The following is a 134,248-nucleotide window of genomic DNA, read 5'->3' as shown; positions in this document are numbered from 1 at the left end:
TGACAGGTACCTGAGGCAGGGGTGGCGGAGTTCATTTTACTATCATGGCTAGTTTTGTATGTATTTGAATATTCTCAGAAGAGTAAGAATACAGGTGTTGAGAAATGCTCTTCATCAGTATGTAATGAAAACTGCAAGATGAAAACCTATGCAATGTGGAACTCAAAATGCTAAATCATACCCTATTAATTCCATTCCTGTTTACCAAAAACAATTTGCCCAGAGAAAAGATGGCTGTCAATTCATTATATACTGACCCCCTTGCGAAATGAGACAGGATGGTGGTCTGCCTGGTAGTTTGCCTTGTAATCCTGGGGCTAGAAGAAGAAGCTTCAGCTGTTTAAAGAAAAAAAAAAAAAAACGGCACCATGAATAAAGAAGTTCACAAATACAGTTCTTCGGCATTACGAAGCTAGCGCAGAGAATCAGGTTCTGAAGATTAAGTACCTTCTCTTTTTATTCCAACCAACAATAGTCTTGATAAAGGTAGCAGTTAGCACCTGCCAGTTTGCTGAGCCATGTTACTGGAGCCCTTATTTGAGGGGCCAAAGACTGAACCAGAGAAGGAGACAACTTCCTCTTATATTATCAAAAGATGAAGTGGCCAAGAACCTGACCTGCGCTAAGTCCCACACTCTTGTATGTTTTTAACAATTCCAGAAGAGTTACTTCAACTACAAAGGAGTCTATACATTTAGCTTAAATAGGTATATAACTTAGAAATAGTATTAATACCTCCTGTTACCGTATACATCCTCAATTTAAGCTATGTTTTGGGATCTCCTGCTCTACACTTGGGAAAGAACAAATCTGAAGAAGTATATACATCTAAACTAATTAGGAAGTATACACAAGAAACAAACCAGAAGGTACTGCCCCGGGGGGACCAATGGCTCCAAGTCTGGTACCACGTAAGAGGACAGCTAGTCTCCACCAAAATTAAATAAGTGGTCTTACACTTGGTCTCTCCATCGGACTTGCTTCTTCTGGGCGTGGAAAGTTTGGAAACGGGTTTGGGGGATTTATTTTCCTCTGTCATTCCCACTCTGCGGTCCTCACCACTTGTCTGGCTCCCGTTTTCTAGACATCCATTCACTTCCCGACTGAAAGCATGAGCTCCATTCTCCAAGGATAAATCTTTATTTAAAAGGGATTTGACTTTAGCCAGGTAGCCCTCCTATAGCAGGAAAGGATAATTTAAGTAGCAGTGAATGTAAACAAGTGGCAATAAGAGAATAAGGAAACACGCATTTCCTTTACAAATACTGGGTAACAAGGAGAGATGGGGATTATTCTGCCTCCCTGGTCACATGGGAGTTACATGGGAGGAGATGTTTTCTAGATGCCAGGATGCTGAGAACTGACTTACCTCCGATAATTCTTCTTTACGTAATTTGGTTTCCAAGTCACATAATTGATTCTTTATTTCTGTTTGCAGAAATTCATGCAAGAGATTCAGTTTCTCCTTCACACATTCCTAAGGGAAGGATATAGGTTTAGATGTCCCCAAACTCCCAAGTCACTAACGGACTAATACAGATAGTGAAGCTGCCTGGTCACGAAATACTGACTAAATGGCAGGCAATGCTGACTCAGCCTGAAAAACTGAATATTCACAAGACATATTTGTGATGTTTCCATCAAGATCACATCATACCATCTCCAGAGTGGTGAAAAATGGGAAGATTAGGAGGTGTGATAGAGACATATAACAGTGTATTAGAAAAAACTGTGCTTTTGAGAAATGTGACCAGGTCAAGTTACAATTCAGAATGGATGGTGTGGAACCTAGATTGAGAAACTTATCAATGAGTTACCAAGAGATTAGCAGCACGTTAACACAGAACATTAAGAATGATATCTAATGAAACATGAGAGACTATGGACTATGAGAAACAAACTGAGGGCTACAGAGGGGAGGGGGGTGGGGGAATGGGATAGGCCGGTGATGGGTAGTAAGGAGGGCACATATTGCATGGTGCACTGGGTGTTATACACAACTAATGAATCATCGAGCCTTACATCGAAAACCGGGGATGTACTGTATGGTGACTAACATAATATAATAAAAAATCATTATAAAAAAAAAAAAAGAATAATATCTAAGTTATCCTCAAAACTACGGAAAAAAGCCAGGGTGCACCTGAGTGGCTCAGTCAGTTGAACGTCTGATGAGGTTTCAGCACAGGTCATCATCTCATGGGTTGTGGGATCAAGCCCTACACTGGGCTCCGTGCTAAGCGGGGCACCTGCTTGAAGATTCTATTTCTCTGCCCCTTCCCCCAACTCGCACACACAAACACTCTCTAAAATAAAATAAAATCTTAAGAAAAAACCTATGGAAAAAAAGCTGACTCCACTTAAACTTTTTATGAGCCACGAAGTATCTGTCAAATAGTAACATTTGGTAATAAAATTTAAGGTGGCGATTACCTTTTCTGTTAGGCTATCTCTTTCCAAATCTTTGAGCCTGTGGGAAGAAAACAGGGGAGAAAGAAAGGCAATTATGCAACTCTTTAAGAACGAAAACCACAGTTTTAAAGAACTTTGGAAATAAATTTGACATGTAGGAGTGTCAGGGAAAAAAAACAAAAACAAACAAACAGGGGCGCCTGGGTGGCACAGCGGTTAAGCGTCTGCCTTCGGGGATCCCTCCTACATTGTTGGTGGGAATGCAAGTTGGTACAGCCACTCTGGAAAACCGTGTGGAGGTCCCTTAAAAAGTTAAAAATTGAGCTACCCTATGATCCAGCCATTGCACTACTGGGTATTTACCCCAAAGATACAGACGTAGTGAAGAGAAGGGCCATATGCACCCCAATGTTCATAGCAGCAATGTCCACAATAGCTAAATCGTGGAAGGAGCCGAGATGCCCTTCAACAGATGACTGGATTAAGAAGTTGTGGTCCATATATACAATGGAATATTACTCAGCTATCAGAAAGAACGAGTTCTCAACATTTGCTACAACATGGACGGCACTGGAGGAGATAATGCTAAGTGAAATAAGTCAAGCAGAGAAAGACAACTATCATATGATTTCTCTCATCTATGGAACATAAGAACTAGGATGATCGGTAGGGGAAGAAAGGGATAAAGAAAGGGGGGGTAATCGGAAGGGGGAATGAAACATGAGAGACTATGGACTATGAGAAACAAACTGAGGACTTCAGAGGGGAGGGGGGTGGGGGAATGGGTAGGCCGGTGATGGGTAGTAAGGAGGGCACGTATTGCATGGTGCACTGGGTGTTATACACAACTAATGAATAATCGAGCCTTACATCGGAAACCGGGGATGTACTGTATGGTGACTAACATAATATAATAAAAAATCATTAAAAAAAAAAAAAAAAGCGTCTGCCTTCGGCTCAGGGCGTGATCCCGGCATTCTGGGATCGAGCCCCACATCAGGCTCCTCTGCTATGAGCCTGCTTCTTCCTCTCCCACTCCCCCTGCTTGTGTTCCCTCTCTCGCTGGCTGTCTCTATCTCTGTCGAATGAATAAATAAATAAAATCTTAAAACAAAAACAAAAACAAACAAACAAAAAACCACCATGGTGGTTTTCTCCTACCCGTGAGCTAGAAATCCTACTATAATGCCTGTAGTGGTCATTAAGAAGTCACTTGTGATCTGAATGAGGCCCCCCCCCCACCACCCTTTAGGGTGCAGTTTTTCTGATGTTGAGAATAGAGGAGCTCTATAACAGTATTATTTCCAAAGGAACTAGGAAAAATGGAGGCAGGCCATATACTTGGGGTCCACCTGTTAAATGACCTACAGGTGGTCTTCCTCTAGTTGGTCTGGCAAGACCCCATGAAAGGGCACACCACAAGGTGGCCGGTGTTAGAAGGACTGGGCCAGGGTCATAAGATGCTATGGGGAACAGCCAGCTAACATTTCCAAAGGCCAGGGTGGGGGTGGCAGCATTCTAATGAGGAACATAAGAAAAGGAAGTAGGGGTGCCTGAGTGGCTCAGTCACTTAAGCATCCTACTCTGAATCTCAGCTTAGGTCTTGATCTCAGGGTTGTGTGTTCAAGCCCTGCACTGGGCTTCACACTGGGCGTGAAGCCTACTTAAACAAACACATACAACAACAACAAAAGGGAAGTAAAGGCATCTGGTGCAGCAGGGAGTACCCACACTCGGGGTGACAGATGAAGTGAGAAGAGTTGTTGGCTGGCACCTCACTAGAGAGCTCTTCCTTTGGAATGTTTATACCTAATCCTTCAGGAGTGCAGAATTGTTATGAGTTTGGCTGAAAAAGCACAGCCTGATATGATCACTGAAGATTAGCGTCTTGCCTCTCTTTTTTGGGGGAAGGTGGGGGGAGAAGAGTCAAGGAACAAGAGCAGAAGACACCGATGAAAGGGAGGTGAGTGGACAAACTGTGATTCCTAGGCTGGGTGCCAAATGTGGACAGTGTGGGGAGAACAGGTCTAACCAGCTGGGTTAACATCAGTCACTGGAGAAGAAGTGCCCAGGCCAGGGACAGGCCTCTACCATCTCTGGACACTCCCACCAAGCACCCATACATACAACGTACTCCAGTATCACTAGCCAAAAGGGCAAGAACAGAGGTCTCCCAGGCTGGTTTTTCCAAAGAGCAAATGTGAGCAGCAAAACCAGGAATGCAAGCAATAGGCTTTGCTGGACTAATGTCACACAGAGGCTGCTCGGAGGGCATGTGGGCCTGCCTCCAGCTTTGATCCCCACCACATCTGTAGGTACCTTCTGTATGCCAAGCCCTGTTCCAGGCAACGAGCTGGGTCATGGGATGCAGGGACTGCCAGGCAGCGACCTTCAGACCTGAGTGGTCAGGAAAGGTCTTTCTACGGAAGACCCCAACTGCAGACACAGTAGTAGTATATGCTATATATCCTACACACACACACACACACACACACACACACACACACACAGAGTACACGCAACCCCTTCAAAGTCATTGTACCCTCGAAGTAACTCAGGTCTGGGAGAGCCAGATGAGAAGAGCTGCAGAACTCTGTACGCACAGCCAGAGGCACACACGCTGCTGCAGGAGCCTCCCATCGGACTTTGCAGTCATTCTACTCACAAAGCCATGGCAAAACACGGCCCCTTGATCCTGAGGTTACCTCAGGTGTTGAGGACAATGCTCAGCAGACTATGAAGCCCTTCAAAGTACCCTTTTCACAATGCTGACAACTACCCATCTGGACACAAATTCCGTCGACCTCTCCCATGAATTGGGATTGTTTAGCCTGGCAGAGTGGGACAAAAACTCTTCAGAATACCTAAAATGTCTTGCCCTGTGAAGATGGATTATAACCTGCCTGGCCCGAGATAGGAAGGTCAGAGCCCAGGGCAGGCACTGAGGAGCCAGAAGTGTGACAGGGAGGAGACTGGTCAGTGCACCTCCCCCGACACCCCGGCTTTCACCGAAGAGTCCATCCCTTTCCCCGCAAAACTGAGGCTGGCACCACCTCACATCTGCTTTACATTCAGGGCCAGGAGGATTAGAAACAGACGTGAAGGACAAGGTAGAATACTCAGAACAGCAGCCATGTTCTAAGAGATAAAACCTTAGCTCCCCTCCAGCCCAAGATCCCATGATTCATTTCTAGTTGCTTCCCTCACAGTCCTATAAGGGAAATAAAATATAACTGAAGGAATAAAGCAAATACAGTTCAAACCTGAGGGCTTCTGAAGAGCAAGGGTATAAAAAGCATCAGAAGGACTAGCCCAGGGGAGAAGAGCGCTCAGTGGGAATGGAGCAGGGGAGCTGCCCAAACAGGAGCATTACAGTGGGGGAGCAGGCTCAGTACGCCCAAGAAACCCACACAAGTCAGGCTGGGTGCCAGTCTGAGGGAGGTCAATAACATCAGGCTAAAAAATTGATTTTGTTCCATAGTTAAACCACTGAAGGAATCACGGGGGTGGAGGGGGGTGGAGGAAACCGACATCAGAGAAATGTTTTAGGAAAATTAATCTGAAAAAATACATAATGTAGATTAGACAGGAAGAGATTACAAGATGTTAAATCACTCTTTAACGCCCTAAACTAGAAATGCTGGTCTGTAATACGATTCAGCAGGAATGGAGACCACACTAGAGAAGTTACAGAACTTCATTAACGCTGCCTCTTGTAACTGGCCACATGGCAGATGGGGTAGGGCTATAGATGGTATCTGTGGTAGGCAGGGTAATGAGTCCTTCCCAAAAAAAGACGTCCATGCCCTAATCCCCCAGAACCTGTGAATATGTTGCCTTACTGGCAAAAGGGACTCTGCAGATGTGATTAAGGTTATAGCCCTTGAGATGGGCAGATTATCCTGGATTAGCCAGGTGGGCCCAAACTAATCACTTAAACCCTTAAAAGCAGGAAAACTTCCCAGCTGCATTTCAAGAGATGTGACTAAAGAAGGGTGAGAGAGAGATGTGACATGAGAACTAGCTTTACTGACTTTAAATATGGAGGCAGTGGGCCATGAGCCAAAGGATACATCACCTCCAGAAGCTGGGCATGGTTAGAGCCAGCAAGAGAAGACGGACCTCAGTCTTACAACCACAAGGAACTGAATTCTGCCAACAATCTGAAAGAGTGGAGAAACATTCTCCCCTACAGCCTCCGGAAAGGAATGCAGCCTGCTAACACTATTTCATCCAGCGAGACCCATACCAGATTTCTGACCTACAGAATCGTTAGAACAAATTTAGGTTCTATTTAAACCACTAAGATAACTTGTTATGGATGCAATTAACAACTAATGCAGATCAGAAATTGAGAACGTTCTGGTAGGGGAAAAAGTAAACCGCCCCTGAGTGTGAAGAGTGACATCTCCGTGAACAGTAGCTCAGTAGCTACTAGATGGCTATTCAGCAGCTAGAAATTAAAACTGGCTCTCCGGAGAGGCATCAAAACTGATGTGAGTCCTGTCCAGCTGAAAGGACTTGTAGCAGCTGGGCCTAGGACTGGAAGAGATAAGGGTCCAGGAATGAAAAAAAGAAAAGGGGGGGATGGGAGGGGGATTCAGGGAAGAGAGAGGCTCCCTGGTAGTAAACAGCATCACAAAAACCAGGGATAGAAAGGATTAAAAAAGCAAGATACCAAGAGATGAAAGAGGACAGAACACCACCGCAATCCTTGAGAAGAATGCCTGATCAAGAGTAGGACTGGATACCTGGCACAAAAGTGAAGGTGGCCTCAGAAGGAACAAGTCTAGACCATTCTACAAGAAGCCAAAGAGGAAGGTTGGAATGATAAGCAGGAATACACATCATCTCTACACGTATACACTGCTACATTAACATCTGCCTCAGTAGCAGATCTGCATGTTGCTACTCTAAATTATGCTCCCCTAATGGAAATGAAATATACAGCTGACCATGTGATAAGTAGCACAGAAGGTTTTCTTGCAGGGGCTGCTCTGCCACACTTACACCTATCAGCTTAGTTGGTTTTCATAACGCCCAGGTGGCTTCAGTCAGTTAAGTGTCTGCCTTCGGCTGAGGTCAAGATCCCAGGGTCCTCTGATCGAATCCACATCGGACTCCCCACTCAGCAGGGAGTCTGCTTCTTTCTCTGCCCCTCCCCCTCTCGTGCATGCTCTCTCAAAGACAAATATAAAAAAAACAAAACAAAAAACACCAAGAGGTTAAACAACTTAGCCCTACAGCTATGGTAGGAAGGAATTTGAACCCCAGTAGTCTGCACCTCTAGAATACTCCTGCACGGGAGAAACAGAAGAGTCAGATTTGCCCTCTTCAGTACCCAATCGGTGGGAGCCATGGAACTAGAGCTAAGAACTTGAAACCCAGCATAATCTAATCATAGAACCACTAGCAGTTAAAAAAGCCATCACAATTACTTAGGCTAATCAGAGTTGTACAAAGGAGGTTGCTACAATCTGTGTTTGAATCCAGGCTTCATTAAAGGGGAAAGTCTGGCATGCATGCCTTTCAGAGTCTACTCTACACCAAGCTACAGATACAGTAAATAAGGCAAACAAATCACCATCAACTCCAGGGTTGCAAAGGCAACATGCAGGGCACACAAGCAGAATTCAACACCCTTCCTGTTATGGGGGAAAGTGATGGTCTTTCTGAGCACAGGCTTAAGGATGAATGGATAGTAGCCAACTTAGGGAAGGGGCAGATAGAGCTCAGTGTCACACTGGCTGCTCTGCATGGTCTCAGGCCCTGAGAACCTAAGGTTTGTATGGCTTGTGAGAAGAGCACAGGATCAATCAGGCAAGTGGACAGGGATTCTGGACTTCAGGACCAGTGCACCAGGCAGTGTGTGGGGCAAGGAAACCATCAGATTCAACTTTTGTAAGAGGATCACAGTTTCCACTTACAGAAAAGACTCGAATAGCAACAGGAAGACCAGTGAGAGACTTATCACTTTGTATAAATGGTGGCTTGGACAGAATAAGAAATATAAGTGGAAAAATGTAGCTCGTCCTGAAAGGCATAATTTTTAGATTTGGGGCATATTATACTTCGAAAACGAAGTTAAAGACTTAAAAACCCAAACGCTGAAAAAACTTTCTGGTATTACTACATATCTAATGGAACTATGTGTTTAAAAAAAGATGACAAATATAGACAAGTTAGCAAAAATGACAGAAAAGCATGAGGACCAGGCCTAGTTTTGTTCCTAGAGTATTCTACTGGACTTAAGTATCTCTTGTGTTATAAGTTATACTCCTAATTTTACACCTCAACTTACAACTCTAAGTTTAAGGGAGTGTCGAATGCCATGTTTATGTATTTTGTACACTGAAATTCAAAATGTAAGAGAAGATGTTGAAAGTCCTAGAAGCAGACAATTTCAATGTCCACCCCATGGTCTAAGGCAGAAACCCAAAATTCTGCACCTACAGTAGGCAATTCTGGTTCAAAGTAATATGGAACCTACGGTTAATGGTGGATGGTAGAACTCACCTACGAGCATTCAAATTCAGCCAAACACTTGCACTGGCCCAAGAAAACTCCTAAGCCAGTGGCTTGTTCAAAAACCCTAGTTGGAAGGAAAGCTTTTGGCAAGAAGCAGACATCAGCAGGAATCCTTCCTTCCTCATAGTAAACTTCTACAAGCATCCACTCTTAAGAACTCTTGAGGATTAAATGAGAAAATGTCAAGTGTAATATACAACTAGTGACTGACTGGCAGAACTGAGAAAAGCTAGGTTAGCCAATAACGATGCTAACACGTGGGGCTTTATGTGCTAGGCATATTCTCATTTCATCCAGTATCAGTTTAAAGCCCATGTTAGTGTGGTCCACAGTTACAGCCTGTTTATGACACTTGCCCAAGGTCAAACAAGCCAGTGGAGATGAGAGTTCCCACCACCAGAGTAAAGAAGACTGCGGCCAAACATCTCTGTTGGGTCTAACATCACCAAGCCAGGGACTTCCGTAATTCCATTTCAAGTCCTATCTTGGGAGGATAAAGATAGGGATTCTTCAGCAAGACACACCCCCTCTGTGATTAAGAAGTGGTCTGAACCTTAAACACCTGGTAGGGAGCCCCAAATACCACACCCCCATACACACACACCCACACACTCCAACTCCAAAACCCCAAAAGGCTGGCCTAGCACAACCATAAGAAACAAACACAGGGAAATAGGGAAATGGCAAACCAGCTCACAAATCCGGTTGAAGCGTTCATGCCTGGTCAAGGTTCCAGTGACTAGTGTTCCAAGGAGTGCCCATTTTCAGGAGTGAAATTGGTGCCCTTCACAAATAGGGGCCCAGTATTCTTGCCCACGACCCACCTGCACAGAATTGCCACAGCCAGTCCCGACATGAACTGCTGTGCAACACACGCACACACAAGAAACTGCGGCCATTTGTGAAGCGCACGCACACACACACACACACACAGAGCCACTTATGTGGAGCACACACAACCTCGCAGTCACTTGTGTGACACACAGGCACACACACAACCCCATGCCCACTTATGTCACGCGCGCGCACGAACACACACGAAACTGCAGCCAGTTCTCGCTAGCAAGGCTTCCTTGACGCCCATGGCTCATAGGCACAGATTTACTGGAAAAGACCATTCAGCCTTCATGCTGCCCGAGCCCTAGTCCTGCGCTGCATGGTGAGAGTTCCTTCCAGAACGCGACTTCCCCAGCAGTCCGAGATGAAGGAAGCCCCCCAAAGAAGACGGGGGTCGCAAACCTGAGCCGGCCGCGCCCGGGCCCCGAGAGGCGACGTCTGTCTCTGGAGGCCGCCATCGGGATGCGCTGCGAGGGGTCCCGAGGGGGGCCCCCCAAATACCCCCAGGGACCGGACCAGCCCGACCCCCCAAGCGGGCCGGGCACCGGAAGTGGAGGCCGAAGTGCCCGAGCCGAGGGGTGTCCTGAGGCCGCGGGCTGCCCACTTCCTGCGTGACCAGACTGGCGGCAGGAGCCAAGCCCGTGGCTCCTCCAGCCAGGGGATCCCCGAGGAGAACCCAAAGCTCGCTCTACTTTGAGATCAGAAGTGACCCCAAGTTTCTAGTCACCAGGGAACTGTGAGGGGCCTCGGCCCATTTTGGCGCCAAACGGCCAGGGGTGCGCGCGACCGGAAGTGCCACCCTGCCCGCGCCAACCGCCGCCGTGCCGTCCCGCGCATGCGCGCCCGTCTGTCAGCAGCAGCCACGGGCTACGAAGAGGGGAAGCAACCCCCCCCACCCCCAACGCCGTGCCACTTCTCCACCCCACCCCATCCCCCCGCCCGAGTTCACAGACCCCCGCAGCACCTACCGCCTACGGACATCATCGGGCAGTGAGATGGCTCGTGAGGCCAGCGTGGGCACCCGGGCCGGGGCGGTGCGGGCAGGCATCTTGGAAACTGCAGCAGAGACGGCGGCGCCGGCGGCAGAGGCAGCCCTGGCTTTTCGCGCGGAAACCAATGGGGAGGGGCGGTGAGCTGAGGCGGCATGTACCATCTCGGCCCCGACGTGGGGGAAGGCGGGACGTACCATAGGGAGAGAGGCCAGACCATGTGCGGGCAGATACACTGGAGCGGTTCGTGCTCAGAGGCCGCGCAGGCGCGAGATGGGCGCACACCCCCGCGTTGAGTTGTGGGCTCGTCCAAGCTCCGCCGTTTGCTGGGAGCCCTGCCTGAGACGTTCATTCATTCATTCATTCCTCCTAGTATGCTGGGGATAAAACAAGGAGCATCCCCACACGGCTCCAGCATGTGGGCTCTTGGGATTGTAACTGAAGACTTGAACCCCACACCATCTATATGCTCACTATAGTGACCTTGGATAGGTCATTTGGACCCAGCTTCCTTTTCATCTTTGAAAAGGTGCTATTCGCGGAAAATCTTGAGGACGCACAAACTATACAGCTAGCATCACCAGTGTGGTGAGCCCCGGGCCACTTCCACAGCCTGTGTGTTTAAAAACAAAAAACAAAACAAAACAAAACAAAAAAAACCCCGCCAGAACCTGGGGAAAGGATAGTCTCTTCAAATGGTGTTAGGAAAATTGGGTATCCACATGCAAACAAGTAAAATTGGATACTTACACCATATAAAAATTAACTCAAAATGTATTAAAGACCTAAATGTAGACTTGAAACTATAGAACTCTTAGAAGAAAAAGGGGGGGGGGGGACAGTTTCACAACAGTGGATTTAGCAATGATTTATTGAATAGGACATGAAAGCACAGGCAATAGAAGCTAAAATAGATCAAAATTTATGCACAGCAAAGGAGTCAACAAAGTGAGAAGGCAACCTATAGAATGGAGAAAAAATTGCAGACCATGTATCTGATAAGGTATTAATATCCAGAATAAAGAGCTACATCTCAACAAAGGTAACAACCTGATTTTAAAGATGGGCAAACAATTTGAATAAACCATTCCCTAAAAAATACACAAATGGCCAACAGGCATATGAAAAGACACCCAGCATCACTAATCAGGGAAATGCAAATCAAAACAACAATGATATGTCACCTCACGCCCATTAGAATGGCCACTATCAAAAAACTTAATATATATATATATATTTATTATTATTAAATATATATAAATTAAATATTATACACACACACACAAATAAGTGCTGGCAGGAATGTGGAAATTAGCATCCATGTGTACTACCAGTGGGTATGTAAAATAGTACAGCCACCATGGAAAAGAGTGGAGGTTCAACAAAAGGTTTAAAAATGAAATTACTGGGGGCACCTGGGCGGCTCATTTGGTCGAGCATCTGCCTTTGGCTCAGGTCATGATCCCAGGGTCCTCGGATCAAGCCCTGTGTCAGGCTCCCTGCTCAGCGAGGAGTCTGCTACTCCCTCTCCCCCTGCCCCTGCTCTCTTGTCCTCTCTCTCTCTCTCTCAAATAAATAAATAAAATCTTTAAAAATAAAAATAAATAAAAATGGAATTACTATATGATCTAGCAATCCCACTTCTGGGTATATATTCGAAAGAATTAAAAGCAGGATCTCGAAAAGACATTTGCATACCCTTCTTCACTGCAGCATTATTCACAGTAGTCAAGAGGTGGAAGCAAATGAAATGTCCTTGGAAAGACGAAGGGTGAAGAAAATGTGGTATATACAATGGATTACTCAGCCTTAAAAAAGGAAATCCTGCCCTTTGTGACAACCTGCAAGAACCTTGAGGTCATGATGGTAAGTGAAGTAAGCCAGTCGCAAAAAGACAAATACTGCATAATTCCACTTATCTGAGGTATCTTCTAAAGTAGTCGAAGTCTCAGAAAGAGAAAGAACGAAGGGGGTCTGGCTGGCTCAGTCAATAGAGCAGATGGCTCTTGATCTTGGGTGAGTTCAAGCCCCACACTGGATGGAGAGATTACTTTAAAAAATAGATAATAGGGCGCCTGGGTGGCTCAGTCGGTGAAGCGTCTGCCTTCAGCTCAGGTCATGATCCCGGGGTCCTGGGATCCAGTCCTGCATCGGGCTCCCTGCTCAGTGGGGAGCCTGCTTCTCCCTCTGCCTGGTGCTCCCCCTGCTCGTGCTCTCTTGCTCCCTGTCAAATAAATAAAAATCTTAAAAAATATACAAATAGATAGATAGATAGATAGATAGATAGATAGATAGATAGATAGATAGATAGATAAAAATAGACACTAGAACTGCAGAAAAGAAGAACCATGGTGGGGACCAGGGGCTAGTGAGCGGGGGAAAAAGAAAGTAGTTCAGTGGAAACAAATTCAGTTTTACAAGATGAAGAAGTCTCAGAGATCTGCAGCCCAACGGTGGGCATGCAGTTAACACTACTGTATACTTAAAAATAGTTAAAATGGTAAGTGTTATGTTTTTCACCACAATAAAAAATAAACCATTAATAGAGGGCAAACTTAAAAAAATTTATCTGCCGCAACAGCAACAAAAAAGCACCAGAACAGTGTTAAAATTACAGTACATTTTTACATTTTCATATTGCAGAATTTATAAGTCAATTTGTTTATAAATACACACATAAACTAGGTTCCCCCAACAGCCGGTGGGGAAAGATCAGCCTGGCCAGAAGTGTATCTCAGACTGTTTGCAATGGGTTATCCATACAGGGCAGGATCCAGGAAGACTGAAATATTAGTAAGACTAAAATTAATAGCTATTAGTATTTTTAGCAGCACTTACATACTCTACTACTCTCTTCAGAGGAATTCTTTTAACCCTGGGATATTTGTCACAAAGGAGTCTGGCTCAGAGGCTGCTTACCCAAGATCATAGACTAAGTAAGCAGCAGGGACCATGAATCCAAGGGTCTTTAACTCCAGAGCCGGAATGCAAAACAGTGATCCCCAACTGGTCAGTTGTCAGGCCTCCTGGAGGCCCAGAGGCAGCGCTGGGGGAAGTAGATTAAAGAGTAAGAGCAGAAAGGGGGTGGTAGTTAGAAGACCATGTCACCAAGGGAAGGCTCAGGCCCTGTAGACCAGCCAGAAGCCAGTATCTGGGCCCTAACACATCTTAAGATACAGCGTGCTCCCAGGACGGGGGAGAGAGGGGAGATAGACTATAATCCTTTGTCAGGGGCCTTGGCTCCCAGGAGAGCAACTGCATTTAGCTGAGGCGCCATCTCGGTGATTGTCTTTGTAATCCCTTTACTGAGGGATGATTCAACTAGTTTGGCACCTGGGGCAAGGGCTCAGGGACATCAAGATTTGCCCAAGGGATACTGATGGCTCCTGAGTACCTCCAGAGTGACCGGTTAGACCCCTGGAAACCCCTCCCCCACCTAAAACTGGGCTCATCCCTTGAGAGAAGTGAACAGAACTTCCAGAAGAAACCAAGTTCAGCTCTTGCTGGCATTAATTCCGCCTCCACCTCTCAGTCTCCAAAGTAGTGCTCATGAACACCTCCAGTGAAAGACTTATCAGGCCTGAGCTCCCTGCTTTCGAGGCCACATTCCAGCCTTCAGCTGAAGGGCCATACTCCAGAAGCCAGCAGAGGCTACGTGTCGGCCCAACCAAGGTCAGGGCAGCCCTAAGAGCCAGGGCTGGTGGAGAGATAGCCACATGCCTTGAGCCACTCAGTCAGAAGGCCAGAGCTGAGTCACCCACATGCTGGGGAATTAGTCATGGCCGCTGAGCTCTCGTTTGGTGCCAGGCCCAGCAAAAGCCTCAGGCGGTGGCAGCAAGACTCTAGGCTTCAAAAGGGACACTTTGCCACTCACCCTAGACAGGGGCCGGGCAGGAAACAACAGGATAGGCCTCTCAAACACTCTCTCTCTCTCTCTCTGGGCTCAAGTGTCCAGGAATCAGATCTGGGGAAAACAACTCTGGAGTGTGCTGGGCAGACCCACTTGCTTCTTGCAGGGCCCTTAAACAGGCAGATGGCTTTGTTTGGGTCACAGAAGGCTTGGTACCAAGCCCAGCAGGTTTTTCCTTCAAACAGCCCTCGAATCAGTTTGCTGTTCTGCCCCTCCAAGGACACCACCCCAACCTAGATCATCCTCACCTCTCTCCCAGATGACCTGCCCAGCGTCCTTCCTGGGCTGCCATTCAGGCCTCTCACCACATACCCAGCTATTGAATCCCATGGCAGTGGAAGGAATCTTCTCAGAATCCATCTGATCAGGTCACCTCCTCCCTAACCCATTGAATGAGCCTGAATGGCTTCTCAGTGCTCTTAGAGTAAACCCAACCCTTATGCACTTAGCCCCACCCACATCAGCTGTTACCATCACTCCTTTGCTTATCCCAGTTGAGCCCCTTCCTGGTCATTCCCGGCCCTTTCCTGCCTAAGACCTGTGGTAGCCAGCCTCCAAGAGGCCCCAACCTTCTTTGCCTTTTGGTATTCATCCCCTTGTGGGGCCTTCTCCCACTTGGAACCAGGGCCAAAGGAATACGGTAGAAGTGAAAGTGCAGGACTTCTGAAGCTGGGTTATAAAAGACATCACACCATCTTGTTTTTGTGGGGGAAGCTACAGCCATATTGTGAGGATGCTCAAGCAGCCGGGTGGTGAGGTCCCAGGGCAAGAGGAACTAATCTGCCAGCCATGTGAGTGAGCCACTTTGGAAGTGGCTCTTCCAGCCCCAGGCAAGCTTTCTGACAACTGCAGCCCTAGCCAATACCTGACTGTACTGTATGAGAGACCCTCAAGCTGGAATTGCTCACTTTGTTCCTCAATTCCCAACGCACAGCAACAATGAGGCATAATACATGGGAGTTGTTCTAAGCCACCAGACTTCGGGTTTTTTTATTCTATAACCACAGGTAATTGTTGCAAGGTTTCCACATTTGCTGTTGCCTTAGCCTGGAAAGCCCTGTTGCGTTACACACCCATTTCTCCTGCTTGGAAAATCTTTAATCCATTCTTTCTATTTTGACTCAACCATCACCTCCTTCAAGGGGACTTTCCTGATCTCCCCCAGCCCAACAGGTGTGTCATACCTCCCCATGCCCAACATCTAGTAAAGTGCCCAGGATATAGTTGGCACACAATAAAGACTCATGGAGGGACACCTGGTTGGCTCAGTCAGTAGAGTACGTGACTCAATCTTGGGGTAAGTTCAAGCCCCATGTTGGGCATAGGGATTACTTTTTAAAAAGTTGGGGGGGGGGTGCCTGGGTGGGCAGTCAGTTGAGTATCTGACTTCGGCTCAGGTAATGGTCTCAGGGTCCTCATGGTCTCAGGATCGAGCCCTGTGTCTGGATCCCACTCAGCGTGAAGTCTGCTTGTCCCCCTCCCCCTTCCCCTTCCCCTCACCCTCCCCCCATTCATGCACATGCACTCTTTCTCTTTCAAATAAAAATAAAATCTTAAAAAAGAAGACAATGATACCTCATGGAACCCTGCGTAGGTGAGGGTGTAATGCCTGTTCCTCCCCCTCCCAGCAGTAAATGTTCAGTCTACAAACGTTCATCAAAATGACAAATGCACACGTTCTTGTTCAGCTATTCTACTTCCAGAAATCTCGTAAGATTCAGTCATGCACGTACGCAAAGTGAGAAGTGGACGCAGCTATTCACTAAGTTTTGTCTGTAGCAAAAGACTGGAAAGAATCTAGTTCTCCATCAGTGAGATTTAGCTAAAGAAAGTGTATTTCGGGGCACCTGGGTAGCGCAGTCGTTAAGCGTCTGCCTTCGGCTCAGGGCGTGATCCTGGCATTCCGGGATCGAGTCCCATATGGGGCTCCTCCGCTGGGGGCCTGCTTCTTCCTCTCCCACTCCCCCTGCTTGTGTTCCCTCTCTCGCTGGCTGTCTCTCTGTCACATAAATAAATTTAAAAATCTTAAAAAAAAAAAAAAGAAAGTATTTCATTCACATAGTGACAGATCTCACAGTAACAAAAAACAAAAGGGTATTTTTCCATATAATACCTTAGAGGTTTATTTTTATTTATTTATTTTTAAAGATTTTATTTATTTATTTGACAGAGAGAGAGAGAGAGCCAGCAAGAGAAGGAACACAGGCAGGGGGAGTGGGAGAGGAAGCAGCAGGCTCCCAGCGGAGGAGCCTGATGTGGGGCTCGATCCCAGGACTCTGGGATCACGCCCTGAGCTGAAGGCAGACACTTAATGACTGAGCCACCCACACGCCCCTTAGAGGTTTATTTTTAATTGCTAGTAGGAAACAAAGCAAGATGTAGAACGGAATGCATAGTAGGATACAGCTTATGTGGAAAAAAAAGGGGGGGGAGAATTCTGGATATTTACTTGTTTATATATAAAGCCTTGGGAAAGAAACAAGGAATGGTTAACTTCCTGGAGATAAGGAATGTTAACTAGAGGGTAGGAGCTTTGGGCAGGAAGAGGAGTTTTTCGGAAGATTTCTTTGCCTTTTTGGAATGCTGATGCTGGAGCATGTGATTATTTATGTCAAACAAAAACAACTGGCAGAGCAGCAAGAAAAGCCTGGTCTTTTCAATAAATGATGCTGGGCCCATTGTATGGCTATACGGAAGAAGGTAAATCTTGATCTCTACCTCACACCATATACAAAACTCAATTCCAGAGGTCTTCCACATTTAAATGTGAAAGCAAAGTCAAGAAAGCTTTTAAAATAAAATATACAACATCTTTGTGACTTTAGGATAGGCAATTGTTTCTTTAACAGGACCTAAAGCACATTAATCATAAAGGAAAATGTTAGGCTGTATTAAGAGGATTTTTTTTTTATCAAAAGATACCACTAAAAGACAAGCCATAAATATATGTCCACTGACCAAGGACTCATATCTACAATACACAATGAATGCCTTCAAATTAATAGAGAATTATCTGTCTCTTTAAGTGGACAAGAGTTGAACAGGTACTTCACAAAAGAGGATATCCAAATGGCCAAGACTCGTACGAAAAGCTGCTTAACGTTAGTCATCAGGGAAATGCAAAGTGAAACCTCAGTACAATATCAGCTTACACACACACACACACACACACCCTGGGATGGCTAAAATGAAAAAAGAAAAATTTGCAAGTGCTAAAAAAAAAAAAATGCAAGTGTTAGCAACACCAGAACACTCCTGGAGAAGTCCAAAATGGTATGGCCACTTTGGAGAATGATTTGACAATGTCCAAAGCTAAATGTACCCCTGCCCTAATGACCCAGTAACTCTACTCCTGGAATGAGTGCCTCTATCCACCAAAGGACATGCACAAAAATATTCATAGCAGCTTTGTTCACAATAGCCAAAAACTGAAGACCACTCAACGTCTAACAACAATGATACAAATAATTACATATTCATACAACGTAATACTAAACCTAGAGGTCACAGGCTTTTTTCTGGGAAAGGTCAGATAATAAATATTTCAGGACTTGTGGGCCATATTCTCTGTCACAACAATTCTGTGCAGTTGTAAAGTGAAAACAGCCATAGATAATTATGTAACTGAGTGGACACAGCTGTGTTCCAATAAAACTTTATTAGTGGACACTGAAATTTGAATCATCTCATACTATTTTCACATGTCCCAAAATGTTGTTCCCCCCAACAATTAAAAAGTGTAAAAACCTTTCTTAGCTTATAGTTCCTACAAAAGCAGGCTGCGAGGTGAATTTGGCCTTCAAACTATAGAGTTTACAGAACCCTGCTATTCAGTATTGAGAATAAGCACTCTATGTTGGCTAATTGAATTTAAATTTTTGAAAAAAGCACTCAGTAACTCCATGCAAAAATACAGACACATCTCAAAAACATTAGGCCATGTGGAAGAATCCAGGCATAGAGGAGGACCAACCACATGATTCCGTTTATGTAAATCACCAGAGTACTTCTCCCTACTTCTCTAACCCACTTCAAGCTTGGGCCTCCTTGCTTCCTTCCTTAAGACACTTAAGTCCTGTCTTGCCTCGCTCAGCCCACCCCAGGCTTCCCCGGTCTGCCTGAGTCCTGTGGCCACCACCCATCGTAGCCCCCGCCCCCCGCCCTAGAGGAAAACAGTGGACGGACCCTGGGGAATCACCCACCTCCTGGAGCACGAAGCGAAAACACACAGCGTCCGCTCCGGAAGTGCAAAGAAAACCTGCCTCACCACACTGAGCAGGAATGAGAAGTGGGCCTTCCTTGGCCATTAAATCGGAGGGACTTCGCGTGAAGCACCTCCTTCCCGGAAATGACCACTAATTAACCACAACTGCCTCTCCAAAGGCAATCACAAGTTATTAAAAGTACCTGGCAAAGAGACGCGACGTGACAGTCTCCAATGAGGGCATTGGGGATGCCTCTAGAAGTTCCTCACACTCCCGACTGTGCCTAGGAGTCCTGAACCAGCCGATCAGGTGGAAGGAGCCAGGAGGGCACACGCGGCTGTACCTCCACCTGGGCAATGCTGACATTTGGGGCCCAATAGTCCTTGGTCACGGGAGACTGTCGTCTGTACGGCACGATGATCAGCCCCATCCCATCTCCACCTGCAGGTGAGGCTAGAAAAATGTCTCCAGACATTGCCAAACATCCCCCCGAGGTTGCGGATCACCCTGGATGAGAGCGATTTCTACGTAGACGGGACAAAGCAACGGCCTTGTCCGAGCCAGTATCTTACAGGCTAAAATCAGCCCCAAGCCAGCACTCTGAAAATTCTAAGTCACGGATGGGTCACATCAGGAGCAGCTCAGAGTAAAGATGCAGAGTCCTGGGCTGGGCATCAGATTCTGCCAGCCCTGGTAGGGTCCAGGAAGCTGTACTCTTCACAAGCTCCCCACTTGTGGAAGTTTCAGAAGCATTATCCCCAGCTTCATTGAGGTGTAATCAGCAACTAAAAGCTGCGTGTAGGGGCGCCTGGGTGGCTCAGTTGTTAAGCGTCTACCTTCAGCTCAGGTCATGATCCCAGGGGTCCTGGGATCGAGCCCCACATCGGGCTCCCTGCTCAGTGAGTCTGCTTTTCCCTATCCCTCTGCCTGCTGCTCCCCCTGCTGTGCTCTCTCTCTCTGTCAAATAAATAAATGAAATCTTTTTAAAAAAAGATTTATTCATTTGAGAGAGGGAGAAAGCAAGTTGTGGGGAGGGGCAGAGGGAGAGAGAGAAAGTCGTCAGCAGGCTCCGTACCTGGCGCAGAGCCCAACGTGGGGCTTGATCTCAAGACCCTGAGATCACGACCTAAGCTGAAAACCAGGAGTCGGACGTTTAACCAACTGCACCACCCAGGCACCCAGAACTTACTCATCTTATAACTGAAAGTTATGTACCCTTTGACCAACATCTCCCCATTTTCCCCACTTCCCAGCACCTGGAAACCACCATTCCACTTTCTGCTTCTGTGAGTTCCATTTTTTTAGATTCCACGTATAAGCAAAATTGTACGGTATTTGCCTGTGTCTGGTTTATTTCACCTAGCATTGTGTCCTCCAGGTTCATCCATATTGTTGCAAATGGCAGGATTCTTTTCTTTATGGCTGAATAACATTCCATCGTGATTATGTATATATGCGTCTCTCTCACACACTTTGTTATATATGTAACTTATAAGTATATATGTGGGACATACATATGTATACAAACATGTATATATATCTCCCGTTTTCTTTATTCATTCATCCTTTGATGAACACTTGGGTTGTTTTGGTATCTTGGCTACTGTGAATAATGCTACAACGAACACGGGAGCACAGATATCTCTTCAAGATACTGACTTTTTTTTCCAGTAGGCTCTACGCCCAGCATGGACCCCACCGTGGGGCTTGAACTCATGACCCTGAGATCAAGACCTAAGAGGAGATCAAGAGTCAGACACTTAACTGACTGAGCCACCCAGGCTCCCCCAAGATACTGATTTCATTTCCCTTGGATATATACCCAGAACTGGGGTTATTAGACCATATGGTAGTTCTATGTTTAATCTTATAAGGAACCTGGGTACTGTTTCTCCATGATGGAAACTTCTTAACACTGTATTATATATTTATTTTTATAGACTGTCTCCCCTACTAGAATGTAAGATCTCGGAGGGTAGGAATCAAATAGAGCACTCATATGTATTTTGAGAAGTTGGGTTTCTTTTTTAATAAGCTTATTAAAGCAAAATTTACACGCCTTAAAATTTTCACCCACTAAGTATAAATCAATGGTTTTTAGTAAATTTACCAACTTGTTCAACTATCATCACAATCCACGTGATTTTAGAATATTTCCATCACCCCGATAACAGCCCTCATGCCTGCTCACAGTTAATCCCTATTCCTACCTCCAGCCCCAGGCAACCACTAACCTACTTTCTGTCTCTAAATATTTGCCTCTTATGGACAATAGAACCATATAATATGGGATCTTTTGTGTCTGACTTCATTCACTTAGCCCAATTATTTTGAGTTTCATCATGCTATTGTGTATACCAGTATATATGTAATATATACCTCTTTTTTTTTTTTTTGCTGAGTTATATTCCATTGTATGGATATACCCCATTTTGTTTCTCCATTCACCAGCTGATGGACATTTAAGTGGTTTCCACCTTGGGGCTATTAGAAAAATGCTATAATGAACATTCACATACAAGTCTTTGTGTGGACCTAGGTTTTCATTTCTCCTGGGTAGATACCTGGAGTCAAATTGCTGGGTCATATGGCAAGTTTACATTTGCCTTTGTAAGAAACCACCAGACCTGTTTTCCGAAGCGGCAGTACCATTGTACATCTGAGGTTGGAATTATTAACATATCCATTTTACAGATGAAGAAACCAGCTGAAGTTTGTCAGATGGCTCGCCCAAGGTTGGCTTGGGTTGTTGACTATTGGATTTGAGAGGTCAGGTTTGTCAGACTTTCTAGTTTGCACCTTTAACACACCACAGTCACCACGAAAAATGAATCATCCACCCAAGTTCATTTCCTTTTTTTTGACCGATCTGACTTTTCCAGACAAGACATTCGGGGAAATGTGGTGAACATCAGATATTTGAATTTTGGGAGAGTACATTTGCTTCGTAGACAAATGAGACAAAAGAGCCAGGATGTGGAGATGGGGAGGTGGACCAGAAATCCTTTGGAAATAATGGATCCAGTCAACAGTTGTCCATGGATGACCAGACCATTAGGAATCGTTGGATGGGGAATTTATCAAGGCGGGATTAGGCTGATGGCATCTGAACATCTTGATCAGTTTTAGTTACCAGCAAGAGAGAGAGACAGCCAGACTTCATGTCCTCCTGATGGAAGTTTCCAGCACTACCTATCAAGAATTGAAGCAAAAAGTACCAATCTTGAATCTGACAGGGGACCTGTTAAATGACCCCTTCAGGTTACCATCAACCAATACCAAACTATGGGAAACTCTCCAGGACAAACAACCCGGTTTCTTCAACAAATGAGTTAGGACAGAAAGGAGGAGAGAGGAGGAAGGAAGGAAGGAAGGAAGGAAGGAAGGAAGGAAGGAAGGAAGGAAGGAAGGAAGGAAGGAGAGAGAAAACTGTTAAACCGCATTAAACAAAGCTAAATAGGTTTCACAAGAGAAGTTTGTTAAACAGTACTTCAGAAGGGGGCCTGGGTGGCTCAGCCAGTTAAGCTTCTGCCTTTGGCTCAGGTCATGATCCTGGGGTCCTGGGATTGAGCCCCGCGTTAAGCTCCCTGCTAAGCAGGAAGTCTGCTTCTCCCTCTCCCTCTGCCCTTCCCCCCACCTTCCATCATGCTTTCTCTGTCTCTTTCAAGTAAATAAATAGAATCTTTTTTTTAAAGATTCTATTTATTTGTTCATGTGAGACAGAGAGAGAAAGAGACAGAGGCAGAGGGAGAAGCAGGCCCCCCACTGAGCAGGGAGCCCGATGTGGGGCTTGATCCCAGCACCCTGGGATCACAACCTGAGCTGAAGGCAGATGCTTAACAGACTGAGCCCCCAGGCACCCCATAAATAAAATCTTCAATAGGGGCACCTGGGTAGCGCAGTCATTAAGCGTCTGCCTTCGGCTCAGGTCGTGGTCCCGGCGTTCCGGGATCGAGTCCCACGTCGGGCCCCTCCGCTGGTAGCCTGCTTCTTCCTCTTCCACTCCCCTGCTGTGTTCCCTCTCTCGCTGGCTGTCTCTCTGTCACATAAATAAAATAAAACTTAAAAAAATAAAAATAAAAAAAATAAAATCTTCAATAAAAACAAAATTTAAATACCTCAGAGATTCATAAATGCCACAAGAAGGCCTTGTTTGGATTCTGGGTCACACAAGTCAAATGTTAAAAAAGAAAATAGAGTCAGATGGGGAAATTTTAACACTGATTGATCCTTTTGATAAGTATGATTATGGTATTGTGGTTAAGTTAAAAAAAAAGTGTCACTTTCTTCTAAAAATAAAAAGTGGAAGAAAATGATGTGATATCCTCTGATTTTCTTTTAAAAATTCAGTGAGTAATAATTGGTTCAGACAAGAATAGATGCTAAACGACCGAAAATTTGGTAAGTAACAGGATATTTACAGAGTCTCAGAGTACCTCCCCACAAGATACTTAATAATTATGAAGGAGGAAATGGTAACTTTCAAGTGGGGAGATTTGGCAAATGCCACCAGTGATCGAAGTGCCAGCGATGGGACTAACTGAGAAAAACACATTACTTCTGTGGTATTTGTGCCAAAAATGCGTAACCTGAATCTAATGATGAGGAAACATGACACAAGCCCAACTTGAAGGACATTCTGCCAAATTACTGACCTATATTTTTAAAAAATGTCAAGGTCACGAAAGACAAAGAAAGGTTCAGAAACTGTTCCGATTAAAGGAAACTAAAAAGACGACTGACTGCCACAAGTGACCTGGGATTTTCTTCTGCTCTAAAGGTCAGTAATAAGACCATTGGTGAAAACTGATGTAAGTTTATAGATTCTTGATTTTGATAACTTTACTAAGGTTATAGAAGAGAATGCCTTGTTCTTAGGAAACACAGTGAAGTATTTAGGTAGGCGGAGGGTGGATGGAGGGATGGGTGGAGAGAGATTAGGAGGGAGAGAGAGATCAAGGTACATAGGATAGGAGCCTGGACCGCGGGTAACTAGGCGTCTGTCCTTATCCAGGACCAATTTCCTCTGAAACCGTTTTATAGGAGACAAATCAATTTCTCTCTTAACTTACTTATACTCTGTGTTTTCTGTCATCTGCAACTGAGCCTCATCTTGATGTCATAATTTAAAGAAATATTCCCGGGGTGCCTGGGTGGCACAGCGGTTAAGCGTCTGCCTTCTGCTCAGGGCGTGATCCCAGCGTTATGGGATCGAGCCCCACATCAGGCTCTTCCGCTATGAGCCTGCTTCTTCCTCTCCCACTCCCCCTGCTTGTGTTCCCTCTCTCGCTGGCTGTCTCTATCTCTGTCAAATAAATAAATAAAATCTTTAAAAAAAAAAGAAATATTCCCAAAATCATGCAATAATAAGTGGAAGCTACAGTGTCATTCATAATAATTATGGTGGTAAGACTTAATGAACTTTTGTTGAAATGATGGCATAATGGCAAGAGGGTTCGGTTGCTCAGAGGCGGTGGAAGCCAGATCCGGAATCTAGAATTGTGCTGTCAGTACTGTAGCCAATGGCCACATGTGGCTATTTACTTTTAAATTAATTAAGATTAAAATTCAGCTCCTGCATCACACTAGCCACAATTCACGTGCTAGACGCTTAAGGATCTGCATTTTGCCAGGTTGTTCCAGGTGATTCTAATGCTCCCTAATGGCCAACAGCCTCCGTAGGGAAAGTCACTGTGCATCCCTGGGGGTTGGTCTGCTCTGTTCTAGGCTCCGAGATTTGAGAGATGTCAGCAAATTAGATCCTCAGGCCAGGATACTAAGAACCATCAGATGGGACTACAGTTTTCAACCAAGGGCTCCCGGGGTTCAAATCCCTGCCCCTCCACTCACGTGCCACGTGACCTTGGTCAGATTACTTGACCTCGCTGGTGCCTCAGTTTTGTTTTGTTTTTTAAACTGTCAGAGTGCCAATAAGAGAGTCTACAGAGTCCCCCAAACTGTTGCTTTCTCTATTTTATTTTCTTCACAGGAAATAAACTTAACACTCACTGAGAAGACCAGCATGTGCTTTTGCTTTAATTCACTTGACAAACCTTTATTGAGCACGTGCTGTGTCCACATCACTGTTCTGAGCACCGGGGCCAAGCCGTGAACAGGACAGACACAAACCCCCACTGTCACCGAACTGGCATTCCAAAGGGGGAGGTAGAAAATAATTAGGATAAAAAAGCAAAATGTTCTGCATATAAGAGAGTAGCAAGGTAAGCAGATAGGACCAGAGATGTACGCATGGCCAGAGGCCTCACCCAGGGTGATACTTTATTGTAGACCAGAGGGAGCAGAGAGGAAGCACAGGGGAAGCACAGGCACATGTGGGGGAAGATTGGTCCAGGCAGAGGGAACAGCACGTGCAAAGTCCCTGCGGTGGGAACATGCCAAGTACTATTTAAGATGCTAGAGGCACAGTGGTAAGACAGATGCCGTCCTATCTTCAAGGTGCTCTCAGTTTAGTGGAGGGGAGGAAGCAGATAAACTGACCCATAATATCCTCCCAGATGATGAGTAAGAGAGGGACTCAGTGGAGGCGGAGCAGACGATGGTCAGGGCAGGCCCCTCTGAGGAGGTGATCATCGAGCGGAGGCCCAGAAGGAGGCGGTAGAGAAAGCAGGTGTGTATCTGGGGGAAATCTATTGACTCTGGCCTGGCCGGTATCTCCTCTGTTCCTTCCACTCAGCTGGGACTCGGGTTTCCAGAGGCTGTCCGGGAGCTGCTGAGGAGGGGGATTCTAAAGGGAAGAGCAGATCTCTCAGCCTCTGGCTGCTGGCCCCACTCCTCTCACTGGCCGCTCAAGTGTTTGCGTTGGTGTGCTGGGTGGGGCTCTAGCTTGGGGACTGGGTTCCCCATCAAAGCCCCAGATCTATCTTCAAAGGAGCCGCTGGGCCCTGTGCCTCTGGGCAGAAGGGAGTGTCACCCTGGAGCTGAGCTAGGAACCCACCCCCCAGCTGTGTCCCATCTGGGTTTCTCCTGGTTTTGGATGGGGTCTGGCTGCTCACACTGCCCACTCCTTCCACGGCAAAGAGTGGGTGGAGGATACTCTCCGGCCCTGTGATGGAGCTGGCGGGAGTCAGCCCAGTGAAACGTTGAAATCCCTTGTACCAGTTTGTAAATTGTTCCTGCCTGAGTTCGTATCCAGACAGGCGCTTGCTCCAACTCACTGTGTGACCCTGAGCAGCTCACTTACCTTCTCTGAACCCACATCTCCACGATAGTTCATAGTAACTCTCACCTTCTGGGATTCACGTCTTGGGAAGTGCTTGATGAAAGTTACCCATTCCTTTGGGGAATACTGAGCCCTGGAGGGTTATCTGGGCCCACGTCCCCCAAAACCATCTCCCAGGGAAGAACATGTATGTGAGATGAGATGAAATAGGGGACCTCCCCACACCCTCCAGGCCATCTTTGGAGGGAAGCAGGCAGGCCTAGAGTCTAATCACTGGGAAGGGCCAGACAGATGCCCTAGGGGAAAGGTCAGCATTTACCCTGTTCTCTCAGAAGCCACTGCAACCCTGCTTGGGCGGGGTTGGGGCACAAAATAGGAAGGCTGGCAAAGTATGAGTGGCCTGGGCAGCAGCCACCCTCCCCATCCCGTCACCCTCCCCATCCCGTCCACCCTCCAGCCACCGGGTGCTACTTAGGGCAACGGCCGCCTTAAGCCCCAAAGACAACAAACACCGGAACAAGGGATTGAACCGTTTATTGGCCTGGGCCCAGGTCTCAGGCACGGGGGGCATCTGGGGAGCTGTATGAGGGGAGAAAAGCCCCCAACTGGCTCCTTGCCCCCCAAGACCCACTCCCCCAGCCTTTGCATTCACAAGAAATCGCTTTGAGGCATGAGGTTTCCTTCCCCAAGGCGAGCTGTACCCCAGCTCTCAAACGGGGAGATGAGCCAGCAGTAAGAGAGGAGTCTGTGTGGGGGCCGGACCCCTCTTTGGCAGCTTGAACACGATGTGAGACGACAACAGCATCCATTCTGGGGGAGCACGGTGGGGACAGATCACACGCATCGCACGCACGCGCACACAGACACACATAAATATACATTTGTACCGCAATGTCCCTTCCATCTATCCACGGAATTTAGCAAAGTCCTTCTGGGGCAGTCCTTCTGGGGGGGCAACCACCCCACAACCATCGTCCGTGGCCTCCCCACCCCCATGCTTCTCCAAACAATACAACTCGAAAGGAGGCACAGCGGGCTCAAGGCTCAAGGCTGCCCTGCCTCAGGAGATCTGGTTACCTTGGCTGGGCTGGAGGTGGGAGTAGCTTGGGGGCGGGGTTTTTAGGAGTGGGGGTCCTGTGCCAACAGCTCCCCTAGAACTTTCTCAAGTTCTACCCTTTTCCACCAGGAGGCCCAGAGCCCTCCTCAGCCCCCCAGACCAGTTTTTCCAGCCCTTGGTGACTCCTCTGTGCCCCAAATAGTGCAATTGGCCAATGAGGTCTGAGAATGGCATCCAGCCTCCCCCCCTCCGCCGTGGTTTCCCAGCATCTCGTGGAGAGACAGAGGAAAGGGAAGAAGCAACCAAAGTGGCAGCTGGTGTAATTTGGGGAAGCTGTGGATTTGGGCCTTGCAACTGTCAGCCAGGGCCGCCCAGGACAGTCAGGGAGGAGGCCTCCAGCCCTTTGGGACAGTGCTTCTGGGGAAGTGGCTTAAAGTTGCCAGGAAAAGGTGACGGAGGGCTGGATTCAGAGAAGGAAGTTCCGTACAGGGCAGAGGGTCAGACAGTCGTGAAATGTTGAAACCCCTTGTACCGGGTTGTAAATTGTTCCTGCCCTGAGCTCCCCCCGAGTGCTTGCCTGCTGTGTCACCTGAGTGCCTACCGGCTGTCACCCAGGCCCCTTCCAGGTCCCCCGGGCCTCCCCATGACCAGTTCTGAAGGGGGTCACATCAGTTACCGCACTAGCCTCTGACCCACTGCAGCTCTGCCGTCCGACAGGTCGGTGTCTCAGCCGGCCATGCCCAGGGTGAAATATTGTCAATATCACCCAGGTCTGTGGCGTGGGGGCCTCTTGCTCGGCAGCCCCCATCTCTGTCTGAGGTCAACTGGCGCCTCTCCACGGAGCCCTCTGCCACGGCCTGGTGGCCCACTTGCCCCTCAGACCATCGTGTTGCCCTCCAGAAACGTGGGCGACGTAGGCATGTGCGTGCCCCTCTCCAGAGAGCTGGAGCTGCGGAGGGGCAGGAGCCGATGGCCCGGGGTCCCACCCCGCCGTCCTTGAACCCCCGCCGCCCGCCGGCAGCACTGCAGCGGCCGCAGCACCTCCCGCCGCAGGTCCCGGCTGCGCCACGTGTAGATGACGGGGTTGAGCAGTGAGTTCAGGGTGGCGAAGGCGAAGAAGTAGTGGGCCTTGTAGAGGACAGGGCAGGAGTGGACGGGGCAGGCGTAGTCCAGGAGCAGGATGCTGAAGGCCGGCAGCCAGCAGACGATGAAGACACCCAGCACGATGGTGACCGTCTTGAGCAGGGCCAGCGTCTGGGGGCCAGCCACGTCGGCGTGGCTGGAGCGGACCACGCAGTAGATGCGGACATACAGAGCGACGATGGCCAATAAAATGACGGAGAAGATGGTGACCACGCAGAGCACGTAGTGCTTGGTGTAAAGCGGCAGAACGGTGGAACAGGCCTCGAGATGGCCCAGGCAGTTCCAGCCAAGGATGGGCAGGCCGCCGAGAGCCAGTGAGATGAGCCACGAGGCCGCGATCAGCAGCAGCATGCGGCAGCTCTTGTCGCTGCCGTAGAGCTTGACCTTGGCAATGGCCACGTGCCGCTCGATGGCGATGGCCAGGAGGCTGAAGACAGAGGCGGAGAGCGTGATGAAGGCGGAGCCCTCTCGCGCAAACCACTGCACCGGAGTCAGCCCCAGCGTGACCGGGCCCGAGAGCAAGGTATTGGCTACGAAGGCCACTCCCGCCAGCAGGTCCGAGGCGGCCAGGTTGCCCAGGAACAGGTACATGGCTGAGTGGAACTTGCTGTTGCGAGCGACTGCGATTAGCACCAGCAGGTTCTCCACCACGATGGCAAAACAGAGCAGGATGATGAGGGCCAAGGCCACCTGGCGGGAGGGCGTCTCCTGAGTGTCCAGCGTCTCCTTGGTGTAATTATAGTGTTCCCGGACCTTGCTGGGGCTTAGGTACTCTGAGTACAGGCCGCCCATGGTGGGGCTCAGTGGCCGGCTAGGGCCATGGGGCTGTCAGAGCTGCAGAGACAGAAGACAGACAGACAGGTCAGTGCTGCGGCTGCTCCCTGGGCTCTGACGTTGGATGGGTGTGGCTTTAGTCCCTGTTCCCTCACTCCTCACTGAGGGGCCACAAGAAGTCAGAAGTATCATCACCCCTGCTTTACCAATGGGAAACCCAGAGAGGTCAATTCACTTGCTGTGAGTCTCAAAGCTAGGAAGTGGCAGAGCCAGAGAACCACTCCAAAGCCTCCATAATCTCTAGGCTGCACTGTCTTTCAAAAAGAACAGAAGCTCCCCTAAACAGCATGAGGGACATGGAGTAAACTTCCAGAACTCTTGCTCACCTACCCAGAGAATGAGCCTTGGGCAGGGCCTGGAGGGCTCATCTCCCTTCTGGAATACACTAGAGCCTGGGGCCTCATGCCACCTGCCAACCCGGGTCAGCAAGAGGCTGGCTGCTGATAGCACCATCCCCTACTCATTACCACCCACTGCCCTGGATATCAGGCTGGGTCTAAGCCTTGAGCCCCGGGTGCTCCCAAGATAAGGTCTTGGGGAGACACCAGGGCGGCCCTGTTAAGCATCTCAGAGGTCATGGCATCTTCAAGGACAAAGACCTTGGAGGTAATCCAGGGTTCAACCGCACTCCACTGACATGCTGTGGGACTTTAGGCAAGTCACTCAATACTCAGCCTCTCAGCCCCAATGTCTTCATCTGCGCAATGAGAAGAAAGCCCACTTCATAATGGTACATGAGGCCCACTGCATAAGGGTAATGGTACATGAGGCACCCTTAGCGCATAGCAAGCACTCAATAAGTATTAACCAATATATTAGCTCCCCTCTTCCTGCCAAACACACAGCTGGGGCCTAGGTGCCCTCCAGCCAGTCTTGGAGGAGGGGGTGTAGACTGAGCTAGCCACACAAGATTCCCAACATCCTGTTCTCATCAGCACCATCTAGCCCTGCTGTGGGACAGAGGGGTCCCAGCGGGGTGGGCAGGGCGCTGGCAACCCCCCTCCCCAGCCAGGATGAAATCCAGATGTGAGGCCCCTGGAACAAACAGGGTGGAGTCCTCACTTCCCAGTCACATCCGGTGTGGGAAAGGCTGGGAGGGGGTGATGGGATCGGGGAGCCACAGGAGACCAGTCTGGGAGGTCCTGGCTGGGAGGATGGGGCAGCTGCTGCAGGCGCTGAAGTCATGTGAGCCGAAGAGGGGGCGAGCAGCACCGCTGAGAGGGGGTTGAGGGGAGGTGGGGGACGGTATTTGTTTCCATGAAAGCCTGAGTCACCCCCCTCTCAAGGAAAACTGAGCCGTGGGGGGAGGGGGCGGGAAGAAGCGTGGGCAGAGAGGCTGAGAGGCCAACATCGTGGCCTCCTCCCAGCTTGGGGGGGGGGGCGCTATTTCAGAGGAGCTGGTGCAGTGTCTGTCTTTCACAAGGGGAGCCAGGAGGAAGCTCCAGCCTTTCGCTAAGGGGGGAGGGCGCGGGAAGAGCCCTCCCTAGGTGCCTGGAAACCTGCCTGGCGAGGACCACGTGCGCTCCAGGAGTACCGTTCCAGAAAAGGCTGGTTAGGCCGGTTCTTAGGGAGCCTGGGAATTATGGGGGGCTTCCGGGGTCACCCAAGCCATCTCAGGCCCCCGACGCCCCCTCAGAGGGGCGCCCTGGCCCGGGGCCTGACAGAGGCAGCTGCTCCCCCCCAGTGAAGGGGCATCCGTCCTAGTTTGGAAACAGAGAAGGGCTTGTGCGCATCCCCGGAGACTGCCGCCCCGCCCAGATCGCCACACAGAGGCCCCTTGTTCCCCTGCCGGACCGGGCCCTGGGCGCCCCGATGCCCTCTGCCCGTTGCAGGCTGCAGCCGGCCGGGAGCTAGCCTGGCCCTGGCCCGGGCCTTACTGGACCGGCCTTCGGGGCAGAAACAGCCCGCGCCCTGATTGGTTTGTTTTCAATCCCAGGGCCTTGAGCGATTCGCCCATTGGCCCGAGCTTTCCGTCCTCGGCATTTGATTGGCCCAGTTGGGGGCGCTCTAAGGAAGGCGCTAGTGATCGGGCCTTCACAGGCCAACCACTTCTTTCAGAGAACACAGTTAGGGCTGTGTGGATGTCCCGGGGGAGACTGTGAACCGCGGCCTGACCGCCGGGTCACGTCGACCAGACGCCCCCAGGCTGCCCTGGCCTACTGGGCCCCTCCTGGGGTTCATGACTTAGAATCAAGGGCCCGTTGCAGGCCTGGGAAGCACCCCTGCTGGTGGGCGAAAAGCCCAGGGTGTGTCCCATGGCCACCCCCTTCACCCCTTCCTCACATGGGGCCACCAACCTTCTGGTTTGGCAGCCAAGAGGAAGACTTATGGAAGCTTCCTGGAGAAATAAGAATTGGGTTCAGTCCTCACGCCCCAGAGACCCACCGAAAAGTCTGTCTTCTTCCCTGGGGAGGAGGTGGGGGAGACTGGGAGCTTGCACACTCACTTTCTGCAGCCCTTGGAGGCTGTCAAGGCATCCTCAGAAGGAGGGGTAGCTCGCCTAGTTAGAAAAGGGGAAACTGAGGCCCACACTGCTTCCCTCTTCTCATCTTCCCCACTAGGACTTTGCTGAAGACAGGGCTTAAGTCAGGCTCATGCTTCCCAGAAAGAGGAAGCAGGGCCTGGAGATTAGGGCTGACAGAAGAGGCACCCCCAGGCAGACACAGGCCTTGGCTGTTTCCCTTCCCTGTGTCAGGCTCCCAGACCTGGCTAAACACAGGGCCTGTCTCCTGCCCACCTTCACCAAGGCCATCCTAACTTCTTCCCAGAGGCTCAGTAAGAGGTCACCGGGCTCAGAATCGGGGAATGGCCAGGCCTGAAATGGAACAGGAGGGACGAGTGACAGGGTTTGGAGGGAAGGGAAGATAGACCAAGACTGTTCAGGGGGAGATTAGGAGAGAGGAAGGACAGGGGAAGCCTCAGCGGCTTCCAAGAACCCCTCCTCCAAGTTCCACTGAGGCAGGCCTTGTGCTTGTCACTCACTGATCCATGCCACTCGCCCTAAGGCAGCGCCCTCACCCCCTTTCTTTTGGTTTCCCTTCGGCTGTAAGGCCCGCCCTACACTGCCGTTCTCCATGCAGCAGCCAGGGGGAGCTATTTAAATCACAAGGCCAGGACAGTGTGTCACTCCCTCAGCTCCAAATTCTTCCATGGCTCCCCACTGCCCAAAATGGCCTGGCCCCTGCCCATCTAGCCTCCTCCCACTCTCCCCCAGGGCCTCTCAACGCCAACCACACTGGCCCCCTAGGTGCCACCCCCATTCCTACCTCAGAGATTTGTTCTTGTTCTTCCACCTGGCATGCCCTTCCCTCAAATCGGGGAATGACTGTCTTCTCCTCTTTCAGGTTTCGGTTTTAAAGTCACCGGCTCAGAGGGGTCTCCTCCGACCATCAGTCTATCACAGCCACCTTCCCCAGGGCCTTTCCATTACAGCATCCTGCTTTATTAGCTTCACACAACTTGCCATTCTGAGAGATTATTATTGTAGTATTTTGTTTTCTGTCTGGCTTCCTTGGTAGAATATGAGTGTTGGAGGCCCCAGACCAAGTCTGTTTTCAGCCCCTTTGGCATGATGCCTGGCATACAGAAGGTGCTCTGAAAACGCGTGTGATGGATGGATGGATAGATGGATGGATGGCTGAACAGATGAACGAACGAATGAACGAAGCCCCGTGGGCCCCCGAGGGCAGAGGCACCTAAACTCAGCCTAGCCCCCAAATCACAGCAAAGGCTGGAGACGCCTCAGGTCGCTGGCAGCCCCCTGACCCTGCGAAGCCCAGCGCGTCTCCGTGGAGACAGCGGCAGGACCCGCCCCCGCCCTCGGGCTGCAGTCTAGGCCTCCTTATCTGGCGGTGGAATGCGCGGTATCCACACTCGCCGCTGCTGGGGCCGCGCCTCCTCTCTCGCGACAGCCACACGCGAGGAACCCCTACATCTCCCATGCGGGTGGGGGACACCTCTGCGTCCCGCCAGGGGCTTCGCCCCAGTATTCCCAGAGGAGTTAGGGGCGGGAGTTTTGGGGGGGTAGTGATAACAGCAGCAGCCGCACCGCCAATACCAAACCGCCGTCGCGCCACGCGGGGGGACCGTGGGCCCAACGCGTGGCGCCTGGAGCATCTGACTAGGGCAGAGTCGGGGGAGGGCATGGAAATCCCCGGGTGAGTCAACTCGTGCCGGAGGAGGGGGCGAGGTTCCGACGCTCTGCTGGGCCCGGGACCACATGGGGTCCGCGCCACGGGTGACTGCACCCCCGCCCCGTCCCTGGGCCCCAGGTGAAAGGAGAGACGCGGGAGTCACGCACTCACATTCCCTTTCCTTCCAGAACAAAGCCACGCCCCCAAGGGGGTGACTGAAGAAGACGAACTACTCGGGGAAACTGAGGCACAGAGGCAGACCTGCAGGCGGTGGGGCAGGCGGCCTTCCCTGGGGACCCCGCCCCTTGGCTTAGAAGCTCCGCGGCGCGCTGCACCTTTCGGTCTCGCCCAGCCCGAGTCGCCGGCGGGAGGGCCCTCCCCCTCATACACACTCCCGAAACCCCCCCGGTCCCGGACCACACCGTTCTGCCTCCCAGTCCCTGGCCGAAAGCGCTCGGATCCGCCTTGTCTTCGGCGCCAACTTCCTGCCGCCGGGGAAGGCGGGGAGCTCAGCCTGGGGGTTCGCGGCCGAGGCTATAGGGGCCGCCTGGAGTCGTGGAGAGGGCGCACAGTGACCACTCCCTCCGTGCAGCAGGAGCACGGGCGGCGCGTGCGCGCCCTGGTGCGCCCCCAACCCCTGGTCTGGCTCCCCAGCTGCGATCCTGCGACTTAGGGAACCCGGGCCCCTCCCTTCTGCCTTCCCCTCGTCCCGCACACTCACCTGGCTGGGCCGGCCCGGGTCCCTGCCCTGACCGGAGGGGCTCTGGTGTCTGCGTCCCCGGGACGGCATCGGCAGGGGCTGGGGCTGCCGGCCGGGCTGGGACTGCGTCCCGGGGCTCGGGACCGGGGACAGAGGGGGGCGGGGAGAGACACCGCCTAGGCCCCCCACTCGCCCCGCCCTCCTCCCCTCCCCTTTCCGGCGGCGGCTGCAATGAATTCCAGATGTGGCGGGTCGGCCCAGGCGCGCGCGCTGGGGACGGCGGGGGAGGCGCGCGGGGTCCCTTTGTCCGCACCCCCCCTCGCCCTGCCCCTCCCAGCCCCCACTCGTGAGAATCTGCCGGCGCATGACGTCATGCGGCTTCGTGACGTCACGCCTCTCCTGGCCAGGTGGCCTCAACCTGAAACAACTGCCTTCAATTGTAGATACACTCTGGGCTCACCCCTGGGACCCCGGAATTGGAGGAGAACATGGGATCCCCCTTATTTACTCAACGAGAAGCCACCGAAGCACCTATGTGTCAACACAGCAAATAGGCATGAAGCGCCTCCTATGAGTTCGTCCAACAAATAATCAAGTTCCTACGATGTGCCACGCCTTGCCCCAAGGACAGGATTGGTTTTTGCTTTGATGAGGCCTCAGAACTCAGAAAAGACCCTTAGAAAAGAGGGAGCACCCAGAAGTCTACCCTGCCTCTGCTAAGGGATCGCTGTCCCGTCCTTGCTGTGGTCAACCAGACAAGAAGGCCCAGGTTCATCCTGCCTTCCAAGCTGGGGCCCAAACTTCTATACAGTTCTTTGGTTTCCCTCTTTTCCCCTTCCAGCTTTTCCTGGGCGACTCTGTGGGCCCAGCCGTTGAGATGGAAGGACACCTTTATTTACTGATGTGCACACGTATGTGTGTGTGAGAAATCAGCAGCTAGACAACCTGATAGGAGAGCCCCTCATTCCTTCAATAAATATTTTCGGTACACCTCCTGGGTACAGCAGTGAACAAAACAGGAAAAGAAGTCCTCACCCTCAAGGAGCTTACGTTCAGGTGCAAGAGACAGCCTTTTAGGAGGGCACTATTTGTGAAGACGCATACATAACCTTCTTCAATGTCAATTTACCAGATACATTAACACCTGCTGTGTGCCAGGCAGTATCCTAAATGGTGGGGGTATATCAGGAACCAAATGGACAAAATTCTCTGTCCCCGTGGAGCTGACGTTCTACCACATGTGCTCAGAATATCCAGAATATTGCAGAAAGAAGAAACTAGTGAATTCCCTGGGAGCGGAAGGGACAGATAGGGACAGGGCACGGGAGGGAGGCTGCTTTCATTCTATGAACCCTCTCCTACCTTTTGATTTTTGTAATATGTGCAAGTGTCTCTTTATGCCAATAATAAATTAAATTAAAAATTGACTGCTGGAGACCTAGATGGTGCAATAATAAGGGGAGAGAGGTTCAGTGCACTTTTCTGTATGTGTATCATACTTCAGTCAAGAATGTTGAAATGCAAAACAACGAAAAAGGGCACCTGCACTCCCATGTTCATCGCAGCATTATTCACAATAGCCAAGATATGAAAATAACCTAAGTGTCCATCAGTGGAGGAATGGGTAAAGACAATGTGGTGTAGGGGCGCCCGGGTGGCTCAGTTGGTTAAGTGTCTGCTTTGGCTCAGGTCATGTTCCCAGGGTCTTGGGATCGAGTCCCAAGATGGGCTCCCTGTTCACCAGGGAGTCCGCTTCTCCCTCTGCCTGCTGCCCCTCCCCCCTTGTGCTCTCTCTCTCGCTCTCTCAAATAAATAAAATCTTTATAAAATTATTTAAAAAAGAAAATATGATACACACACACAATGGACTATTAATCACCCATGAAAAAGAAGAAAATCCTGCCATTTTCAACAGCGTGGATGAACCTGGAGAAATTATACAAAGCGAAATAAGCCAAGCAGAGAAAGACAAATACTCATTGGTATCGCTTATATGTGAAATCTAAACAAAACAAAACAAGGTCAAACTCAGAGAAACAGAGAGGAGGAAAGTGGTGATTGTCAGGGGCTGCGGCCAGGAGGGGAAAGGGAGAGTTGGGTAAAAGGGTGCAAACTGGAGCTGTAAGATGAATAAGGTCTGAGCATCTCGTGGGGGCTGTCCTTGCTGACACTGTGCTGTATAATTGCAATTTGCAGAGAGCGTAGAACTTAAATGTTCTGATACACACAAAACATAAATAGGTGAGATGATGAGTGTGTTAATTAGCTGTGTACCCTTTCATGGCGTGTACATATATCAAATCAACACGATGTATACTTTAAATATCTCTTTAAATATCTTTAAATAAATAAATAAAATATAAATATTTTATACGTCAACGATGCCTCAAGAAAGCTGAAATTAAAAAAAAAAAAATTAAGGCGGCTTGATACCCAGACAATGCAACCAAGAGATGGGAGAGGTTTGGTGCAGGCTTCTGTATGTATATTCTACTTCATAAAGAGTGTTGAAAAACAAAAGAATACAAAAAGAAATTAAAATTGATCCATTTATGCCTATTAAAAAGTGAAAATGAATTAGTCTTGGTGTGAAACTGTCTTCAACCTGTTAAGTTGAAAACAAGCACAATGCAGATGGGTTTGCATTGCTTGCCTGCATTTCTGGGTGTATTTATAAGGGCTGTATAAATACACACATATTTGCCTGTCGGCTCACCGGCTCACCGGCCGCCTCCGGGAGAAGGCACAAGACACCAGTCACAGCGGTTACCCTCTGGGAGGGGAACTGGGGGCAGGGGAACAGGTGAGAGGGGGCCAGATTTTTATGGTGTACCCTGGGGGACGGTTGGAAATTTTTAGCTCATATTACCAATTTAAAAAATTGACACATGAAAAATCAGGGGCACCTGGGTGGCTTAGTCGTTAAGCATCTGCCTTTGGCTCAGGTCGTGATCCCAGGACCCTGAGATCAAGCCTCGCATCGCATCGGGCTCCCTGCTCAGCGGGAAGCCTGCTTCTCCCTCTCCCACTCCCCCTGCTTGTGCTCCCTCTCTCTCTGTTAAATAAATTTAAAAAATTTTTAAAAACAGACATGAAAAATCAAATAATAGGTAACAAATCACCAGACTTCTAGTCATAAAATTGTTCTTGTAATAAAACAAATAATGAATATTATCCATAATATAAACAATAACATGGCTAATAAACATACAGATATTATTCAACATATTGCTATTAAATAAATTTACATTAATAATAAACATACTTTAAAAAATAAACATATTTAAAGAGAATAAACATGTCTAAAAAGAATGAATTTATATTAATAATAAACGTACTTTTAAAAAAGAATAAGCATTTAAACAAAAAAGAATAAAAAGAAATGCACATTAAGAATCAATATACTGGCGGACCCGGCTGGTTCAGTGGGTAGAGCATGCAACTCTTGATCTCAGGGTCATGAGTTCAAGACCCACATCGGGTGTTGGGCACAGAGCTTAGTTAAAAAAAAGAAAGAAAGAAAGAAAATCAATATATTAATGCTGCCTATATGTACACAGCATATATATTCATATAATTCTCGGTGCTAGCACTGGTTGTGCCTCATGGGTTTCGGCCATCCAAAACTGACAGTCCTATGGAGGGGACAGAGAAGAAACGAGATCGTTCTAACACAGGTAGCCCGGCTTTGATGGGGAGACAGAGAAAAGTCACACAATGACTTTGCTCCTTTTCCTGAGCCAGATTTCACCGTCCACTCAGCTCCAGGCCAGATCTTGGGGTCCCATCGGACGTCGGCAAAAACTCACCGAAACCTCGGCCAAGTGAAGCGTTGTCTGGACAACCTCTAGAAACCAGGTGTTCAACCCACGGGGTACAAAGCACAAAGCAAACTGGGTCCTCCCCTCACCAGGGAGCTATCGGAGCGGAAATCTCAGCCTTCTGTGGGGACCTGAAGGCTGGGGAGGAAGTGCCCCCCCCCCACTCGCCCCGGCTGGCTCAGCAGTTTGCCATCCCCCCCCAGGGACCTGGGGGTGGGGGTGATATCAAGGCCACAGACATATCCGGGCCGTCTGTAGGGGGACCGTGGCTCCTAGACAAAGGTGATGTCCCCAGAGACACACAGATACACCAACAGACGACTTCCGCCTCCCCCCACCCCACCCCCACCTCCTACTTCTGGGTCAACCCGAGGTCTTGGCGGTCAGCTGAGGGGATGGGTTGGAAAAAGAACTGGAAAACACTGCAGGCCTAGACTTCCTGATGGTCTGGGAGGTCAAGGGGAAAGCTGAGCCCTGCCTAGGGGTGGCCCTGAATGAGAGAACAGTGGAAGAGGAAGGAAACGGGGCCCTTTTCTTGGGGAGCTCCCAGGCAGGGGGAAAGAGGAGAAGGAAGAGGCTTGGACCAGCCTCCACTAATTACAGGGCCACCAACAATAATGGCTAACGCTCCCACAACACAGACAGACAGGGCTGGGCGCGGCTCTGCGATTCCTCACGACTCTGGCGGTGGGGGGGGGGGGTGTTGTCATTATTATCATCATCCCATTATTTTTAATAGACCTCAGTTTTTAGAACAGTTTTAGGTTCACAGCAAAACTGAGCGGGAAGTACAGAGAGTTCCCGTATACCTTCTGCCCCCACACAGGCACAGCCTCCTCACTCTCACATTCCCACCAGAGGGGTGCATTTGTTACAGGGGATGAACGACTAGGCACCCAGAGCCCATAGTTTACGTTGGGGTTCACTCCTGGCGTACATTCTATGGGTTTGGAGGACGAATGTATAATGAATGACCCACCATTATCTTATCACACTGAGTAGTTTCACTGCCCTAAAAACCCTCTCTGCTCCGCCAATTCATCCCTCCTTCCCCCCAACCCCTGGCACCCCTCATCTGTTTACTTCTCCATAGTTTTCCTTTTTCCTCGTCACCCCATTTTCAAGATGAGGAAACCAGAGCACACGGTCATGATGGGACTTGAACTAGTCCTGAGGCAGTGACCCCCATCCCCGTCCCAGGGGGTCGGAACAGAAGGGCAGTGTTCACCACTCAGGACCACATCCATCCCTGGTGAGATGTGGAACATTCTTCTCCTTAATCCCTCCACCCTCCCTGGGCCTCCGCTGTCCTCCCCAGCCCCCAGCTCTTGGTTTTTGGCAGGGGGGACTGCGTGAAGAGAAGTGTCTGAGACAGGTCCCAAGTTTCTCGTCGTCATCGCAGCGCTGGGGGAAGGGGCCCCAACTGTGGAGAAGCTTTCCAGATGCTGATCTTGGCAGGCGGTGGAGCTGCAGTCTGTCTCCTCCGTAGGCTCGGGGCCCACTCTCCGCTTCAGGGCTGGGCGGGAAGGCTGCCGGTGGAGGCCAATTCCTGCACATCTGCAGCAGATACAGTCTCGGCCCTTCCAGAGCTTTCTCTGGATGAGGGAGGCAGCAGTTAGGGGAGCGGGGCACGTCAGAGGCCCACTTCTCAGCAAGCTCACCCCAGCATAAATAATAAAAGCTGACTCATATGTAATGCGCTGGTTACTGTCAGAAGCTGGCAGGAGCTCCCTCAACTAGCATGGATAGACAAACGGCAGGGCACCCTCACACAGAAAACCACGCGGATATAATATTGGTGACCCCGAGTTCCAAAAGTAAGGTGCTAGTGACGTGGATGAATCCCCAACGCATTGTAAGGAGGGAAAGTAGCCAGACACAAAAGGCTACGTACTGGATGATTCCATTTTTATGACATTCTAGAAAAGGCCAAACTAGAGGGATGGTGAACAGACCAGTGGACAGAGGGAGGAACTGACTCTGAAGGGCACAGTGAGCAGATTTTTGGTGATGAAATAATTCTATATCTTGGTTGTGATGGTGGTTACATGACCATGTATGTTGGCGAGAGCTTGAAGAACTGTACCCAGAAAAGGGAAGAGATATGTTATTTAAATTGTATCTTAAAAAAATAAATTATGGGGGGCGCCTGAGTGGTGCAGTCGTTAAGCATCTGCCTTTGGCTCAGGGCGTGATCCCAGCATTCTGGGATCGAGCCCCACATCAGGCTCCTCCGCTGGGAGCCTGCTTCTTCCTCTCCCACTCCCCCTGCTTGTGTTCCCTGTCTCGCTGGCTGTCTCTCTCTGTCAAATAAATAAATAAAATCTTTTAAAAAATAAAATAAAATAAAATAAATTATATCTTAAAGCAAACAATACACAAATGCCTCCCAGCTGCCTTACAGCAGTCAGGGTCTACACCGGGAAATCCACATGTCTCCAACAGAGGAGATTTAGGGCCGGGATTGGTTACATAGATGAGAAACCGAAGTTGGGGAAGGGGTTACTTAGACTATTAAAAAATCAGCAAATAGGGAGGTCATGCCCAGTGGGAGATGTTGCCAGAGCAGATGGAGAGAAATACCCTAGCTCCCCCTATTTTCCTGCCCTCCAGTCGGCCTTCAGTGCCTGCCATTGGCTAAATTTGGGCAGAAGCCAGCGGGCAAGAGGATGGCCCATGCAAGGGTCAGTCCCTGGCCATGCAGCAGGGCGGAGCACGGAATGGATCCTCGGAAGGTACCTAGGCCCAAGGCCGACACAAACCATGTGAGGGCAGGGTAATTACACTCCCATTTTACAGAGGAGGAAACTGAGGCCTGGGGAGCCATGTGCCCTGCCCCAGGGGGTTCGAGCCCTTTTTTCTGCTCTACTTCCCATCTGGGCTGAACCTAAGGGAACTAAAGGGAATGGAAATGTCTATGTAAATCAGGCCCACCCCCAGGGGCTCTGGGGCTGATGCAATGGGAGACTCCTCGTCCTCATGTTTGGTGAGCAGAGCTGCAAAAAATTCAAGCAGATGTTCTGTCAGGGATGAGGGAGCAGCTCTCCCCAGTAGGTCAGCGCCCCTGGTTAAGCCTGCACCCACGCCCCGTACCTCGTATCCGAGGGCTGTCCCCAGTATTCCATCCTTGACCTCTGGCCTTTGTGAAAACCCTTGCACAGTGATGGGGGACTAGAAAAGGCCAGACGTTGGGGGGTCCTCCAGCTTCCGATGTCTCCTCCCTAAATTGCTATCATGCCCATGGTCGGCAGAGATCTTCTCTGGGCTGCAAGGCTGACATTTGCCACACACCACTGGGGACAGAGGTCACCTGCGATTGAGCCTTTGATCCACAGGAGAGGGCTAGACACATCAACCTTTGAACTCCACCCTGGCTTGGGCCAAAATGGTCAAACTTTGAGCCTTTCAGTATGCAGGTCTCAAGGTCATTACCTCCCTTTCATTAAGGCTCGCTGGCAATCAATATGGTGGTGGAGGAGTCCTGGGCAAACTTCTTTCTCTACATCCCATTCGTTCAATTACTATGTACTGAGAACCTACTGGGTGCCTGGCAAGGGATCCCAGCAAGAAATAAGGACCCCGTCCTCTAGGAGCTGATGTTCTAGTGGAAGAGGCAATCAAGAATCAAGATAAATCAATAAATAAGAATGACATCATCTGTTAGAATGCGGTAAACGTGCTAGAAACAATGATTCCAGGAAGGCATATGAAGAATATGGGGTAGGAAGGGAACAGTGACTTTAGACCCAGTGTCAGCTGAGAAGGTGACATTTGAATGAAGACCTGAAGGAGGTGAGGGAGTGAGTCATGCAGATATTTAAGGGGGAGAGGTCCAGGCAGAGAGAAGCACCAGTGCAAAGACCCTGAGACTGACATGGGATTGACCAGTGCTGGTGAGAAGACCAGTGTGGCCTGACCACAGAGTAATAAAGGAAGAAGGTGGGAGGAGGTGAGGACAGGCCTCGCAAGGCCTTGTGGGCTCCAGTGAGGACTTTGGCTTTTGCTCAGAGTGAAATGAGACACGGAGGGTTCTGAGCAGATGAAGGATGTGATCTGACTCAGGTGTTTACAGGCTCCTTCCGTGGAGGGAAAAAGACTGCGGGGAGTGAAGATGGAAGGAAAAGAGAACTCCGATCCTTCACTAAGCTCAGTAGGGGAGGGTTCATGTATGTCCCACTTACATGGATAAGGAGACCAGACTGAAAGTGCTAACCAGTTGTCCAGGGATACTGAGCCACTTAGCGGCACCCCCTAGATTTGAACACGTGTCTATGTTAATACAGCGTCATTGGGCAAATAATCTTCTTCTTCTTCTTCTTCTTCTTCTTCTTCTTCTTCTTCTTCTTCTCCTTCTCCTTCTCCTTCTCCTTCTCCTTCTCCTTCTCCTTCTCCTTCTCCTTCTTCTTCTTCTTCTTTTAATTTATGTGCCCGTGACATCAGGGGGCTAGAGATCTTGAGACCCAGGAGACAAAGGGAGGGCTTTCTCTCTTTCTGGTAATACCCCTGCAACAGGATGATGAGCAAAGGAATTCACTCCAGAAACATGTGTTGAGTCCCTACTGTGTTATAGTCGCTATCCTGGGTACTGAAGCTACAGCAGGGAAGGAGACTGAGCAAATTTCTGTCCTGGGGGAGTTTATATTCTAATAGGGGAGACAGACAAAAAGCATCAAAAACCAGGAAATTACATAGGATGTTAGAAGATAAATACTGGGGCACCTGGGTGGGTTGGTCGGTTGAGCATCTGCCTTTGGTTCAGGTCATGATCCCAGAGTCCTGGGATCCAGTCCCCTGTTGGGCTTCCTGCTCAGTGGGGGGAGTCTGCTTCACCCTCTGCCCTTCCCCCTGCTCGTGCTTGTTCCCTCTCTCTCTCTCTCAAAAATAAATGAATAAAATCTTAAAAAAAAAAAAAGAAGAAGATAAATACTGATGGGGGGAAGACAGGATAAGCGGGTCAGAAGGGCCAGGAGTGGGGATTGCAATTTTGAATAGGGTGGTCAGGACAGGTCAGGAGGTGACAATTTGAACAAAGAATTGAAGGAGGTGAGACATAGAGCCATGTGGAGCTCTGGGAAAAGTATGTTCCAGGCAGAAGAAACAACAGTGCAAAGGCCCTGAGGTGGGTTCAACTTAAACGAATGAGTTGCCATCAGGAAGGTCCAGCCACTCCCGATTCCTGCCGCTCTCTCCCCACTTCTGGCCTTTGCAACTCTGTTCTCAGTCTGGAACACCTTTTCTCCTCTGAACAAACTCCTGATGGACCTTCAAACCTTAGTTCTCAAGTTACAGCCTCAGGGAAGTCACCTCTGAGACCCCTGCCCTTAGAGGTTAAGAGTTCTTCCCCTGGGTTCCCACATACACTGTAGGCCTCCCTTCCCCTAATTATTTTTTTTTCTTTTTTAAGATTTTATTTATCTATTTGTCAAAAAGAGAGAGTGCACGCTGGGGAGCACAAGCAGGGGGAGCAGCAGGTAGAAGGAGAAGCAGGCTCCCCACTGAGCAAGGAGTCCGATGCTGTACTCCATTCCAGGACACTGGGATCCTGACCTGAGCCGAAGGGAGACGCTTAACCGACTGAGCCACCCAGGCGCCCCTTTCCCCTAATCTGACTCCTCAACCTTCTGCACTGCACTGTGAGTATCTCAATGTTGTCTGCCGGATTTACCTACGCAGGACCAGTAGGTGCCTAATAAATCATTAAGCAAGTGCTATTCCATCCTTTGCTGCATGATATCCAAACTTCCTGGCACAGGACAGACTTGTAAATCTGCCTATAAAATCATAAACTGGTTCTGGGAGGAGACGCATAGCTGGTTGTGGTGGTGGCTTTTGGGAGGCAAACAGGGAGGGGCAGGATCAGAGACTGGAGGAGACACTTCACTCCAGTTTATACTTTTGTAGTTGTTGAAATTTTCTTTACCGGGTGTGTGAATTACCTACACAAACATAAAATGAATAAATAAAATTCTGCAACATAAAGGATTGAAAGACCTTTCTAAATTGCAGATTGGGTGGGGTTCAAATACCATCCACAATTATTCTAGCAGGGATAGGATACACAATGAAATGCACTGTAAATTTTTATTAATACTACACAAAAATATCCATGTTATATATCAGATGCAAAAAAAAAAAAAAAAAGCACCCACATCTTTAGTAGGTATTCAAGTCCTCCAGGGTTCACCCCTTCCCTGCCTCGGCTCTTGACTTGTTTTGATGACAAAACTCACCTTCAGTAACAATAATAACAATAACAATAATAATAATACCACTAAAGTGTTCACTTTGTGCTAGGCATGACTTCTCACGATCTCTCCATTTTCCAGTTGAGGAAACTGAGTTTGGCTCCCAGACCACGTCCTAGGTCACTAAACTCCTGGTCCAGGCCAGCCAGGTGATCAGGCTCGGCGAAGCAGCGAAGGCTGCTATGGGTTCATGACGCCCTCTGGAGGCCGCGCGGGGAACGTGGCAAATAACCTAACAAGGAATATTTGGATTTCAGTTGTAAGGGTGCGAACGAGGGAAGCAACCCAGGGTCTGGGGACTCCCCACTTTGCACTGTTTTCGGCGAGCGGTCTGAGAGGGGACAGAACCCTGTCTAGGAGGCGGAGAAGACACAGACCTACTCTGTGGTTTGAGGGGAAACATACCCTCTGCCTTGGGGGATATGAGAGGCACGGTCCCACAGGCTCAATACTAAGGGCTTTCTGCAGGAGACGAGGCCCTGCACGTAAACAAACACACAAAACCACCTTATTGGAAACCGAAAAACCACCGCGGAGGGTCGAAGGAGCCAGATGGGGAGGGGGCGGGGCATGGAGGCGTGACCGACACCAAAAGCGTAACAGATATTGGTCATATTCCCTTAGTTGCCCGCCCCAGAACCGCCCAGCCATAGGCCGGCCACTTTTCCAGACTTAACGCTCATTGGCTGAACGAGGAGCGTGCCTTACCGCCATGGAGGTCTCATTGGCTGGATTCCAGCACAGGCTCTTTGGGGGCGGGACCCAGAAAAAAAAGCAGGGTCTAAGGAAGGGGCGCGGTTTCTTGCGGGAAGGTTGCGTGTTTCCAGGTGTCGCAGGGGGTCCTTTAGGCCGGGCGTGAAATTTGGAGCCGGGGGGTTAGTCTTGGGGCGGAGATGGAGGCACGCTGGGCCAGGCTCCGCCGACTTCTCTCTTGCACACTCGGCTTTCCAGCGCCGATCCGAGTGGGGTGGGCGGTGTCGCGGGCGTGATGTCATCGCTAGGCGCCGCGCAGAGCCCGAAGGAGCCTTGACCTCTCCGCGTGGGGAGCCGCGCGACAATGCTGCAGCTAGTACGGGCTGGGGTGCGGGCCTGGCTTCGGCCCACGGGCTGCCGGGTGAGGCCGGGGACTGGGGACGGGTCCGGAGGAAAAAGGTTGGAGGTTCCGGGGGTCGTTTCTCACTCTCGTCCACCGTTTATAGGGCTTGAACGCGCTGACGGAAGAGGCAGTACCCCAGGCGGCGAAGCCAGAGTCAGTAGCTAGCGCGGGTGAGGTTGCCAGGGTCGCTGTAGGAGGGGCGGCAACCGGGAGCCCTGACGCTCGGCCCTGACCCCCGATCTCCCGATCGCTTCAGGCCCCCAGGCGCCCGTGCTGCGCAGGTGCGAGCTCCCGGTCCCCGCGCCGCGGCGTCCGGTGCAGGCCTGGGTGGAGTCGCTGCGGGGCTACGAGCAGGAGCGCGTGGGTCTGGCCGAGCTGCACCCTGAAGTTTTCTCCACAGCGCCCAGGTGAGTGGGAGTGAAATGGTGAACTGAGTGCCAGAGGGAGGAGGAGTGGGCGTACGGAATCAGGATGACCTGGGCTTGAGCCTCAGCTTCTTCACCTGCCAAACGGGGATGATGGTTTTCCCTGCTACAGGGTTATGTGAGGTTGAGATCCAAGAGTTAACATCCTCAAAGAGTTAAGGACGCAAAACTCCGGAGCCTGAGTGACCGAGTTCAAACCCTGCCTTCCCTCTTGTGTCTGCATTCTGTCAAACCTCAAGAGGTTGCTGTGTTGATGAAATGAGTTAATTCTGGCACCTAATAAGTTCTGTAGATATGTTGATTATGGTTGCTATTACTGAGTTTTGAAAAAATAAGCACTAACAATGGTTCAGCCCTTACTTTGTGCCTGGCATAGCCTAGCCTATTTGCCTTTTGGTTAAGTAAATCCTTATAGCACCCCTAGGATAGGGTTTAGTTATTCTTGCTTTGTAGATAAAGAAACTGAGCACAGATAGGTTAAGAAATTTGCTCAAGGTCACACAGCTCGTAAGCTTTAGAGCCAGGATCTCAACCTTATGTGGGCCAACTCCTTGGGCTGGCTTATCGCTTGCCAAGGCATAGGATGCCCCTCAAGTACATCGTATCTGGCACATAATAAGTGCTGTTAATTTATTACTATTACTGATATTGGCATGGTTTGCCCACTGCTTTTACTAGTCCCAATCTAGTAAAGAGTGACAAAAGAAATTTAAAGCAACATATTTTGTTTATTCTGTAAATAACGTACGAAGCATCTGCCACGTACCAGATTCCATTCTAGGTGTTGGGAATTCAGCAGTGAGTGAGCACCAAGGTTGCTGATGTTGCTTACAGTCTCGAGCAGGGGTCCGCAAACCTTCTGTAAAGGGCCAGATAGTAAATATTTTAGGCTTTACAGGCTATCATGTCGCCATGGCAACTACTCCTCTCTGCTGATGTAGCACAAAAGCAGCCATAGGCAGTCTGTAAGCAAAAACACGGTTGTGTCCCAGTAAAACATATTTACAGAAACAGGCAGCAGGCCAGATTTGGCCTGCTAGCCATAGTAGCTTGCCAACCCCTGGCAAGCTACCCGGCAGGCATGTCCAACACAGCCATATAATGTGAATCCTGCGTGTAATTTACATTTTGCTAGTAGCCAGGTTTAAAAAAAAAAAAGTAGGAAGAAACAATCTATTTTATTTAACCTGATATATCCAAAACAGTGTCATTTCAACATGGGGCACTGGCCACATTTCAGGTGTTCAACAGCCACACATGTGGCCGGTGTTTCCCGACTAGGAGGGTAGTGCAGGGCCGGAGAGGCAAACCAGCCCGTGAAGAAGGTGGCAAGGAGTAAGTCTGTAATGGTAGGAAGAGAGTAAGGTGCCGTGAGAAGGAGGAAGAGGTGGCTTTCTTCTTAGCAAGGAGGCTCCTCTCGGAGGTGTTGTTTGGGGCTGAGAGCTGCTGGCTGAGGAGAAACCAGCTGGGGAAGAGCGTTTCAGGCAGAGGGAACAATGAGCGCAAAGGCATGGAGGCTGGACCCTGTTTCACAGCATGGAAACAGAGTGGGCATGGCGGTGGTATGAGATGGGGCAGAGAAGTGGGGGGCAGATCAGACGGGGCCCTGGAACTGGACGGGAGGAGCCCCTGTTTTCATCTGGTGAGGTGGGGAGGGCTTCAGTTGGACGTAGGCCTTTCACGGCCTCTTCTTTCTCCGTAGGTTGGATATCTTGCACCAGGTTGCCACCTGGCAGAAGAACTTTAAGAGAATTGTGAGTATCCGAGGGGGGTGAGGTTGGCAGAAGGAGGCAGAGAAAGCTGCTCGGTTTGTCTTCTCTGGACTGCTCGGCTCGGGCCTTATCTTCTCTCTTCTGAACCGTTCACTGATGGGTGACTTGCCAGGTGTTTTCTGAACGCCCGCCTTGCATTAGGCATTGTGCTAGTGGACAAGACAGGCAAGATCCCTGCCCTTAGGAAGCTCGTAGTCTAGGTGGAGAGGTGAACATGAATCAAGTAGGCAAGCCTATAAACACATGACTGGGGGAGTTGTCCCAGAGAAAAAGAGACATTTAACCTCAGGTGTGTAGTAGGTGCTAACTAGGCTAAGGGGGCAGTGGGGCTAGGGTAGAGGTGGTGGGAACAGCACATGCAAAGGTCCTGTGGCAGGGACAGCAGGGAGCTTAGTGTGACCACAGAGGTCAGCAGGAGCAGTGGTGAGTAGTTTAGATTTTTTGCCAAGTGCATCGAAGAAGCCATTATCAATCGGGGTCTCTCTGCTTTCCATCTGCTTACCTCAGAAGTCTAGTGAGTCCTCCCCTAGCTCACACCCTCCCTGGCTTACCACGGCCCTAGGAATGAAGTCTTCAGCCTGGCATGCGAAGTCCGTTGTCATCTCCCCACCCCATACCTCTCCCTGATTTTCTCTAGCCTCTATACACGTTTCCCCACACAACACTTTCCTTTCCGTTGCCACCACATTAAAATCATTCAAAAAATACTGAGTGCCTACTCTGTGCCAGGCAGCAGAGCCCCTGCCTTTCTGAGGCTGACGTTCTGGAGTGGACGAGGGAACTCTCGATTTCTTTATCCTTCTCTCCCTCCCACAGTGCTGCGTGGTTGTCCCGCTGGAGCCCTAATCTCTGTGCCTCCCGTTGTCGGGCTCCCCAGTGGCAAGCGCCCACTGCCCAGCTCACTGCTGTATTCCCAGGCCTGGGCCCTTTCAGCCGTGACAGCATCTGCCTTGGGAACCCGACCGTCCATCTCCTCCCTTTGTACCCGCAGAGCTATGCCAAGACCAAGACTAGGGCCGAGGTACGGGGTGGAGGCCGGAAGCCTTGGCCACAGAAAGGCAGTGGGCGTTCCAGGCATGGCAGCATCCGCTCCCCGATCTGGCGAGGAGGTGAGCGAGGAAGGGAGGGAGGGGTCCTGGGGGTGTCTTCACACCCATCTGGTGTGATAGCTCGTCAGCCCCATTCCTTCTACCTGGGCAGGGGCAGCAGGACTCCGGCCCCCAGACCTCACTACCCATGTGCGGGTCCGAGATTGGAGAGTCGTCCACTTTCCCAGCCTCCGCCAGCTCTGGCCTTAGCCTCTCTCATCAGACTGTGGCCGCAGCCCCTTTTGGCCCTGACTCCCGTCTCACCTTTCCTGGACCACCCTTCACACAGCGCCCAGAGTGCTTTTCCTAAGCCTCCGGGCGGCTCCTACAGGCTTTTTGGAAAGTCTGAGCTCCTTAACCTTGGCATTCCAGGCAGTGGTGCCTACAGACTGCCACCCCCCCGCCCCCGCCACCCCCTTGTTCCTCCACATCCTCTCTGACCAGACAGCTGATTCAGTGTCCTCTCCCTGGCTAACTCTTCTCATCCTTAGCATGTGTTTGGGCTGTGCCTCCTCCAGGAAACTCTCCCTGACCTCCTTTGGGTCCCCAGCCCCTAACAACTCCTTGTGCCACCCCAGAAAGACAGCCCTGATCTCCTCTGCAGTTGAACCTCTGTCTGAGTATGAATGACATGAGGGTAGGAATCGTGTCCATCTTGTTCCCTGCTGCAGCCCCGGGGCCCAGCGGAGGGTGGACACGCAGGTAGACGGTTCTCACTCAGGGTTTGATGGCCGAGGACATTGAGGCCCAGTGAGGCAAAGACACCGTCCTGGGGAATGCTGGGTCCAGCGTCCCCTCTCTGTCCCTCCCTGAGGCCCTGTCCTCTTTGCTGATTCACTTTCCCTGCTGACAGCCTCTGTACACCAGCCACTGTGACAAATTTCTGATCCCCACACCCAGCTGGGGTCCTCAGCTGTCCACACACCTCTGTCTCTGCAGGAGGCATTGCCCATGGCCCCCGGGGCCCCACGAGCTACTACTACATGCTCCCCATGAAAGTGCGGGTGCAGGGCCTCAAGGTGGCGCTGACCGTCAAGCTGGCCCAGGTACAGGCCTGATCCCGCCGGGAGCCACCGGCGTCGGGGGTGTGGGCTGTGGGGGCTGGAGAGCCCAGGCAGCTCCTGGGGGCCGTTGGGGGCTCAGACTGTCCTTTCTTCCTAATAGGATGACCTGCACATTGTAGACTCCCTGGAGCTGCCGACCTCCGACCCCCAGTACCTGACTGAGCTGGCCCGCTACCGCCGCTGGGGGGACTCCGTGCTCCTTGTGGACTTGTGAGGGCGCGGGGCAGAGCAGGGGTGGGGGCGCTGGGTGCTGTCCTCTGCGGTGTTCACCTCCTGGCCTCCATTCCAGAGCCCACGACGACATGCCTCAGAACATCGTAGCAGCCGCTTCTGGGCTCAAGACCTTCAACCTTATCCCGGCTGTCGGTGAGCAGAGGGCCCCGGTTCTCCCCCCAGGTCCCCAGCGGTCCATGGGCCAATTCAAATTCTATACCTGCCACTCGGTACCCTTCTCAACGCAGCCCTCAGCTTGCCCAAACAGAGCATCGGGAAAATGCCATCCTTGAAGAAAGGCTCTGTCCAAGCTCGGGTCTCAGTGCCACACACGGAGTGAGTGGAAGGGCTGCTGGCTGTCCTCATCTGGCTCCCTACTTAGAGAGGCTGGGAGGTGGGATCCAGCCTGGCTTGGGCATGTCACACCCATCACCACATTGACTAATCCCTAGAGCTCTTTCTCGGCTCCTGATTGCACGACTGACTTCCTCTGGACAGCTATACCTGGGGGTCTCAGGGACATCTTGGGACCTCAGAACACCTTCCTTCCTGTGGCTCAGGCCCCAGACCATGCTCTCACCCACCACTCGTCTGTTAGCTCACCCTGTCAGCTCTGACTTTAAACATATCGGGAATTCCACCACTTCTTACCCCCCGCACCTCCATCTCCCTCCTGCCCCTGTCCCTGGCTCCTGCTCTGTTCTGCAGTCTGTTCTCCCCACCATGGCCACCAGAGGGCGCGCGTGAGCACACGCATCCCAGCGTGTCCCTCCTCTGCCCACAGCCCTCTGCAGTTCCCACCTCCCTGAGTCAAAGCCCAAGTTCTTCCTGAAGCCCACAAGATCCTGTACACCCGGCCCCATCCTCTCCCTGCGCTCGCTGCCTCCTCCTGTCCCGCTCACTCGCTAACTGCAGCCACAGGCCTCCTGCAGTACATTCATGCCTCTGCTGTGCTTAGGGGCTGTCTGTCCCCCAGGAGTGGGAGGTGGGAATCCCAGCCCCAGCGCAGGGCAGAGCCAGCCACACAGGAGGCTGTCAGTCAGAAGCTGAGCTGAGGATCATCCCTTGCCCAGGGTCTTGGCATCAGTGAACAGCTGAGCCGGGGTTTGAACCTAGCCTGCAAGATCCGTGAGCCCATGCCGGACCACAGTGTGTCTCTAGTAGGGGAATACGGGGAGGGCGTTGCTTCCTCGAGGAGGAAAAGGGGCCCCAGATACGGTAGGCAGCCCAGCTGGACTGGCTCTCACCCCACCCCCAGGCCTGAATGTATACAGCATGCTCAAACACCAGACCCTGGTCCTGACCCTGCAGACCGTCGCCTTCCTGGAGGAGAAGCTGCTCTGGCATGACTCGCGCTACACGCCCCTCTACCCCTTCCGCCTGCCCTACCGCGACTTCCCCTGAGCCCCAGTTGCCCTCTACCTGGACCCCTCTGTGCTGGGTGCCTGCGCAGAGCCAGGCCGAGCCCCCGACGGGCTCAGGAGGCTCGTGCCCATCCTGTGAGGGCAGAGCGGCACTGCCGAACCCCCTCATCTCCGTGTGGCCGCACACAGAGTGGCCAAGCGGGCGTCACTACCAGGAAGGAGCGACTCAGCAGAGAGCCGGACTGAACTCTGGCCCAAATTTTCTCTTTCATTTTTTAAGATGAATCTTATTTTTAAATCAAAGAAGAGAAACAGAACAGCTCATTGCCAATATGTAAATAATTCCACCTAGCAAAGCAAGCTCTTTCCTCAGTGCTAGGTGCTGCTGGGTACCTCTGTCCTCAAGGGGCCACCTGAGGGCTGTTTATAGCAATGACCCACAGTCAGCTTCCCCAGGATGAGTCAGACCCCAGGAGCGTGCAGAGGAGCGGGGGCACCGCTGTCCCTAGGAACCCACTCCCAGTGCCTCCCCACTGCCAAGCACTGTCCCCGAGAATTCACATCCCTGAGGGGCTCGTGTTGCCATTGGCCATGGCCCTGCAGGCCAGGCAGGGGATTCGATTCTACAAACAGGAAGTGTAAACCTGAGCTTTCATCATTATGATTTCCCCGAAGCAGAGTCTGATTCCCTGTGGTCAATAAATGAGCAAATAAACACATTTTTTTAAAACACTGAAATGGTACCCGAATTCTTGAGCCTGCTGATATCCACTCCGCAAGCTAATTTTCTTGTAATAGTCCTAACACAGACTGTAACGTGGCCAACGTGGTAACTATAATGTGACTTTAAGGAAAGGTCAGCCAGAACTGACATCTGCATGTGTCGGTCTAGCCAAGGCCAGGGGGCCACAGTGACCAACCAGGGGCTAGACTGCCCCTTGCCAAAAACATCTCTGGAATGCATCTCTGGGGAGTGCCTTCAGAGCTCATAGCACATTCTCGGAAAATCCTCACAGATATAAACTTTAATCCCTTAAAGCACCAGATTTGACAAGTAAAAAAGCTATTTGGAGCCTGTAGTAAGAAGGGGTGCAGAGGGTGGGTGGGAAATGTCGCTTGGACTAAAGCCAAACTGTTGCCTACCTCTCCCTGTGCTGCTCACTGGCCACATGGGGACAAAAGTCTTAGAGGAAGACCCAGCCGTTCTGAGCACCCAGACTAGTCCAGATCGTCGTATCTAGAAGTAAGACTGCCTAGCTGTCCACCTCACAGCAGTCAGGAAACAACGAGGCCAACTCCCACAGACTTTACAAAGAAATGTGTCGCAACCTGCTCGGCCATACTGGAAACCCGCAGCCAGACCAAGAATGAAAAGAGACATTAGAAAAAAATGATCTGACGGGTGCCTGGGTGGCTCAGTCGGTTAATCATCCAACTCTTTTTTTTTTTTAAGATTTTATTTATTTATGTGACACAGAGACAGCCAGTGAGAGAGGGAACACAGCAGGGGGAGTGGGAGAGGAAGAAGCAGGCTGCCAGCAGAGAAGCCCGATGTGGGACTCGATCCTGGAACGCCAGGATCACGCCCTGAGCCGAAGGCAGCCACCTAACGACTGCGCTACCCAGGCGCCCCCAGCATCCAACTCTTGATGTAGGCTCGGGTCATGATCTCGGTCATGGGATCGAGTCCTGTGTCAGCTCTGTGTTCAGTGGGGAGTCAGCTGAAGATTCTCTCTCTCCCCTTCCCTCTGCCCCTCCCCCCACTCAGGAGCACACACTCTCGCTCTCTCAAATAAATCTTAAAGAAAAGAAAAGGATGATCTGATAACTAGAATGTGCTTTCCAATATCGGGGGCGGGGGGGGGGGGCGGTGTGTGTATGAGTTTCCTAGGGCTGATTCAACCGAGTACAGCAGCCTGGGTGGCTGAAACAGCGGAAGTGTATCATCTCATGGTCCAAGAAGCTAGAACTCAGGATCAAGGTGTTGGCAGGGTTGGTTCCTTCTAAAGCTTCGAGGGAGACTCCGTCCCATCCCTCTCCCCTGGCTTCTGGTGGTTTGCTAGCAATCCTTGGCATTACTGGGCTCGTGGTCACCCCAAGGTATGCCCCGTCTTCGAATGGCAACGTCCCCGTGTACATGCCTGTGTCCAGATTTCCCTTTTCCATAAGGACACCGGTCATGGTGGGTTAGCCGCCCCCCCCCCACCTGCCCCAATAACCTCATCTTACTCATTCACAGGGCTGGGGGGTTAGCACTTTTATTTTTTTCTTGCTGGGGGCGGGGGGACCAGTTGATCCCATGACAGGGTGTAAGGGGAGAGAAGGAACGAGATCAGCCACGAGAACCGTGGAAACTAGCATGTGTGTCTTCATCGTGTATCCTCTGTGCTGTGTTCGAAATTCTCTAGAATAAGCCCTTTTAAAAAGAGAGAGATGAGCAAAGACATTTCTTCGTTGGAGCTATGGCTACCCACAAGTCCTTCTCCCACCCGCTTGGACATGGACTGACCCAGACAGAGCCCAGAGAGGTAGGGCACTTCGCAGTCAGCCATTCAAGGCAGGAGACCCAGGACTTGGGCTGAATCTGGCTGAAGAAAGCGAAAGCAAATCCAGCCACTCGGAGGGTGAGAGGCAGGCGGCTCTGATGGTGGGGCCAAGGTGTCTGCTTACTGGTGGTCAGCGTGGAGGCCCCCTGGGTGGGGCTGAGGGAAGAGTCCCGACCCAGACCAAAGATCCCACCGCTCCAAGGGGTCTCTAGAAAAGAAAGCCTCAGAGCCCCCCAAAACACATATCCACCAAATCTCCCAGGGGTGCCACCTTAACGCACTGCCGGGCCATCCAAGCGGGTAAAGCCCTAGCCCAGGAGGAACTGCCCTGTCCCCTGTCCCCTCTTTCCCGCTCCTGGGCAGGAGGGACTCCAAGGCTAGTGAGAGGGGGTAAGGCAGACAGAAAGAAGGTCACCAGCAGAGAGACCAGGCCCTTCTTCACCGACGCCTCTAGCCTGGCGAGGCCTGACCCGGGGCTCCCCTCCAACATCAAGTCAAATTCAGAGACGAGAATATGATACTGACTTGGCCCTGAGTCCTGGGCAGACTTCTCAGCCAGGGGTGGGCAAGATTCCAGCAGAGAATAAAGGGGTGGAAGGAGAAGCAAAGTTCTGTTTTGACGGTCTCGTAAACAACATGAATTTTGCTTTACCCCCTAGGATGGCCAGGATGAACGGTGACACCAGCATGAACCACATCTGTGGGAACACCGAGCAAGTCTGAGGGGGAGATTCTGAGAGCTGGATCCTAGTGAAACAGACAAATCCTGACGACTGCTACCTGCTCTCGCTCTGCGCTTGCCAAGCACCGCACACAAACCAGGTTAGTGACCTCTCACATCCAGCCTTTGAGGTCTGTGTTACCATCCCATTCTTTAGCTGAGACCGTGGAGACGCACCTGGGGGGGATGTGGTTTGCTCGAGATCACAGCTCACGGCGGGGGTTCTCAGCATCCTTGACACCTGCTGTCCCACGCACTCTCCCCCGCCCCCGCCAGCTGCCTCCGCTGCGGGGCTGTGCTGGGCTTGTCTGCTGGGCAGCTCAGAAGGACGGGGGGAGGGGGGTGGGCAGCAGGGGCCACAACGACAACCACCCGCTAGGACGGCAATAATAGTAGTAATCATAAAACAGAAAATCGGCATTGATGAAGATGTGGAGAAACTGGAAGTCTTGCATGCTTCTACGTGGCTGGTGGGAAAGTAAAATGGCACAGCTGCTGCGGAAAACAGTCTAGGGGCGCCTGGGTCGCTCAGTCAGTTAAGCGTCTGTCTTTGGCTCAGGTCATGATCCCAGGGTCCTGGGATCGAGCCCCGCATCAGGCCCCCTGCTCAGCGGGGAGACTGCTTCTCCCTCTCCCTCTGTTACTCTCCCTGCTTGTGCTCTCTCTCTGTGTCAAATAAATACATAAAATCTGGAAAGAGAAGGAAAGAAAGAAAGAAAGAAAGAAAGAAAGAAAGAAAGAAAGAAAGAAAGAAAGAAAGAAAGAAAGAAAGAAAGAAAGAAAAGAAAGAAAAGAAAGAAAGAAAGAAAGAAAGAAAGAAAAAGAGAGAAAGAAAGAAAGAAAGAAAGAAAGAAAGAAAAAGAGAGAAAGAAAGAAAGAAAGAAAGAAAGAAAGAAAGAAAGAAAGAAAAAGAAAGAAAGAAAAAGAAAGAAAGAAAGAGAGAAAGAGGAAGGAAGGAATAGGAAAGAAAACAGTCTAGCAGTTCCTCCAAAAGTTCCATTTGGAATTACCATATGACCCACCGATTCACTTCTAAGCGTATTCCCAAAAGAACTAAAAAATGTTCATACCAACTTCTGTGCACGAATGTGCGGAGCAGCATGACTCACCGCGGCCAAAAGGAAGAAACAACCCAGATGTCCGTCGACTGACAGACGGACCCAAGAGATGTCCTCTCTGCATACCAGGGAATATTATCCAGCTATGAAGAGAAATTGAGTACGACCCAAATAACTGAAAACAGGGACTGGAAATAAAAGAAAAAAGAAAACGGACTGGAGCAGACACCTGTATGCCAGGGTTCGCGGCGGCATTATTCACAATCGCCAAAAGGTGGAAACAACTCACGTGACCACCAGTTGATGAATGGGTAAATGAACTGTGATACATTGTTACAGTGGAATCTTATTCGGCCATAAAAAGGAAAAAGTGCTGAGAGATACTACACCATGGACGAACCTTTTTTTTTTAAGATTGTATTTATTTATCTGACAGAGAGAGCAAGCACAGCAGGGGAGGCAGCAGAGGGAGAGGGAAAAGCAGGCTGTCCATGGAGCAGGGAGCCCGATGCCGGGCTCGATCCCAGGAGCCCAGGATCATGACCTGAGCCGAAGGCAGACGCTTAACCGACTGAGCCACCCAGGCGCCCCCAGAGTCACAACCTTGAAAAGGCATCTACACCCGCATGCTGCTGCGCCATTATTTACAATACCCAAGACAGGGAGACAACCTGACTGTCCGTCAGTGGATGAAAGGATATATACATACACACAGCGGAGTGATATCTGGCCATAAAAAAAGAAGGCAAGCTTGGTGCACCTATGTGGCTCAGTGAGTTAAGTGTCCAACTCTTGATCTCAGCTCAGTTCTTGATCTCAGGGTTGTGAGTTCAAGCCCCGTGCTGGGCTCCACACCCAGTATAGAGCCTATTTTGAAAAAAAAAAAAAAAAAAAAAGGAAATCTTGCCATTTGGTACAACTTTGATGGACCTTGAGGTCATTACGCTCAGTGAAATAAATCAGAGAATGACAAATACTGTATGCTCTCACTTACATGTGGAATCTTAAAAAAACATCAACACTTGAATTTATAGTTACGGAGAACACTGGCGGCTGCTAGAGGCAGGGGGTGGGGAAATGGGTGAAGGGGGTCAAAGGCACAAACCTCCAGTTATAAGATAACTAGGTCCTGGGACGCCTGGGTGGCTCAGTCGGTTAAGGATCTGCCTTTGGGTCAGGTCATGATCCCGGGGTCCTGGGATCAAGTCCTGCTTCGGGCTCCTTGCTCAGTGGGGAGCCTGCTTCTCCCTCTGCCTGCTCTGCCTGCCGCTCCCCCTGCTTGTGCTCTGTCTCTGACAAATAAATAAAATCTTTTTTTTTAAAAAAAGATAAATAGGTCCTGGAGATGTAACGTACAGCCTGGTGACTAAAAACTTTTTAAATAAGTAAATATAAGTAAATGTGAATGAATGAATGAATGAATGAATGAATGAATGAATGAATGAATAAAGTAAGTAAGTACATACGTATGTACTGGGGAGCTGACTTTCCTGGAGTAGCCTCTGCCCAGCTAGGCACAGGACTGGCATAGAGTCTACCCACCTCCGAGTTCCTCAGTGAGTCTGAACCTCAGTGACCCCAACAGGTAACCCCACTAATGCACACCTTTACGGGTGCCCTTCCTGACTCCCCCCCACCCCAGGTGTTTCTTGAGATCACCTCCCAGATAAACTGCCTGAACCCCAAGTTTTGTTTCAGGGTCTACTTTTGGGGAGAACTTATGCTAAAATAGCTGGTAAGTACCAGAGCCTGGATTCAAACCCCAATCTGCTCCTCATCCTGTTACAACCTTGTGGGTGCAATGCTCTGAGAACCTTTTATAGAAATGGCGGAACGGAATTCTGGGATAGAGGAACAGCATGTTGCGAATGCTCAGAGACAAAAGAAGTTCACGGAAGCTGCCAGGAAGGGCAGGGCAGCCATGCCAGAGCTCAGACTGGAGGGAGAGCAGGCACGATGCCATAGAGTGGGATGTGGATACTTCTGCCCTGTGTCCACGGCCTCTGGTCTGCAGTGGGCCCATTTGTTGGCCTGCCCGAGACTGCCTGGCACCCTGAAGGAAGCTCTGCCCTTCCTGGAAGCTTCAGTGAAGGGCTGGGGAGCATCTGTTTTCCTTTTCCTCAAGGAAACACAAAGGGAGTGTAAGACCAGGAGGTGGGTGCACCTCTTGCCAACCTGTTCCCCATTGCTGCCCCATCTTCATCTCAGGAAATGGCTCTCCATCCTCCCAGGGGCTCAGACCAGGACCAACAAGCCCTCCTTGACTCTGTTCTGTCCTCATGTCCCAGCAAGTGCAGTAGACCCTGCGACCGAAATGGATGCCAAATCTGACGTCTCCAAATGCCACCGCCCAGTGCAGGCCCCATCATGACTCACCTGGACTAGAGTAGTCACCTCTCTGGCTTCCTGGCTTCCACCCTGTCCTCCCTGCCCCCAGAATACAGCTTCTGCAGTCTCAGGAGGGTGCCTGCAAACACCGGAATCAGGGCTGTCCCTCCTCTGCTCAGAACCTTCCATGGCTCCCACTTCACCGGGAGGAAAAGCCAAAGTCCCCTGCAGGCCGACAAGCCTGCTCTGCGCTATCTCCTTCCTACCCTCCTTTCCTCCTCCTTTCCTTACTGCCATCTAGCCACACTGGCCCCTGGCTGTCCCTACCTCAGGGCCTTTGCACATTCAGTACTTTCTGGCTTGTACACTCCCTCCCTGATATTGTCACAGCTCCTGTGGTCTTTGCTCAAATGTCACCTTCTCAGTCTTTCTCAGAGTACTCTATTTAAAAGTTCATCAACCCTTACATTGCCTATTCCCTCTCCTGTTCTATTTCTCCTCAGCACTAATCACAAGCTAACGCCCCATATATTTTTTGTCTCGTCTGTCCACCCCCGTCCCACTAAAACCATCTCTGCACAGTGGCGAAATTTTTGTCTTTTCTGATCATTGCTGTGTCGCTAGCACACCTGGAAGGATTCTTGGTATACAGCAGGTGCTCAATGAACACTGCACAGTAGGTCGGGAGGCGTGAGAAAGATCGGCGCTTTTATGGCTGCAAGGAGGACTTGGGCCGCGCGGGGGTGCTCGCGGCCCGCGCACTTTCGACTAAGGTCAAGGGACCCACCGTGGAGAGCCCGAGAAAAATCCGCCGGGGGCACCTGAGTGGCTCGGTCGGTAGAGCGTCTGCCTTCCAGTCGGGTCGTGATCTTGGGGTCATAGGATCGAGCCCGGTCTCGGGCTCCCTGCTCGGCGCGGAGTCTGCTTCTCCCTCTCCCTCCCCCTGCTCGTGCTCGCGCTCTCGCGCGCGCTCTCAAATAAATAAATAAAATCTTTCTTGCTCTCAAATAAATAAAATCTTTAAAAAAAAAAGGAAAATCCGCCGGAAAATACCACCCCCCGCCGACTCCACCCCTCACGGGATTTTCCCAGGCCCTTCGAGGCGCAGCGCGTCCGCGTTCTCACTCTGCCCCTTTGCCCAGGCAGTTCTGGGCGGGAATTCAGCACCCACCACACCCCGCGTAGAAAGATCCCCGTGGAAATTCCTTAGGAATGATCGGGGCGGGGGAAGGGACGTGTTTCTGGCTGATGAGTGACTCTCTGGCCCATCAGGCCCATTCTCCGAAGGAAGGGCCCGAACGTCCCCGGGGGCCCCCTCCCTTCCCCTTCTGCTGCGCGACCTCCCTGGCCCTTCTGAGGTCTCCATGGCGACGCGGCGCGCGCCCCACAACAGGAAGCCTTGGGCGGTGCGGACTGGCGCTGGGAGACCCCAGGGTCCCTAGGCTTGTCGTGGTAGATGCCAAGTCTTGGGGTCACACGCGCAGGCGAGGCCTTGGCGTGGCGGGGGGGGGGGCGTGCAGGCGGTCCAGAGACTACGCTCGCCCAGCCCGGCCCTGACGGAATTAGCGGGTGCAAACCTCCGCACGTAGTCAGCGCGGGCACCCAGCGCTCAAGTTTCAGCTGCCGCGCCTACCACTTGGAATTTAACCATCTCTTCTCCCCGCCCCACTTGGGGGCCGGGGAGCTGTTTCCCTGAGGAAGGGAAGGGTCCGAGCGCCCCCTTTCCACTCAAGGTTTGCGGCCTCAGTTTCCCCGAGGAGCCTGGGAACCGCAGGGGGGTACTCGGCGCGTCAGGACCACGCGGCTTCCTTCCTTTTTCTGGAAGCCGTGAAGATGTCCCCAATGCGGAGGCCGAAAGGGGAAGCGAGGCCGCGGGGGTGGAAGCACCCATCGGAGGGGGGGGATGCAGGGTCCCGGACGTGATGACGCCGCTAGTCCTCACCCCCAGGTTTCGCGGACGCCAGAATGTGCCCGGGCTTGCTCCTGCGGCTTCTCGGGAAATCTGTCGGCTGGGCAGGTACATGTTCCTTGGGGAGGGGCGCCCTTGATAGAGAACGCCCCGAAGGGATTTCTGGGCCCCCATCCAAGCGAGGGACCCTGCACTCAGTTAAAGAGGCCGGCATGCGCTGGGGCGTCAGAATTGAGTCCGAATCCCCTCGCAGCTCGGAGCCTCGATTTACCCCTCCGTGGAACGGACTCATTAACAGTCCCTACCGTCCAGGATAGTTGGCAGTATTCAGTAAAACGTTTAGCGCAGCGTAAACGCAGAACCACGGTCAGCGGGGACCCGGGACCCGACCCCTAGCGCCAGGAGCGGCCCCTGGGGCCCGCGGGGCCGCTGCGGCCCCCGTTGCTTCAACTCGGAAATTCCAGCGCTCGAGAGGGGGGACAACACAACTTGAGCTCGATACCCTCTCCATCCGGAAATGCCGGAGCCCTCCTTCCGGAGGGGAAGGCACGAGGTTTCCGGGAAAGCAGCCCCGCCCCCTCTGTCCCCCCGTGCCCGGCCAGGCCACTATAAAAGCTCCCGCGCTCTCCAGTAGCGCAGTCCGCGCCGCACGCCTCTGCGCTTCTGCCGCGCGCTCTCCGCCCTCCTTTGGCCCGCTATGGCTCCCGGCACCGCCCGTCCCGCGCTGCCAGCACTCCTGGCCCTGATCGGAGCTCTGCTCCCAGGTGAGTCAGGGGTGGGGGCTGCCGTCGTGCCAACTCCCGGGGTCCAGGATGTACTGGGAGGACCGACTCCCGGCCAGCTGGGGATAAGCCCCAATCGTACTTACGTAGCTATTTGTGGGAAGTTGGGGCTAGAGTCAAAGACAACAGCAGTGGGTTCGAATCCAGACCCTGGGTCAATCCGATGGGTGGCCTCAAGCTACAGGTTGAGCCTCCCAGAGCCTCAGTTTCTCAGCTGTAAAATGGAGAACGCAAGAGCCGCCACCTCGAAATGGTTGTGTCCTGGCCCAATGCCGCACCTGGCTCCAGGACTCGGTCAGACGGTATGGGGACGCGTCCGGCGCGAAGTTGAGTAGGCTGGGGACCCCCCCCCCCAACACAAACGTACATTCTGTTCCTCATCCCCTACCCCTGGGGAAGTCCGGGACTGCTTCTGCTCAGGGGAATTCCAGGGCTGACTTGCCCAGGGACCAGAGGCTGAGACTGAGACGCCCCAGCACCCCTCCACCAACTCCAGTCTGGAGGGAGGGGAGAAAGGGGGGCAGTGGGTCACACATGGCCATCAGTGTGGGGAAGCACGATTGTGGGGAAGGGACACCTGTGCTTACCAGCTCAACAAAGGGTTCTAGTCCAGATGCCAGGCTGGATTCTGCTGCTTTTTAGGTGAGAAATGTGACCTCTCCCAGACTCACCACTTCACTCTGAGAAATGGGAACCATCCCATTACTCTTGGAGAATTCACAGAGCTGCCGTTTCCCACGCTTCCCCCTCAGGTGGAGTAGACCCAAAGCTGAGGACAGGAATCTTTGGAGGAGGGAGAGAAGGGGTGGGCCCAGACAAGACATTTTTTTCGTGTATTGCATTAGCAGGAGCCGGGATGACTATATTCACCCACCTTACAGATGGGGAAATTGAGGCCTGGAGAAGGGGAGACCACTTGCCAGAGGGAGTAGGGAGCCAGCTTAATTGGAACCTCTCCATTCCCGGAGGGCTAGCCCCCTCCACCTTACATCTTAGGAGGGAGAATAACACTGACTTCATGTCCTTTCTCTGCTAAAATCCTCCATGGTTTCCCTTTGCCCTCAGAAAGAAGAACAAGTCCTTGGCATGGTCTGTACCGCCCACACAATCTTCTGACCTCCTTTCTCCCAACTCTTCCTCCTCGCTCACTCTGCTCCGGCCACCGTGCCGCAGGGCCTTTGCACTTGTTCCTTTTGCCTGGAATTAATTTTTCCGTTCTCTGAATGGCCAGCCCCTTCTCATCATTCGCACGCACATTACCCTGTCGCCAAGGCACTGTCTGTTCTATCACCCTGTTTTGTTTTTGTCAACTCGTATTAACATCTGTTATTAATTATCTTGTTTGCCTGTGAATTTTTCTGTCTCCCACACTGAAGGCAGAGTTTTGTCTCATTCAAGGCTATGCGCCCAGCACCTAGCACAGGCTGGGTACGCGGTAATTGTTGGTGAACCCAATTTGTAATGCCTGTCCCCTCCTCCATCTTTTGTTCTAGGACTTGGAGGTGCGCAAACATCAGCGCACCCCCCAGAAGCCATCATACCCCGAGGAGGCTCTATCCAGGTGAACTGCAGTACTTCCTGTGACCAGCCCCCCATCTTGGGCCTGGAGACTCAGTTGAGTAAGAAGGAAGTGGCCCATGGGGACCACTGGAAGGTCTTTGAACTGAGTGACGTGCAAGAAGATAGCCATCCAATATGTTTTGCAAACTGTCACACACAGACGACGGCTGCAATGACCCTCACCGTGTATTGTGAGTGGCTGGGCCCGGGGGGTGGGACTAGGCAGGCTTGGTGGGGGAGAGGTGGGCGCGTGGGGGTCTCCGCAGGCCAGGACAGCCCTGGTTGCTCGGTGGTGGGGCCTGAGCTGACTCACTGAAGGACTGGTGGGCCCATCTTCAGAGACCCTCATTGTCCTTTGAAACCCCTTCTTGCATTTTCTTGGGTGCCTTTAGCGCATTACAGAGGTTCAGTACAGTCGAATACTCTAGGCCTCTTTCAACATGTCACAGATCCTAGATGTGACTCTTGAAAAGAAGAGACCCTTTCAAAGCAGCCGGGAGACGGCATTTTTCACGTATTGGCAACAATCAAAAGACTCGCTAGCAGCTGTGCTGGCCAGACTGGGGGGAAGCAGGCAGTCCTGGGCCATCGCGGACAGGGTGGAAGCTTCAAGAAGCACAACCCTGAGCAGGGAAAGGGGTGTCAGTTCTCCAAGTGACACAGGTCCGTGTGCTTGGACATAGAAATCGCACTCCTGGGAGCCGGGCTTCCACGTGGCCCCATCCACGAGGGAGCTGGACAGGGCGTACGATGGGCTTATTCATCGCGGCTTTATTTGGAAGGGCAGACGTTTGCAAGCCACTCGGGCGTAGAGGGCGGGGGAGATAAACCCTCGTTTGACCATGTGGTGGAATAGTATGTAGCTGCACAAAAAAAAAAAAAAAAGAGGAAGCTCCTGTGTCCCCAACAGAGAATGAGCTCCAAGGTGTACTGTCAAGTTTCAGGGAAGGAGCTACGCCCAGGGTGAGTGGCCTCCATCCCCGGCGTTAAGGAGCAGCACGGCCGGGCGAGGGACGCCTGTTTTGGCACATGAAGGAGGCGTGAGAGGAAACGCAGGAAGTGATAGTATTAGCTGGCTGTGAGCACAGAAGCTGGGGGAGGCTGCTCTGGGGGAGGGCAAGGGGCGAGCTGTCCCAATGTGCCTTCTTTTCCTTGGGGCATTTTGCCCTGCGAGAATTACTATTACCATAGGCCATAAAGAAAGAAAACGCGGATGCGAACAAAACAAAACGAAAAGAACAAGGAAGGAATAAACTAAAGAGAACTGGCCGACTGGTCTTGGGATCAGCCAGTCTCGGGTTCCGCTCCCAGCGTGGCCCTGACTAACTGGGCGATGGTGGGGGACATGGCTTGTTGAGTGAATTTCCCACGAGCCCTCCTCGCACGGGTATGGTGACGCCGTGAGGCATAAAGAACATTCCACCTCACGGTGCCCGGGCAAAGGAAGCCTTTGGGAAAATAGCAGCTTTGCTTCTGACCTGGAGCGTGTTTGAGTAGATGCTGGCCAGGTGAGGAGAGTCCCCGAACATTCCCGGTGGCCTGTGAAACCCCAGGCAAACCTCCCCGAAGGACTTCTGCATTTCAGCCTGCTAGCTGAGAGCCCAGTGCTCCAAGTTGGAGTCCTGGCTCTGTGACGTTTCTCCCTCTGTGCATTTGGGTACCAGACTTTGCCCTCATTTCTCCGGCTCTGTGAAATGGAACAGATGCCCGGCACACAGTAGAGGGGTCCCCTAGGAGGCGCGCTATCTAGTTCTGTCCCGCCCCACCCCCAGTATAAGGATGAGGCAGGATCTCTGGGTGGCTGAGCTTTCTCTAGAAAGAATGAAGGTGTTAACTCCTGTAGGAGGTGACCCCTAACTGGGCCTTGAAGGTTGAGTAGGAGTTGATAGACAGACACTCAGGACAGAGGGAAGAGCCTAGACAAAAGTTTGAGTGGGAAAACATGCGGATGGGGGGAGGGGTGTTAGGAGGGGCTGAATACCAACAGATTGGTGTGATTAGAGCTGAGGTGGGCAGGGCCTCAAATGCCAGGTCGAGGAGCTGAGACCTTCTCTGCAGAGTGATAGGGAGCCATGGAGGGTGTGTGAGCAGGCCAGGGTTCTGGATAGCAGAAGGCTTACGGGAAGCCAGAGAGCAGTTGGCTGTGGACCTCGTCCAGACCACATGTGTGGGCAGTGGCTGGGTACAGGAAGGGAGGGCAGACAAATATTTGAAGAGTGAAGTAACCAAGACTGAAGGTTGGGGCTCAGGGAGAGGTCCAAGCAAGACAGACCTCCTCCCCCAGTCTGACCTTAAGGGCAAGGATCTGGGCTCGGAGATGTGAATTCCATTTCGGCGGGGGGAGGGGGGGTGGCTGAGGTTTGAGGTTTACACCAGCTCTGCAAATTCGTGTTTGCAGCAGGTGGTTAGAGGTAAGCACTGGACATCTGAGGGGTTTCTTGCCCTTTTATTTCCTAAAACAGCTTTATTGAGATATCGTGTACATACCATAAAAGACACCTCTTTGAAGTGTACAATTCAACACATTTTAACGTATAGAGTTGTACAACCATCACCACGATCTAATTTTAGAACATTTCAGTCACCCTGAAAAGAAACCTCATGCCCATGAACGGTCATTCTCTCTGCCTCTTAAGTGGACGAATAAAAGTCTTACCTCCAATTAACCCATTTTACAGCTCAGGAAACTGAGGCTCAATTTCTACAACTATTGCAGAGGCGAAGTCACTCATGTACAGCTCACAGCAGCGAAGCCCCAAAGCTAGGCGTCAGCCCTGACACTTCAACAGACATTTCAGCGGCTCTTGGGATGGGAATAGCAGTCCTTAAGACCCCTCCCTGGGAAGCCTGGGGTGGGGGTCTCAGTGCTGAGTCCTAGCTCACTGGGCCGCTGCTCTCAATTTTCACCAGCAGTCCAGGCTTGATATTCTGTTACCTCCTGCGGAGCGGAGACCCTAAGCCCACGTGTTGTGTGTTCGGGGGATATTCAGAGTTTCATTTTGAGTGTCTGTGGGTTGTTCTTGCATTTTTACCATTTCAGGGGCTCGCATGGCACATTTGAGAACTTCTTTCCCTTAAAGGGGGGCTTCTGAAAGCCCTCGAGTCAGTGTGGGTGGCTCAACCTTATTCTTTCTATGAATATAAAGAGCCTACTGTGTACCAGCGGTGCGTCAGGGGGCAAAGCAAAGACCCCTGCCCTCCCAGGCTGGCCTTCTGTGGGGGGGACTTAGAGGAGAAACAAGTTAGCTGAGTAGATGTATGTCACCTTCGGATGTCAGACGGTGAGAGGTGCTTTGGAGAAAACTAAGGCCAAGAAGAAGAGAAGGGGGAGCAGGGGGCTTTTAAAAACAATCTACTGGACCCAGCAGCTTAAATTTCCTGCATTTATTTGACGGGACTCCCGGTGATAGACTTTGAGGTTCTTTTCCACTTTCCACTCTCAGATGCTGCAGTGAATAAAGAATTGCTTTTGCCGCCTTCCCAACCACCTGGGGACTTCCCACCGGTTTATACTGAAGCTCTTAACATTCCTGCCTGGCTTAGGTGGTTTGGGGAGTGTTTGTCAAGAGTGGAGAGTGGCGGGGCTCCTGGGACAGGTGCAGCCGGCGCCCCAGCGCCCCCTGCGGGCGGGCAGCCTGTCCTGCTCACACACCACCACCCCCCGCCCCCTTAACACCCAGGGACCCCGGAGCGAGTGGAGCTGTTACCCCTACCCCGCTGGCAGCCCGTGGGCGAAAACTTCACTCTGCGCTGCCAAGTGGCAGGCGGGGCGCCCCGGACCAGCCTCACGGTGGTGCTGCTCCGCGGGGAGGAGGAGCTGAGCCGAAAGCCGGCCTTCGGGGAGCCCGCCGAGATCACGGCCACGGTGCTGGCGGGCAGAGACGACCACCTCGCCAATTTCTCCTGTCGCACGGAACTGGACCTGAGACCCCGAGGTCTGGGATTGTTCCAGAACAGCTCGGCCCCCAGGCAGCTCCGAACCTTTGGTGAGGCACTGGGAAGCCGCCAGAGAGGATGGGCTCAGGGGGTGTTCCTACTTGGGGTGCGGGGAGGGGAGAGAGGCCTCTGGTCGTGGGGGTGCTAAGGTGGTGACCTAGATTACAAAGGCTTCTGGAAAGAGCATGTTCTTGGCCGTTGGCGTGGGGTGGTCTGGGATGGGGTGCCCTAGCTGCAGGATCTTCTGAGAAGACTGTAACCAGGCGTGGGTCCCGGGACAGGGGGTGACCCAGGCCACAGAGTCTCTGGAAACCAGAGGATGTCCCAGATGGGGGAACGAAAATGCCCCCAAAAAGGGGCTTCGGGTTGCCTGTCCCCTCTCTATTCTCACGCACCCTCTCTCCCCAGTCCTGCCAGAGACCCAGCCACGCCTTGCTACCCCCAAGATTGTGGAAGTGGGCACACAGTGGACTGTGAACTGCTCTCTGGATGGGCTGTTCCCAGCTGTGGAGGCCGAAGTCCACCTGACACTGGCAGAACAGGAACTGCACTCTACACCCCTGTACGGCAAGGACTCCGTCTTGGCCACGGCCAGTGTCAAGGCGAACGCAGAAGAGGAGGGCACACCGCAGCTGGCGTGTGTGGTGACACTGGGAGGCCAAGACCGGAAGTGGAAGGAGAATGTGATACTGTACCGTAAGTCAAGATGGGGCGGTGCTTCCAAGGGGTGGAGCCAATACTGGGGGCGGTGCTCACTGTGTGCCCACTCCTCGCAGGCTTTCCCGCACCCAACCTGACCCTAAGTGAGCCAGAGGTCTCAGAAGGGACTGTGGTGACTGTGGAGTGTGAGGCCCAGGCTGGAGTCGTGGTGTCGCTGAGCGGGCTCCCATCGGGGACTCCAGCACCCAGAGCACAATTCCAACTAAATGCCAGCGCTGCGGACCACAGACGCAGCTTCTCCTGCTCTGCTGCCCTGCTCGTGGCTGGACACCTGCTGCACAAGAACCAGACCCGGGAGCTCCGCGTCCTGTGTGAGTGGGGCCACTGGACAATCACCCCTAATCCCTGGGACCCAACCCATAAGACTCCATGAGCTCCTGCCCTCTGAGCCTCCCCCCCCCCCCAGTCCTCTCCCCAGATTCCTCCCAGTCCTAGGTGGTGAGGGGTGTCCTCCTGGTCCCTCACCCCCTCCCTCATCTTGCTGTGTTTCTCCAGATGGTCCCCGACTAGACCAAACGGATTGTCCGGGAAACTGGACATGGGAGGAAGGCTCCCAGCAGACCCTGCGGTGCCAAGCTTGGGGGAACCCGGTTCCTGAGCTGAAATGTCGCCGGAAGGGGGATGATGCTTTGCTACCCATCGGGGACCTGAGGCCTGTCAAGCGGGAGGTTGCGGGCACTTACCTGTGTCAGGCCCGGAGCCCCCGTGGTGTGGTCACCCGCGAAGTGGTTGTGAATGTGACTTGTGAGTGTGCTGGTGTTTAGGGCTGGGCAGGGCAGGGCCAGTGAGCCTGGCTCAACCCTCATCACACCCTCTGTCCACACAGACTACCAGAGCAACATACTCATCATCATTCTGGTGGCAGTTGCTGGCATCCTAGGAACTGTGAGCACAGCGGCTTACCTCTATAACCGCCAGCGGAAGATCCAGAAATACAAACTACAGAAGGCCCAGGAGGCGGCTGCCATGAAGCTGAACACACCGGCCACGCCCCCCTGAACGGGGGGCCAGGACCCCACCTCCTCCTCAGCCCCCCACACAGTGGCAGCGGTGCCACATTGAACAACGGTGGTCGTCGCAAGCCATGCAGCTCCGCCCACCTTCCCAGGATGCCTGAGGTCAGGATAGAGGCCTCAGGATACAGACAGCACTTGGGGTCCTGGCACCTCCACACTTAGGATCCCCAGGCCTCCTACCTACCTGACCTGGAGCCACAGGACTGAGCCACAAGGAGGGGGCAGGACTTGGGGCATGACTGTGAGGGATCTCAAAGCCTGACCTGTCTGGGGCAGGGTGTGGCACGACACTCAACATGGGACGCCCAACTGGGAAACAGTGAAATTCAGCCCTGCTGCGTGTGCTGAGGCCCTCCAGTCCTAAAAGAGAAGTAGCCTGCACAGACACAAACCCCATGGAAACACATACCCCCATACTTCCTCTGACAGATGCCAGCTCCAGCCCTGCTGGCCCCAGGCTGTCCCCAAATTTTGATGGTGACATATTTATTAATTTGTTCTTTTACCAGCTATTTATTGGGTGCCTTATATGTGGGCTAGAATGGTAAAGAAGAGGAACATGAGTTCCTGTCCTCAGGGAGCTCTCAGTCTAACCTCATTCAGGGTTGCCAGGTACAGTCGTACTAGCTGTGCACTGCACAGGAGTACCTGGCAGAAGAGATCAAGTGGGGCTGGAATTTCCCATTCCATTGGCGAAGCTGCTTTCCTCCAGAAGGGGTCTGACAATGGTGATATGGTTAGTTGGTGACATGCCCAGGGACAACCCACTGAGCCCCGACTCCTCCCCCATCACGGACACTGACCTGTTAGCCCCCTCTCTGCCCATATGCATCTCAGTGCTCACAATGACACCTTGGCAGCTAAACCACGGAGTTCCATGAAACTATGCCCAACCCGTGTGTTCACCTTGTCCTGTTTCCATCTCAGTGGGCCCATGCAAGAACAGAGCACTCTGGCAGCCCCAGGTTCCTAAAGAGATGAGGGGTGCAGGCAGTAGGGAGGAGAGGCCTGGGAAGATCCACTCCCAGCTCCGGAAGCCTCTCTCCTGCTAATAAAGCTTTTTCATATGCGCCTGAGTTGAGGGGAGGTGACCCATCCAGTTGGAACCCTTTCCAGCCCTGTCCTCCCACTTCCTCCCCCAGGAAAAGGCTGCTGGTTCAAGGCCCACCCCTGAGGCTCTAATCCAAATCTGGGGCTTGTTAGGACCTTTTGAGACTCAAGCGAAAATTAAAGATTCTTCTCCAGAAAACTCTCTGACCCTTGCTTTACAAAGGTCTGGAATCTCGTTCTTGAGCTGAGGGAGGGGCTGAGGGGCTTACGTACTGCAGGTTCCTAGGCCCTCTAGGGGCCTCCGTCTCTCTGGGTGGGGCTGCAGGGGCGGGGCTGCAGGCCTCCTTATCTCCAGAGCCAGCCCTGGCTCCCTGGCGCTCGCCCCTCAGTCTGGGCCCTTTGCCATGGGGTCTCTGCTCCCCCTCTCGCTGCTGCTTTTGCTGGCGGCCGCCTACCCGGGAGGCGGGAGAGCGCGTCGGCGCCGGGGAGCGCGGGCGCAAGGCCCGGGAGGCAGCTCCCCGGCGCCCTCGGAGACCTCAGAGCCGTTCTGGGTGCGCATAAGCCCCCAGTTCAAGGCGGTGCAGCCGGGGGGCTCAGTGTGGCTCAACTGCAGCACTAGCTGTCCCCTGCCGGAGAATTCCAGCCTCAGCACTCCGCTGCAGCGGGGCCAAACGCTCAGTGGGCCCGGCTGGGTATCCTACCAGCTGTTGGACGTGAGGGCCTGGAGCTCCGAGGTGCGCTGCTTCGTCACCTGCGCTGGAGAAACACGGGGGGCCAAGGCCAAGATCACCGCCTACAGTGAGGGACGCGGGTTCAGGCCTTGTTGGGGTGAGGGGAGGGGGACGGAGGGGGTATTTAACAGTCGCGCTAGGGGGCGCACGCGGCCCTGGCTCAGAGGCCCCCTCTTGCTTTAGAACGGCCGCAAAGCGTGATCCTGGAGCCTCCACTCGTAGTGGGCAATGAGTACACTCTACGCTGCCACGTGACGCACGTATTCCCCGTGGGCTTCCTGGTGGTGACGCTGAGGCGCGGCGGCCGGGTCATCTACTCTGAGAACCTGAAGCGCTACACCGGCTCTGATCTGGCCAACGTGACGCTGACGTACACGTTGCCCGCCAGGCCCCGCGACTTGTGGAAACCGGTGACCTGCCACGCACGCCTCAGTCTTGATGGCTTGGTGGTCCGCAGCAGCTCGGCACCCATAACGCCCACAGTCCTCGGTGAGGCACCTTTGTAATCCTGGGCACTGGAGGGGAGGGGCAGCGAGTCAAGCGGGAGCTCCAGGCGGGTGGTCCTGTCTCCCAGTGCTCCGTTCCTAATTCTCAGCTCCCGTCCCCAGCTTGGCGCCCCGCGCCCAAAGCCTTGGCCTCCACCTCCATCGCAGCCTTTGTGGCGATCCTCCTCGTCGTGGGGGCCGCCTACTTGCGAAACCGGCCACTGGTGCAGAACCAGAGTAAAGAGAGGAGGGTCTCTGCCGGCCGAGCTGGAGGAAGAAGGAATGTGGGGCAATTTGGGGAACCCTGACTGATTCAATAAAGTCCTCCTCAGTCAGCCTCTGCCACACGGCCTAAAGGTCCCCCACTAGTGCGCCTCCTCTGAGGAAGTGGTCTTGTTTGGCCTGGCCTCAATCACTTTCTCCAAGCTCCTCGCATCTCTGAGGGCATCTGAGGTTTCCTCATTCTCATCCACCTGGGGACCCGGGGCCCCCAGTCCCTCTGCGTTCCCAGCCAAGTGTGGTAATACACCTCCCCTGAGGGCATCATCAGTGGGGTGCACATGGGCATAGCTTGGGCACTGGAGGGCTTTGGGTTGTGGAAGGGTTGGCTCACAGTATGGTCCCCCCCCCCATTGGCTCCGCCGCGGCCACGCAGCAGCTCTGATTGGATGTTAAGTTTCGTTTCCCATCCTCCCCCCGCGCCTCCACTACAGACCCAGCACTTTCCAGGACAGGGGTGGAGCGAGAACTGACCCCCACAGTTCACCGTTAGCGCTGGAGGTGAGAGCGCAAATGGACGGGGTCACATGACACACTGAGGGACGTAGATACGAAGAAAAGGTACCCATGTTGTCACTGCGGGGGAGGAACAATCAGATGGCCCACGTCGGGTGTCACAGACTCGCGTTCTGGCGACGTCTCGATAATCACTGGGCCTGGTGGGCACATGCGGGGGGTGTCAAAGCGTAGGGCCCGGATGCAGGGTCGAAGTGTCATAGTTGGTCTCTCGGTCTCGCGTGGACACAGAAGCCGGGCGGCACTGGATATCTGGGAGGGCCGGTGCGGTCCAGGGCCCCGCCCACCGCGCCGAAAGCGGATTCAGGGGCGCTCCTCCGCGGCTTGCGCTCACACACGCCGCGTAGACACGTGCCCGCTGCACGCTGGGTAAATACAGACCCGGAGCAGAGCCGACCCTAATTTAGACGTCCGCGAACGCTGCGCGCACGCACACGTGTTCCCGACTCGCTGGCACTTTCGTCCCCACCCCCTCTGTCGCGTGCGGGGGCGGAGCCGGAGGGGGACTAGAGGCGTGGCTATAGCCCTCAGCTCCCCGGGTCAAAAGGAGAAAGATCAGTGAGGGAGGCATCCCCACACCCTTTCCTAGAATTGTGCCTTCCCCCATTCTGCTTTACAGATCTCTCTTAGCCCTCAAACCAATCCCTGGCCCAAGGGGCGCGGGGGTGGGGTGGGGGAACTAACTATGGGGGCGGAGCTCTGAGTCCAGCTCATTACCACAGCATCCAAGCTAGGGGTAGGGTGGGGGGAGTGAAAAGGGCAACCCAGCATCCCCCGACCTCGGCTTCGCCGCCGAGGATGACGCGGGAGCGCGCGGCCGCCCCCAGAAGGCTCCGGGCGATGGGGAGGGCCTCCACGTAGACCCCGGGGGTCGCTTGCTCCTGCCAGCACGCCTTCGCCGAGGCCGGGAGCTTGGAGCACGCTCGCCCTCCCGCCCCCCAGCCGCCTCTGCCGCCGCCCCCTCCTTGGAAACCAAGTTACCAACGTTAAACCAATCCCGGAACGCAACTCTGCCTCCTCCACAACCCACCCGCCGCGCCGTCCTCTCGCCCAGCTCAGCGCTCGCGCTCTCCTCGCCTCCTGCGCTTCCCCCGCGGCGGCGATGCCAGGGCCCTCGCCGGGGCTGTGCCGGGCGTTGCTCGGCCTCTGGGCTGCCCTGGGCCTGGGGCTCTTCCGCCTCTCAGGTAAGAGCCGGGTCCTGGCTCAGGGTGGACAGGGCGGGGGCGGAGCTCCGGGACCAGATAAGCGGCCACAAGCCCCTCCCGGCTCCGCCCTCGTCTCGCTCTACTCCCACGCTTCTGCCCCACCTTGCGCCCGGGCCTTTCCCTCTATCCCTCTTCCCATCAACACAGACTGGAGACCCAGCTTCCAGACTCCTCGCTGGCCCAGGTATCTGCCCTACCCTCTTCGAGATCCTGGGTGCTCTTCCGCACCCATCTCATGCCCTGGAGACCCCGTGTCTCCCTTGTCCCTTTCCGGGGTACCTCTCCACGCTCTGTTATGCTCCATGGTCCACGGACTGACATCCTCCTCAGTCGTGGTCCGGAAAGACCCGATCTCCCCAACTGCTGTGACTCAGAGGCGCTATTCCCGCTCCATCCGGAGCCCTGGCAACCGAGTCCCTCAGCTGTTACCGCGGTTCCTTCCATGAGCCCAGTCTCGAGTCTTCTTTCCGTGTTCTTCTCCCGGGTTTGGGGTCCTCACTTATCCTTGACTCAGCCTCATCTCTCCTTTGCCGTCGCCTCAACCAGTCTCCCCCTCTCTGGCAAGAACCCTGAGAACCAGTTCGTTTTCCTTCCTCCACACGAGGTCCCCTCTTCCCATCATTGCTGTGTGCGTCAAAGACCCCGTCTTTCGTCTCATCCCCCCTCCCCGCATGCTTTCCCATCACTCCATTGGCACCTTGGAGTCCAGGGCTCTCTGCTGCCATGTCCCAGAGACGCCCTCGAGGTTTGAACCCTGGGAGCGCGCCTCCAAACCTGAGGCCGGGGCAGGACGCGGGACTTCTGAGTTCTTCCTTGGCTGTGGCCGCCGCTAATTCCCCGGGAATCCCTGATTCGACATAGGGGCACTAAGATCCCAGGAAGGTGGCTCCCTAGGCTGAGCCCACGTTTCCCTGGTCAGCGGTCGCGCAGGAGCCCTTTTGGGCGGACCTGCAGCCCCGCGTGGCGCTCGTGGAGCGCGGGGGATCTTTGTGGCTGAATTGCAGCACCAACTGCCCACGACCTGAGCGCGGTGGCCTGGAGACCTCGCTGCGCCGGAATGGGACCCAGAGGGGTTTGCGCTGGCTGGCGCGGCAGCTGGTGGACATCCGCGAGCCGGAGACCCAGCCGGTCTGCTTCTTCCGCTGCGCGCGGCGCACGCTGCAGGCTCGTGGGCTCATTCGCACTTTCCGTGAGTTCTCAGCGGCCACGCTCTCACTCTACTATTTTCCCTTCCTTGCAAGCCCCGCCCCCTGGGTCACAGGGTCCTCCCCTTCATGCTCCACCCTCTGGATCCCCAAGCTCTCCGCCTCTGGGACCCTGGGTTCCACGCCAAGTGCCTCTGAGCCCAGGCGTTTCCAAGAGCGGTGGTTCCCCCGTTGCAGAGCGACCGGATCGTGTAGAGCTGGTACCGCTGCCTGCCTGGCAGCCTGTGGGCGAGAACTTCACCCTGAGCTGTAGGGTCCCAGGCGCTGGGCCTCGTGGGAGCCTCACATTGACCCTGTTGCGGGGCGCTCAGGAGCTCATCCGTCGCAGCTTCGCCGGGGAGCCACCCCGAGCGCGGGGCGCGGTGCTTACGGCTACAGTACTGGCGCGAAGGGAGGACCATGGGGCCAATTTCTCTTGCCGCGCGGAGCTGGACCTGCGGCCGCATGGCCTGGGGCTGTTTTCAAACAGCTCCGCCCCCAGAGAGCTCCGAACTTTCGGTGAGTGGGTGGAGGGAGCAGAAGGGGACGAAAATGGGTCCGGCGAGTGTTTAAGAAGTTTGAAGGCAGAGAGCTCTGAATTCCAGTGTTTACTTCAACATACACCAGCTGTTGTTTTCCTGTCTGTGCCTTGAGGATAATACGATAAGATAGTGCAGGTAAAGAGCTTAGTACATACTGAGTGTTCGATGCATTATATTCAAGCTCTGTTCTTCGACACCCAGCCCTGTCTCCGGACCCCCCGCGCCTCGCTGTCCCCCGGCTCTTGGAAGTGGGCTCAGAAAGACCCGTGAGCTGCACCTTGGACGAGCTGTTTCCAGCCTCGGAGGCTGGGGTCTACCTGGCGCTGGGGGACCACAGGCTGAGTCCCGATATCACCCTGGAGGGGGACGCGCTCGTGGCCACTGCCACAGCCACAGCTAACGCAGAACAGGAGGGTCCCAGGCAGCTGGTCTGCAACGTGACCCTGGGGGACGAGAGCCGCGAGAGCCGAGAGAACGTGACCGTCTACAGTAAGAGGGAGTGAAGCGGGACCGCGGCGGCTCAGGGGTGGAGACAGAGGGACCGGAAGGCAGGGGAAAGAGTGGGCGGGGCCTTAGTATGGGAGTAGCCGTGGTCCCAGAGTCCCTAAGGGGTGGGAAAGTTGGAGGACTGAGACTGAATAGTTGTAGAGGCGGAGTCTGAGCCGCCACGGGAAGGGGAACGTCGCAAACCCAGCGAGGACCCGGTAAATTTCTGGCCAGACAACCTCAAGGGGGCGGAGCCTAAGCAACCGGAGAGGCGGAGCGCGGTACCTACAGTTTGGCGGAGGAGCCCAGAGAGTTCAGGCAGATAAGGGGCAGCCTCGACCCGCAGGAGGGGCGTGGTCAGTGGACTCCCGGCCAATGCCCCGTCCCCAGGCTTCCCCGCGCCAGTCCTGACCCTGAGCGAGCCCAGCACCCCCGAGGGGAAGGTGGTGACAGTAACTTGCGCAGCTGGGTCCGGAGCCCTGGTCACACTGGACGGAATTCCAGCCGTTGTCCCGGGGCAGCCCGCCCAGCTTCAGCTAAATGCCACTGAGGACGACGACAGGCGCAGCTTCTTCTGCGACGCCATCCTCGAGGTGGATGGGGAGACCCTAAGCAAGAACAAGAGCGCCGAACTCCGCGTCCTATGTGAGTTGGCCTTTAACCTCTCGCCTCCCTCGTGATTTCCAAGGCCTGTCCAGTCCCTGGCCGTGTTGTGGAAGTGGGGCTTTTCCTCAAGGACCGTGTCTAGCTTCTCAGTATCCCACGCCCCTGCCTGCAGACGCCCCTCGGCTGGACGATTCGGACTGCCCCAGGAGCTGGACGTGGCCAGAGGGCCCGGAGCAGATGCTGCGCTGCGAGGCCCGCGGAAACCCCGCGCCCTCCGTGCACTGTGAGCGGCCTGACAGCGGGGCGGTGCTGGCGCTGGGCCTGCTGGGTCCCGTCACTCGTGCTCTCGCCGGCGCTTACCGCTGCACTGCGGTCAACGTCCAGGGCCAGGCAGTCAAGGAAGTGACGCTGACAGTGGAGTGTGAGTGGGGGTGCACAAGACGCATTTCTGTTTCTCAGGGTCTAGGGTTAACTAGCCTACAGGGTCTGAAGTGTGTCTTTGGGCAGGATTTTGGGAAAGGGAAGAGGCTGGTGAGTGGGATTAGGGGAAGATCTTGGAGAAGGAGGGAGGGGGAGAGGTGGACGTGTCCCTAAGGGTCTGGGGTGTGGCACGTGGACAGATTCTTGGGAAGGTGGGCTTTCCAAGCCGTCTAAGAATTTTTAGGCCAAAGACTTGGGGATGATTCTGTGGGCACTTTGTAGGAATCAGAAAAAAGGACTCAAAACAGCTCACCACTCCACCAGTGTAAAACCTCTTTGGTTTATTGTCTCTGGGCAGGGCACAGCCTGCCCAGCCCTTTGTGGCCGCCCTCGTATGGAAAGAGGGTCTAGGGACATGAGGCCAGTCCCCAAACCTCAAACCCAACAACACTCCCTTCTCCAGACGCCCCATCACTGGACAGCATGGGCTGCCCAGAACACATTACATGGCTGGAAGGAACAGAGGTCTCGCTGAGCTGTGTGGCACATGGGGTCCCACCGCCCAGCGTGAGCTGTGTGCGCTCTGGGGAGGCCGAGGTCGTCAAGGGCCTGCTGCATGTGGTCCGGGAGCACGCAGGAACCTACCGCTGTGAAGCCACCAATGCTCGAGGCTCTGTGACCAAAAATGTGGCTGTGACAGTGGAATGTGAGTGAGGACAACGCAGGGCAAGGTGGGGTATGTCAGGATAACCCTGGCCTGACTTCCAGTCCTTGTGTGACCTTCTGCTCCCCAGATGGCCCCAGTTTTGAGGAGCTGAGCTGCCCCAGCAACTGGACATGGGTGGAAGGATCTGGGCAGCTGTTTTCTTGTGAGGTGGATGGAAAGCCAGAGCCAAGCGTGGAGTGCATCGGCTCAGAGGGCACCAGTGAGGGGATGCTGCTGCCGCTGGCATCCCCAGACTCTAGTCCCAGAGTCCCCAGCATCGCTAGTGAACTGGCACCTGGTATCTACATCTGCAATGCCACCAACCGGCACGGCTCCATGGTCAAGACAGTCGCCGTGAGCACGGAGTGTGAGCGGGGCCGAGGCTGGCGGGAAGTAGGGGTGCCCCAGGGTTCGGGCCCCTCTCTGACGTCCCCATGGCTGCTTTGCAGCACCGCCGCAAATGGATGAGTCCACCTGTCCAAGTCACCAGACGTGGCTGGAAGGGGCCGAGGCTGCAGGGCTGGCCTGTGCCGCCCGGGGTCGCCCGTCCCCACAAGTGCGCTGCTCCCGGGAGGGCGTGCCCAGGCCTCAGCGGCTGCGCGTGTCCCGAGAGGATGCGGGTACCTACCGTTGCTTGGCCACCAACATGCATGGCACGGACGCACGGACGGTTACCGTGGGCGTGGAATGTGAGTGGGAGCAGCACCGGTTAGAGGGCACTCGGTTCCCAAAACAGTAACGTGCAGCAGTGGGATTGCCCAGGGCAACTCAAGGGTACCTCCTCCAGTCCCCCTTCCCGGGGACCGGGATTACCGGTCTAAACCTGAGGGTAATGAAAACTCTAGGGAGCAGGAGCCCGGGCCCCCTCAAATTCTAGGTCGAAAGGGTACTGGTGCAGGTCCCCACCTCTCCTTCAGTGAAGCAGGGCACAGGATTTCAGTGCTGACTACAGCCCGATAGTCGGGGGAGGTGGCTCTGATGGGAGGCCGGATCCCTGCCCGCGCATCTGAGGGGCGTGCTCATTGTGGTGGGCGGAATGGCACTTGGTCAGTGCCTGGGCCGGCTCTGAGGGGCTCCTGCAACTCCTGTCCTCTGCAGACCGGCCGGTGGTGGCCGAGTTGGCAGCCTCGCCCCCCGGAGGCGTGCGGCCAGGCGGGAACTTCACGTTGACCTGCCGCGCGGAGGCCTGGCCCCCAGCCCAGATCAGCTGGCGCGCGCCCCCGGGGGCGCTCAACATCGGCCTGTCGAGCAACAACAGCACGCTGAGCGTGGCGGGCGCCATGGGCAGCCACGGCGGCGAGTACGAGTGCGCAGCCACCAACGCGCATGGGCGCCACGCGCGGCGCATCACAGTGCGCGTGGCTGGTAAGTGGCAGCTGGGGGCGGGGCGAAGGATCTGCAGGGGGCGTGGTCGGCGCCTCGGGGCCCCTGACCCGGTCCTTGCTTCCCTCTCCTTCCCCGCAGATGAGACTGAAGTGGGCCTGGGCAGAAGTCAGGGGCACCCTGACGAGTGGGGCATTGATGGTGGGTTGGGGGTGAAAGGTGGAGGAAGAGGGAACGGACTGCAGCTCAAGGGGAGGGACCCTCCGGGGCTGTGACGGCTGTGAGAGGGGCTTAGTAACGCGGTAGGTTGTGTATGGTAGAAAAGATCCAATTTACCCCGCACTGTGAGGGTGTGGAGAAGAGCTGTTGGAGAGGGACCTGGAGGTGAGGAGGGTCCCACTGAGATCCCCTCCCCCACACTTCGTGTATCTGTGGCGTTTTCCGGGGTGAAGGAATGACCCAGTCCCCCCCTACCCTCATCCTTTTGCCGGTGAAGAGAGTTGGTTGACTTGTGGGTATCCCTGGGGCTAGGGGCTTCTCTCCTCATGTGCTGAGGTGACGAGTAAAATGGGTCTGGGGTCGCACCAGCGCTCGGGGTAGCCTTTGGGGGCTTTCTCCTTTCCCCCACGCCACGCTGTGAGTCCCCTGGGGTTCCTTGCCAGGCCCGCGAGGACTGACCTATGGGGAGGGAGCAGAGGTGGGCGGTCTTGGGAGCCTTGAGCTGGGCCACTCTCTTTGAGGGTCTCCACCCCGCAGGTCCGTGGCTGTGGGTCGCCGTGGGCGGCGCGGCGGGGGGCGCGGCCCTATTGGCCGCGGGGGCCGGCCTGGCCTTCTACGTTCAGTCCACCGCTTGCAAGAAGGGCGAGTATAATGTGCAGGAGGCCGAAAGCTCGGGTGAGGCCGTGTGTCTCAACGGCGCGGGCGGTGGCACTGGCGGGGGCACGGCAGCTGAAGGTGGAACCGAGGCTGCGGGCACCGCGGAGGCGCAGGCAGGGGGCGAGGTCTTCGCCATCCAGCTGACGTCGGCGTGAGCGGTTCCTCTCTCCCCGCGGGCCGGGGGACGCCCCCCAGAGGGACACGGGGGCTTACTTATTGTTCTATTTATTTATTTATTTATTTATTTATTTATTTATTTATTTATTCATTCATTCATTCATTCATTCATTCATTCATTCATTATTTATTCAATTTCAGGGGCGTCACCCCCATTTTCTACCCCCCCCAATAAAGTTTTTATAAAGGACTCTGGGTCCGTCCACTTCAGTCTCTGCCATGTGGGAGCAACCCAAGGTTCCAGTCCCAGCGCCGCGGGTTATTCACACATAAACTATTTTTGCTTGCTTGTTTTTGAGGGCCTACTATGTGTCAGACACACAGCCCAAGCTGCCTTCATGCGGTGTGAGCTGGAGCGTGTTCTCTCCGTGTCCAGTTTCCTGCTCTCAGCCAACCTTGGCCTGGGGTGGGGACGACACTCCTTCCTCCAGCTCCCTGCCCCTTATCTCTTCCGTCCAGCGCTGCCCTCTAACCCCGCTAACTCTTGGGGTGGGAGCTAGGTGATTCCCCCAGGCCTGGTTCCAGGCAGAGCTGAGGCTGCCTTCCCAAGATGGGTGGAGCCCCCTCCCAGGGGTCTGGGCATTGGACCCCTGTCCTGAGGTCCTGCCAGGATGACTAAATGCAGACAGTGGCTGCACTTACGAGTGAGATGTCCCTCCTATTAAAGGGTGCATCCCCGCCCCACCCTCAATGCCTCCTCCATCCTGTGTCCGTCCACGGTGCCTCAGTTTACCCCCAACCTGCCTTTTGACTGCCTGTCATGATTCAGAAGAGACACATGGGTATCAGCTGCAACCCCCTCTGCACACCACCATCTCCCTCACCCCCTACAGCATAAGGAGAGAACAGCTGGCCTCCCCCCACCCTTGCAGTCTCAGCCTCCCTCAAAAGCAGGAACAGAGCCTGAGAGAAGGAAGCAGTCCTGGACAGCTCCCACTCCATCAGCTGCCCTAGGCAAACATTTCCTGAGCAAAGGTAAGAGCAGGAAACGGGGGTTGCTGGGGATTGGGGTGGGAGGAACTAGCGGCTAAGCCAGCATACAGAAGGCAACAGCCCAAGCATGGTGCAGCCCCTCCTGTCACACACACCCTTAACCACCTGCCTCCACTCCCGCCAGCCTCCTCGCGGTTCCTTGAATCCCGCCAAGTCCAGCCTGCCACAGGGCCTTTGCTTTTGCCATTCCCTCTGCCTGGACTGTCCTCACCTCTGAAGTCCCACAGCTAGTTCCTTATCCTCAGGTCTCTACACACATGTCAGAGAGGGCGTGGCTGTCTGTCCTCAGAGAGAACCACCACTGAGGTGGCCTTTATCTCCTTACATACTTCATTTTCTCCTCAGCATCAATCACTACTTGACATTTTTTTTAATGTTATCTATTTATTTGAGAGAGAGTGAGAGAAAGAGACAGAACACAAGCAGGGTGAGGGGCAGAGAGAGAAGCAGACTCCCCGCTGAGCTGGGAGACTGATGCGGGGCTTGATCCCAGGACCCTGGGACCATGACCTGAGCTGAAGGCAGACACTTAACCAACTAAGCCACCCAGGTGCCCACTACTTGACATTCTGTTAGATATTTAATCGAATATTTGTTTACTGTCGCTTTAGAATATTGGCTTCGCTAGAGCAGGGATCTTTGTTCTAGTCACATACAGTGTCCCCATTAGGGCCTGGCACACAGTAGTTGCTCAATAAATGCTGAATAAGTGGGTAAAAACAGACAGGAGTTCACAGGCACACAGTCTGAGACCTTCATGTGTTCAATGTGCATCCCCAAAGAACTCCATGACAGGCCCTGGGGTGGCCTCTCATGGTCAGGGACAGAGCTGTGGCCTTGGACCCCTGAAGTCATGGTCCAGGTGGGAAGATAAAAGTGCATGAAATAACCCCAGAGCAGTAGAGAACTAAAAATTCTGGTAGGTTCTAAGAAGGAGAGCAGTGAGGAACTGAACTACAGCCTGACATAGCATGGGAGGGGGGTATCTATTTTAGACTGGGTGGTCAAGGAAGGCTGCTCTGAATATGTGGTATGGGGGCTCCCCCCCCCCAGTAATGAGAAGGCAGCAGCTATGGGAGACATGGGGGAGGGTGTTCTGAGCTGAGGAATGGTGGGACTGAAGGAGTCAGGGATCTGAGGGCTGAGGAACTGGGCCCAGACCTTCCCCACAGGCTCACCCAAGGGAGACAAGAGGGTTTCACAGGGGCTCTGCCTCCTGGGATATGTGGCCAGGCAGGTCTCACTCACTGCCATGGGGGACCACCCCCACCCTGGCTGTATCCCGCCAGTCCTCCCAGTGAGCACTGGTATCCTGTGTGTTCTGGCAACAGTGACAGGGCTGAGCTCTGGCCAGGGCCCTCGTCTCCTGCGCGGCTTCTGGCTTCAGGCTAGGGACACCGTCTGGTGCGGTTAGAGAGCTCTTGGAAGAGGGGGAGGGGCCACAGAGGGGACTCATATGCAGAAACATGTAGGAAGGGGACACTCTGCAGGCAGGGGTGGAGCTGACGAATAAAGGGACCGCTGTGTGTGTATCACTGTGTGCCAATGTGTGTGTCACCTCAGTGTATCTTCTGTGTGTTGACATGTGTATCTGTCATGTGTCCACGGACACACGTGTCCATCAGCAGATGTGTGTCCGTCAACATGCCTTTCTGTCTAGGGTGTGGTCTGTGTCTTGTGTGTCAGCACATGCGAGTTTGTCAGTGTGTCTTGCGTGTATGTGAATGTGTGTCAGCCCACACACGTATCTTTTTTTTTTTTAAGATTTTTTTAAAGATTTTTTTAAGTCATCTCTACACCCAACATGGCACTTGAACCCACAACCCCGAGATTGAGAGTCGCACCCTGCCCCCACCGAGCCAGCCAGGCGCCCTGTGTCTGTCCTTCTACATGTGTTCTTCGTCTGCACATGGTGGCTGTTGCCCTACATGGGATGTTGTGGTGAATGTGGCTAATTCTCTGTGGGTGGGCTGGTCCCTGTATATACGAGTGTGTGTGTCCCTCAGAATCCTAATGAGAAAACACCTGCCCCCACATTGCTGACGCGGGGCGGGGGGAGGGGGAAGTGTGCCCGAGGTGGGATCCCCAAGTCACAGCGCTCTTTCTCAGAGTAGTTTTGTTCTTTATTGTTACTGCTGTTCACAGGAGTGTCACTGCTGAGAACATTTTCTGAGGGGAGGCTCAGCCACACCTGATTGGACCAGGGGCCAGGGAGGGGGACAGTGGCCCCCTGAGACAGGGACTCTGGAGCCTGAGGCCTGGGTCTTCCACCTGGGATCCCTGAATGGGAGGGGGCAGAGAAGAGGCAAGCTGGACCCCTGGAGACCCAAGTTTTTCCCCCACTCCTCCCAGGAGGGCTTCTGTCCATCTCCCCCACCCCGAGAAACTGAGTCAGGATGGGCTCAGCTGGGTGAGGAAGGGCTTACCCTTCCTGAGTTGGGCCTTGGTGGGGGCCCAGGGACACCCCACATCTGCCACATAACTTCTTGGGCTGGACACTTTTCCTGGGCACCAGCCAGCAGCTGGAGCAGCGGGTGCCGTATTTCTTGTACCTGGGATGGGGTTACGAGAAACCAACATCAGAAAGCAGCAGGGGCCCAGAAACTACCACACAGGAACCATTTTCCCCAAGGGTGAGTGTTTCCCCTCCCAGAACCCCACACTGGCTAAGCATCCAAACTCCTCCCTCCATCCTGAGGACCTGATACCACAGGCATTGCAGAGAGGGGTCCCATCTTCAGCATCTCTCCAGAGTGGGGTCCTTTGGGTCCTACAGGAAGCACAGCACCGGGGCCCTGAAGGGGGAGAGGCCAAAGAGTAAGGGGCAGAGGCCAAGAGTCTGGGCTCAGGAGGCCTGTGCAGGTGGGGCATTTTGTTGGAGTCTCTATGACGGCCCCACCTGGCTCTGGGCCAGCCCTGGGTATTACCAGATCTAAGACAGAGGGAAAGCCAGGAAGGGAGACAGATGGCAAAGCTAAGCAGAGGAGGAAACTGGGGGTGGGGGTGACTCAGCCTGAGTGGAGGGAGGTGCACCATGACTCCTTCTGGATGGGTCTAAATGGGGAAGCAGGATGGGAAGAAAGAGAGGATGGGAAACTGCCCCCCCCAAATATTTATAGCTCTTAAGTCACCAGGACTCACCGAGGGCCTCGCCGCCTCCTGAGCTGGCCTCAGGGCCCCCGGCAGGGCCTGTAGAGGGACCCTGAGAGCGGCTACTGCAGGCCTGGCTGGAGAGTAGACAGGGTTAGCATTGGGGGATCTGTACCTTGTCCCAGGCAGTGGCCCCTCCATGATGATTTACTATCGGGATTAGAAGCATCCCCCAAGGAGGCATCTGATGTCTGAAAGGCCTGGCGTTGCCCCTTCATTAATCATAATAATGATTATTCTGTGAAGAGGTAGGAAATCTGGGGCCAGCCTGCCAGTGTGAGATCCCATTTCTCCCGAGTCCTCACTGCAAGACTCCAGACAAGCGATCGCATCCTCCGCACCTCAGTTTCCAAATCTGTAAAATGGGCTTCACAAGGCTTCACGAGCCTGTATACATCAAGGGCTACCTGTTCCCTCTCATGGTTGTTGTTCCTGACAGGTGGTGGTCATGATCATTACTGGGAAAAACAATGGTAGCAGCAGCCCTCAGTATGGTCGGGCCCATCTCATAAACAGCACCTATGCTCGGACCAGGACGTTGCTGGGTCATGGCAGCAGGGCTGGGGCTGGCACCAGCCTGAGGTCTGGCTCAGAGGCTGGGCCGTTTGTAATGTAGGGCTGGTGTGGGGCATCCGGGAACAGAAGCCTGGAGGCCCCTGCCCCCACCATTATCACTATAACCTGCAAAAGGGCGCCCTCCTCTGGGCCAGCCCCTACCTGTAGCTGGGTATGATCTGTAGGCTGGAATCCGGCTTTATCTGAAACTTCAGGGTCACCCCCTCGAACCGAGGGTCCACTTTCTCAGCGCCCGGGTGGGGCTTTGACTGCTTCCGGGCCCTCCTCTGGGGTAGGGCTGAGGGGGCTGGGGGAGCCTCTGGGGGCCCCAAGCTGCAGCATGGCTGGCTGATTGGGGTCAGCATATTCTTGGCATCCCTTGCCAGAGGCGAGGGTCCCAGAGTCTCCAAGGCCTTCAGCTCCCAGCAGGGCCGCAGGGCTTGGGTGTCCCGGGCAGGGATCTGGACCAGCCCCTCTGCTGTTTCTTGGAGGAAACGCAGGGCAGTGACCGAGTCCTGGCGTGCAGGCCAGAAGGACCTGGGGACAAGGGACAGTGTGGTCACCCCCTTCCCTGGGCAGAACCTATGTAGTCCTCAGAGACATGGGGGCATTGCATGGCCTCTGACCCCCATGTGACCCCCATATGACCCCAAGTATCCCTCGGGACCAGAACTTCTTTCTAAGTGCCAGTAACTGACATGTGACCCCTGGATAACCCCAGGAACCAAAGGTCATGACCCTTTGACCACTGGATCAGGTTCGGGGAAGGGGCCGCTCCTTAACGCACCTGCCATTGGGTCTGGGGCATCCTGGGGTCCTGGGCGCCTGCTGAACAGGGGGCGCCCGGGGCGGCTTAGGGTCCAGACACGGCGGCGCCAGCAGCTCTTGCAGCTTCGAGAAGTCTGGGACTGGTTCGGCCTCCATCACGCCCCGGCCCAGCCCCACTTCCCTAATCGCGCCCGGCCCCGCCCACCCGGAGCCCACTCGATGAGCTCCACCTGAGTGGAGCAGGACGTGCCTGGTGGGGGCGCTTCTGGCAGAGGCTGCGATGAGCCCCACCTGGGCGGGGCGGGGCGAGTGGGGTGGGGCGCCTCTGGCACCCAGCGCCCGGCACCGGGTTCCAAGCCCCCCCGTCCCGCCCCCGGGCCTGCCTCAGTCCCACTCTGCCAGCTCTGCTCGGGTGGCCTTCACACCCCGCCAGGCCCGCCTGGATCCCTCCAAATCCCTCCGCGGCTGTGGGGGCGGGGCCTTGCCTCGCGATCCGCGTGTGCTCAGGCCCCGAGCTCTCCAGGCAGGGGGCTTCCAGGTCTCTGCCTCAGTCGTCGCCCCAGCCCCGCGGCCCCATCGCTACTGTGCGAGGGGAGAGGTGGGGGTCCGGAAAATGCAGCTATAGACCCCAGGGCCTGGCCTCCCCCCACCCAGGACACTGAAGACACTGGAGGCCTGTGAGACAGTTTTATTGTTGTTCCAGTCACATTCCACCCTATCTACACACTGATTCTCATGAGCGTGGGGGAGGCCGCCCCCCAAACCAGAGCCTGGACATGGGATCTTTCTGAAGCAGGCGCTTTGGCCTTCTGGTTGCTTCCAACATCTCTCTCGGGCCTGTCCATGCTCTGGGCTGGGCTGGCGACTTGGCTATTTATTCCTCCAGTCCTGGCCGAGGCCCCGGGTGTCCCGGGTGGTGCGGCTGCCTGGGTCAGTGGGGTTTGGGGACATGGCCATCCACGTAGAAGTTCCTGGTGATCTTTGGCAGCGTGAATTCAGCCCCTTCCAGCTCAGGAGTCAGCACGATCTGGCAGCCCAGCCGGGAGTTCTCCTGAAGAAGGGGGGCCATGTCCAGCATGTCGTCCTCCCTGGAGCAAGAACAGCAGTCATCAGGGGGCACGCTGTCCAGCTGGTGAGGGCCCCACTGGGCAGGGAGGAGGCACCTCTCAGGCCGGAGGGGCAGCGTCCCTGCCAGCAGCCACAGCGAGGAGACAGGCTGGGGCTGCCTTCTCCTGCGGCCAGACGGGCTTCTGCACCTCGGGGAGGCAGAGACCCGGTGGCCAAGCCCTGCGGCTTAGAGCGGGGAGGGGCTTCCCCCGCTCACCTCTCATCAGGAGGAGGCAGAAGGTCCAGGTGGTCCTCGCTCACGTACACGTGGCAGGTAGAGCACGCCAGGGAAGCTTCACAGGCCCCTGGGGGCAACAAATGAGGAGGTGCTGGTGAGAGGCACGGTCAAGTAGACGCCATGCGGTCAAAGATAGAAGGGGGGAGAGGCCCTTTGTTTCCTGGCGCCCCTCGTCTCTCCTTCCCGGGCCCACACGGAGCGCACCCTTTGCCCAGTCATTGACTCTCAGCTAGCTGTCCCCGAGCTGCATGCAAGTTCTGCAAAGGGACGTCCAGGGTGTCCCATCTCCCAAGGACTCCCCAGCAGGCTGTGGACCACACTTTGTGCACAGAACCATGAATGAGCATGGATTTGACTTCGGTGTGGCTGAGAGGGGAAAAGTCAGGCAGGGTCCCTGTAGCCTATAAGCCCTTGCCGGGACCCTGTCACTGTGCTGGGCAAATGGGTTTCCGTCTCCCTCTCGCTCCTGAAGATGGGACCTGTTTCCTTAACACCCAGTGTGGCAGGGGACAAGACCAGAAAATAAGGGTTGAAAGATACAGAAGCTGGGGTTTTCTGCTTTTCCCCTGCGCGCATTCCCACCCTTTGGATTGATCGCTGAGAACCGTGCTTGCGGGTAACGTCCCTCCTGGTCTAAAACCTTCCGAGGCCTTTTCGCAGCCAGAATAAAACCAAACTCTTCCACTCAATCCCTGAGATCCTCCTGACCCCTCACTCATTCCACTCCAGCCACACTGGCCCCCTGCTCAACTCCAACGCACCAAGCCTGTCCCCCACCACAGGTCCCCTGTACTTGCTGTACCCTTGCCCTGGAATGCTCTTCTCGCCACTCTGTTACCATGGCTACGTCCTTCTTGTCTTCAGGGAACTCATCTGTCTTCCAGTTCCTCCATCTCCTGTTTCTTGTCCTCTCCCCACACACCCACCACCCCCTCCTGCCCTTGGGGACTCTAATTTCTGCACAGCATTTACCACAATCTCAAGTTACCATCGGAATCTCTGGGTGTACCTATGCTTCATCAACCTGGCCTCCTCTTTGTACTTGGCACTGAGCCTGGCATGTGGATGCTGAAGAGACTTGTGTTATAAGTGAATGGGACAGAATTCTCTCTCTTCCACACATGTTGGGTAATGAGGGCAGCCTCCTGACCTGGAAGAACCTCCCAGGGGGACGTGGTGACTTTGCCCCCATCTCCTGGGGATAAAATGTCTGGACCCTGAAGCTCCAGGCGGTCCCCAGGAATCTCTTCCTCAGCCCTGTTTCCCACCTCATTAGCGTCCTCATCCCACGAGATAGAAATTATCGAACACAATAGTCCCAGCTAGGCACTGCACACTAACCAGACACCAGGCATTCAGCACTACGTATGAGATCTGTTTAATCCTCCGTAGCAATGCAATGAGACAGCAACTGAATTATCCCCTTTTATAGATGAGGCATCAGAGGCCCAGAGAGGTAAAGTACCTTGCTCAGAGTCCTAGAGCTGGTAAGAGGCAAAAGATGAACACAGGCCACTTGCCTCTAAAACTCATGTTCCAATCTCTGTCCTAGACTCTGGATTCCAGAACAGAACTTGAGGTAAGTCTGCCATAACCAGCTGCCCAACAGCCCCACCCCTGATAATGATTAAATCAGGCTCTGTATTATATTCACCCGACAAATAACCCTGTACATTTTTTTTCCCCAGACTGCCCTTTCCAGCTGCTCATGATATAATTACATGTTTACTCCTGGGATTATGGTCCCTATTAAATTGAAATTGATGTGAAATGACAGGGGCCTCATCTGTTTTGTACATTGCTGCCTGGCACACAGTAGGTGTTCAATATGCGTAGAAGGGCAGCACAGATTAGAGGCTAAAACAAGCTGGCTTTGAATCTAGTTTCGCCACTTGGCCTTGGATCACGTCAACTTAACCTGGGGCTGCTTCCTCGCCTATAAAATGAGATAACAATCTCCCCTATCACATAATCTTGTCATGATGATTCAGTCAATAGGTATTTAATGCGCTTAAAGTAATGTCTGCTGTGATTATCTTTTATTCAGCAATTACTGACTTAATACCAGTTACATCTAAATTCCATGACAGGCAATGGATAAATAGCGCCAGGCTTTCCGATCTCATTCTGAGGACAGAAGACAAAAAGGAGAGAAGACACTGAGAAGTCTTAGGAAGACAGTAAAGCACACTGAGGTGACAGAGTGACCGGGGGTTGGGGTTTTAGCTGCGCTGAGGGGATGAGATTGTCAGGAAGATGACATTTATGTTGAAACCTGAAGGATGAAATGGAGCCAGAAGATCTGGTGGGAAAGGACTTCAGATGTCTGGAGCAGCAAATGCAAAAGCCCCGAGGCAGGAATGAACTTGGCTTTTTGTTTGAGGAACAGCAAGAAAGCCAGTGTGTCTAGATTAGAGAGAGGAAGGAGGGAGAGAATACAAGCTCCTGGAGGACAGGAATTTTAATGACCTCTAATAAATGCTCAATAAATAGCTGCTGAGAGAGTGAGGGTTTAGAGCTGGTCAGGCTTTGAGACATTGTTGAGGAGTCTGGATTTTAGCCATGTTTGATGGGAAGCCATGGGAGGGTTAAGTAACAGAGAACCGCATCTGATTTGCAGGGTTTTTAAAACAATGAATAAGAACCTCCCCAATTCCCAGTGCGGGGTTCCCACCTTCCAGGTCCACTCCATGGCGCTGGGCCAGGTGGAGAACATTGTCCCCCACTCTGCCGCTCACGGGAATCCGTTGGCCTGACCGGTCTACGAACACCACGTTCACCCTGGGGACAGATGGGGGTGCAGATACCAAACTTGATGGTGGGCGCGGTGGCCAGGTCACGTCTGGAGTTAGGAGGCCTTGACGGCCAGGGGAATAGGAAGAGATAGAAGGGGGACACAGAATTGAGGCTGCAAGGCAAGGTAGGAACCAGAGGAACCCCGTGGGATAAAGAATGGGGGGCTTGGCCCCCCACACTCACACGTCCCCGGGCCGCTCGGGGCCGCCAGCTTCTTCTTCCCCTGCCTGGCGCGAGCCTGGAAAACACGGTTGGATGAGCGGCCGCGGCGCGCCTTGCGGGCGTCCGACGGGTTAACGCTGTCCCCCAAAGCGCCCCAGGTACCTGTCGCTCGGAATCTTCTGGCTGTCACTGGCGTCGCCGCCTCCCCAGACCCCCGGGAGCCCCCAGGCCGGCTCCACCAGGCTCCCCTGGCCGCCCGCAGCAGAAACCCAGCACTCACGCCTCCCCGGGCCACGGAGGCGGCCATGACAGGCATCACGTGACCCGGGACTGGGCATGCCCAGTGGCAGCCACGCGACCAAAAGGCCCGTAATTGCCCGAATATAAGCACTGTCGTTTGAGGGGGGGCGCGTGCGAGGTAGGACTCCAGGAAGGGACTGCCAGGGTGGGAGGGAGCCAGGAGGTCTCACCCACACAAAAGACCTGCCGGGCCGTCCCAGACTACCCACCCAGGCCATTTGTCCAAAGAACCAGCCAGCTCTGCTTTCTTTAAAACCATTTACTTACAAACTTTAATTCAGCAAAGGAAGGTCTGTGAGAGAGGATTGGGGAGACGACACCCCCCTGGAGTGGATGTGGACCCCCCAGAGTCAGGGGAGGGAAGCTGGTGGCCCAGCCGGCCAGGGGGAGGGCCCAGGATCTCCTCAGGCCGACAGGTCCTGCTGGTGGGCAGGGGCAGAGCTTATCTGCATGAAGTTGCTGGACTGGGCACTGGGCCAACAGGAGGCCAGCTCCAGGTGATGTAGCCTGGGGATGGAGAGGCAGAACTCATCTTCAACATGGGGTGGGGGCAGGGAGACAGCAGAGGCTCAGTGAGATGCACAATACCCGACTCCCACAGACTGACAGCAGGACTGGTTTAAGCTGGCAGAGAAAACCCGTCTCTGCACCTAGGCCTGGGCAAGAGGGATGATGGGGTTGGTTTGCCAAGACCAAGGCTTTAGCCTTCTACTGTCCTCAGAGTGGGGACCCTGGGTGGAGGGGCCCAATCCCCAGGCCAGAGCCATTTGGTCCTGAGTCAAGCTTCCGGAGCTTGGCATCTAAGATGCTCTGACCGCAGGGCCTGGGACCCGGCTTTAAGGCATCAGAAGGCGAGGGAACTGTGGCAGGGGGCTGGAATTCCCCCAGCTGGAATTCAGGCTGGAGTGGGCAGGCAGGGGCAGGACACAGCCATGCCTGCAGCAGACATGAGAGAAAAAGGGCTGAGCCATTTCAAACCGAAAGGAGTGGAACGAAGGCCCAGACACGCTGGACCTTGAAGGAATCAGAGCTGGGGGTCGTCCTGGGTTGTTTAAAAAATAATACAAATTAGAAAAGGAAACAAAAGTCAATTGTCAAAGTTAAAAAAGGGGGACAGTCTCTGATCCTCACGGGAGGTCAGGGGAACCTCCAAGGCACTCGAAAGGCCAAGATATAGGAGTGACGAGGCAGGAGAGGACTCCCAGAGAGACAGACACGGGCAGATACAGGGGAGGGGACAGAGAGCAGGCCAGGGCCCCTCTCTCTTAAGGCTGTAGAGTTTCCATGCCGGGAGCAGGCCAGAGGTGCACAGTGGCCCCCAGACTCCCCCACACTCCTTGGGTTCCGGCTGGTTGGTCAACAAAGTCTTTCAGAGATTTTTCTATTACTGAAAGGGGGAAAAAAAAAACACAAACAGAACACCAGAAAACCCAAAAGCGATTTGGTGCAGGCCCTTGAGCATCTCTGGCACTGGCCCCTTAGAAAATCCTCTTGCGCTTCAGGTAGGAATCTGCGTAGTGGCCCCCAAGGCCCTGGGAGTGCTGGCCCACGTAGCTGCCTTCTGGGCTGGGTTCGGGTGAGGGCAGCAGGTGGGCAAAGCTGCGTTTCTGGCCACCCAGTGGGGTCTAGAGACAGAGAGGAAGGGGTGGCAAGTCAGGGGCCATCTGGGGGCCACTGCTCCCCTGCATGTCCCCGCTGTCCCCCCACTCCCACCCCCATACCTTCAGCAGGTGGCTGTGGCCATTCGGCCCAGGCCCGAGGCCTAGGAGCCCTTCTCCGGAGCCCAGTGGAGAGGAGCCGACCGCCTGAGAGACATGGAAGAGAGATGGAATGGGAGAGGAAGCAGCCCCCAGGGCAAAGGCAAGGGGTTTCAGGCTCAAATCCTGCCTCTACCGCTCATCAGCTAGGAGACTGGCAGAAGAGGACTTCTTTTTGTCTGAGCCTGTTTCCTCATCTGTCAACCGGGGCTAATACCACCCACACCGTAGCCTACAAGAAGTGGAGTAAAAGGTGGCCAGGAAGGCTGGGCAACATTAGGTGCAGGACACACAGGTGTGGGGAGGACGGCCTCTTTGAGCTCAGCCCTGAGCAAGCTGATGCCCGCTGCCACCACCTCAGCCGTGGCCTAGGTACCAAAGGTCATAGGGGCTCCTGCATCCTGGCTGTCCCCGGGGAACTGTCCGCAGCTGGGAAAGCTCCTCACCTTGTTAAGGTGGCTCTGCTTGAGGCCAGCCTGCAGGCCACTGGTGAAGTAGGAAGTGGGCGAGCCCGAATAGAAGTGGGAGAGGGGTCCCCCGCCGCCCCCGCCACTCCGTTCTCCGAAACCACTGGGTGGCGGGGACATCTGCAGAGAGGGGGCGGGCCGAGTGAGACAGATTACTGAAGAATCCAACCCCTTTTGTAGACCCTTCCAAATGCCACCCCAGACTTTGTCATGGGACTAGCTTTGCCCAATGGGACAGCAGCAGGACAATAAAGGCAGAGGTGCCTGGCCTCCCTGCTTCCTCTTGGGAACCCCGGGACCACCACCGTATGCAGGCCAGCATCACAGGGTGGCCTGCTGGAGAACAAGCTCCGTGGGCAGCAGATAGATCGTCCCAGCTGAGGTCCCCTCCCTTGCCTAGTAACCGCCAGGTATGTGACTAAAACCCCTGCAGACTGCTGACCCCAGCTGGGCCGCCAGGGTGACTGCGGGGAACTACCTGCTGGCCTCCCCGAAGACCGGTGAGAAATCACGTATCTGCTGTTCTGAGCTACCAAGTGGTGGGGCAGCTTGTTATGGGGCAAAAGCTAACTGATACACCCAGGAGGTGAAAGGGACGGGGCAGCTCTTACTTTGTGTCGGCTGGGTCTGTGGGGCCCTAGCGCTGGCTCCCGTGGGTGGGAGAAGAGCCGCCGAGGTCCCACATCCTGAAGGAAAGGGGGAGAAGCATGTTGGGCCAGAGTCAGAACCAGCCTCACCCCTGCCTGAGTTCCACGGCACAGCTGTTCCCGGGGAAATCTGGCCCGTCCAGCAGGGGGCACACTCTACTGTGTGGGGGCAACTTCCAACTGCAGGCTGGGCAGCTGGAATGAGACAGAGTGTGCGCTCCACAGCACGAGTGGTAGTGGTTCCACGTCGGCCCCAGAGGCGGCTGCTGTGAAGGCGTGTGGCCCCCATGGGGCCACGTGTTCACTGTTTCAAGGCCCACTGGGCATCTGGGTTTTTAGATGTTAGCGCTGACATTTATTTTGGTTATTTTTTTTAAATGCAGTGTGGGCCAAACACAACACAGGCGGCCTGCAGGTGGATGGGCTGCCACATCTGACCTGGGGGAGGCCGGGACCACGGAAGGAGCAGCTCTCCAGGGACAGCGACGGGAGTCAGAGAAGGGAGAGAAAGACAAGAGAGACCAACGGGACATCGAGCCTTGTCTCTAAGAGGGAGAAGCACAGCCTAAAGCCTCTTGGGAGAGAAAGACAGACAGGAAGCAGGTCTAATGTGCAGAGACAAACAGACATGAGACTTAGGGCAGGGCCTGTGTCTGGCACCTTCCCCGCTATCTCCCCAGTGCTCGCCTGGCCATCAGTACTAGAGAAATAATGCTTTGGAGAATGACTTGCTCTAGAGGGACAAAGGGCTACAGTGGTGGCCCTCGGGAGGGCTGACCACATGGCAGCTAGGTACTCACCGAGGGGTAGTCGAAACCATAGCTGTCAGGCAGCCCTGGTTCAGGGGGCAGGCGGGTGCTGGCGAGAGGGCCGAGCAGGCGGGACTTGAGCTGGAAGGCTTTGCTGCTGCCACCGCCTCCACCACCACCTCCAGGGGCTGGGGGGTTAGGCAGGTGGCCCTCAGCCGGGCGGCGGCTTCTCCCTGTGCCTCCCCAGCCCCGAGCCTCCTTACCCGCCAGGTTGCTGGCCGGGAGTAGGCTGTGTAGGTTCAGGTAGGGATTCAGGGGGATCCGGAAGTCCTTTGGGGGTTCCCCCAGCAGTGAGACCTGTGGTAGGAGGGCTGGATTCGTGAGGGCCCCTGGCAGGCGGGGTCCTGCGGGGCAGGCGGCTGTATGAGCGGTGGGTGCAGGGAGGAGCCTTACCCCAGGGGGTGCTGGCAGAGGTCCACTGTCTTTCTGGAGGCTCCTGAGGCCGGTGCCTCGGAGGCCCACTGGGGCAGGGGGTGGAGTGAGCTGGGCTGCTGGGGGACCCAGGCCTATGGCTTCCCGGTCACCCCCAGAGGGGCCAAGCAGTGGCGGCAGCAGAGGGGGCGGCTTCCCTCGCCGGGGCGGCAGCTCTGGGGGCAGGGCCCCCCCTACGGGGAGAAGGAGGTGTTGGCGCCCAAACCCGCAAGACGCGTCTTCCTGGGGCCCTGAGCCTCTGCTTGGATCGGGACCAGCAGGTATGTGGTGGGCACTCTGCAGAGCCCTCTAAGCACATCACCTCCCAGGATGCTCCCGGCCACCCTGGGAGGAGGGGGCCCAACTGACAGATGTGGCCACTGAGACCCAGAGAGATGAGGTCATTTGCCCATGCCCAGTAAGGAAAGGGGCTCAGAAAGGGGATGTGGGATCAGGTCCAGAAAGATGAGGAGAGGCAGGGTCTGTTACCTGCAGACAGCTCCCCGAGGAGGGGGTTGGCCGGCTGGGTCCCAGGCTGAAGGGTGCCCAGGGGAGAGTCTCCCAGGATTCCAGGCTTCTGGAGACAGAGCACAGTCAGCTGGAGATGGGCCGGTGTAGCCTGGGCAGCACACCCAGGGGTCACCACACCCAGACTCCAGCCCCAGCCAGTCATGGGCAGACACGCACAGTGTCCCCCAGTGTCTGCAACATCCCAGCCATCGCCCATCTGGCCACCCAGTGGTGACGGAGGGCCTCCTGCATACCAGGCCCTGGGGTGACCCTGGGGACATGAACCATATGTTCAGTGTGTCATGGCCTGTCACCCCACACTGCTAATCACTGTCAGACACACATAAGATGACAGTCCTTTCCGGGCACACACTGTCCCACACCCGGTCCCCATGCTGAACATCATGGAAGCACAGTGTCCAACACAGTATAACAGCCACACATGGATCCAGTCACTTTTAGCCACAGAAGAGTGGAAAAGGCCCTAATTCCGTCAGTGACTGTCAGACATACCCATGTCACTGACTTGGCCCTAATGAACCAGACCGGGTAGGTCAGCAGCGTGTGTCTGTGTGTCTACTGGCATATGTGTGTGCATGCCTCCCTCTGAATGTGCGCTGGGAGCAGTCTATGTCCCTGTGTGCTGCACCTGTGTGTGTGTGTGTGTGTGTGTGTGTGTGTGTGTGTGTGTGTATCTTGGTCTGTACGGTGTCCATATATATGCGTTGAAAAGGTAGGAGCAAGACACCAGTGAGCTCCTCCTCTGTGAAGCCTGAACTTTGTCCCCCAGGCTGAGTCACTGCCTGAGTCCTGAGCACCTGCCACCGACACGACCAGATGTCCCATCACCCCACCGACGGCAGGCACCGGCAGACCCGAGTGGGGCGCAGAATGGACCGACAAGGGGCTGGGCATGTGCGCGGATGCGGCGGTCCCGGGGCCCAGGACCATGCGGTTACCTTCTGACTCTGGGTCTGCAGGGCGAGCTGCAGCAGCGCCGTGGACAGCGCAGGCCCGTTGAGCAGCGGCATGGCCGGAGGCGCACCCAGGAGGCCTGGGGGAGATCGGGAAATGAGCACCGGACCCTGGAGGGAAGCGCCTGCCCCCGTTAAGCACAACCCAGGGCCTGAAGCTCCAAGAAAGCAACCGATATACCCCAAAAAAGGGCCCAGGAAGGGGAGTCTGAGGCAGGGAGGGACAGCCCTTTCCGCTTCCGTCTCATGGCAGGTCGCTCTGCTCCCCCAGTGAGGGGCGAGGGACACCAGCTTCCACTGGTGACCGCCGTTTGCATCCCAGCCCCTGCTCACGGGCTCGAGTCACTCAGCGCTTAGATGGGAAAGGAGTCTGGGGAGGCGCTGGGTTCTGAGAGTGCTGGCGACCCCAGCTCCACCTTACCCTGCTTGCCCCCTGCACTGCCGTGGAGCAGGGGGTTCAACAGCAGCTGGAGGGAAGCGGAGGGCCCCAGGTTGCTGAGCAGCTGCAGGATGTTGGGCTCGGGCAGGAGCCCTTTGCCCCGATTGAGGGCCTGCAGAGAGAAACGGAAGAGCAGCTTAGAGCCCCACCTGGCCACAGGGATGCGGGCTCACCCGTCCCTCTTGTCCTGAGTCCAGCTGACAGCCTGACTTTTCAAGAGAGGAGGGCCTGGCCCCTGGTTCCCCCACCCGCAGGGGCACACTTCCTGGGCACGCACTCACCGTGGCCTGTGCGGCGATGAGCGCGGCGAGCATGCTGCGGCCAGGGGGCCCCGGGGCACAGAAGGAGACACGCAGGTGGCTGCCCCCCAGTGCCAGGCCGTCCGCCCGCTGCTGCGCCTCTTCTGCCATCTCTGCCGTCTCGTACTCCAGCACAGCGAAGCCCTTCAGCTGCCCATCCTGGCCATATGCCAGCTGGGGGGGGGGAGGCAGATATGAGCACCCAAGTGGCATAGCCGCTCTCACGTGAAGTTGCAACAGTGACCAGACTCGGATCCTGATCGTGACACTGGCCTCCCCAGAGGGGGTGGGTTTTTAGCCCTATGCTCTTCTGAGCCCTGTTCTTGCATTAGCTCATCGAATCTTCTCAATGGCCCTACGAGGCTGCATCCTACCCACTTTTCAGAGCGGACAAGTGAAGTTCAGAGAGGTCACTATGCCCAAGGTCACGCAGCTGGTAGGAGCGCAAAGCTGGGTTCCACCTCGCATGGGTCAAGCCCCCTGGGCCTCAGGCCAGCGCCACTTTGGGACTGTGATGGAGACCGTCAAGCAAACAAAGGCACAGGGAGACAGGGTGGCGCACTTGAATTACAGAGCTGGGAAGAGGCGGCGCTGGCGGGAGAGATGGGTGGCTCCGAAGCACCGCTCAACTGAGCCTCCGGATGAAGACACACAGCCAGGGCTGGGAGGGCAGGACACAGCCCGGGGGTGAGACACGCGGCCTCCAAGCTTGGGTTCCAGACTAGACGCGCCAGTTGGGAGGGAGGTCCCACAGCCAGCGAGGCCCTTCCGCCTCCCCTGACAGCAGCCCTTTGGTACTTTAGGCCCACAGCCCCTTATCCAGACCCTGGGGCCAGATGTGTCCCAGGATTGAGACTTTTTGAAGAAAGGGAGGCTGGCACACAGGCTGTATGGCACGTGCCCATTGCCCCAGTGGGGTCTGGGGCTCCCGCGCATCAGACATACAAATAGCTCTGCAGCAAGACACAAAGATGAAGGCCACGGATGGCCCATTGTCAGGGCAGGGCAGGCTCTGCCACCATGTGAGCCCGCTACCCACTCACGGAACAAACCTCTTGGTTTTTAGGGCATTGTGGGTGCTGTCCCAGGGCAGGCAGATCCTGGGAGAGAACCTGGTCGGACCCTGCACGCCCGTGGGCTGGCCGCTAAAGAGCTGTTTCACCACATCGCAGAGCCAGGCCCAGTCAGCACCCCCACTCTGCAGGGGAGGAAATGGGCTCTGAGAAGGGCAGTCCTTTGCCCAGGCCGCGGAGCTGGAGCTGCAAGCCGATGCCCTTCAAGAATCCAGCCACCTCTGGGGCGCCTGGGTGGCTCAGTCGTTGGGCGTCTGCCTTCGGCTCAGGGCGTGATCCCGGCGTTCTGGGATCGAGCCCCACATCAGGCTCCTCTGCTAAGAGCCTGCTTCTTCCGCTCCCACTCCCCCTGCCTGTGTTCCCTCTCTCGCTGGCTGTCTCTCTCTCTCTCAAATAAATAAATAAGTAGAATCTTAAAAAAAAAAAAAAAAAAAGAATCCAGCCACCTCTGTGTCACCATGGCTGTTTCAAGAACCGGTGGGGCTCCTCCCGGTCCCCAGTGATGCACAGCGTGGTTTCGAACCAAGACAGTGTCCCTCCACAGAAGACAGCGGAGTCCACGAAACGGAACACGGTGCAGCCCCAACAGCAGTGAAAAAGCTCTCGTGTCTGAGCACGAAAATATGCCCGAGACCAAGGGGAAGAACCAAACGGATGCAGGCACGGCAATATCTGGGTCAGGCAAAGGGGAACGCAAGGACATACACACACATCTGTTTGAAATGCGTAATAAAATCTTGCCGGAAGGAGACACCACACGTGGTTTGAGCAGGGGCTGCAGGCAAAGGCGCCTTCACCACTGACCTTTCTGCTCCTGCTGAATTTCCAAGCAGGACTGGGCTGCCCATTCACAAAAATAAATAAAATGGAAAAGGCTTCTTAAAACACCCAAGGCCTGTGACACCTGCTTTATTCGTATCCGCAGCACTGAGCTATTATGGAGACTGGCCTGTGAGTAACGGGCAAAGCGCGCCAGAGCGGGCTGCTAGGGCATTTCCCTGATGTTCTCATCTTGGTGATGTTGAGAATGACGCTTCCCATCAGGATGGCCAGTTCCCAGCTCGGCAGCCAGCCTTTGGAAGGTAAGGGTGCCCGCTTAAGAGTGGGGGGCCCTGGGGTCAACGGACGGACCTCGACTCCCAGCCCACCTTACTGGCAGGCTGGTGTGGGCACATCACTGCACGTGCCCACCGCTGGGCCTTGTTTTCTTCATTTGTAAGGTGGGGGCAGCAAACGAACCCACCTCAAAGGGTGGTTGTGGGGATTCAAGGAGATGCTCCCTGGGGGCAAGAAAGGGTGGTGCTCCAGGCGTGCACCTGCTCTGAGCGCCCGGTAGGGCGGCTCCCGCCGTCAGCCCACCTCTACTGAGCACTTCACCTTCGCCTCTGACCAAGGCCCAGATGCCCATCTTCTAACATGCGCCGCTTACAAAGGAAGAGAGAGAGGAGTCAAAGGGCAACGAAGGCTTCACGGCTCCTACAGAGGGAGATTAAGGCTCAAACCTCAACGTGCCTGACTCCTGAGCCCAGCCTCAGTTCAACCAGGACACCTACCAGAAGTGGAAGCATGAATAAGCAGCCAATCACAAAGCACTGGTAGCCCTATTTCCAGATGGGGAAACTGAGGCTCAGAGCGAGAACTTATAGTTGGTCATGGCCCTGCTGTCCTACCTTCGTCAGGCTGGCCTGGGGCCCGGGAGCCAGGCTGTGGCGTTCCAATCCCAGCCCCGCCACACCCTGGCTATAGAGCCCTGGGCAGGGCACTTGAACTTGTGCTGCCTGAAAATGGGGTAATACCTGCCTCTCTGGGCTATTCTAGGATGGAGGGATTCTAAGGAATGTGCTCAGTGGGTCCTGAAGGAATGTCTATGCTGGGGGTCTGTCGGTAAGGCTATCTGGGGGCTGAGGAGTGGGCCTGGCCTGTTCTCACGCCACCGTGCCTGTCACAGGGCCAGACACACACACATAAGTGCATGACACAGGTTACTTGAATGAACCAGAAACAACGTGTGAGTGTTGAATCCCTTTTTATGGAGGAGGGAAACCAAGACTCAGAGAGTGAGCGACTTGCCCGGAGCCACAGAACTGGGCTGGAATCCAGCCAAGCCCAACTTCCTGCCCTCCAGGCTTAAATGGACTGTGGGCTTCTCTGGTCAGCCTCCTCAAGGCCAGGCCTAGGAGCCAGGAGGCCACTCGGCAAACATCTGATGAACACGGAAATGGGAGCGAGAGGGGAGCAAGCCTCACACCAAGCTTTCACAAAGGCGGCCTCACCTGCATTTTATAGGAGGCTCAAGGCCCCCGACGTTAAGCAAGTCGCTAAAGGGCGCACAGGGATCTGAACCCCAGCCATCTGGCTCCGAGCTGGGCTGTCACTAACTATACCACGTGGCCTTTCTAACAAGAACCCCGTTCAAATGGCACTGCCGCTGCTTTACTGAAAAGGGACCCAGGAGATTAGAAAAGGCAGGTGACTCCAAAGGGCCCCTCTGAGGCGCTCTGGCCCCGGCCCCAGCTCCCCCAGGCCCCTGCACCAGGCCCAGGGCTCACCTGGCAGAAGGTGGGTGCGTGGACCGCCGACAGCGCCCGGCGCAGGGCGTCCACATCGCTGAAGCCAGGGGGCAGGTGGTCGACACAGAGGCAGCGGGAGTGGAGCAGCACGGGTGTCAGCTGCCCGGCATCTGTCCAGTGCACGTAGAGGGTGCGCGGGCCCAGCGGCTTGCCCAGCAGGTCCGACTTGGCGCGGGCAGCTGAGTCCTTCTTCATGTACTCCGCGAAGCCGTAGCCCTTGGAGTGGCCGGTGCGCTCGCTGTAGACCAGAAAGCAGCGCTCCAGGCTGCCGAAGGGCCGCACCAGCTCCTCGAACTGCTGCTGGGTGAAGCTGGGGGGCAGGTTGGCCACGCACAGCAGCGCGTCCGTGGGCTGCAGCTGCACCGACAGCTCGCGCTCCCGCAGCCGGCTCTGGTGGAAGGCGCTGATGGCAGCCTCGGCCTGCTCCCCGTTCAGCAGGGTCACGAAGGCTGCAGTGGCAGGGGGCGCAGGCTCAGTGGGGACCCTGACGGCGCACCGCTTCACCCCACGGCCGCCCCCCCCACCTCCCTCTATGCCTTGTGTGACCTCAGAACACCCAACAACCAGGACGTGTCAGGGACCAGCCAAAGGAATGCTTGGCAGCCCTGAGCCCCTGCTGCAGGTGTCTCTTGACTCCCTGAGCCCCGCTTCCTGCCCTCGTCCCCGCTCCCCACCCACAGCAGGGCCCACCTACTGGGTGCCTGGCTGGGTCCTACAGGCGACTAACTCGGGTGACACACAGCAGTGGTTAAGCATGAGGTTGCTGGAGCCTGGGCTTCAGTTCCAGCCCCTGAATGGCTCAGTTTCTTCATGGGAAACGAGAATAACTTACTCCTGACAACCACCGTTTGGCCAGCAAGGAAACAGATCCAGAGCAGCACCCCTTGGACTTGAACTCAGGCAGGGAAGCCCCAGTGCCCGGCTGTGCACCCCTCCTTCACCACCTTTCCAGGCCACCAAGACCTCTCATATACGGTCCCACTGCCACTCCTCCTTTGCTCTCCACCCAGCAGCACAGGGAGCCTTTCAAAAGGATAATCAGATGGCGCCGCGTCCTTGTTTAGGGGTTTCTCATTACAGGGGCTAGGGGATCCTGTGTGGCCTGGCCCACTGGCCTTGCTGACCTCCTCTCCCATCTCCTGCTGCTACTTTCTGGACTGTGCCAGGCCCACTGCACCCCGGGCCTTTGCGCCTGCTTTTCCCTGAGCATGGAACCCTGACCTCCATGCTGCTTCACCTGGTTAAACCCCACCCACCCTTCAATCTGCCTGCAAACATCACTTCCCCCACAAAATCTAGCCTGACTTCTCCTGTTAAAGATCCCAAGTCTGTGCTCTCAGAGGGCTCTGGAGCTTCTGGTCGTGTGTGTGTGTGTGTGTGTGTGTGTGCGCGCGTACAAACCTCCATGTTTGCAGCTGTCTGAATAACACCCTTCTCCGCAGACTAGACTGTCTCTGTTAACTGGGTTAACAGTTACATACCCGGTACCCAGCACACAACATTCAGTAAACGTTGCTGGAAGACTGTATGAACGAGAGTGGCAGTTAACCTCTGATTCTTGGCGCCTGGCACATACACATACCTGGTGCTCAGTGAATACTTCTGATTTGTTGCCCCTGATGGTATTTAGTAAGCACCTATCAGGTGCCAGGCACCCACAGCTTTTTAGGTATTTTAAGGTGTTTGGCCTCATAGCTAACCCAAGCACGTCATGCCCAATTTGCTGGTGAGAAAACTGAGGCTCCAGAGGGTAAATCACGTGCCTGTGGCCACAGAGTGAGGCCAGACCAGGACTTGAACCCAGGTCCATTTGCCTCCAGGGCCCAAGATCTTAACAACTATCCTAGCCCACCAGGTGGGTTGCGAGGAGTTACCTGTCCTCAGCTCTTTCTCACCCATCTTACAGATAGCAAGAAAAGGTCCTGGAAGGTTTAATACTGGCAAAATGCATGGCAGGCGTGGACACCCACAGAGAGCTTCCTGTGCTGGGGGGGGGGGGCACCCACGCAGTGCAGGAGGCAGGTGAGTGAGAGAGCGACAACAGCCCAGCCCAGCGTGACAGTGCTATGATGGGTGGGGCGTTCAGGCCACTATGCAGAGCCGCCTGATGCCACCCAGATGGCACAGTGGGCAGCTAAGAGCACTCGCAGAGGAAAAAGCCTGGAATCCAATGGGTGCCTGAGGGGACGGTGAGGCTGGGGCACATCACTGCAAGGTAGTGTCAGGAGAAGCCTCAGAGAGTTTTGAAGAGAAGGAAGAACAATGAAGGAAGGTTAGGACTGGATTTGATCAGGTCTGCAACTGGATCAGAGCCGGCTACTGGGGGGAGGGCAAGCAGGTGCATGAAATCACAGAGGCAGACAGGCCAGAGGGAAGCTGCCCTTTTTGGCAAAGATGGAGGGGGCATGGAGCAGATAGAAAAGGAGGGAATGGAGGGGTGCCAACTATTCTGGAGGACTTGAAGGAGAACAGACAGGCCTGGGTGACTGGCTGGCTGGGTGGAATGGCATGGGAAGCGTGGAGCCCAATGCCCAGGAATCTGGCTGGGAAGCCTAGGAGAGGAACACCAAGGCTGCCCCATAATGGGCAGCCAGGATGAGAGACAGAGTGGGACAATAGTCTGTCCTGCATGGCCTAGGGGACAAGGTTGGGCCTGAAGTTCAGTATAGGAAACACTGGGCCTGGACCCTCCCAGTTTCAGGGACTGTTACCTCCTGCCACTAGCCCAACGCACAGCCCCACAAACCTGTCCCTTTGTATTTGTCCACAAAACAGTACTTGAGCTCATAGTCGCTGAGCAGGTCGTGCACTTCCTGCGGAGACAGAAACCAAAGGATACGGAGTCACTAGGGGCTGAAGGGAGCGACCCAGTACCACCTCCACATGGACCAGCTATGAAGGCAGATCAATTAGCATCCCCATCTTACAAATGAGGAAACACACAGAGCTGGCATTCAGAGCCTAGCTGCGGACTCCAAGCTTTGAACTAACACAACACACCCTAAGAGTCAGATGGGTCTGAGTTCAAGTCCCAGCTCTGCTTGTATGCCCTTAGGGAAATAACTTCAACCCATCTGAACCTCAGTTTGCAAGTAGGACTCTTTCCAACATTCCAACAAATTAGGCATTAACCCATTTTGTAGATGAAGAAACTGAGGCTCAGAGAGACAAAGGAACATGTCCAAGGTCATGCAGTTGGTCAGGGCAGCAGAGGGAATGCCACCCACAGGGTACCTGACTGGGGACCCTGTGTACTTAATAAGCCCATAGAGCATGGTTTCACGTGCCTCCCAATTCCCTCCTGCTGACAGGGTTGGCCTGCTGGTAAGCCAGCTTTTCAGGCAAACTCTGGGGCCTGCCACTGCCAGACACACTGTGCACCCTAAAGGAGAGAGAGTGTTCCCAGCTGAGAGATGGTAGGTACTAGAAGAGCCAGCTTTAGGAAAAAACCAGATCATGCTTAGTGGCACCTGCCCCAGGTCTGTCCCCAAGTCTGCCCCTCCCCACACTGTGAGACCCCACCAGCCATGTGCCTACTCATGGGCAGGGAGAGTCAGTGGCAGATGTGCAGGTGGGTCAGAGAGCAGAGATTTCTCAGCAGCAGGGAGAAAGAACCCATCTCACTGAGGCAGGGCAGGGCAGAGGAAACTACATGCAATCTCCTTGGGTCCAAAGAGCACTGGGAAGCCCTGCCCCATGTAGGCCCCAAAGGAAGGGCACCCCTGGCCAGATCAGTCAAGGGAGGGGGCACAGAATAGTGCACCCCCCTTCCTGCAGTCTGTGAGCTGGGGGCACTAGACTCCATTTTTCCAAATTAATCCAAAGGCTTTTAGAGAAGAAAGACCCCAGGAGCTACTACAACTTCCGGACCTCGCAGAGGAGTCGATAAACGCGTGCTACGGAAAGGCATACTCCAGTCAACCCTGAAACTTATGGATTCAAGGTCCCGCCGTCCCATGGTAGAGGGGGTGGGGAAAAACACAATCAGCAGGGAGCAACTGGCATCCCTACTTCCACAATCCCAATATAGCAGCCCATTCACAATCCCCCAACAAGGCCAAAGTTGCCCGCCCCCTTCCAGTTCCCCGCCCCCTTCAATCACTTGGTTTCGTCCAAGCCTGTGGTCGCCCCTAGCAACGTCCTCCCTCAGTCCAAAATTGGTTTCTCCCTCCATCATTGCCCACCCCCTCCCCACATCCTGCTCTTGGTTTCTCCCGATCCCTCACTGATCCCGCGCTTGGACTCTCCCGCCGACGCCCCCAAGCGCAGGCCAGCGTTGGTGTCGCCCGGTTCCCCCCGCGCACGCGCAAGGTGGTATTTCCCGCCACGCTTCCCCCCCCCCCATACCTGGTTGGTCACGTCCCCCGGGAGGCCCCGGATCAGTATCTTGCGGCGGTTACGGAACTGGCGCTCGGTATGTTCCAGGCGTTTCCGGATCTCCTCTGGATCTAGCGGTGGCAGTTCTTCTTCAGGCGCCCGGCGCTCCGCGGCATCATCAGCTTCAACCTCGGCCCCAGCCTCCGGGCTCAGCGGGGGCCGGTGAGTAACGGACACGTCGGCCGCCATCTTGGGAAACCCGGCGCCTTCTGGGACCAGCGAGCCTGGGCGGAGCGGCATAGAGCGGCAACGAGGGCGCGCCCGCCGATTGGCCAGGAGAAACCCCACCTCCTTTTCCACCCCCTCAGCCCATTGGCTAAGACCCAGCCCGCCTCTCAGAGTTCAAGCCCTGTGTGGGCGCCACAGGCTCCACCCTTTTCTGCCACAGAGATGTCACTCAAAGGACGCGAAGCGCAGTGGGTGAGCTCAGCACGCGTGGAATCAAGACACAGACTTCGGATTTTGAGGGTTTTATTGGTGCGGAACCCGAGGATACGGCCAAACCCCCATCGTCCTTGGTCCAGCATTCCCCTAGCTGGAGGCTCAGAAATTATCCTCCCCCACAGCCTCCTCGGGCTGCTTAGACGTCAGGGGCAACGAAGTGGTCCCCTGGTTCACACGGTAGGCGCCACTCCGCTTATGCATACCGAAGACGTACAGTAAGGCCGCGCTGATAGTCACCACGCCCAGGACCACAAACACCCCCAGGACGATGTTGACGGCGCGGGCATTCCGATCTATGCAGAGAAGCAAGGAATAAATACACACGCTCTGCCGCCCCACCCCCCGCCGGGCTTGCCCATCTAGACCCGCGGCCCCGTCTTGGCTCACCCCGAACGTTCATCACCACATTTATAGTGTGTCTGCCTCGTGAGCTGGCCGCCTCGCAGGAGTAGGTACCGTTATGCTTTAACCTGACGAGGAATGGGATCCCGATGGGCACCTCCTTCCCGGAGCCTTCCTGGAAACAGTGCAGCTGGGGGTCCGGGTTACCCCGAGCCTGGCACTGCAGGACATGGATAGTCTTATCTTTCCACGTCAAGCGTTGAGGACATTTGGCTTGGTCAATCTTGGGACCATCTGTGGATCGGTCAAATGATTAGACACATTCGAGGCACATTGGGGCAAGGGAAAGTCTTCCCACCAAACCAGGGGAGCAAGGGTTTAATGAGAAGAGTGACGTACTCACACAGGACACGCAACTGAACGCTGCTGTTTCTGTGTAAGATCTCCCCATCCACCTCGAGGGTGGCATTGCAGAAGAAAATGCGCCTGTCGTCCATCTCGGTGGCGTTTAGCTGAAACTGGGCAGGCTGTCCAGGGGCCGCAGCCGGAAGTCCCTCCAGCGCAACCTGGACTCGGGCTCCGCCGGCCAAGCAAGTCACAGTCACTGCGGTGCCCTCGGGGGCGCTGGGCTCACTCAGGTTTAGGATGGGCCCCTGAAAGCCTAAAGACCGGGCATTGCCCTGGAGTTTACTGACCACGACCTTCACATCGGTCAGTCCCCACCCTCCACTGCCTCTTTCCTCTTGGGGTATCCAGGCCGTGCCGTTATGCTACTCTGTGACCCAACCCCACCCCGCCCCAGTCCAATTTGGAGTACTCCAGCTATACCCTTCGGGTAGCTTAGGCCCCGCCCACACAACAACCCCTCCCTCTCTCAGGGACCCTCACAGGCACCACCTCTCCAGTTTAGTCTCCACCCTATATATATGCCACTACACGCGGGATACCGAAGCCCCGCCCCTTGCCTCTCCTGGCTTGCTGTCTTGGCTCCGCCCCCTCTTACTGTAGATGGTCAAGTTCTCCCTGGTCTCCCAGCTGTCGCTCCCCAATGTCATGTTGCAGACAATCTCCTGGGTGCCCTCCTGCTCCACGCTCGCTGTGGCTGTGGCTGTGGCCGTGGTTGTGTCCCCGTGGCTCTCGACTGTAGGATTCAGCGTCTGGTTCCCCAGCGCCAGTTGGACCTGGACCTCGGAGGCCGGGAACAGCCCGTCCAGGGTGCAGATCACGGACCAATTCGTTCCCACCTCCAAGAACCGAGGGACAACGAGGTGTGGAGTGGTCACGGGTAGTGCTGGGGAGAAGGGTAGGCATGAGCAGGAGGAGGTCTCCCGGAGCCATGGGCGCCCCTTTCCCCATGCAACACTCACCACCCAGAACCAGGGTCCTTTTTTCCCAGGACACCTTGCGGCCTGGATCACCCCCTTCCCAGAACACACCGCCTTAGGCTTCTCGTTAGTTACCGCGGCCAATTGAGGCTGCACCGTCCTCAGTGGCCAAGGGCATGCCTTCCCTGAAGCCCTTGAGGTCCAGTCCACTCCCTTCCTAAGAAACCTCCCAGCCAGGGCATCCCAACTCTGGCTCAGCTCATTACCCACCCTCTGCAGTCCCTTCCCTCACCAAAGGTTCGAAGTTGCCTGGGGGCCGAGCTGTTCCGGAACAATTCCAGCCCTTGGGGTCTCAGGTCCAGTTCCGTGCGACAGGAGAAATTGGCGAGGTGGTCGTCTCTGCCCGCCAGCACCGTGGCCGTGACCTCGGCGGGCTCCCCGAAGGCCGGCTTTCGGCTCAGCTCCTCCTCCCCGCGGAGCAGCACCACCGTGAGGCTGGTCCGGGGCGCCCCGCCTGCCACCTGGCAGCGCAGAGTGAAGTTTTCGCCCACGGGCTGCCAGCGGGGTAGGGGTAACAGCTCCACTCGCTCCGGGAACCCTAGGGCGGGGTTAGGGAGGGGAGAATTGTTCTTATCAGCCAGCCCTACAACTCCCACCCCAGGAGCCGAGAGGAGGCTGAGGGTGGCCCAGGGCAGAACTGAACTTTGAGTTAATAAACCCAGAGGGCTTAGTGTTGTGCCTGTAGAAGTGTTTGCTATGGTCCTTAGCATCATGATTATTATTTCCTGTTTCGTGGGATACCTTGCCGGGCACTGAAATAAAAGTCAGATTTTCTGTTCCTGAGGAATTCACAGTTAAGGGGGAAAAAAAGGAAGGAAGGAAGGAAGGAAGGAAGGAAGGAAGGAAGGAAGGAAGGAGGAAAGGAAGGAAGGAAGGAAGGAAACTAAGCTATGACCACTTACAATGTTATTAGGACTCATAAAAGTTCCTGTTTATTTAGAGTTTTCCTTAGATTTTCCAAATGTCATCCACCTTCATGCACACAGCAACCAAGTGAAATCTCTATTATTCTTCTGCTTTACAGATGGGGAAACTGAGGCCCGGAGAGGCAAGAGTGAGGTGATCTACCCAAGGATGAAGAGCCAGAAAGAGGCCCAGCTGGGGTTAGAAGGTGAGTCACCCCAACTCCAGACCCATGTGTGTTCACCTGCCTCCTTGATGTCACATCCGGGGACTCCCACAGCCCCTCCTCCCAGCCTCTGGCCTGGACTCTGGGCTTGGCCTCCTCAGTCAGTCCCAGGTGCTCAAGGGTCTAACAGGGCAGCCTCTCAGGGTGCTCTGGCACAGCCCTGAGGGACTCCACACCCCCAGGCTGGGTCTGCTCCCAGTGGCAGCTGCAGTGCCCCTCCCAGTCACGTGTACCAAACCTGGGCCTCCTTTGGGAAGCATCTCATTCCCTCAACAACTCAAGCCTGGACCTCAGCTATCACACTGAGGCCCATGCACCGGCTGCTATGAAAAATAGTTAACATCTTACTGTAGGTATCCCCCCACTTTCCAGAAGTTCATGATGCCACTTTCGTGAAAGACCTACATTAATTAGTACCTGTTTTTGCTAAGCAGTAGTCCCAAGAGGATTTTCGCTTTTAAGAAAAATGGCCAGGGGCGCCCCAGCGCAGTTGGTTAGGCCTCCGACCCTTGGTTTCGGCTCAGGTCACGATCTCAGGGTCGTGGGATCCAGCCCCGAGTGGAGCTCCACGCTCAGCGTGGACTCAGCTGAAGATTCTCTCTCCCTCTCCCTCTCCCACTTGTGCTCCCTCTCAAATAAATAAATCAACCTTAAAAAAAAATTGGCAAAAGCAAAGATAGCATTCAGCGTTGGTTTTGCAGTGAGACGTTATAGAGGCAGCAGGGACCATGCCCGGTGAGAGGGGCGCCCAAGCTCCTTCCCCGGGATTACCCTCAGCCGCCCAGCAGCAAGCCGCCGGAGCTCTGACCTGTGTCTGCGAGCATTGGTGCTTTACCTCCATTTATTTTGTGCGCCCGTTAGCAAGATGTGTCCTAAGGTATCAGAAAAGCTTAGGAGAGGTTCTTTTGGGGGTCTGAGAGTGCTCAGGATTTTTTTCAATAGACATTGATTGCTTCTTCACTGTATATCATTTTGACTCACAAAAGGATTCGCAGGAGTGCTTTACTTCGGGATAGTAGGAGAAACCTGTTTTTACAATTTTAAAGTTTTTACCAAAGAGGCCCCCATCTCAGCCTCGGGCACCACTGGTCAGAGATGCTGGTTTGCTGGCCAAAGCTAGTAATGCCTGGGGACTCAGGGATGGGTGGGGTGGGGTAGCCCCCACATGGAGTGTTTGCCGATTTCTGCATTGTAAATACTCCCACTCTGGCTACTTTGAAGCTACCCAACGTGACGCAGTGTTGGGAGGAAATGAGTACAGTCGGCTCCCATGAGCCAGGACCAACAGGCTTCCACAGAGCGCTGGACGGAGGCATCTGAGAGGCACGCATATCTACACCTTACACAGAAATGCAGATACCAAGACATAAATGCACAGATGTGTCCTGACACAGACTTCCACACCTGCTCACACACAGAGATGCACAAAGGCGCGAATCCTTAGAGCTGTCCACATGCACATTCACACACATACACACATCACAGGCACACGCAAATATGCCGCACTAACACCTGCGTACACTCATGCAGACACGCAGAGATGATGACACACACACACACACACGCACACACACACGCACACACAGGCACACAGACAGACAAGGACACTGCCCGCAACAGGAGCTCACGCACGGTCCTGTGCATGTACCACGCTTCTCTATGAAGGCTTCACGAAACCGTAGGGACCATGAGTGACGTACTCTATTTTCTGATCTAATGGATTCCTTTAAATGCAGAGAAACTTTGGCAGGAAGCATAAGAAATTGGTCACAGCGGGGTCTGGGGAGGAAGGCTCATTTGTTAGGAGCAAGGACTTGAGAGCCAGACAACCAGCTCCTCCAATCGTGGGCTGTGAGCCCCAACAAGCGACCGCACCCCACTGAGCTCCCTAGTCCTCATCTGCAGAAGGAGGCTCCTGAGTGTACCTCCCTGGCCTGGGGCTTTTATTTTTTAAATTTTATTAACATATAATGTATTGTGTCAAGGGTAGCCTGGGGCTTCTTACGGATTGAATGAGCACCCAGTGTCCACACTAAAACATCGTAGCCAGCACTAGGAAATGGAGGTTTGACTTTTATGCCTTTTTATAATTTCTGATTTGGGAACCACATGCATGAATAATTTCCTGCCATAGGAATAAAAGAAAATAAAAGACAAGAGATATCATTGAAAAAATGCTTGTAGGGACCCAAGTAAATTGATTTCACAGCTGTTGCCTTGGTGTATGGTTGAGATGCCTCTCTCTTTCTCTCTCTCTCTCTACACACACACACACACACACACACACACACACACACATTCAGGTCCACACTCTGGGTCAGAGCCCTAGTCCGTCTCTGCAAACTCAGGGTTCCCTGCTCCCTCGCACTGCTGGCCATCGGCCCCCACTACTGCCCAGACCGGCCCCACCCCCAGGTTCCATCACTCACGGTACACTGTGATGTTAGAGGAGCCTATCATCTGGACCCGATTGCAGAAGCCGGAGCAGAGGACCTGGCTGTCAGTAGTCACATTGCTGAGCTGGAAGGCCGCCCAGCCCAGGCCATTGCCCACTTGCTCCTTGGATAGGGATGTTTCTAGGGTGATGAGTTCAGGATTGGGGCAATCTGAACTGCAGTTGACCAAGAAGGACCCTCCGGCAGGCACCACAGGGCTCTGGACCTCCGCCCTCAGCTGGAACTGCTGTCCCGGGGCACCTGTGGGAACAGAGGGACACTCTGCTGGTGGTTCTGGAGCGTATACCCACCCACCCGTGGGCCCCACCTTTCAACACCACCTCCCTGCCTTCATGGCGCTTCAGTCCAGTGGGGAAGACAGATGTTGGTCAGGAACTGGGGAGAGCCCAGAGGAAGGCTAGAGGAGACCCTGATCCAGCCTGGAGGAGAATGTGAGTCAGGAAAAGCTTCCTGGAGGAGGGGACAAATGGGGCCAGTTCTGAAGGGAAAGTAGGAGTTATCTGAGTGAAAGGGAAGAGATCCTGGCAGAGGGAAGAGTAGAGACAGAGGTCCGGGAAGGAGTGGGGGGGGGGGGGGCAAGTCACATGCAGGGACTAGGCGTCGGTGAGCCCGGGAGGCTGAGGTGAAGAGGTATTCTGTTGAGGCCACCGGGTCAGACGGGAGTTTAAGGAAGTGTTACCACGGCCAGGCAGCAGGATGGGGGAAGCTCTGCCTTGTCCACTCCCCCCACCCTCGACCAGTCCCCCAGCTCCAGCCCTCCCCAGCCTCACTCGCCTCACCTGGGGGCAGCAGACAGCAGACCAGAAGCAGGGAGATGAGTGGAGTCCCGCAGGCCGCTGGCGGCAGCCCCGAGGGCACCATGGCAGCCAACCTGCATGAGGAAGTGGCCCTAATGAGGTACAGGGCAGTGGGGAGCAGGCGGGGCCCCCAGGGGACGGAAGCCCAGCCACAGCGTTAAAATTACAGAAGTCCAGGGGCTGCTCTTCGGCCCAGACCTGGGGGAGGGCAGTGGAGATATCCTGTGGCCCAGGGGGTCCAGGGTGGGGGGACCCGAGTGAGGTAGAGGGTCCTGGTGAGTCTTGGACGGGGCAGGCCTGACTGACAGCTCTGGCCCCCAGTGAACCAACAGGAAATGCTAACCCCGTCGGCTTCCTCTGTTCTCTGTACTAGGAAGCCTGGGGTGCGGTGGAGGAGGTGGTGAGACACCTCCTTCCTGCTGAACTTGGGTGAAGGGGGTGCTCGGTTCCCAGAGAGGAACCTGACAGGGGACCTCCAGGCAGGCACTGTCCTTGAGGTGATAAGGTGGGATTGCAAGGCAACATTTCACAAGGACAGTGGAGGGACTTCTAGGCGGGGTCTAAAAGCATTAGCGTGGGATCTCGATATTCCTGGGATGAGGCAAACGAGAGATTTGGGAGTGATGATGAGGGACCCCTAAGATGAGTGAAGACATGAAGGTGAGCAGAGCCCACATGGACTGGGCCCTGGCGCCTGGCTCGGCGTTGACTTGTCTGGGTGGCTACCGCGGGGCGCTTTACCTTGGAAGATCTTGGGGGATCCCCCCATTCCCTGTGCGTTGTGCTGAGGTGGGGTGTTGGGAGTACGGCCGAATCCTGAGCCACATCTCTGGAAGATGCTCCTTGTAACTGGCCCTTACCCCTGTCCTCACCTGCCCCTTGCCCACTCCTCCAGGCAACTGGCTTCTCCACCCCTATAAAAGGGACCTGGGGGGGCCAGGTGGGTACTCCCACTTCCATCTGACCTTCCTCTCGTGCCTCTGATCTGAGCTCCAGAGAGGACGCTTGTTGAGGTCCTTGAGGGCCACACCCCTCCCATCTCCGCCGGAACGTCTCCCCCCCAGTCAGGTCTCTCCCCTGCTGCCCTTCCCCCACCCACCCAATCCATTTCCCACAAAGTGCTGAGAGGGCGACTAAAACCCAAATCAACAGTATTTGTACATACCACCGGTCCCCCTCCCTTTTCTAAAGTTCCCTTACTCCACTTCGGCTTTTACGAAAGACCTACGTCAGTACCTGTTTTTGTTAACCGAGGAAATCTGAAGATAATTTTCCCTTTTAGGAGAAAAGATGAAAAGCAAAAACAGTATTCAGCATTGGTTTTGCAGTGGACGTTACAGAGGAAGCGCCCCCTGCGCAGTGAGCGGGGCGGCCAAGCTCCTTCCCCGGGATGACACGCAAGCCCCCGCAGCTTTGACCTGTGCGGCAAGCAGCGAGCAGGTGCTTTACCCTCACTTATGTTGTGCGCCCGTTAGCAAGATGTGTCCTAAGGTATCAGAAAAGCCTGAGGGAGTTTATTCTTTGGGTCTGGGAACACTAACCATTTTTTTCCATGTAAATCAATGACAATTACTTCTTCGCTTTAGGCCATTTCGACTTACAAAAGGTTTCATAGGAACGCTTGACTTCTGCATGGCTGGGGACACCTGTATATCTGATAAGGGATTGTATCCAGATTAGAGAAATTCCTGGAAGTTTTTGAGCGAGATCTCCAGGCGGGCACTGTCCTTGAGGTGACGAGGTAGGAGTTCAAGGCAACATTTCAAGAGGACAATGGGGGAACTTCTAGGCGAGCTCAATACTCTTGGGGGGGGGGCATGCAGGTAGGAGACAACAACTCAACACAACAACAACAACAATTAAAAAATGGGCAAAGGACTTGAGTAGACATTTCTTCAAAGAGGTGTATAAATGGCCCGTAAACACATGAAAACATGCTCAACATCACTAATCGCTGGGGACGTGCGAATGGAAACCAGAGCGAGCTAGCAGTCCGCATCTAGTAGCTTGGCTGCCATCAACTACATACAGAAATAAACCAAACCAAAAACCCCGCAGGAAATAGCAGTTGTGGATAGGGATGTGAAGGAGTTGGAGCTCTCCTACGCCGCTGGTGACGATATCAAATGCTGCAGGTACTGGGGGAAACGGTGAGGCAGCTCTTCAAAAAGTTAAATGTCGAATTATAAAACAAACAGACAAACAAACGTAGAATTATATGGCCCAGCAATTCCAATCCCAGGTAGATATACCCAAAAAGGACTCAACAAGTGCACAGTACACCAATGCTCAAAGCAGCACTAAGCATACAAGCCAAAAGGTCTGGACGCCTGGGGGGCTCAGTCGGTGAAGTGTCTGCCTTCGGCTCAGGTCATGATCCCAGAGTCCGGGGTCGAGTCCTGTGTCGGGCTCCCTGCTCAGCGGGGAGTCTGCTTCTCCCTCCCCCTGCTTGTGCTCTCTCTCTCTCTCTCTCTCTCTCTCTCTGGCAAATGAACAAATAAAATCTTTAAAAAATAATAAAAGCCAGAAGGTAGAAGTAACACAAGTGCCCATCAGCAGATAAACAAAATATGGTCTATACATATGGTGGAATATTATTCAGCCCTAAAAAAGAAAAAAAACCATTCCGACATGTTACAACATGGATGAACCTTGAAAACCCTATGCCAAGTGAAATAGGCCAGGCACAAAAGGACATACAGTGCAGTCAGAGGAGGTACTTAGAATAGGCAAATTTGTAGAGAAAGTAGAATGGTGGTTACCAGGGGCTGAGGGAGGAGAGAAGTGGGGAGTCGGTGTTTAATGGGGACAGTTTGAGAAGATGACAAAGTTCTGGGTATGGTGCTGTTGCTTACACAACTTGGTGAAATGCTCTTAATGCCACTGAACCATACACCTAAAAGAGCTTAAAATGGTAAGAGTTATATTTTGGTTTTTTTTTTTTTTTAAAGATTTTATTTATTTATGTGACAGAGAGACAGCCAGCGAGAGAGGGAACACAGCAGGGGAGAGGGAGAGGAAGAAGCAGGCTCCTAGCCGAGGAGCCCGATGTGGGACTCGATCCGGCAATGCCAGGATCACGCCCTGAGCCGAAGGCAGACACTTAACGACTGTGCTACCCAGGCGCCCCTTTTTTTGGGTTTTTTAAAAAGATTTTATTTATTTATTTGAGAGGGGAGTGGGAGGAGTGAGGGGCAGAGGGAGAGGGAGAAGCAGGCTCCCCATTGTGTCGGGGGTGCTGGATGTGGGGCTTGATCCAGGACCCTTAACCGACTGAGCCACCCAGCTGCCCCAAGATTTATATTTTATTTCACCACAGGGTAAGAAAAGAAAAAAAGACATAGGCTTACTCTGATTTGTATCCAAAACTTGAGATGGATTGACTGATGGGTAGAGGAATGGATAGATACAGTGTGATCAAGTAAATTTAGCAATTTAGGTAATTGTGAAATCTAAGGGTATTCACTGTATTCTTCTTAACTTTTCTATATGTTCACAATTTTTCAGTAAAAAAATGTTGGAAAAGAAAAACTGGATCCTTGATGTATCTGAGTGGCTGCTTGAGTCCCAAGAGGAGGGATGAGCCTGACTTTGAGTGCCTCCTGCTGAGAAGGCCCTCTGTGTAAGTCTGCCTGGAAATGGAAAGGGAGCCTGGCCTTTGGTTGGTCAAGGTGAGGACAGAGGAGCATATTAAATGACACCACACGGGCGACATCGGACTGATAAAGTCTACAGGACAGACAATCCAGTTTCTTCAACAAACGTGTTGCAAGGGGGGAGAAAAGAGGAGCCCAGAACTTAGAGGGCCTTGTCTGCATTTTTATTTGAACCAACTGTAAACAAACACTAAATACTTAAGAAACAACTGGGGGAATCTACACACGCACGGGCTACACAACAACACTGAGGAATTATTGTTAAGCTTTTTAGGTGTGATAATGATGGCACGTATTGTTTCTGGTTCTATCTTTTCAAGATACATACAGGTAACATGATGTCTGGGACTTGCTTCAGAATTCTCCAGTGAGGGGGTAGGGACAGGGGTCCAACTGACATAAGACTGGCAATGGGTATTGGACACTGATGTTGGCGGTTAAGTTCAGGTTCATTACATTATTCTTCCCTGTTTTGTATATGCTTTAAATGGTCCATAAGAAAAGGGTTTTTGTTTTGTTTTGTTTTTTAGTAAGTAGCTGCACAAGAATGAACAAGATTGGGGCGCCTGGGTGGCACAGCGGTTAAGCGTCTGCCTTCGGCTCAGGGCGTGATCCCGGCGTTCTGGGATCGAGCCCCACATCAGGCTCTTCCGCTATGAGCCTGCTTGTTCCTCTCCCACTCCCCTTGCTTGTGTTCCCTCTCTCGCTGGCTGTCTCTATCTCTGTCGAATAAATAAATAAAATCTTTAAAAAAAAAAAAGGAATGAACAAGTTTATTTATTTGAGAGGGACAGTGGGGGGAGGGGCAGAGAGAGAATCTTCAAGCAGACACCCCACTGAGCGTGGAGCCCAAAGCGAGGGCTGATTCCACGACCCACGAGATCACGACCCCAGCCGAAACCAAGAGCTGGATGCTTAACCAACTGAGCCACCCAGGCGCCCCAAGAACAAGCCAGATAATTTGGGGGAAGAGGCTGCCCTATCAAATATCAAAATATATTCTAGCGGCAACGTCTTTTACCAGGTGGCTCATTACCAGGCTCGGTCCTGCGGGCAGCTGCTCCCATTGAGAATCTGCTGCAGAGCTTTGACCCCAGGTACGACGATGTTGCGTGTGGTTACTTACGGCAGCAGCATCGTGAGCGTGGCAAAGAACTAGAAATGATCAACGACCCCCAGAAGGGAACAGATGCTTCCACTTCCGTGATGGGCCACAACACAGCCGTGAACTAGGACAAGGCAACACTGCAGGCCTGGAGAGGTGGGACCATCTCAAAGACCTGTCGGCTGAGGGGAAAAAAGAGTTCTGTATAGTAGCACATGGTACTGTTTTCTTTTTAAGTTTTTTTTTTAAGTAGGTTCCATGTCAACGTGGGGCTTGAACTCATAACCCCAAGATCAAGAGTCGCACGGCCCACCTCCTGAGCCAGCCACGCGCTCCACATGCACTATTTTTGCAAAAGATGAGAAAGTACAGTATGTGTACAGATTTCCTTATATCCGGATGAAGTGTCTCTGGAAGCAAAAACAGGAAACCAGATGACATTAGCTGCCTTCAGGGAGATGACAGTAGCGGCTAATAGAGACATTCACTGCTTAGGTCAATGTTACCTCCTTCCCCCCAGTTTGTAATTATAATGCATATTTAATATGAAAGCAGTTACAAAAGGCAAACATCAATACGTCAGTGTGGACTTATCTGGATAAGGGGAGCTGCAATGCACAAGGTCTTGAGAAATCCAACGAGAGAGAAACTGTTTCACTGCCTTTCACAATGTGGCTGACACATATCCTGTCTCAGTACAGCCGTTCAGTGGAAACTGGCAGGGGCGCCTGGGTGGTGCAGTGGGCGAAGCGTTGGATTCTCGGTTTTGGCTCAGGCCCTGATCTCGGGATCATGAGATCAGGCCCTGTGTTGGGCTCCACACGTGTGGAGTCTGCTTGAGATTCTCTCTCTCTCTGCCCCTCCCACTCACGCTCTCTCTCTCAAATACATAAAACTTTAGGGGGGGGAAGCAAAAACTAATAATTAACTTGAAAAAAAAGAAAAGAAACACTTTGGCAAACACCGGATTAGCAACAATATCAAATGTTTATTAAGTACATTGTTTGCATGTCTCTCTGCTAAGCATCTGACATGAAGAACCTCGTTAGCTATTTACATCAGTCCTCTGAGGTAGCAAGCATGACTACCCCTGGTTCAGAGTTGACAACTAAGGCCCAGAGAGGGAGAGCCATTTGCCCGAAGTCACACAGGGAGGAGAGGGTGAACCTGGCAGGCTTCTCTACCTGGTGTAGAGCCCCTCCAAGCCCTCCAGCCTTTGTTGATCTACGCGGCGAGTAGTTACTGAGAGCCTTCTGTGCTCCCGGTACTGGCCTGCTAGCTGGTGGTCCGGGGCGGGGGGAGAGGTTGAAGAGTTCAGCCTGGCTTCTTCTGCAGCAGCTCGCTCTAGCTGCGGTCCCCAGGACAGCAAACACTGGCTGAAGAAGGGCCCAAGGATACAGCCTCCAGCAGAGAAAATACGAGTTTATTACCAGCTAGTGGAAATGGGGGGGCCTAATGAAGGGTGGGAGCTGGAGGGGGAGGCAAAAAGATGGGATCCAGGGGCCTGATTAGGTCCTTGCTTGTCTTGGGTCTCTCAGGGGCCAGGGCCAGGCTCATAACCATGGAAGGTGTGACAGTTTTGAAGGGTTGCGTCCCTTCAAAATGCTCACGTTGAAATTCCAATGCCCGACGTGACGGTATCAGGAGGTGGGCCTTTGGCAGGTGCCAGATCATGAATGGGGCGCCTTCCTAAGTGTCCTTATAAAAGGGACTCCAGAGAGATCCCCAGCCCCTTCCCACCCTGTGAGGACACAGCCAGGAGGTGTGGGCTATGAACTACGAAGAGGGCCTTCACCCAGATGTGACTATGCTGGTGCCTGCACCTTGGACTTCCAGCCTCCAGAACTGTGAGGAACACACTTCTGTTTATAAGCCGCCCCATCCGCGGGGCTGTCACAGCAGCCCAAAGGGAGCACGACGGAAGGCACGTCAATTCACAGAGGCGGGGTCTCCAGTCAGGAGTAAGGCACTGGGGATGGTGAGGCTGACCTCTCCCTGCTGGGTTCCTCTGGGGGCGGGTAGGCCGTCTGGGTGGGTGCCTGCTCCGGTCCCCCTAACCCCCCAGAGCCGCTGGTAGGCTTCAGCACACATTGAACACTGAGGCGGCCTGGCCTTGGTATTTCTCCTGGGCGGTCTTGAGAATGGGTATGAGGTTCTGGAAGGTGGGACGGAATGAAGCCTCTGCCTCCCAGCAGTTCTTCATGAGGAGATAGATCTGGGCAGGAAAAAAACTGGGACTGTGGGGGCTGCTCTCTCCGCAGTCTGATGGCGGGGAGGTGAAAAGCGGGGGGGTCTCACCTCACAAGGACATCTCTCTGGCCGGGGCAGCCTCTCCCCTCGTTCCAGCAGCTCAGTGAGCCTCAGCACCGTCATCTGCCCCTGGGTGAGGCCTATGAGCTCGATGAATTTCTACACAAAAACAAGGCCAGCTCTTTTCAGGAGGCGGGTCTACCTAGGTAGAGGTCAGGGGTTCCAGTCCCTCCCCTACCACCTCCTGGTGCATAACTTCAGATTTATGATCTCATCTCTCTGGGCCTCGGTTTACTCACCTGTAAAATGGGGTGGTAACACCTATCACTGGGTTACTGTGGATGTTAGGTAACTAATGTTCATAGAGTAAGTCTGAACCAGGGGCTTGCTATGAGGCTTCTCGCAAACTGTTTTCACCAGTCCAGAACCTTTTCTCCCCCCTTCTTACACTGGCACTCTGCTCTGGGAATAAACTCCTAGCATAGCCTTGGTTCCTCCCCCAGCGCAGGCCTGGCCAATAACCGGGGCTCATGGCTATACAGTGATTGGCTCCGTGGCGACACAGGAGCCAAGCTGGGCCAATCAGAAAGTCCTCAATTACGGGGGTGGGGGGTAGGAGGCCCTTTGGTCCCCTCAGCTGGGAGGCTGCGCCACGCCAGAAGGGTTTAGGGGGCCACTGTTGCCCCAACAGAGCAGGGGTGTGGGGGTGGCGGGCCTCTGCCTGAAAGATGCTACCACAGAGAGCAGCTGAGTGGAGATGAAGAAAAAGGGGTCTCCTGAGGACAGCTGAGGATCTAAGTCAAGCGGCGCCTCCCGGGCTGCAAAGGGTTGACCAGGCTGTTTCTATCTGAGTGGGTTTCTATCACAGTCAAAGCCTGCCTGCACGGCAAGGGGCCCGTTTTGCACAGTGAGACTGTGCGGCCCAGGTGGCTTAAGCACTCCCGACAGTGGGAGGGCTGGGAACCCAATGCGTGTCTTTCTAGCACCTCCGGTATGGGGTGGGGCCGAGGGCCTGGCTCTCACCGAGGGGGGGCTCTGGCTGGAGTCACAGTAGGTCAGCAGCTCGTAGAGGGTGACGCCGAAGGACCAGACGTCGGACGCATAGTAGAACTTACACTCCTTCAGGCACTCTGGGGCATACCTGGGGGGACGGGGCACTCAGGCCATGGGCCAGACCAGGTGGGAGTCCTTACTTGGGGCTGAGGGGCTCTCTGGTCCCAGTCAGGGCCCCATCCTGGGGGGCAGTTTCACTGGGACCAGGCCCTGTCATCTGAGACCCCAGCATCTAGCTCCTTCACCCTGTGTGCTCCAGGTGACCCTGACACCCCTCCAAAGCTGGGTCCTGTCTGGTCACCAGAATACGGGGCTGTCCCCGTCCTCGCGCACGCGGTAGTATTCATGGCCCTCAGGCACAGCCTTGGTCAGGCCAAAGTCCCCAAGTTTGACCAGCCTGTCGTTGTCCAGCAGCACGTTGCGGGCAGCCAGGTCTCGGTGCACGTAGTGCTGTCCGTGAAGGTAGGCCATGCCCTGGGGGAAGGGCGATTCAGCATGAGTGGGGCCAGGAGAGCCTGAGGAGTGCGGGACCAGGACTGGAAGGCGGGGGGTCGGGGAGCCGGTCAGGATCGTGAGGACCAGGCAGGCGCAGGCGCGGGAAGGGTGGCAGGTGGGAGCAGAGCTGGCAGCAGGGGTGCGAGGATCGGCGGGGACTGGGCTGCTGGAAACTGGGTGGGTTGACGAGCCGGCCCAGAAGCGGGGACTGGTGACCAGCGGGTATGGGGCCATCCGGCTAGGCCAAGAGGGGGCCGGGCTCGAGGAACAGGGGCCGGCGGGCCCACCTCACAGATCTGCTGAGCGAAGAGCAGCAGCTGCGCGAGTCCGACGCTGTGCCGCGGCAGGTAGTCGCGCAGGCTTCCCAGAGGCACGTACTCCATGACGAGCTGCACCGACTTCTCTCCTGATGCAGGGGAGGGGTGGCCCATGCGGGCGATGGAGGCAGGGGCCAGGGGCCGCCCGCTCTGAGCCCCGCAGCTTCCCTCCTCCCCAAGGTGGGGCCCCGACTCGCCCACACCAGGTCCAGTCCTCGGGCGGGACAGCCCATCCTAAAACCCATCCCCAGACGCCCAGGCGAGAGGACGCCCAGGCGAGAGGGCCTCCAGTCCGTCCCGCCCCCACCCTGGTGCGCCCTCGGGCCCGAGGCTGCAGCCGGAAGCTCTAATTGGCCCCAGGCCCTGCCGGCCCCGCCCACCTGGGTCCTCGCAGCAGCCCCTGTACTTGACGATGTGCTTGTGGTAGAGCGTGCGCAGGATGTCGATCTCCCGCCTCCAGCCGGTGCGCAGCTGGGGGCTGCAGTCCGCCTTGAGGGCCTTCACGGCCACCATCTCCCCAGTGCCGTCGTTCGTGGGGTCGTAGCAGTACAGGCTGACCTTGCCGAAATGACCCTGGTCCCGGAACACGCAGGCGGGTCGGCCCTACCCCGGCTCCCCAGGCCCCACCTGCAGCCGGGTCTGTTTGGAAAATCCTAGGCCCCACCTACTCCGTGTAAGTGGGTCTCCTTGGGGGCTAGGACTCCTTTTCAAAGGCCCAGGGCCTCCCTTGAGGCTGAGGGTCTTTTAAGCCAGGCCCCACCCATATTTGCAGAATTAACTTCTGGCCTGCCCCAGCCGCCTAGGCCCCTCACCTCGCCCAGATCCCGGATCTTTTTCAAATAGCGCTTGTGGAAAACGGTGGGGTCTGACGCAGGCGAGTCGGGGTTCACAGCCAAGACGTCAGCAAGATCTAGAAGAGCCACAGTAGGTGTCACTGGACCCCTGCCTTTTCCCCAGCAGGCCCACACTTGGGGGCACAGAAAGGGGGCCACCGCTCCCCCAGCATCTGATCTCAAATATAAGGAGACTTTTTTTTTTTTTTTTTTTTTGGCAAGGGCTGGAAAATTCTACGTCGGGTCCAAAATGCAGAAGTTGCTGCATCCTAATGGACACCTGGGATGGTCTTAGATCGGGTAAAGGGTATTTTATCACGAGAAAACAAAAGCCAAAAAATCGCAAGGGCCTGATTGTCCAAGGAAATTGTGGCTCTCCCCAAATAAACCATTAAGGTGAGCACAGGCATCAGCAGGCCCGTAAGTGGCTTAGACACTGTCACACTTGACATGAGCCACGGGGCAGAAGCCTCGGGGACTCCAGGACAGCATAGGCAGGGGTCCCAGCAATGGGGTGGGGCTCACTCTGGGGCTGCAGTTGAGTGAGGTCACGCAGGATGGTGCGGAAGGAGGGCCGCTGAGCTGGTTCATAGGTCAGGCACTGGCTGGTGAGTGTGGCCAGCTCCGGGCAGGAGGGCTGAGGAAGCCGGTGCTGCTTCTGGTAGAAACACTCTTTCTGCCAGGAAGGGGACCCACAGGAGTCAGTGCCCAGTGCCCAGTGCCCACCCCCCACCCCCAGTCCCCTTCTCCAAAAGACAGTCAAGCTCCCAGAACAAGCTAGGTCCTTGTTCCGGTCATTCCCATTTTACAGATGACACGACTGAGGCTTGGCGTAGGGAAGCAGACTTGGCCACCACTGCAGAGCCCGGGCTCGATCCCAAGTCCAGCTGACTCTGCTGTGCTCAAGGGCAGCTCGAGTTCGGCCCTTCCTGCCCTGGCTCCTCTGCCTCCAGGAAGCTCCAACCGAAATCTGAATACACCAAAGCCTCAGGGCCTTTGCACATGCTGTGACCTCTGCCAGGCTACACTTCCCAGCCTGGGTCACTGCAGCATTTCTGTACTTGGATTAAAACCTCCTCTGAGAAGCTTTGCCTAACCCCTCAGCTGGTTCAGGGGAGTCCTCTGGTCCTCCCTCACCCCCACAGCCTGCGGCTTCTCTGATGGCCCTGGTGTCTCTCTCAAAACCGAAGCACATCACTTACTTGCTGTGTGTCCCAACAACCTTATGAGGTGGAGACTGCTAACCCCAACTGACAGATAACCAGACAGATCCCCAGACAGACGAGGCCACATATACACGTGAGGCCATACAGCCAGAGGGGAGGCAGCTCTGGACCCTGAACGTGCCCTCTAGACTCCTTGGAGGTACCAATCCCCTTTGTAGGAAGGGCTCAGAGATGCCCCGGACATACCTCAGAGGGGCCACGGCCCTGCAGAGGGGCCTCCCCGTCGAAGCAGATCTCCAGGAGGGTGGCACCAAAGCCCCATTTATCGGCTGCGGTGGTTAGGCTGTTGGCTCCACCAGAGAGACACTCGGGGGCTATCCAGGGGATCCGCTCCACCCGCTCTAGGGGCCAGGGCCAAAGGTCAGCGAGGGTGAAAAGAATGCGGGGAAGCCTATCCCTGTACCCAGCCCTGCCCGGGTTCTCACCCTCCCTGGAAAGGGCGCCCAGGCCCACACCGGGGTCGCTCAGCTTGATGAAGGGGCTGGTGCCCTCCGCCAGCCCCAGTCGTGCCAGCAGAATGTTCCGGCCACACACATTACCATGAACCAGGTTCTTGTCTTCCTGTGGTGGGGTGAAAAGGGGGTGTGACCCGTGGGGGGCTGTAGATGCCGCCCCCACTCCCCTCCCAGGTGGTCTCCACAGGGACAGCCCACGTGAAAAAAATAATCATGGTCAAACAAAACAAAAACAATCATGGGGATCCAAATACATTGTCATTGTGACTGGGCAGCACTGGGTACCCAGTAGGTCCTTCCTGTCCTCCCGGAGCTGGTGGGCAAAGCTCGTGGTCAGGTCCAACTGCTGTCCTCCGACCATGCCAGGCAAGCTCCTGCCCCAGGGCCTTTGCACTGGCTATTCCCTCTGCCTGGAATGCACTTTCCCAGATACACACACGGCTCCTTCCTCACCTCCGGGTCACTGTAGTAGGGCCTTCCCCCACCCATCTCTTTAAAACTTCACCTCTTCCCCAGACTGTAGCAACTCCTTATCTCCACCCCTGCTTTTCTCCCACAGCTGTCACTACTTTCTAAAATACTATGTAGAGGAGTTAATTATTATTTGTTTGCCCCTCCCAACTAAAATACCTGCTCCCTAACCACAGAGACTCTTGTTTTGTTCTCTAGTGTGTCCTCAGGGCCTAGGACAGAGCCTGGCACGCAGAGGTGCTCTGGAAACTGGGGTGACTGGCCCAGGAGGCGCTGGGACGAATGGCAAAAGAGAGTGATGGAGGAGCTGAGGCCAGGCCCCTGGGACATAGACGAATGAGGTGTTCTTCTCTTGGAGGAGACGGGGCCACAGGGGTGTGTGAGCAGAGGAGGTTCGTGGAAAGATCTCCCAGGGCCAGTGTGTAGATGGAGTCATGTGTTGAGACCTCCACACCCGATGCTGAGGTCACCCTGGCACACCACATTGACCCAGGCCCCGCCCGCAGGCCACGCACCAGGTAGCTGAGGGCACTGGCCAGCTGCTGGGCCACCACCACCTTCCAGGCCACAGGCGTGTGGCCCTTCTCTCGCCGCAGCCACACATCCAGGGGCCCGTGCTCCACGTACTCCGTCACCATGATGTCTGCAAAGGCCCAGCCGCTGCGGAGGCTGCCCATCAGCCTCCACCCCCCAGGATATGGGGGGCAGGACACAGGGGCTGGGACCGTGGGTGGGGAAGGCGCTGGGGCAGAGACGCGGGGGGCAGCTTGCGAGCGACTCTGGGGTGAGGGGACATGCAGGAGGGAAGGTGGGCAGTGTGGGTGCAGGGGGAGGCAGAGGTGAAGGCTGCCGTCTGAGGCCGGGGCGTGTCGGGCAAAGCTGACGTGTAAGTGACAAAGGTGAGGACGGAACTGGGTGGAGACGAGTGGAGGTGCGGAGCGTGAGGCTGGGCGATGGTGACGTGAGGACCCCACGGGCCTGGGTGCTCATGGGGTGTTGACCAGTGTTGGAGGGAAAGCAGGCGACGCAGACCCGTGGGGTTGAGGATCTGGGGGCTACTGTCTGGACAGGGAGTTTTGAGGCACATGCAGAGGAAGCACCGGGGTGGGGGTAGAGCAGGGGCTGAGGTCTGGGAGGACGGGGGTGCCCCACCGCGCTGGCGTCCCAGTGCCGGTGGGGTCAGAGGGTAGACAGAGGCTGGCTGGCAGAGGTGTCGGATGGCCAACGGAGCCAGGGATACAGCCAGCAGTCAGGGTGTGGGTCACGGGTGAGGGTGCAGGCAGCACTGAGGCGGAGGTAGGAGTTACGGCGTAGTCCGGGGAGTACTGAAATGCAGCCAGCGGCTGGGGTACAGGTTGAAGGTCAAGTAGTCACAGACTGAGGTGTGTGGTCAGGGGTCATGGTATAGGTCAAGGTGGAGCACGGAGTCGGGGGTGAGGAGGTCCAACCCGGGGCGTGGGCATAAGTGGGGGGTGGGTGTGAGCAGGGGTGCGAGCGGGCACACGGGGGCTCACTCACTCTCAGAGCCGTGCACGCAGATGCCGTGCACGAAGGCCAGGTGCACGTGGGACACCTGGCTCATGAGGCTGGCTGTCTCGTAGAAGGCCTGTGGGGACAAGGCGGGTCAGACGGCCACGGACCCTGACCCCTGTACCCCTGCCCCTGGCCCCCCGGCTGTGCTCACTCACCAGGGCGATGTCATGGTGACTGGGGTCCAGCACCTTGAGTACCACTCGGAGCTCTTGCCCACGGTCCCCACTGGGCGTGGGGGGGTCCTCACCATCTGCCATGCCCTCCTTGGGGCTTCTGCCCCCCACTCGTAAGATGCCCTCATACACATTGGTCCTTGTGCCTTGGCCCAAGTGGGAGAGCTACAGGAACAGGGCATGAAGCACCTCCATGACCAGTACTCGGGGCTGTCGTCCCCAGTGCCCCCCGGGGCCCAGAGAGCTCGGCCCACACGCACCTGGGTGATGTCATCCCGGCAGACCCTGTGGAAGCTGAGCTGGCTGAGGTTGGGGGGGCCCGTGCTGGCCCGAGGCCCCCGCATGACGATGAGGTTGGAGATCTCTGGGGGGTTGAGGTGACATCACTAAGGGCTGGCTTGGGTTGCGGGGGTGGGGGAAGATGCCACCCCCACCCCCACCCTAGGGCCCCCCACGTCGTACCTCCCGGCCGCGGCAGGCAGCAGTGGCGCAGGGAGAAACAGTCATCGCCAGCCCGCAGGGAGCAACCCTGCAGGGCAGCTCGCAGCTCACGCACGCTGGGGAAGGACCGGTCCCAGCCCTCCAGCGTGAAGACCCCCGCCTGCAGCTCAATGGGGAATTTACGCAGGTGCACGTGCTGTGTGCCCGGTGCCTGCTGTGGGGGGCGGGGGGCGGTGAGCAGGGGTCCAGGCAGGGAGCGCGCCCAGCCCCAGCCCAGGACCCCCGCCCCAGGCCCACCTGCTCACGCTGGGCCACGGTCAGGATGAGGCGGTTGAGGTGGCTGGCGCTCCAGTGGACGAGGTAGAGGCCATCCTCCGGCCGCAGCTTGGCCAGCACAAACGGCTCCCTGCAGGGGACAAGGGGGCCACTGTCAGGGAATCTGGGGCATACTGCGGGCCCACAGAACCTGCCCGTCGGGGAGCGCTCCCAGCTGGACAAACATCAGACACGGGCACTCGTGTGGTGACGCGGAGTCGAGCACACACACACAGCAGTGGAACGCTGTCACGCACAGGAAAACAGGATGAAAGCGGTACCAGGACAGGCACACACGTGTGCGGGACGACGGTCAGGCAGTGTCGACAAGGTAACGCGCGTGCAGAGACAGGAGACAGCTGTCAGACGCCGGATGGACACATGCCTGGCCAGCTACTCTGACACACGGCGGGTAGTCTGTCACACACGCAGGACAACAATCACAGACGCGGCCGCCTACCCACTGGGACAGGGTGGCATAGGGACGGCGACATCCCAGACCCAGAGGTGACAACTGTCACGAGCACAAACAGGCACGACACGTGAGGCCCAGACACCCACACACGCGGGGGCTCCTGTGCTACCGTCGGCCGAACGTCCGTGTCCCGCCAGGGCTCCGCTGCCGAAAGCTACCCCCCAGCGTGATGGGGAGAGGCAGCGGGGCCTCCGGGGGTGAGTAGGTCGCGAGGGTGGGAAACCCATGGATAGGATTCGTGCCCTTTTACAACAAGGACTGCAGGGAGCTGCCTGGCCCGCTGGCCCACGTGAGGACCCAGATGGAAGACAGCCGTCTGTGGACCAGGAGTGGGGGGCTCTCGACCAAACACCGGACCTGCCTGCACCTTGAACTTAGACTTCCAGCTTCCGGAACTGTGAGAAATCGATGTCCGCTGTTTCTGCATCACCCAGTCAACGGCACTGTCACAGCCGCCTGAACAGACGAGGACACAGGCGAACAGCGCCCACGGACACGGCAGGGGGCACACACTGGTGGGGACCTACCGCCGCCTCGACCTCAAGAGGCAGAACGGCCCCTCCACCCTCTGCTCATGTAGACACCAGGCTCCGAGGGTCAGACCTCTCAGACACCTCAGCGGCCAGTCCCGGTATCACAGGTAGGACGGGGGACAGCCAGACACAGGTACGAGGACCACAAAAGCTGAGAGTCACGCCGCTGACCCAGCAGCGTGCAGGACGGCCACACGCACGTCTGAGGAGCCCTGAAGCCCCACGTGTCTGGACAGAACCGCACAGACAGGGACCTCCAATAACCAGGCAGACACACACCCGCAGGGATGCGAACGCTCACGCGGACGTGTGAATGGCCACTGACATCTGAGCAACACATGGCTGCACAAAAAGCACCCGTCCCATCACATGCAAGAAGGGGCGATGACGGTTTTACACGTGATCATAAAGCAGGGCCACACGCCGGGCGGGCTGTTACACACGCACACGTGCATGGTGACAGTCCCAACCCCATGTACTGTCAGGACACGTGTCCACACCACTGCAGGCGCCCTCTCCCCCCCACCCCTGGTGTGCACATCTGCACGCATGCACACGCGAGTGCGTGCACTCCCACACGTACACTCACGGCTGAACACACATGCACTCACGTGAACGTACACCAAGACGTGAGATCACACAAACATGCGCACACGCTTCATTTCTGCCTCACCATGAGCTCTGGGCAGCCACCACCTTGCCCCGTGTCACCCCCGTGCCCCCCCGCCAGCACTCACAGCAGGGGTCCGTGGATACCCTCCTGGATGCTCATCACCAGCCGCGGAGGAGCCACCTCGTGGCACAGGTAGTGGCTCGAGTCAGCGGTAAGGCGGAAATAGCCGTCCACCAGCGACACCAAGGACAGGGCCGCGGCCCGGGAAGGCAGGGTCAGCTCCTGCAGGCAGAGGGCGGAGGACCTCAGACAGGCATCATGGGCCACAGGCGCCCCCAGCCCCTGCCAGGGCCCCGGCCCCAGGCCCCACCAGGCTCTTGTTGTCCTGACAGTGGATGCTGACGTGGCGTTCTTTCAGCACCACGTGCGTGATATCCCGGAAGTCACAGAAGTAGGCCCATGGCGCTTCCCGAGGCCTGTCTGCTGGCTGGTCGACCACCTCTGGGGCCTTGGTTTTCTTCCCAGATGGGCCAGCATGGGGATTCCTGCTGCTGCCATCGCCTCTGGGACCCTGGAAACCCAGCACGTGGGGCAGGGGATGAAGCAGGGCTATGACCGTTCGGTCTCCCGCATGTTCTCCCTGGAGAGAGGCGGGAGCTGGGGGGACCAGGGATGCTCTTCGAGTGGCATCCCCGCTCGAGTCTGTGTCACAGATGGGAGGGGACCCTCCCCCAAGAGATCCACACGCCAGAAGCCAGAACCTCAGGGAGGAAGAAAGGAAGAGCCGGGCCCTCTCAATCCCAGACACCAGACAGGGGTTCCTCAGAGGGGGAGACCCCAGAAATGAGGTCCCCGGGGGTTAGACAGAGACAGGACACTCCCCAAAAAACCACCCCAGGGGACAGACACATCCCAGAGCCACGTAGGGAAAGGGCTCACTGCAGCCACCGTCGGAGGCCAAGGCCAAGCAGGAGCCCCAGCCCCAGCCCGAGCGGGAACGCTGGATGCAAGAGCCACTCTGCTCACCTCTGCCTGTACCGGCCGCCACTGGATGCCACCCGTGCCCGTCACCAGCACCTCATGAGTGGGGGGTCCGGGGGCCAACTCCGGCCCAGGATCTGGGGGAGGCTGCCCGCCGTCCCGGATGTAGTAGGGCTCCCCACCGGCCTGGGCCGGTAGCTGCAGGCGGCACACGGGCACGCGCTCCGTGCCGAAGCGGGGTGCCAGCTGCTCGAGCGTGGCCAGGTACTTGACCATGATGACCTGCTGCGAGACGTGGCCCGGCTGGAAGGCCCGCACGAACCTGCGGAAGATGTTCCGCAAGCGTAGCCTCGTCAGCGCGTTGTGCCGCCGGATCTGCAGCCGGAAGGAGCGCGGGATGCAGTCCTTGAAGCTGCGGGGCAACCAGGAAGGGCTGGTCAGGAGCCTGGGGTAGCAGGCCTAGCTGGGTGACGCCGGGCAAGCGGCTTAACCTCTCTGAACCTCAGCTGCCTCGTCTAGAAACCGGGCGGGCTGTCGTGCAGGGCGAAGAGAACACGATAAAGGGCCAGCACAGGGAGGCTGGGTGGGGTCGGAATTCCGGAGGCGACAAGGGTAAAATCCCAGCTCTTGGACAACTTCCTTAGGCCCTAAAGGGCTCTGCCTTCTCATCCGTATGTGGGGTCGGACAGGGCCCAGCTCCAGGGCTGAGACACTTAGGGCTGCTGACTGGCACGTCATAAGGACGAGGTGACCGTCAGAGGCTGGCCCTGTGGGAGAAGTCACTATTGCTTTTATCACCGGTGCTATGATTATCAACAGATAATTTCCCTCTGCTCCTCATAAAGCTCCCCCGCACCCCTTCTCTTACTGCCTGCCTGGCACCCAACTACCAGTACAGCTCACGTGCGTAACAGATCTCTCCGTGTCCCAAGCCCTCTCTCCCACCCTTGACCAGAGGCATCCTAAAGCTCGAGGTTGTAGCTGCCTTTTGCCCTCACTTCCAAGCTTCCTAGGGCTCCCTACAGCCCTCGGGGGAAAGGCCCCCTGACTAGAGCCTGGTGGACTCCTGCTCTCAGGCCCTCCTATTCCAAGTTCAGATCCCCAAGAAACAGGTCTTTGCTGCCTAGTCTCTGGGCCTTTGTATATGCTTTTCCCTCTGCCTAGAATGCCTTGCCAATGTATTCCACATCTGGCTAAAGCTAACTCAATCTTCAAGTCTTAAGAGAAATGTCACCTTCCCCAGGAAGCGTTCTCTGCCGTCCAGGCTAGAGAGGATACTTCCTCTGGGCTTCCCAACACCCTGGCCTTCGCTGTCCCAGCCCGAGTCTTCCAGAGTGATAACACAACAGGGATGGAAAGATATGTGCTTTAAGAAGAACTGCTGGTCCTCAAAGATCCATGTCTCCCACTGCCTCCTCCAGGCAGTGTACCCTGATTACCTGGGCCCTTACAGCAACGGCAGTGCCCACAGCTGGCTCCTAGCTCCCCACACTCCTGTGTCCTTCCCTCCCTGGAATCCTATGGAATTCTCCAAGCTTACTCTGCTGAAGCCACACATCCTCCAACACATCAGGCAGGCCCCAGGGTCTTTGCACTGGCTGTCCTCTCTGTTCGGAATGCTCTTCTCCCAGATACTCACATGCCTCCTACCTTCACTTCCTTCACACCTTTGAATCTGAATGCTATGTTCTCAGTGAGGAACTCCCGGACCACCCAAGTTGAAATTGTACACCCCTCCCTCTCTGACGCTCCTTTCTTGCTTAATTTTCCCCCTCTCCATTTATCACCGTCAGAAACACCGGACCTTTCACTTCTATATTTTGCTTACTGCCTGTCTCCTTCACCGGATGTGAGCTCCAGGAGGGCGGTGATGGCAGTCTGACTTGTTTACTGTTGGGGCCTCAACACCCAGAACTACTGCTATTACCACAGCAGGTATGCAGCAGGTACCAGATAAGTGCTGAATGAAGACACGGCAGTACGCGAGGTCTCTCGTGGCTCCCAGAGACCCGTCCCGCCCCATTCCCAGACACCTGATCTTCTTGGCCACCTTCTCCAGGGGGACGCCATGGCAGAGAGCCAGGTGGCAGAGGTGCAGAAAGGCCATGCCCAGACTCTCGTTCTTAAAATGGTGGATCTCCTCCTCGCTCGACAGCTCCCACAGTGACGCCACGTCATTCACAAACTCATGCTTGCCCTGGGGGTGGGGGGAGGGATTGGGCAGAAAGGGAGGCATGAGAACCCGCTCACTTCCCAGCTTCTGTCCACTTTAGGGATGGGAGGGAACCCCCGTTTTCTGGAAAGGCCAAATACACAGCATGCGTGCCTCCTCTGTCCAACCCTCGGCCTGTGACAGACATCACGAACTGATCACAGCACTCTTTCCCGTGCAATCCCGTGTCTCAGAACACTTTGGTTCAGGCAGCCAAAGGATCCCAGATGGCATGAGTTGAAATCTATTAGCTTTAGTGAACTGGGGAGAGATGGGGGGCCCAACTACTCCTAAGTCCCTCATGAAGAGTCCCACTTCCCCAGCCCTACACACACCTGCTCAAAGAGGTACTCAAAGGACGCTGGGTCCAGCAATTGCATCCCCTGCTCTGCCTGTTCTGAGGAAGACTTGGCCCCTGGGGGCCCACAGCGGTACACAGCCGGTTCCTGAGGGTTTGTGCCATGCCAGTTCCGGAAATAAAACCTGCAAGAGGGGAGGGAGTGGTGGCAGCTGGGGCGTAGCATGGACTCAGACCAGCTCCAGGAAGGTGGGGTGAAGGGGGGGAAGGGGACAGAACAAAAGGGGACAAGACTCCCAAGGGGCCATCACCCACCTCATGCGGAAATACAATGTCAGGCTCATGTCTCTGGAGATCTCCAAGACATGGTTTGGGGGCAGCCAGACCTGAGCCTGGGCATCGAAGAGAGCAAAGAGATTGAGGCAGGATGGAGTGATACCTGGAACAGAGAAGAAAGAGGGTCAGGAGGCGGCAGCTGCTGCCATCTGCCTTGTGGACCCCCAGACCTGCTCTTTCCCCTCACAGACCCTTCCTCCCTGGGCCTCTGCCTGCCCACAGAGGACAATGCAATATGGTGACCATGCTGCAGCTTCACAGACTACATTTCCCATCCTCCTTTGCATCTGGGATGGGGGCCACAGGACCAGTTTCTGGCCAATGGGATGCTGCTGAAAGGGATCTGCAGATTTCCAGGCCTGGAAATAAACTCTTACCATCTCCTCTGCCTTAGGGATGTTGGAGGCCCCTTGTGACAAAGCTATGAGACAGAGGTGACTCGTCTGACCTGCATTAAATTTTAGGTAAACCTTCATTGGCTTGACCCAGGAAAATTTGGGGGGCTGCTTGTTATTGCAGCAAGAAGCTACCCAAGACCGACCAGCCCAACTCTACAAACTGCTGGCACGTTGCCTGGTCTCTCTCTGAGTTCCAACCCTGGAGGAATATCCACCTACCTCCTGGCTGTCTCCCCCTGGGCATCACAGCCCCCTTAGACGTGCCTTGTCCCAAAGAGACCTCATCCCAGGTCCCCAAACCTGCCTCTCATCTGCCCAGTTCTTCAAGCTAGGACTTGGTCCTTGTCCTCGACTTCGCTTGCAACTCACATCAGATGGGTCACAAGGCCTGCTCTTTCCGCATCCTCCATCTCCGGGATCCTTCAGCTCCAAAGCCCAGCCCTAGCCCAGCCTCCATCCCCCACACCGGCCACCCAAGGCATCCTTTTATACACATCACTTGAAAATTTTACCTAAGACAGTCCGTTCAGAATAATTTATCATCACCAAAGTACAGCCACAAGACATAAAAGCTGCCCCTGTCTACTTCCACCTCCTCTCCCCTCCCACTGAGTTAACCACACTCCTGAACTAGAGTTTGTCATTCTCATATCCTCTATGACCTAGTCTCAAATCCTATAAACTCTAGTTTATGCAATATGACATTATAGGTGTCCTTCTACAATCTCCTTTTTCATGTTATAACAGGTTTTAAAACTTCACACACAAGGGGCACCTGGCCAGCTCAGTGGGTAGAACATGTGATTCTTGATCTTGGGGTCGTGAGTTCAAGCCCCATGTTGGATATAGAGATTACTTAAAAAAACACACACACACACAAAAACTTTACATATGATACTTGTAACTCTGGTTAAATTTCCTTTTTTCCTGATTGTATAGCTTTCCAGCATTCAACCTGACTGCAATTTGGGTGTTCTCCTGTAGAGGGTACTTTGAGATGGTCTCCCATTTTTCATGAAGATAAATGAAGCAGCTCTGAACATTCTCTTATGTGTCTCCTAGAACACGTGAGCTGCGTGTCTGTATGGTGCATGTCTAGGAGTGGAACTGTGTGGCCTCAGGGAATGGAGGTTCCAACTCTGTGGGATGATGCCAATGGCTTTCCAAAGTTGCTGGGTCCAAGTACACTGCCCCCCGCCCCCCACAGAAGGAGAATGCCTCCTGGAGAGACAACTTCCTAAAGAACCAATCCGACAGTTTCACTCTCTGGCTTAAACCTTCCATGGTTCCCCATTGCCCCGTGAGAAAGCTCAACCCCCTCAGCACAGAATAACTATGACCTGGGATGACCTGGGGGGCGCCTGGGTGGCTCAGTCGTTTAAACATCTGACTCTTGATTTAGGCTCAGGTCATGATCTCAGGGCCATAAGGTGGAGCCCCAAGTCAGACTTCGCACTCAGAGGGGATTCTCTTTCTCCCTCTCCTTCTGCCCCCCGTCACTAAAATAAATAAACCTTAAAAAAAAAAAAAAGGTATAACTATGACCTGGACTCTGACAATTATGCTCCACTTCAATTCCTACTTCCCTTTTCAAATTCTTGAAACCGACACTCCAGTTACTCTTAAGGTCTTCTGCTTCCTCAAACAGATCAGGCTGTCTGGGACCTTCACACTAGCTCTTTCTTCTGCTGGGCATGTTTCACACCACCCAGCACACCCGTCTGAGCTCTGGAAGGATCAGCCACCAATGGGAAAGTACAAGGTGTGGCAGAAATCCACCATGAGGCCCCCATCCAGTTGTGGGCAAGGGCGTTTGAGAGGATTTCCTGGAGGAAGGGGCATATCAGCAAGGTCCAATTGCACAGACCTTCTCCTCCTCTGGAAGAAGAAACGATACTTTTGGTACCTCTACTATAGGCTCTCTCAGCCATTCCACAGTTCCTTACTGCTCTCAGGAGAAAGTGTAACTCTGAACTCCTCCCTCTGCCACTTAAGGCACCGTAAGATCTGGCCCTGGCAGGCCTCTCCCACTTATCTCCTACCTGGAGGTCACTGTTACCCTGGTCTCCCTGCTCCTACCTTCACCCACCACAGTCTATTCCCCACATGGCAGCCAGAGAGCACCCATGATGCCTGAGTCCAGTCACATCCCTCCTTTGCTCACAGTCCTCTGTGGCTCCCACCTCACTTGGAGTCAAGAGTCACATGCCCTGCCAACTGAGCGAGCCATGCACTCCTCTCCTGAAATTTTAATTTTTCTCCATCATCTACCTCTGCTCTCCCAGTTTTAAGTGGGGGGGGGGCAGAGGGGGAGGGAGAAGCAGACTCCCCACTGAGCAGGGAGCCTGGTGTGGGGCTTGATCTCAGGATCCCAAGATCATGACCTGAGCCAAAGGCAGACGCTTAACCGACCGAGCCACCCAGGTGCCTCTCCCACACAGTTTTCTTATTCATTGTGTTTCTTGCTGATTTTCCTATTGGAATATCAGCTCTCCAAAGACAGCGATTTGAGGCTGGCACACTGTAGTTGCTCACTCAGTGTCTGCTGAATGAATGGACGGATGGACAGACGGACGGACAGGCCCAGATCCTGCCAGCACCTCCACCCACAGGGCTGATGCCCCAGACTCACCAACTTTTTGTGCAATGTGGATGCAGACCTCCTCTGCGGTCAGTGTGGCTTCGCTGAAGGTGACCCATGGGTCCCCGCCACCAGGGCCAGCCCAGTGCAGAAGAACCTTCAGGCCTCCCCTGGTGGCCATGGGCTGAGTTCCATCGCCATCAGGCCTGCTGTCCCTGGTGGTGGCACCCCAATGGCACAGAGGCATGCTTTTGACAGCTGGCTTGGCTAGAAAGAGACAGGCCATCAGCCCCCAGACGTTAGGCCTGAGAAGATTCTAGAAACCTCACTGTGTGATTTTAGGCACCCAATTCCCCTCCCTGGGCCCGTTTCTACATCTGTTTGATGGAGTTAGGGTACACGTCCACACCTGTTAGATTTGTCATGAACAACACTGAACCCCTTTATTGGATAAAATTGCGCCAATATAAAAACCTGCTTAGAACCCACCTTCCCCAAATCACCAGACAGGCAGGTATGGTCAGACAGACCAGGGGGCGAATCTCGGCTCTCCCGATGTCAACTCAGGCAAGTCACTTAGCCACACTGGGCCTCAGTTTCCCCATCGGAAAATGAAAATGAGGAGAACATTGTCATGAAAAGAAGGCTGTGACATCCCCACAGCACCTAGCCCTTAATGCAGGCATGAAAAAATAACAAATATGACAAAAACAAAAAAAATCATCATTATTGATTCCATCATCCTGACCGTCTTTCTCTTGCAGGCCAAGATCCCTGCCTCCCACATCTACCCCACGAGTGACCCCAGGCCCTGCTGACTCCCCTGAGCCTAAGAGAGGTTGTGTTTCCACTCTCCCCTCAATCCAGCTTTGGGACTTTTTGAGAGCCAGGCCCAGGGCTCAGGCCTCCAAGTTCTCCAGTTTTAAGATAAACAGTGATGGGAAGAAGAGCATGTCCTTATAGCACACTGTCAGATTCCACAGGAATCAGCTCCTCTCTCAGCCGGTTTCCACGTCTGGAAAATGGGCCTATAGCAGTCTCTCCCTCAAAGGGGTGTTGGGAGGATTCAAAGAGATGAGGCAGGGGAAGCGCTCAGCACAGGGCCTGGCGTGCAGTTAATAATGCAGTTACCTTAATAAACGTTCGCTATTATTGTATGTTAACATTTGAGAAAATACGGTGGGGATGGGGTTTGGGGGGTGCCCATTTCCTTCTTCCTCGTCCCCAATGGGTGCAGAGCCAGCTTTGCAGGTGCTGTAGGAGTGACGTCTGCACCCAGGAGGCCCGCACAGTCGCTCACCCCAACACACCCCCAAAACCTCGAAGCCTCGCTGGCTGGGGCAGGAGCCGCGATGCGCACCCACCGGGCATCGACCAGTCACGAGGCAGCGGGTGTTTCTATCCACCCCCGGCCAAACGCAGTCTCCCTGCCGCGCCTCCCACCGCACTTCCCGCCGCCCTCCAGAGGACCTCCCGGGGGTTCCAGGCTCACCCTTTCCACCCCGGACTCTGGCTCGAACCCGGGACCCCGCCCCGCAGCCGCGGGCAGCCACCGCCGAATCGCCGCCGAGACGCCGCCTGCCATTGGCCGCCTGAAATGGGCAAACTCATTGGCCACCGTTGTGACCCGTCGCACGTAACCATTGGGCCTTTCGTTGCAATAGCGGCGCTCCTATTGGTCCTCAGCCTCACTTTTTTTTTTACCCTCAACCGCGATTGGCTGGACCGGCACCTGGATGCGCCACAGCATCAGCGATTGGCTGCTGGGGGGAATGGGCGGAGATGCGGAAGGGCTGGCAAGTACGCCGGGTTCAAGAGTGCGGCCTTCAAACGACGCCGCGACATCAATTTCCTCCTCGGGCCGTTGGCCCAAGTGACGCTTTCGGACCTGGTGTAAACCTCTTGTCCTCACTTTGGTGATCAAGGCTGCAGCCAGCCGCCCTTCAGTCTTGCAGCCCCCTGCCGTGTAACTCCATTCCATCCTGCCTCGCTTCCCCTGTCTCCGCCTGGCCAGCTCCACCTAGCTGGATGAAGACACCCCCTCACACGACTTCCGGGAGGCATTTCCGGCCCACCTGTTCAGATCCTCTTCCTGATCACACCGCCAGCCCCGTCCTCTGAGGGTGTCAGAGCAGCCGCTTGAAAGTCCCACCCGATCTGAGTTCTAATCAACACACACCAGCAAGTCGCCGTCGTTTACTGAGAAGGCTATGCAGAGTGCTTTCCTGCAATGTCTCATTTGATCCTGGCAGCAGTCCCCTGGGGGCTTATGTTATCCCCATTTCTCCGATCAAGAAACTGAGGCGCGGAGAGGTGACAAAGACCCTCTCCTTGACCACTCTAATCGGAGCCCTCTTCTGGAATA

The 134,248-nt window shown here is 54.6% G+C and overlaps 11 protein-coding genes and 2 long non-coding RNA genes across 32 annotated transcripts in view; 5 read left to right on the top strand and 8 right to left on the bottom strand.

Moving 5' to 3' along the window:
- The window catches only part of DNMT1 (DNA methyltransferase 1), a 42,538-nt gene extending 31,593 nt beyond the window's left edge, over nt 1-10,945 (bottom strand). For 2 of the 4 annotated variants that reach the window (XM_045774288.2, XM_045774289.2), the window contains exons 1-5: nt 10,746-10,945; nt 2,434-2,470; nt 1,370-1,477; nt 958-1,177; nt 258-336 (exon numbers count right to left, since the gene is read on the bottom strand). In XM_045774288.2, coding sequence (XP_045630244.2) covers nt 258-336; nt 958-1,177; nt 1,370-1,477; nt 2,434-2,470; nt 10,746-10,930 — 629 coding nt within the window. In that variant the 5' untranslated portion in view covers nt 10,931-10,945. Of the gene's footprint in view, nt 1-257; nt 337-957; nt 1,178-1,369; nt 1,478-2,433; nt 2,471-10,179; nt 10,562-10,745 lie in introns of those variants that run through there. The other 2 variants (XM_045774290.2, XM_087867287.1) reach the window with 2 other exon arrangements.
- Nucleotides 10,946-26,579: 15,634 nt separating this feature from the next.
- Nucleotides 26,580-34,103, bottom strand: S1PR2 (sphingosine-1-phosphate receptor 2). The gene is made up of 2 exons (XM_045774436.2): nt 33,950-34,103; nt 26,580-29,095 (listed from the first exon to the last, which is right to left on the bottom strand). Exon 2 carries the CDS (start codon nt 29,051-29,053, stop codon nt 27,995-27,997), a length of 1,059 nt encoding a protein of 352 aa, XP_045630392.1. The 5' UTR covers nt 29,054-29,095; nt 33,950-34,103; the 3' UTR covers nt 26,580-27,994.
- A 9,713-nt stretch (nt 34,104-43,816) lies between these two features.
- On the bottom strand, nt 43,817-44,840 carry LOC123777611 (uncharacterized). Its single transcript, XR_015726718.1, has 2 exons — nt 44,703-44,840; nt 43,817-44,226 (listed from the first exon to the last, which is right to left on the bottom strand). It is a non-coding gene; the product is annotated as an uncharacterized LOC123777611 (long non-coding RNA).
- Nucleotides 44,841-44,912: 72 nt separating this feature from the next.
- MRPL4 (mitochondrial ribosomal protein L4) lies at nt 44,913-51,754 on the top strand. 4 transcript variants are annotated; one of them, XM_087867285.1, is made up of 10 exons: nt 44,913-45,108; nt 45,194-45,260; nt 45,347-45,497; nt 47,218-47,269; nt 48,279-48,396; nt 49,315-49,421; nt 49,540-49,649; nt 49,729-49,805; nt 49,901-49,988; nt 50,964-51,754. In XM_087867285.1, exons 1-10 carry the CDS (start codon nt 45,052-45,054, stop codon nt 51,298-51,300), a joined length of 1,164 nt encoding a protein of 387 aa, XP_087723411.1. In that variant the 5' UTR covers nt 44,913-45,051; the 3' UTR covers nt 51,301-51,754. The 4 variants fall into 4 exon arrangements, with proteins under 4 accessions (XP_087723411.1, XP_045630331.1, XP_045630332.1 ...); XM_045774375.2 differs by having other exon boundaries at nt 50,911-51,152; XM_045774376.2 differs by lacking the exon at nt 49,901-49,988 and having other exon boundaries at nt 50,911-51,198.
- An 8,435-nt stretch (nt 51,755-60,189) lies between these two features.
- On the top strand, nt 60,190-68,841 carry ICAM1 (intercellular adhesion molecule 1). Its single transcript, XM_045774382.2, has 7 exons — nt 60,190-60,342; nt 61,854-62,111; nt 65,601-65,906; nt 66,265-66,552; nt 66,633-66,887; nt 67,072-67,320; nt 67,403-68,841. Exons 1-7 carry the CDS (start codon nt 60,276-60,278, stop codon nt 67,573-67,575), a joined length of 1,596 nt encoding a protein of 531 aa, XP_045630338.2. The 5' UTR covers nt 60,190-60,275; the 3' UTR covers nt 67,576-68,841.
- A 144-nt stretch (nt 68,842-68,985) lies between these two features.
- Nucleotides 68,986-70,891, top strand: ICAM4 (intercellular adhesion molecule 4 (Landsteiner-Wiener blood group)). Of its 2 annotated transcripts, none has more exons than XM_045774387.2 (3): nt 68,986-69,440; nt 69,557-69,862; nt 70,572-70,891. In XM_045774387.2, the coding sequence occupies exons 1-3, from the start codon at nt 69,047-69,049 to the stop codon at nt 70,628-70,630; spliced, it is 759 nt and encodes a 252-aa protein (XP_045630343.2). In that variant the 5' UTR covers nt 68,986-69,046; the 3' UTR covers nt 70,631-70,891. The 2 variants fall into 2 exon arrangements, with proteins under 2 accessions (XP_045630343.2, XP_045630342.1); XM_045774386.2 differs by lacking the exon at nt 70,572-70,891 and adding an exon at nt 69,982-70,193 and having other exon boundaries at nt 68,991-69,440.
- A 477-nt stretch (nt 70,892-71,368) lies between these two features.
- ICAM5 (intercellular adhesion molecule 5) lies at nt 71,369-78,368 on the top strand. 3 transcript variants are annotated; one of them, XM_045774384.2, is made up of 11 exons: nt 71,370-71,837; nt 72,778-73,047; nt 73,241-73,561; nt 73,786-74,073; nt 74,461-74,715; nt 74,849-75,097; nt 75,560-75,802; nt 75,891-76,169; nt 76,252-76,491; nt 76,901-77,167; nt 77,882-78,368. In XM_045774384.2, the coding sequence occupies exons 1-11, from the start codon at nt 71,756-71,758 to the stop codon at nt 78,154-78,156; spliced, it is 2,769 nt and encodes a 922-aa protein (XP_045630340.2). In that variant the 5' UTR covers nt 71,370-71,755; the 3' UTR covers nt 78,157-78,368. The 3 variants fall into 3 exon arrangements, with proteins under 3 accessions (XP_087723410.1, XP_045630341.2, XP_045630340.2); XM_087867284.1 differs by lacking the exon at nt 76,252-76,491 and having other exon boundaries at nt 71,369-71,837; XM_045774385.2 differs by lacking the exon at nt 77,882-78,368 and having other exon boundaries at nt 71,369-71,837; nt 75,891-76,156; nt 76,901-77,121.
- Nucleotides 78,369-81,593: 3,225 nt separating this feature from the next.
- ZGLP1 (zinc finger GATA like protein 1) lies at nt 81,594-83,815 on the bottom strand. The gene is made up of 5 exons (XM_087866671.1): nt 83,664-83,815; nt 83,039-83,413; nt 82,313-82,398; nt 81,873-81,966; nt 81,594-81,723 (listed from the first exon to the last, which is right to left on the bottom strand). The coding sequence occupies exons 1-5, from the start codon at nt 83,798-83,800 to the stop codon at nt 81,594-81,596; spliced, it is 822 nt and encodes a 273-aa protein (XP_087722797.1). The 5' UTR covers nt 83,801-83,815.
- A 502-nt stretch (nt 83,816-84,317) lies between these two features.
- On the bottom strand, nt 84,318-88,423 carry FDX2 (ferredoxin 2). Of its 2 annotated transcripts, XM_045774304.2 has the most exons (5): nt 88,110-88,423; nt 87,969-88,023; nt 87,664-87,770; nt 84,969-85,056; nt 84,318-84,732 (listed from the first exon to the last, which is right to left on the bottom strand). In XM_045774304.2, the coding sequence occupies exons 1-5, from the start codon at nt 88,261-88,263 to the stop codon at nt 84,576-84,578; spliced, it is 561 nt and encodes a 186-aa protein (XP_045630260.2). In that variant the 5' UTR covers nt 88,264-88,423; the 3' UTR covers nt 84,318-84,575. The 2 variants fall into 2 exon arrangements, with proteins under 2 accessions (XP_045630260.2, XP_087723409.1); XM_087867283.1 differs by lacking the exons at nt 84,318-84,732; nt 84,969-85,056 and adding an exon at nt 85,070-87,395 and having other exon boundaries at nt 87,664-87,846; nt 88,110-88,341.
- Nucleotides 88,424-88,491: 68 nt separating this feature from the next.
- Nucleotides 88,492-102,843, bottom strand: RAVER1 (ribonucleoprotein, PTB binding 1). 2 transcript variants are annotated; one of them, XM_045774301.2, is made up of 14 exons: nt 102,551-102,843; nt 100,950-101,016; nt 98,183-98,652; nt 94,543-94,734; nt 94,244-94,373; nt 93,808-93,902; nt 92,828-92,915; nt 92,321-92,532; nt 92,131-92,224; nt 91,919-92,055; nt 91,083-91,157; nt 90,451-90,591; nt 89,969-90,052; nt 88,492-89,872 (listed from the first exon to the last, which is right to left on the bottom strand). In XM_045774301.2, exons 1-14 carry the CDS (start codon nt 102,818-102,820, stop codon nt 89,726-89,728), a joined length of 2,202 nt encoding a protein of 733 aa, XP_045630257.2. In that variant the 5' UTR covers nt 102,821-102,843; the 3' UTR covers nt 88,492-89,725. The 2 variants fall into 2 exon arrangements, with proteins under 2 accessions (XP_045630257.2, XP_045630256.2); XM_045774300.2 differs by having other exon boundaries at nt 91,919-92,224.
- A 191-nt stretch (nt 102,844-103,034) lies between these two features.
- Nucleotides 103,035-109,201, bottom strand: ICAM3 (intercellular adhesion molecule 3). The gene is made up of 7 exons (XM_045774303.2): nt 109,116-109,201; nt 108,310-108,576; nt 104,984-105,289; nt 104,370-104,657; nt 103,770-104,027; nt 103,412-103,660; nt 103,035-103,317 (listed from the first exon to the last, which is right to left on the bottom strand). The coding sequence occupies exons 1-7, from the start codon at nt 109,195-109,197 to the stop codon at nt 103,124-103,126; spliced, it is 1,644 nt and encodes a 547-aa protein (XP_045630259.2). The 5' UTR covers nt 109,198-109,201; the 3' UTR covers nt 103,035-103,123.
- Nucleotides 105,297-113,511, top strand: LOC123777563 (uncharacterized). 4 transcript variants are annotated; one of them, XR_015726717.1, is made up of 5 exons: nt 105,297-105,862; nt 110,416-110,573; nt 110,720-110,874; nt 112,641-112,755; nt 113,320-113,511. It is a non-coding gene; the product is annotated as an uncharacterized LOC123777563 (long non-coding RNA). The 4 variants fall into 4 exon arrangements; XR_015726716.1 differs by having other exon boundaries at nt 110,416-110,624; XR_015726715.1 differs by having other exon boundaries at nt 110,416-110,874.
- A 1,351-nt stretch (nt 113,512-114,862) lies between these two features.
- TYK2 (tyrosine kinase 2) lies at nt 114,863-133,484 on the bottom strand. 6 transcript variants are annotated; one of them, XM_087867279.1, is made up of 25 exons: nt 133,376-133,484; nt 132,373-132,555; nt 131,935-132,150; nt 128,884-129,007; nt 128,606-128,753; nt 128,092-128,255; nt 126,104-126,470; nt 125,448-125,717; nt 125,202-125,359; nt 123,439-123,547; nt 123,163-123,355; nt 122,961-123,064; nt 122,683-122,865; nt 122,513-122,600; nt 121,510-121,637; nt 120,494-120,629; nt 120,255-120,409; nt 119,368-119,518; nt 118,822-118,919; nt 118,390-118,582; nt 117,980-118,098; nt 117,499-117,671; nt 117,168-117,285; nt 116,193-116,303; nt 114,863-116,109 (listed from the first exon to the last, which is right to left on the bottom strand). In XM_087867279.1, exons 3-25 carry the CDS (start codon nt 132,128-132,130, stop codon nt 115,975-115,977), a joined length of 3,621 nt encoding a protein of 1,206 aa, XP_087723405.1. In that variant the 5' UTR covers nt 132,131-132,150; nt 132,373-132,555; nt 133,376-133,484; the 3' UTR covers nt 114,863-115,974. The 6 variants fall into 6 exon arrangements, with proteins under 6 accessions (XP_087723405.1, XP_045630283.2, XP_087723407.1 ...); XM_045774327.2 differs by having other exon boundaries at nt 123,163-123,352; XM_087867281.1 differs by having other exon boundaries at nt 125,448-125,648; nt 133,376-133,483.
- Between the last annotated feature and the right edge of the window lie 764 nt (nt 133,485-134,248).

This window comes from Ursus americanus, chromosome 14 (assembly GCF_024610735.1).
Source record: "Ursus americanus isolate L20-20 chromosome 14, mUrsAme1.1.p, whole genome shotgun sequence".
In the NCBI taxonomy this organism is placed as follows: Eukaryota; Metazoa; Chordata; class Mammalia; order Carnivora; family Ursidae; genus Ursus; species Ursus americanus.
This window is presented reverse-complemented; position numbering and strand designations above follow the sequence as displayed.

Coding starts and splice junctions, on each gene's coding strand:
- RAVER1 (XM_045774300.2), bottom strand. CDS start 102,820: ATGCCGCTCCGCCCAGGCTCGCTGGTCCCAGAAGGCGCCGGGTTTCCC. Junction 92,916..93,807: donor TGCAGACCCAGAGTCAGAAG/GTAACCGCATGG, acceptor CTCTGTCTCCAG/AAGCCTGGAATCCTGGGAGA. Junction 90,592..91,082: donor ACAGACCCAGCCGACACAAA/GTAAGAGCTGCC, acceptor CCCTCTCTGCAG/ATGTCCCCGCCACCCAGTGG.
- MRPL4 (XM_087867285.1), top strand. CDS start 45,052: ATGCTGCAGCTAGTACGGGCTGGGGTGCGGGCCTGGCTTCGGCCCACG. Junction 47,270..48,278: donor AGAAGAACTTTAAGAGAATT/GTGAGTATCCGA, acceptor TTGTACCCGCAG/AGCTATGCCAAGACCAAGAC. Junction 49,650..49,728: donor TCCGTGCTCCTTGTGGACTT/GTGAGGGCGCGG, acceptor CCTCCATTCCAG/AGCCCACGACGACATGCCTC.
- ICAM3 (XM_045774303.2), bottom strand. CDS start 109,197: ATGGTGCCCTCGGGGCTGCCGCCAGCGGCCTGCGGGACTCCACTCATC. Junction 108,577..109,115: donor CTGCTGTCTGCTGCCCCCAG/GTGAGGCGAGTG, acceptor CTGTTCCCACAG/GTGCCCCGGGACAGCAGTTC. Junction 105,290..108,309: donor CTCTAACATCACAGTGTACC/GTGAGTGATGGA, acceptor ACCCCGCCCTAG/GGTTCCCGGAGCGAGTGGAG.
- ICAM4 (XM_045774386.2), top strand. CDS start 69,047: ATGGGGTCTCTGCTCCCCCTCTCGCTGCTGCTTTTGCTGGCGGCCGCC. Junction 69,441..69,556: donor GGCCAAGATCACCGCCTACA/GTGAGGGACGCG, acceptor CTCTTGCTTTAG/AACGGCCGCAAAGCGTGATC. Junction 69,863..69,981: donor CATAACGCCCACAGTCCTCG/GTGAGGCACCTT, acceptor TCCCGTCCCCAG/CTTGGCGCCCCGCGCCCAAA.
- ICAM5 (XM_045774384.2), top strand. CDS start 71,756: ATGCCAGGGCCCTCGCCGGGGCTGTGCCGGGCGTTGCTCGGCCTCTGG. Junction 75,803..75,890: donor TGTGGCTGTGACAGTGGAAT/GTGAGTGAGGAC, acceptor TCTGCTCCCCAG/ATGGCCCCAGTTTTGAGGAG. Junction 76,492..76,900: donor GGTTACCGTGGGCGTGGAAT/GTGAGTGGGAGC, acceptor TGTCCTCTGCAG/ACCGGCCGGTGGTGGCCGAG.
- ICAM1 (XM_045774382.2), top strand. CDS start 60,276: ATGGCTCCCGGCACCGCCCGTCCCGCGCTGCCAGCACTCCTGGCCCTG. Junction 66,553..66,632: donor GGAGAATGTGATACTGTACC/GTAAGTCAAGAT, acceptor CACTCCTCGCAG/GCTTTCCCGCACCCAACCTG. Junction 66,888..67,071: donor CCGGGAGCTCCGCGTCCTGT/GTGAGTGGGGCC, acceptor GTGTTTCTCCAG/ATGGTCCCCGACTAGACCAA.
- ZGLP1 (XM_087866671.1), bottom strand. CDS start 83,800: ATGGAGGCCGAACCAGTCCCAGACTTCTCGAAGCTGCAAGAGCTGCTG. Junction 82,399..83,038: donor CAGATCATACCCAGCTACAG/GTAGGGGCTGGC, acceptor TCTACTCTCCAG/CCAGGCCTGCAGTAGCCGCT. Junction 81,724..81,872: donor TGCAATGCCTGTGGTATCAG/GTCCTCAGGATG, acceptor ACCCCATCCCAG/GTACAAGAAATACGGCACCC.
- TYK2 (XM_087867279.1), bottom strand. CDS start 132,130: ATGCCTCTGTGCCATTGGGGTGCCACCACCAGGGACAGCAGGCCTGAT. Junction 126,471..128,091: donor AAGGTGGCCAAGAAGATCAG/GTGTCTGGGAAT, acceptor GTTGCCCCGCAG/CTTCAAGGACTGCATCCCGC. Junction 117,672..117,979: donor TCGCTCAGCAGATCTGTGAG/GTGGGCCCGCCG, acceptor CCCTTCCCCCAG/GGCATGGCCTACCTTCACGG.
- S1PR2 (XM_045774436.2), bottom strand. CDS start 29,053: ATGGGCGGCCTGTACTCAGAGTACCTAAGCCCCAGCAAGGTCCGGGAA.
- FDX2 (XM_045774304.2), bottom strand. CDS start 88,263: ATGCCTGTCATGGCCGCCTCCGTGGCCCGGGGAGGCGTGAGTGCTGGG. Junction 88,024..88,109: donor CAGAAGATTCCGAGCGACAG/GTACCTGGGGCG, acceptor CGTGTTTTCCAG/GCTCGCGCCAGGCAGGGGAA. Junction 84,733..84,968: donor CTGCCTCCTCCTGATGAGAG/GTGAGCGGGGGA, acceptor TTCTTGCTCCAG/GGAGGACGACATGCTGGACA.